A 144,179-nucleotide genomic window follows, 5' to 3' on the forward strand; every position below is an offset into this window, starting at 1 on the left:
AGCCCTGTTTGGATGGAGTTGCTTTGCCCACTGTGGGGGGGAATGGGCTCAGTGAAAACCGTTTTTTGGGGGACTTTTGTTCTCTGGTGGCTTTCCCTGGTGGCTTTCCATATCTCTTCCAAGAGTCAGAGCAGAAGTAACCATTTCCAAACTTCTGCCTCAGAACAGAGAGATCACAGTCTGTTCTTCAGTGAGCTCTCCAGGCCACACTGTCTCTGTTTCTGTCTGTGGTGCTAAAACCACAGTGTCCTGGGTTGTGCACCCCACAGCAGCACTTTCAGCCCTCGCTCCAGGTCCAGACACATTACTGCCCTTTGTGCTTCTAAAACCCCCAGCCACCCCCAGTTTGCACGTGTGCCCCCACAGCTCCAGGTTTCAGTCCAGGTTGCTCCCCTAAAGTCCTTTCCCCTCTGCTACCAATCTGCAAGTCTGTGCCCAGTCCCCAGCGTGGGAAGCTTTTACACTCCTGTGTTATTTCACCTTCCTGGCTCAAGCGCTTTTGGCACCTCCCTCCCCCTTCCCTTTATCTTCTGATATCTGCCCACAGAATCACGGCTCCTTGCTTCTTACCTCAAAATCAACTGCCAGCATTATTCTGTTTGTAGAGATCCAGATATATTTTCTTACATCTCAGGCTGATTTTGTGGGTGTTCAGAGTGGTCTGATAGATATCCAGCTCAATCAGGATACTGATTGAAATAGGGTCCGCTACTCTTCCACCATCTTTGTGCACTCCGCTCATCCTATATTTTTTTGCCTGGTATCTCACATTGCCAAGCACATAGAAGTCACTCAATAAATACTTTTATTTATTTTTTTAAAGATTTTATTTATTTAATTGACAGAGAGAGACACAGCAAGAGAGGGAACACAAGCAGGGGGAGTGGGAGAGGGAGAAGCAGGCTTCCCACGGATCAGGGAGCCTGATGCGGAGCTTGATCCCAGGACTCTGGGATCATGACCTGAGGCGAAGGCAGACGCTTAACAACTGAGCCACCCAGGCACCCCATTAAACACTTTTTTAAATTAATGAATTAAATATCAAAGATTAGGACTTCTGGTGCCAGTAAAGTTAGAGTAATTCAACTATAGCTTATCTTTTTCACTGACTACAACTAAAACTTATGTGCAAAATATAAAAATTAACTACCTGAAGGTAAATATAATAGCCTATCTTTTTCTCCTGTTAAATTATTTAAAATATTGAGGTAGGTAGAATGACCCCCAAAGATGCCTATACATTAATTCCCAGGACATGTGAATACACTATATTACATGGCAAAAGAGACAGTGCAGATGTAAGTAGGGTTATGGCTGGAGTTAGAGTCTGAGGAAAGAGAAGTCAGAGAGGTTTAAAATATGAGAGGGACGAATGTACCATTGTTGGAGGGAGGTACACAGAAAACAAAGAAGGAACACAGGCAGCTTCTTGATGAAAAGGCTGGCCACAACTGACAGCAAGAGAATGGGGATCTGAGTGAGCCAAATGCAATGCAATGTATTTGGCAAACACTTGAAAAGTTTTGAAGTAGATTATTTCCTAGATCCTTCAGTAAGGAATATAGTTCTACTGACACTTTGATTTAGACCTTGTGGGGCTTTGAACAGAGAACCCCACTGAGCTATATTGTGCCTGGGCTTCTGACCCACAGAACTGTGAGATAATAAATGAGTGTTGTTTTAAGATGTTAAATTTGTGGTAATTTGTTATAGCAGCAGTGGGAAAATAATGCATATTTTGGTACCAGAAGTGGGGTTGTTATATAACAAATACCAAAAAAATGTGCGAGTGGGTAGTAGGTGGTAGTTAGAAAATATTTAAGGAGCACAATACAAAAGGCCTATGTTGCCTTGAGTTTTTGTCTCTACACTGTCAGGAGAAACATGGATGCCATTTATGAAGTCCGGAAGGAAGAAAGAAGAATTTAAGAGAAATCCTAAATCACTTTTACTTTCTCAAGTTTTCATTTAAATTCCAGTTTGTTAACATACAGTGTAATATTAGTTTATGGTATAGATTTTAGTGATTCAACACTAACATACAACACCTGGTGCTCATCACAACAAGTACCCTCTTTTATCCCAATCACTTATTCAACACATCCCCCCCCACACCTCCATTCTGGTAACCATCAGTTTGTTCTTTATAGTTAAGAGTCTGTTTCTTGGTTTGCCTCTTTTTTTTCCCCTCCCCCTATATTCATTTGTTTTGTTTCTTAAATTCCATGTATGAGTGAAATCATATGGCATTTGAGGAAAATCATACAGTATTTGTTTTTCTCTGACTGACTTATTTCACTTAGCATGATATTTTCTAGTTCCATCCACCTTTTTGCAAATGCAAGATTTCATTTGTTTTTATGGCTGAGTAATATTTCATTGTGTGTGTGTGTGTGTGTGTGTGTGTGTGTGTGTGTGTATCTTCTTTATCCACTCATCAGTTGATGGACACGTGGGCTCTTTCTATAGTTCCACTGTTGATAATCCTGCTATAAACATCTAGGTGCATGTACCCCTTCAAATCTGTATTTTTGTATTCTTTGGGTAAATACTTAGTAGTTCAATTGCTGGATTGTAAGATAGTTCCGTTTTTAACTTTATGAGGAACATCCATACTGTTTTCCAGAGTGGCTGCACTAGCTTACATTCCCACCAACAGTATAAGAAGGTTCCCCTTTCCCTGCATCCTCACCAACATCTGTGGTTCACTGTGTTAATTTTAGCCACACTGGCAAGTGTGAGGTTGTATCTCATCATGGTTTTCATTTGTATTTCCCTGATGATGAGTGATGAGCATCTCTTCATGTGTCTGTTAGCCACATGGATGTATTCTTTGGAAAAGTGTCTATTCGTGTCTTCTCCCCATTTGTTAACTGGATTATTTGTTTTTGGGTGTTGAGTTTGGTAAATACTGTATAGGTTTTGGATACTAACCCTTTATCAGAATGTCATTTGTAAATATATTCTTCCATTCCATAGGCTGCCTTTTAGTTTCATTGATTGTTTCCTTCCCTGTGCAGACACTTCCAATCTTGATAAAGTCCCAATAGTTAATTTGTGCTTTTGTTTCCCTTGCCTCCGGAGATGTGTCTAGTAAGAAGTTGCTATGGCCAAGGTCAAAGAGGTTGCTGCTTATGTTTTCCTCTAGGATTTTGATGATTTCCTGTCTCACATTTAGGTCCTTCATCCATACTGAATTTATTTTTTGTATGGTGTAAGAAAGTAGTTCAGTTTCTTTTTTCTGCATGTTGCTGTCCAGTTTTAACAACATCAATTGTTGAAGAGACCGTCTTTTTTCCCATTGGATATTCTTTCCTACTTTGTTGAATATCAGTTGACCATATCATTGTGGGTCCATTTCTGGGTTTTCTATTCTGTTCCATTGATCTATTTGTTTTTGTGCCAGTGCTGTACTGCCTTGATGACTACAGTTTTGTAATATAGCTTGAAGTATGGAATCATGATGCCTCCACCTTTGCTTTTCTTTTTCAGGATTGCTTTGAATATTCGGGGTCTTTTGTGGTTCCACACATATTTTAGGATTGTTTGTTCTACCTCTGTAAAAAATGATGGTGGTACTTTAATAAGGATTGCTTTAAATGTGTAGATTGCTTTGGGTAGTATAGACATTTTAACAGTGTTTGTTCTTCCATTCCATGAGCATGGAATGTTTTCCCATTTCTTTGTGTCCTCTTTAGTTTCTTTATAAGTTTTCTGTAGTTTTCAGAGTACATATCTCTTATCTCTTTGTTGAGGTTTATTCCTAGGTATGTTTTGGGTTTTGGTGCATTTTTAAATGGAATCAATTCCTTGATTTCTTTTTCTGCTGCTTTGTTATTCATGTATAGAAATGCAAAGATTTCTGTGCATTGATTTTATATCCTGTGACTTTGATGAATTCATGTATTGACTCCAGGAATTTTTTGGTGGAGTCTCTCAATTTTTCTACATAGAGTGTCATGTCTTGCTGATTTGGATGCCTTTTCTTTCTTTTTATTTTCTGATTGCTGAGGCTAAGGCTTCCTGTACTATACTAAATAGTAACGGTGAGAGTGCATATCCTTGTCTTGTTCCTGACCTTAGAGGAAAACTCTTAGTTTTTCCCCATTGAGGATGATATTAGTTGTGGATCTTTCTTATATGACCTTTCTTTATTTTATAAATATGGTGTATCACATTGATTTATTTGTGAATATTGATCTAACCCTGCAGCCCAGGAATAAATCCCACTTGACTGTGGTGGATAATTTTTGTGTGTATTGTTGGGTTCGATTTGCCAGTATATTGTTGATAATTTTATATGCACATTCATCAGGGATATTGACCTTTAATTCTTCTTTTTAGTCAGGTCCTTGTCTGGTTTTGGAATCAACGTTATGTTGGTCTTGTAGAAGAAGTTTGGGAGTTTTTCTTCCATTTCTATTTTTTCTAACATTTTGAGAAGAAAAAGTATTAACTCTTCTTTAAATGTCTGGTAGATTTCCCCTGGGAAGCCATCTGTCCCTGGACTTTTGTTTGTTGGGAGATTTTGATTACTGTTTCAATTTCTTTGTTGGTTATGGCTCTGTTCAAATTTTCTATTTTTTCCTGTTTCAGTTTTGGTAGTTTGTAAGTTTCTAGGAATTTGTTTATTTCTTCCAGATTGCCCAGTTTGTTGGCATAAAATTTTCATAATATTCTCTTATAATTGTTTGTATTTCTGTGGTGTTGGTTGTGATCTCTCTTATTTCATACGTGATTTTATATATTTGGTTCCTTTCTCTATTCTTTTTGGTAAGTCTGCCTGGGGCTTTATCAATTTTATTAATTCTTTTGAGGAATCAGCTCTTAGTTTCCTTGATCTGTCCTACTGTTTTTTGTTTGTTTGTTTGTATATCATTTATCTTTGCTCTTATTTTTATTATTTCCCTTCTGCTGCTTTTAGGCTTTATTTGCTGTTCTTTTTCTAGCTTTTTTAGGTGTAAGATTAGGTTGTGTATTTGAAACTTGTCTTGCTTCTTGAAGTAGGACTGTATTGTAATATGGTTCCCTGTTAGGACTGCCTTTGCTGTATCTCAGAGGTTTGCACTGTCATGTTTTCATTTTCATTTCCTTCTAAACACTTTTTAATTTCTTCTTTAATTTTCCGGTTAACTCATTCATTCTTTAGTAGGATGTTCTTTAATCTCCATGTATTTGTGATTTTTACTTTTTTTTGTGGTTGACTTCAAGTTTCATAGTGTTGTGTTCTGAAAATATTCATGGTATGATCTCAGTCTTTTTGTACTTGTTGAGGCCTGATTTGTGACCCAGTGTGTCATCTATTCTGGGGAATGTTCCTTGTGTCCTTCAAAAGAATGTGTATTTTGCTGATGTAAGATGAAATGTTCTGAATATGCCTGTTAAGTCCATCTGGTCCAGTGTGTCATTGAAAGCCATGGTTTCCTTGTTGATGTTCTGCTTAGATGATCTGTTCATTGCTTTAAGTGAGGTGTTAAAGTCCCCTACTATTATTGTATTATTATCAATGAGGGTTTTTTGTTATTAATTGATTTATTATTTTATATTTGGTTGCTTCCAATTTGGGGGCATAAATATTTAAAATTGTTAGATATTCTTGATGAATAGACCCCTTAATTATGATATAGTGCCCTTCTTCATCTCTTGTTACAGTCTTTGGTTTAAAATCTAGTTTGATATAAGGATGGCTACTCTGGATTTCTTTTCATTTCCATTAGCATGATAGATGGTTCTCCATCCTCTCACTTTCAATCTGGAGGTGACTTTAAGTCTAAAATGAGTCTTTTGTAGACAGCATATTTATTGGTCTTATTTTTTTAAACCATTCTGATAAAAACGGATAAAATGTCATTTGATTAGAGCTTTTAGTTCATTTACATTCAGAGTGAATATTGATAGATATGAATTTAGTGCCATTGTATTTCCTGTAAAGTTGTTGTTTCTGGAGATTTTCTCTGTTCCTTTCTAGTTTTTGTTGTTTTGGTCTTTAGCACTCAAAGAGTCCCCTTTAATATTTCTTGCTGGGCTGTTTTAGTGGTCATGAACTCCTTTAGTTTTCATTTGTCTTGGAAACTCTATTTCTCCTTTTATTCTGAATGACAGTTTTGCTGGATAAAATATTCCTGGTTTTATATTTTTCCTATTCAAAATGTTGACTATTTCATGACACTCTCTTCTAGCTTGCTTTGTTTCTGTGGACAGATATGCTACAAACATGATCTGTCTTCCCTTGTAGGTTAAAGACTTTTTTCCCTTGCTGCTTTTCAGCCATCTTTCCTTGTCTGTGTGTTTTATGAATTTGACTGCAATATGTCTTGGTGTCAGCTGGCTTTTGTTGAAATTGATGGGAGCTCTCTGTGCCTCTTGGATTTGGATGTCTGTTTCCTTCCCCAGATTAAGGAAGTTTTCAGCTATGATTTACTCAAATAAACCTTTTGTGTGATGTTACCATGGTTTAAGGAGTTGCTGAGGTCCCTACATCTACATTCATCATCCAATACTTTTCTTTCCCTCTTTTTTTTTTTCAGCTTCACTATTTTCCATAATTTTATCTTCTACATCACTGATTCCTTCCTCTGCTTCATCCATCCTCATTGTAATTCCATCTAGTTGGTTTTGTGTTTCATTTATAGCATTTTTTAATTAGCAATAATCGCACCTTGGATAAACTTCATTGGCTACGATACTGCCAATTTCATCCTGACTAGGTTTTACTTCTCTTATCTCTGCAGTAAGAGATTCTCTAGTGTCTTCTATGCTTTCCTCAAGCCCACCTAGTATTCTTATGATCATTGTTTTGAATTCTGGTTCAGAAATTTTACTTATATCTGCTTTGATTAAATCCCTGGCCATTACTTCTTCCTGTTCTTTCCTTTGGGGTGAATTCCTCTGTCTTGTCATTTTATCTAGGTCACTGTTTTTGTTTGTTTGCTTGCTTGTTTTGTTTTGTGTGTGTGTGTGTGTGTTTGTGTGTGTGTGTGTGATTTTTTAGGAAAGCCTGGTGTATTCCTGCTTATGAAATTAATGGCTATATTAAGAAGAGGTCCTATACTCTCTTGTCCCTGGTGCTTCAGGAGGTGTTTCAGAGTGTGCACTCTGCTGTTGTATTTTGGCTGCTCTTTCCCTTGGGCTATTCCTCCACAGAGTTTCTCCTTGCCTGCAGTGGGGAGTGTTCAAATCCTGTCCATTTTTTTTTTAGATTTTATTTATTTAATTGACAGAGAGAGAGAGAGAGAGACAGTGAGAGAGGGAACACAAGCAGGGGGAGTGGGAGAGGGAGAAGCAGGCTTCCCGCCAAGCAGGAAACCCGATGCGGGGCTCTATCCCAGGACCCTGGGATCATGACCTGAGCTGAAGGCAGTCGCTTAACCAATTGAGCCACCCAGGTGCCCCACATCCTTTCCACTCTTAAGGCAAGTTTTAACTAGGTGTGTTCTGACCCTTTTGTTAAAAGAAGCTAGATCTTATTTCCCCTAGAACTGAAGCTTTGAATCACCCTGTGATCAGTAGACTTGGTGCATGCAAGGGGTTTGTGCTGGTCTTCTGGGGGAGGGGCCTGCTGTGCTGATTCTCAGGTGGACTCACCCTAGTGGAAATACATCTGAAGGGTGCATTGGGGTGGAACTTGGTGTAAGAAGCCCAAGCCTCCACTGTCTCCTCCCCGGAACAGGGAGTTTGCACCCACCATTCTTCAGGATGCCCTCACTGAAGAGCAAACAATTGCCCCTCTTGTGTCCCTAGCTTCTTTCAGCTCCCTGCCTTCACCCAGCTATCTGTTTGCCTGGTGGCACAGTACTCTGTTTTATCTCATGCATGTGGCTTGGTTTCAAAATTCCAAATTTAGAGATCAGGTGCAGCATGGAGTCGCACTGATTTTCTGGGGGAGGGTCTCACCATGCTATGTCCAATGCTGGTTTGTCCCAGAAAAGCAGTCACATGAGACTACACAGTGGTTCAGAGTGTATGGTAAAGTGCAGCAAAAAGCTGGTGGTAAGGTTTGCTGCCCTCGATAGGTGTCTCTGTTCCTATGCTTGTGAACAGGGCAGCTTGTTCATGCTCACCAGCTCTTTTGTCCCCAGAAAGTCCATGCCACCATTCCCAAATGCACTCTAAGAAGGGGAATTATTTCTCCCTGTGCAACCCAGGGGATCCTCAGAGCACATTGTCGGCTCCCATGCCTCCACCCTCCTTCCCCACAGGAGCACCACTAAGCCTGCCAGGCACAACCCCAGCAATGGCACAGGTTTCTGAAACTTCAGACTTTGAGCTCTTCTGCTTATGAAAACTTGTAGTAGTCAGCCCCTCTCTTTTTCTTAGTCAATGGTTTTGAGGAAGAGTTTTTCTTGTGAAATCCCCTGTGTCTTGCTTTCTCTCTTTCTCTCTTTCTCACTCTCTCTCTCTCTTGCTCCTCTCTCCATGATCAGGGCTCTCTCCTCTCTGCAACACCTGCAATTCTTTTCTCTCCCAAATCAACTCTCTGCAGCTTCTACCTTCCACAATGTGGCTGTTTTTCTACCTCTGGATATGCAGTTTGTCTTTTTAGTCCTCATAACGTGTTAGAACTGCAAATTTTGGGGGACAACTCCAGAATTATTCAATCAGAAACTCTTGGCATAGGACTCAGTAATGTGTGGTTTAATAAATCTTCCAGGTGATTCTGATTCACACTGATATTTGAGAACCACTGCACAAGAGGAAAGAGACCAAAGGCCTAAGGAAATGGGAATATTGGGATGGATTAATTATATGCAATCTTCTCAAATCCATAGAACTCTGTTAGTCAGAAATAACAATATGGGATGTTGTGGTGGATTTGGGTTCCCTGATAACAATCAGAATAATGAGATCCTGGTGTGGTAGAGGTCAAGCAGTAGTATTTAGCTATTAGAAACAAGGTGTGTGCAATTTCCCAATAGGCCAAGAAATGTAATGATAATCAGTAATTTGATATAAATCAAACTGTAGCAATGGCCAACTGATCACAGAGTCCATAGAAATTAAATATTACTACTAAGTTTCTAGTTGATAATAAAGGTGGAAAAAATCCAATTCAAGTATGAAGCCTAACTTGAGTCATGATAGTGGGGATCCATGGCCTCCTCTCTAAATCCTCAACTATATTTGGGTCAAAGCATTTCAACTGAGGGGCACACTGTGAACTTTTGAGGAGGAGGGACCCTGCAATGTAGCCACAGGCTTGCACCATGAACCCTCCCTCAATCCTTCTCCAATGAGTCCTGAAAGTAACTACACCAGGGGAAATAAAATACCCTGACCTTCTGGGGATTAATAGTTACTTACCTAGAATTTAGGCTGATAACTAGAGACAAAAATGCCTCTGTAATCCACTGGTCAAAGTGGGGCCTTAGTAAAATCAGGTGAGGGATGAAATCTTGGCCCACATCCATTTCACAATACATCCATTTGGAATGTAGACTTATTTGGTTATTTCCCTGGTTGCAGAGTATATAGTGGAAATAGATATATTAAGTAACTGGCAGATTTTCACAAATGGCTCCTTATCGCATGGAGTTAAGTTGAAATACTTTGTAGAACTGATCAAATTGTGAAGTGATGATATGTCAAAAAGGAGAGCTATTATGATCGAAAAAGTGAAGTAGGGCCTCTTCCAAGACTATAAACCAAAAGCCCTGTGAGAATTTTCAGAGATTAGTGCCACCCCCAAAAACTTCAGGGATGCAGGGAAATAGTTCCTATAACACTCCCATTTATCATGCTTGTTTGGCTGGTGCAAAAGCCAGATGAATCATGGAAAATGACAATAGATTATTGCAAATAATCAGGAGGTGATGCTAATTGCAGCTAAACTTTCAAATGTAGTATATTTACTGGAGCAAATCAACACAGCCCCTGGAATCTAGCATGCAGCTACTAACTTGTGAAATGCTTTCCTTTACCTTCTAATCAGTAAGGAATATCAAAAACAGTTTACATTTACATGGCATGGACAACAATGTATTATTTACTGTAATCCACCAGGACTGTGAACTTTCCTACTCTCAGTCATAATATAATTCAGAAGGACTTTGATCATCTTGACATCCTGCAGCATATCACTTTGGTCCAATAGATTGATGATATTATGCTAATTGGACCTACTGAATAGGAATTAGTAAACACCCTACATTAGTTCTTATCAAACATCACTGGTAAAGATCATTTTTTTAAATTTCCAATTTTTAAAAACTTTTAATTAATTTTTTTTCATTTAATCAAAGATTGATACTTTCATAAAGAATAGTAAAATAATTACTAGAAAAATATGTGATTGGATGTTTCAAGTATGTTAAATTTCTATATAATTTTTTTAAAAATATACTTTCTATATTTAATTATTTTTGCACCCTAATGACAGTAGGAACTGGCATGAGGACATGGACCATACTTTTAGTAGCACTGCCATAATGTCTTAGTAAGATATATGAATGTCAGAAAGTAGGAGATAAAATGCAAAAGTTTAGGATCTGCCACATCAGTGAAGCTTCTAGGAGTCCACTGGTCTTGGGTATATTGGGATATTTCCTTCCAAAACAAAAGACAAGTTGTTTTACCTTTTACCACTCACCACACACACACACAATAAGCATAGTGCTTGGTGGACCTTTTTGGTTTGGGAGGCAACATAAAACACATTTATGCTGCTCTGACAGATCCACTGGTAGTCTAAAGCTTCTGATTATAATTGGGTTCTAGAAAATAACGGGCTCTCCATACATTTCGGGCTGTAGTGCAGAATGTTGCACTACTAAGGCTTTATGTACCAGAGGTCCCAAAGTTATGGGAAGTTTCTGTGGCAGAAAGAGAGCCTCTTCTAAACCCCAATGGGAAGATAATAACACAGAACACTTTGGTTGAGGAGAAAGGTCTTACCCTACTCTATTCTCCATTTAAAAAGCAGCTCCTGATTTAAGAATGGGCCCTAGAAGAGATTGTATTGCTCATCATGAACTGGTGCTGATTCACATACCCAAAAATTTGGATGTGTGCAGCAGTATTTCACTATAAAATGGAAGTGGTATATACCTGGCCTAAACAGATCTGGAAGGAAATGTAAATATTAGGAGCAGATAATCCAGTAATCATTCTCCTTGGTATGTAGCCACATGAATTGAAAATTCGTCCATGCAAAAACTTGCACATGAATGTTTAAAGAAGCCTTATTCATAATTGTTAAAACTTGGAAGCAACCAAAATGCCCTTCAGTGGGGGATGGATAAATAAACTGTGGTACATCAAGATAAAGGAACATTATTTAGCACTAAAAATTAATTGTCAAGCCATAAAAAGACAGGGAGGAAACTTAATATGCATATTACTAAGTGAAAGAAGCCAATCTGAAAAGTCTATATACTGTATGATGCCAACTATATGGCATATAGGAAAGGAAAAACTATGGGGACAGTAAAAAGATCAGTGGTTGCCAGGGGTTAGGGGAAAGGGATGAATAAATAGGCAGAGCACAGAGTATTTCTAGGTAAAAGAAACAATTTTGTATAATATTATAATAGTGGATACATGTTATTATACATTTGTCCAAACCCACAGACTATACAATATCAAGTGTACTCTAATATAAACTATGGGTGATAATAATGTACCAATGTAGGTTTATCAGTTGTAACAAATTTACCACTCTGGTGCTGGATGTTGATAGTAGGGGAAGCTATGCTTGTGGGGGGAATGAGGGAAATATTGAAATTTTTTCTTTCTATTCAATTTTGCTATGAACCTAAAATTGCTCTATAAAGTCTATTAAAATTATGAGCAGATAGCTCAGATTGTCAAAGTACCCGATTATAGTGCTTTATCACTTCTCTCTCAAATACACCTATTAGCTTATGAGGAGTTCCTTATGAGTAGTTAATGAGGAGGAAAAAGCATGGGCCTGATATACAGATGCATTTCCATGGTATGAAAATACCACCTAGAAGAAATGGCTGTGGAAATCGCTGAAGTGGGGTGGAATATTTGGTAGTATATTGACTTTGCACAGCTGTGGGAAAAGAGATGGCCTGAAGCATCTATATCAACTTATGAGCAAAGGCTAATGGATTAGTTAGGGATTTGGAAAGATCAGAATTGGGAAATCAGTGACAAGAAAGTCGGTGGGGGGGTATTTGGATAGACCTCTTCAAATGAGCTAAGAGTATGAAGGCATTCATAGCTTATGCAAATACCAACCAGGGGGCATCCATGTCAGGGGAGAGTCTCAAGAATCAGATGGACAGGATGACCTGTTCTTTTGGTTAGTCAGCCTTTCTCCCCAGTCACACTGATGCTTACTGAATAAGCTCATGTTCAAAGTATATGTGGTGACAGGGATAGATTCAATGCAAGGGTTCAACAATATGGTCTTTCCATTGTCAGAATTGATTTGGCTACCACCAATTCTAAGTGCCCAACCTGCTTATGGCAGAGGCCAATGTTGACCTCCTAATATGCAATTGGGCCCCTCCTCTTATGGAGGAAGCAACACTTTGTCCTTGATGGTATAGACACATATTCTGGATATGGATTTCCTTTTTCTGCCTGGAAAGATTGTGCCAGGACCACTGTTCATGGACTTATAGTATGCCTTTATCAATTGCCATGGTATCCTACATGATATTATCTCTAATCAGGGAATACATTTTATAGCAGTGGGTTTATATCCACAGAATTCAATGGTTTTATTATGTGCCTAATGTGATCTGCTGAAGATTCATTTGTTATGACAAATAAGAGAAAACAATACGCAAGTTTAGGATGTTGTCCTACAGGGTGCAATGTATGCCTTAAATCAGTGGCCAGTAAATAGTGTAATTTCTCCCATAGCCAGGAACTAGGTTGTGGGTGGGAGTGGACCTTCCTGCTATTACAGCTCATAATATGCTTGCAGATCCAGTCCCATAATCTTAGGCATGGTAGGTTTGGAAATCCTAGTGTACAAGGGAGGGATACTCCCACTAGGAAATAAGGTCATGGGTATGATGGATGGGAAATAAACATTACCTGATGGCCTTTTTTGACCTCTTTATGCCACTAAACCAGTAGGCAAAGAAGGAAATCGCTGTATTGGACTAGGTAGTTGATTCTAATTTTAGGGGGGACTTGGGTTGTTGTTATAAAATGGGACTGGGAGGATTATGCTTAGAATCCAGGGGCTTCACAGTTTGGCAAGGGAGTAACAAGAGGCACTCTCTCTTATTACTCCCTTGCCTAACTGTCCTCATCAACTGAAAACTGCAAAAAACCAATAAATGAAGAACCACAGGGCTCAGATCCTTCAGGAGTAAAGGTTTGTTACACCGAACCAGATACAGAATCTCATCCATCTAGATGTTGGCAGAGGGTAAGGGCGGTACAGAATGAGAGAGAAAAGGCAGCCATAGTTAACAATTTTTTTAATGAATAGTTACACAGGAGAAAAATGTAACGCTATGCTTTTTATATTTCTTTTTTTCCCCTCCCCCCAAACTCCACCACTATTTTAACAAATAATGTTAATAGTGGCTAATATTTTAGGTGGAGTATAATCAAAATGACATCACCCTGCAAGGATGGAAACATGAAAGTTTCACTCAGAAGGACAAACATGGATGCTGAGGTGCAAAAGGCGTGGGCAGTAAGGTATCTTTTATTGGCCCCTGCAGCTCTACTCTCCACTCTTCTTCAACTGGTTCTGTGCTGCGGGAGGCTGACTTATATGGGCTATATTGATGAGATCCCATGGCTTCTGATTTCCAGTTGGGTTCAGCTAATGAGGAACCAGGATAGGAGATCAGAAGAAAGGAGGGAAGTAAGATCAGGGTATTTGTTCCCTGAAATGTCAACTCAGGCTGACTGTGACCATGTTCAGCTCAAGGTGGCTTTCTCTACACAACTCTCACACTCATAGTTCTAATCACTTCAGGCCTAGAAGTGGCTAATTGTTACTATCCCTGGTTTGTAAATAGACCCTTAAAATTATTTTCATTTGTGAGTAACATCTGTTAAACGAGTAGATCTCTGATAACATCTTCTAGGCAGTGTAGCCTATTATTTATGGCTGAGTAGGTATGTGCCAGTTATCTATAGGCAGGTTTCTAAGGTTGTCATGTGCATATATAGACATATATTGGGGGTAATCAAATTTGTTCTGTTAGTTGATTGCACTCATATTTAGAATTTGATTGTTAAAGATTTATGCAATATTACAAAGAACTATTGGGCTTATAGAAGCCATTCATATTGGATTCTTAGTTAAGTCTAGAAATTTTGGCCATCAGGCAATAGCAATGACTAATGGCCATAATATGTCTTTTTTTTAAAGATTTTATTTATTTATTTGACAGAGAGAGACACAGTGAGAGAGGGAACACAAGCAGGGGGAGTGGGCAAGGGAGAAGCAGACTTCCCATGGAGCAGGAGCCCGATGTGGGGCTTGACCCCAGGACCCTGGGATCATGACTTGAGCCGAAGGCAGCCGCTTAACGACTGAGCCACCCAGGCGCCCCTATAATATGTCTTTTTTAAAAGTTTCAAAATTTAGGTTGATATTTATTCTTCTATTTTTATCTTGGTTTTTTTTTTTTAAAGATTTTATTTATTTATTTGAGAGAGAGAGAATGAGAGAGAGCATGAGAGGGAAGAGGGTCAGAGGGAGAAGCAGACTCCCTGCTGAGCAGGGAGCCCGATGTGGGACTCGATCCCGGGACTCCAGGATCATGACCTGAGCCAAAGGCAGTCGCTTAACCAACTGAGCCACCCAGGCGCCCCTTATCTTGGTTTTGTGTACCGAAATATTGAGATTATTTTGAGTTATACTAGGTCATGAATTTTATTCCCTGGTTTCCCTCCTGTTAATTTGTGATAGATATAATGGGGTTTTAACTATGGTTCTTCACTTTCTACTAAGTTTGTTGTACTGGTAAAATATTTATCCTAGTGAAAAGGCTATAATAAAGGAAAACATGTTCTTGTGGATTATATCTGAAGATCTAGATAAATTAATCCTGTGAAATTTGAGATAAGGAGAAAATGGGATATATCTTAAAAATAGGTAAACTAATTGAATAGAGATTAAAATGTGGAGTAGATGGGTTGAAAGTGAGATGTAGGGGTGCCTGGGTGGCTCAGTCATTAAGAGTCTGCCTTCAGCTCAGGTCATGATGCTAGGGTCCTGGGATTGAGCACCGCATTGGGCTCCCTGCTCAGCGGGAAGCCTGCTTCTCCCTCTCCCACTCCTCCTGCTTGTGTTCCTTCTCTCTCTGTTGAATAAATAAATAAAATCTTAAAAAAAAAAGAAAATGAGATATATTGGTAACTAAATACTTAAGTTAGTGTCTATTTTTGTACCAGTACCATACTGTTTTGATCACTACAGCTTTGTAATATAACTTGAAATCTGGAATTGTGATGCCTCCAGCCTTGCTTTGCTTTTTCATGGTTGCTTTGGCTATTCAGGGTCTTTTGTAATTCCATACAAACTTTTGGATTGTTTGTTCAAGCTCTGTGAAAAATGTTATTGGTATTTTGACAGGGATTGCATTAGATGTGTAGATTGCTCTGGGTATTATAGATATTTTAACAATATTTGTTCTGATGCATTAGCATGGAATGTCTTTCCATTTCTTTGTGTCCTCTTCAATTTCTTTCATCTTTCATCAGTGTTTTACAGTATTCAGGGTACAGGTATTTTACTTATTTGGTTAGGTTTATTCCTAGGTATCTTATGGGTTTTGATGCAATAGTAAATGAGATTGATTCCTTAATTTCTCTTTCTGCTGTTTCATTACTGATGTGGAGAAAGGCAACAGGTTTCTGCACATTGATTTTGTGTCCTGCGACTTAACTGAATTCATATATCAGTTCTAGAAGTTTTTTGGTGGAGTCTTTCAGGTTTTCTATATATAGTATTAGGTCATCAGCAAACAGTGAAAGTTTTACTTCTTCCTCACCAATTTGGATGCCATTTTTTTAATTTTAGGTATCTGATTGTTGAGCATATGGCTTCCAGTACTATGTTACATAACAGTAGTGAGAGTGGACATCCCTGTCTTTTTCCTGACCTTGCAGGAAAAGCTTTCATTTTTTCCCCATTTAGGGTGATATTAGTTGTGGGTTTTTCCTATATGTCCTTTCTTATATTGAGGTATGCTCCCTCTTACTGTACTTTGTTGAGGGTTTTTCTCATGAATGGATGCTGTATTTTGTCAAATTCTTTTTCTGCACCTATTGAAAGGATCACATAGTTCTTATCCTTTATTAATGTAATGTATCACATTGTTTTGTGAATATTTAACCACACTTGCAACCCAGGAATAAATCCTACCTGATCATGATGAATGATGTTTTAAATGTATTGTTGGATTTGGTTTACTAGCATTTTATTGAGAATTTTTGAATCCATGTTCATCAGGGATATTGGCCTGTAGTTCTCTTTATTAGTGGAGTTTTTATCTGGTTTTGCTATCGGGGTAATGCTGTCCTTATAGAATGGATTTGGACGTTTTCCTTCCTTTACTAATTTTTTTTTAATAGTTTGAGAAGAATAAGTATTAACTCTTCTTTAAATGTTTGGTAGAATTTGCCTGTGCAGCCATCTGATCCTGGACTTTTGTTTGTTGGGAGATTTTTGATCACTGGTTCAATTTCTTTGCTGGTTATGGGTCTGTTCAGATTTTCTATTTCTTCCTGTTTCAGTGTTGGTCATTTATATATTTCTAGGAATTTATCACTTTCTTCTAGGTTGTCCAATTTGTTGGCACATAATTTTCATAATATTCTCTTACAATTGTTTGTATTTTTGTTTTCTTGATTGTTATTCCTCCTCTCTCATTTGTGATTTTATTTATTTGAGTCATTTTTTTTCTTGATAAGTCTGGCTAGAGGTTTATCATTTTTTTTTTTAAGAGCCAACTCCTAGTTTCATTGATATGTTCTTTTTTTTTCTTTTTGGTTTCTATATTATTTCCTTCCTTCTGTTCAAGTTTTGTTCCTTGTTATTTTTTAGCTCCTTTAGGTATATAATCTCTTCTGCATATAGCAGTCTATATTAAGTTGATGATCATTTATATCTCCTCCCCACATTTTAGGTATATGTTATTATATTTTATATCTTTTTTAGTGAGTTCCTTGATTGATTTTTTACAGAAATCTTCATCTTACTGCTTTTGTGTTTCCTACCATTATGCCATCATTTTTTGTCTCTCCTTCCCACTCAAAGTGTCCTATTTAATATTTCTTGCAGGGCTGATTTAGTGGCATGATCTCCTTTAGGTTTTGTGCTTGGGAAATTGTCTCTCCTGCTATTCTGAATGATAGCTTTGCTGGACAGAGTATTTTTGGCTGCAGATATTTTTCCATTTGGCACTTTGAGTATATCATGTCCTTGCCTTCTGGCTTGCAATGTTTCTGTTGAGAAATCTCCTGCTAGCCATATGGGCTTTCCTTTGTAACATACTGACTTCTTTTGTCTCATTGCTTTTAAGATTTTTTTTTCTGTATCACTGAATTTTGCAAATTTAATTGTAATATGTATTGTTGTTGGCCAGCTTTTGTTGATTTTGATAGTTCTCTGTGCCTACTGGATGTGTTTCATTCCCTATATTAGGTAAGTTTTCAGCTATTATTTCTTCAAATATTTATCTGTCCTCTTTTCCCTCTCTTCTTCTGGTACTCCTAATAATATGAATGTTATAACATTAGATGGAGTCACTAAGTTCCCTAAGTCTATTCTTGCTTTGCACAATTTTTTCTCTCTTGTTCAGATTCATAACTTTCCATTTCTTTGTCTTCTAGGTCATTAATTCATTCATCTGGTTCTTCCAATCTGCTGTTCATTGCATCAGTTGTGTTTCTAATCTCATTTATTGCACTCTTCAGCTCTGATTCTTTTTTAACTCTTTTAATCTCTGTGGTAAGGCTATCCCTGATGTCTTCCATTCTTTTCCAAAGTCCAGTGAATATCTTTATAATCATTGTTTTAATCCTCCATCAGTCACGTTACTTATATCTGTTGCCCTTAGATCTCTGGCTGGGGCCTTATCTTCTTCTTTCATTTGGGATAAATATCTCCATTGCAGCATTTTGTCTAAGTGTCTGCCTTCTTCTGTGTTAGAAAAGCCACCTATGTCTCCTGCTTCTGGAAGTAATGGCCTTATAAATAAGAGGTCATGTACTGCCCAGGGCTTCGTGCTTCAGGGAGTGTCTCTGGTGTGGACTGTGTGTGCCCTGCTGTTGTATTCTAGCTGCTTTATCCTGCAGGCCAGTGTCCTGTAGGAGCTCTTCTTGTCTGCTGTGGGCAGTGTTTGGTTCCCAGCCTGAATGTGGTGAGCTTTAACTAGGTGTGTTTTGATCTGCTTGTGAAATGAAACCCATCACCATCTCCACCTGAACTGAGGCCCTGCAAAATTCTCTGGTCAGGAGATGTGGTTTGGGCAGGGGTTTGTGCTAGTCTCCTGGGGGAGGAGCCTGCCACACTGGCACTGTGGCAAGCTTGACTGAGAAGGGCAGTTCTGCTAGAGCACAGGGTATGGAGATTAGTAATCAATTTAGGCAGCCAGTGTCCAAGATGCACAACTTTCTGTAGGTGACTGTGTTTATGCTGAGGGGTGGGGGAAAGAAATGGTGCTGGCCAGCTCCTTTGTTCCTGGAGAGGTGTCTCCATGAAAGCTGCTTCTCAATGATAGGCTCTGACAAGAGCAAATAATCTCCCCCACTGTGTGCCCCAGGCACTCTTCTGTTTGCTGTTTCCATGCTGTATGCCCCCATTTTTGTCTGCCTTCTCTCCAAGAACAGCACAGTGTCCGCTAGGCACTATCCCAGCCAAGCCCACTGATTTAAAACTCCAGGCTTTAAGCTCCAATGGTTGTAAGCACTCACGAAATTCATCCTCTCTTGTTTTTCTAGCCAATGTCTATGGAGAAATATTCTTCTTGTGTATTCCCCTGTGTGCTTCTCTTTCTCCCTCTCTTTTTCTTTCTCTCTCGCCCTTCTCTGTGACCATGGCTCCCTCCCCTGCACAGTAGCCAGGATCCCTTTATCCCTATATAAAGCATGTCTCTGCACTTCCTACCTTCTTCAATAATGTCTCTTCTCTCTCTTTGGTTGTGCAATATGTTCTGTAGTCTTCAGGTCAATTTCTGGGATATTTAGGATGATTTCATAGTTATCTAGTTGTATTTGTGGGACGAGGTAAGCCTAGGTTCCTCCTACTTCACTGCCATCTTCCTGTCCCTAAGCTTATTTTAAACATATGCAACAACAGCCCTGACATGAAGTTGGGGATGAGATCATACAAAGTTCCTTTTTTTCTGGTGTGAGACTTAATTGCCTATGGTAGTGCTTCAGATAATAAGTGGGGATGTTGGTCACATTATGTATTTAAATCCTCAAAGGAAAGGGTATGGCAACAGGTAGAAAACCTTTAATTTTTAATATAAACAAAACTGTTTTAGAGATATCATTTAGAGTTATTTCTGTGAAACAGGATTTTTGTAAAAGTACTACATACTCTGACTCCTTTAGTAAAAATAAATAGGTAAATAAAAGCTCTTTTGATTTGTCAGCATTATTGTTTCATGCTCTTGGATGCAATTCCACAAAAGTCTAAAACTATCAGGGGATAGTCTGAATGATGGGAACAGTAACCTCATAGTCTGTGGGCCTATCACTCAGCAGGATGTACAAACCAAATGCAGAGACTCAAACTATCCAGAATTTTCTCCTTGTGTGGGGAAAACCTGGCTTTTACAAAGTCATATTTTCATTAGCTATTCTTAGATAGTATTATTACTAAAATATCTGATCAAGATTTTTTGGAAAAATGAAGTCTGTAAATATTTGATGACTTACTATAACAATTTCAAGTGATACAAGTGGTTATTTTAATGCTTAATAAGTTGATTTCTATTTCTATTTTGTAAATAGACTACATAGAGTTACAGCATTCTGAATTCTCAGTAGGATAGGAGAGAGGGTGATCATTTTGCAGTGTTTAAGGTAATTTTATAAACTTCATTCCAGCTCATATGCAAGGAAAAATGAGATTCACTTTCTTCCCATGAGCAACAAGTTGCTAAAAATAACTAGCAAGAAAGACCGGGGGAGGCTGAGTGTGGCAGAGCTGCAAGGTATCTGAGCAGGGAGGCCAGCTGCAGAGACGGAGCCGAGGAGTGGGCTCTCAGCTCGGGGTTGCCCCAAACCGTGATCCACAGCACAGTCAGGCCACTGCTCTTTAGCAGGGACCTAACAAGCGGCAGATCTGGGGAGACTCCCCTTCCTCTCCCCGGGAGGAGTGGAGAGGGAGCGCACCACAGAAATCTTCTGGGTTTGGAGACTCCAAACAGGGATGTGTGCCAGAGATAGAAAGGCTTGGTCACTGGCCGGCTGAGCACGGAGTGTGGCCGGACACCAGGGAGACGGGAGTGACTGGCTGCTTCTTTCTTGGGGTGCACTGAGGATTGGGGCCCCAAGTTCTCGGCTCCTCCAGGGCGGAGATTGGGAGGCTGCCATTTTCACTCTTGTCCTCCAAAGCTGTACGGAAAACTTGCAGAGAACAAAAGCTCCCAAGAGCAAACCTGAGCAGATTACATAGCCTGGACCCCGGCAAGGGCGGGGCAATTCCGCCTCTGACAAAGATATTTGAGAACCACTGCAACAGGCCCCTCCCCCAGAAGATCAGCAAGAACAGCCAGCCAAGACCAAGTTTACTGATCAATGAGAATGGCTGAACGCCAGACTAGGGGAATACAGCACATAGAATTCATGGGTTTTTCCCCCATATTCTTTAGTCTTTCAAAGTTAATATTTTTTCTTTTTTTTTAATTTTTCTTTTTCCCTTTTTCAAACATCTTATCAATCCCTTTTTAAAAAAATCTTTTCTATTTTTCATTTATGTGTCTATTTCATTTTTAGAGTCATATTCTATCCCTTCATAGTAGTTACCCTTATTTTTGGTATATAGACATATAAGTTGTTCTCTCTTTAAAATTTTGGGATACAGTTTCTTCCAACAGACCAAAATATACCCTAAATCTCTAGTGTATGGCTTTGTTCTGGTCTCCTGCCTGATCACATTCTCTCCCTTTTTGTTTTTAATTCTCTTCTTTCTCTTTTCAACCAACTTCTTATGAATTCCTTTTATAAAGTCTTTAGTAATTTTCACCTGTACAGTCATATTCCATCCCTTCATCATATTTACCCTTATTTTTGTAGATATATAAGTTTTTCTTTCCTTAAAATTTTGGGAGGCACTTTCTTCTAACAGACCAAAATACACAAAAAAGCTAATGTGTGGTACTGATCTATGCACCAGCCTGATCATATTTGATCATATTCTGTTTTTTGTTTGTTTGTTTGTTTTTTAATCTTTTTCTTTTTTTCTTCCAGAGGGGAGGGCGGTGGGGGGATGGGTTAGCCTGGTGGTGGGTATTAAAGAGGGCATGTACTGAAAGGAGCACTGGGTGTTATACTCCAACAATGAATCATGGAACACTATATCAAAAACTAATGAAGTAATGTATGGTGATTAACATAACATAATAAAATTTAAAAAGCCATTAAAAATAAATAAATAAATAAATAAATAAATAAATAAATAAATAAATAAATAAATAAATAAATAAATAAAATAACTAGCAAATAGATAATTTATAATGGCAACATTACTACTAATGATAATCATTTAATTTTAGTGAATAGCTTCTGGGAAAAGACATCTGAAAAATACCATGTAGAATTCTTGACTATACCATCCAAAGTAGTAGCTTACTGGAGGGTATATTAACCATATCCAAGCTCTCCTTACAACAGTTCTGTTCTTGCCAAGTTTCTGAGCACAAAATCATACTTTGTATTGTATCATTTTTATCAGCCTCCATTACAAAAACTGATCCAGCTTCCTCTTACAAATCCTTATTTGAAAATTTTTACATCCAGCAAATATAATCCCTCAAATAGTCTGCTGTATATTCAGGATTTTTAAAGCAGTGCAAGTCATATTAATGATGCTGAGCATATCAATGTGGTGTTTCTCTGGTTCTAGCAGATACTTGGTAGGGTGTACTAGATTTTCTTTCATTTTATCTTGCTATAAATGTTCTTGATACATGCCACAAAATGGATGAACCTTGAAAATACTGTTACAACAATGAAACCAGTCACAAAAACCATATATTGTATACTTCCATTTGTATGATATTTCTAGAACAGGATAATCTATAGAGACAGAATGTATGTCAGTAGTTGCTTAGGGCAGGGTAGGATAAAGAGGTTGGTGGTAGTACAGAGGACAGGATATGGAATTTCTTTTTGAGGTAATTAAAATGTCTTAACATTTATTGTAGTTATGGTTACATATATCAGTGAGTATACTAAAAATATTGAGTTGTATACTTTAAGAAGTTGAATCATATGGCATGTGAATTTTATCTCAATAAAACTGATTAAAAAGTGAAACAGTTGACCCTTGCACAGCATGGGTTTGAACTGTGCAGGTCTGCTTACACAGACTTTGATAAATACAGTGCAGTACTGTATTTCCTCTTCCTTATGCTTTTCTTAGTAACATCTTATCTTACTTTATTGTAAGAATACAGTATAAAATACATATAAGGTGGGGCGCCTGGGTGGCTCAGTCATAATCGTCTGCCTTCAGCTTGGGTCATGATCCCAGGGTCCAGGGATTGAGCCCCCCATCGGGCTTTCTTCTCAGCGGGAAGCCTGCTTCTCCCTCTCCCGCTCCCCATGCTTGTGTTCCCTCTCTGGCTGTCTCTCTCTGTCAAGTAAATAAATACAATCTTAAAAAAAAATAAAATACATATAAGGTAAAAAATATATATATATATGTTAATCGACTATTCATGTTATCAGTAAGGCTTCTGGTCAACAGTAGGTTATTAGTAGTTAAGTTTTGGGGGAGTCAAAAGTCAAAAGTTATACACAAATTTTTGACTGCACAGTGGTTGGTGCCAACTCCTAGGTTGTTCAAGGTCAAGTGTACACAGTGTTGCATTGCATTCACTCACATTCTCCAATCTCCCAGGGCCTGACCAATTAACTCAATTCAATGAAAGTCATGAGGCATCTGTCATATGCAATACACTGCATACCATCATTGCAAGAGATAAACGATGAAACAATCTACCTTTAAGGAGATTACAGCACAGTAGGGGGTTGATGATATAGTAATAATAACTATAGTGATGATGGTGATGATGACGATGATGATGGCAGGAGGAGGAGGGAAAAGGAGAAATAATATTCACTAAGCATTTACCATATGCCAGGAATTGTGTTAAATGCTTTAAACGTTATGATGTCTTATTCTCATAACAATCCTAGAGATATACACTATTATTTTTCTGACTTTGTATCTAAGGAAATTGAGGCACAAACATGTGAACTATGGGTCATGTATCAAGAAATGGAAGAGTGAGAATCTCAATGTCGTGCTTAGCCAAAAGTGCTCTAAACTAGAGTCCATAAGTACATAAATTATATAATACAAGATAAATTAAGGTGTTATGAAAGAATCAAGTAAAAATGATTGAACCATTTGAAGAACACATCCTGTTTGCAGCTCGGGAGAGATTAGGAAAGTCAGTCAAGTTCTAAAATACATAGGTAATTTTGAATGTCAGACTACAATTTTCATGACTTATAAGGTAGCTACAAACCTATATCACATTTTTTTTGTAAAATAAATATGATCAAACAGAAAATGACTACAGAGTTACAATGTGCAACTTTCAAAGGTGCAACTTTCTCCTCAGATAGTTATAATAAGCAAAGGAAACTATTACAAGATACAAAACCAGATACCCACATTTTATTCATTCTTCTTAAGTCCAATCTGATCCCTTGTCTTCAGCCTGAGATCTTTAAAATTCTTCTTTTTGTGCTCGCGATTACATTACTAGATTGTATTGATTTTTCCCCTCTCCCATCTACTTTCTTGTTGATTTTCCCACTATTTCTCTTCCCATAGTCAAAGTTAGTTGAATATTATGGCTTAAGCTATTCCCTTTTTTAAAGTTTTTATTTTAAATCCAAATCCGGTTAGTTAACATAAAGTTTTTTATTAGTTTCAGGTATAAAATATAGTAATTTAAAACTTCCATACATCACCCTGGGCTCATCAAAAGTGTACTCCTTAATCCCCTTCACCTATTTAACCATCCCCCAACCCACCTCCCTTCTGGTAGCCATCAGTTTGTTCTCTGTAATTAAGAGGCTGCTTCTTGGTTTGCTTTTTTTCCCCTTTGCTCATTTGTTTTGTTTCTCAAATTCCACATATGAGTGAAGTCATATGGGTGTCTTTCTCTGACCGACTTATTTCACTTAGCATAGTACTCTCTAGCTCCATCCATGTCATTGCAAATGGAAAGATTTCATTCTTTTTTGTGGCTGAATAATGTTCCATTATATATATATATGTATATATGTATATATATATATGGAATAATTATATATAATATGTATACACACACACACACACACACACACACACACACACACACACACACACCCCACATCTTCTTTATCCATTCATCAATTGATGGACACTTGGGCTATTTCCATAATTTAGTTACTACAGATAATGCTGCTATAAACATTTGAGTGCATATGTTCCTCTGAATTAGTATTTTTGTATCCTTTGAGTAAATATGTAGTAGAGCCATTGCTGGATCATAGGGTAGTTCTATTTTAAACTTTTTTATGAATCATATAGGCAAGTCACTAATAACATCTTCAGTGCTTTTCACATAAGGGATAAATTATTTTGTTTTCAATCTGGAGGCTACATATTAAATGTTCACCTAAATCTATTTAATCTATTGTCCTCTACATATTTCCATATCACTTTACCATAGCATCTATATTTATATCTAAAAAAAAAAATCATTCCTCTTCCTTATCAAGTCCCCAAGAGTGCTTTTAAAAGTTCCTTCCTGAACCCTTTGCTGGAATATTATTTTGGCTATAATCAGAGAAATAATAAAATTGTTTTACTTTCCGGACAGCACTGCTGACAAGCATAAAATGTTATGCTAGACCATCCTCTTCCTCAGTCATTACATAAAAACCAATGCAAACAAAATAACATTTCCTTCTACTATGGCACAAATGATCACCTCTGAAATAATCTAAAGAAAGATGTGATAGAAGATACATGAATTATTTGATGTAAATAACAAAATAGACATTCTAGAATGCTATGGTATCAAATTAGGTTAGGTGATGCTGTGGCAATAAAAAAGACACAAAATCTCAGTGGCTTAACATATAACAGTTTATTTCTTACTCCCAAAAGTTTCCCTGCAAGTCCATCAGCTTTCCAGGGCTTCCTTATAAACAGTGACTTAGAGATACAGGCTGCCTCTATCTTGTAGGTACACCATTTGGAGTACATTGAGAGAGCTGGAAGGTCATGCAGGATATTTTGCTGCTCCAGTATTGAAATGACACCTCATTTCTGTTTACAATTTTTGCAATCCCTCTGCTAGAAGTAGTCAAATGGCATTGCCTATCTACAAGGGGCTAGGAAGTGAATGGGAGCACACAGACATTTGGTAAGCTGTTAATGTTTTTGCCATATTCTACAAATAATATAAGCTTTTCTTGTATTTTAATGAAAAACAATTTTGGAAAACTCTATGTGGTTATAAAATATCCCTTAAATATATACTTTATCAGCATATATAGTTTTTTGTTTTTGGGTTTTTTGTTTGTTTGTTTTTTAGCAAACAACTAAAGTTATGAAGCTTTAAGGTGATCTAACATGACATTACATTTATAATGTTCCAAGAGGCTTTCTGAGAGATTCTGGTATTTCAACTGCAAAAATTTGGGGAGTCAATATTTATTTGCTTGATGTTTTCTATCTTTATAATAACTTTACCTGTGATTCAAGGGAACTGATATGAAATCAGTTATTAAAAAATAGCTATTGTTTCTCTCATCATGCCAAAATACTTTGTAAATATGACATTAAAATTAGCACATCCTCTGTAACAGGTGATTCTTTTTGAGACATCAATTGATGATTTGTATTACTCTGATATATCAATATGTAAAATAAAAATAATTCCCAGCTCATTCCAGCATTAGTGGTAAACAAACACAAGTCACCAAATCTTAGTAAAATATGACACAGAAAGATCAATGATGTCATTATGTCCTAAACTGAATTCCTATTTTAATTCAATACTAATGCTTAACACACTGAACTTTTAAACAGCATACTTACTAAGATTTTGGCAGTAGTTTTATGTAACAAGACACATAGCGTACTAGAGGTCTGGCACTTAACTTGCTTAGAGTAAACAAGCTTCAATATGAAGGCATTAAATATTTTTTTAAAAACCTTCTTTTTACATGCTAAATATTTTGTCAAGTGTGCAATTAAACCTAGTAATGAAATATAGTAAGATTAAGAAATTACAAACTTGTATCCTAAGCATAAATCATATAAAAAGGATTACTGCTTATATAGAATATCCCTGGATAATCAAAAAATAATAGTATAAAACATGCAAAATATTTCAGAATCTTTATTAATCAAAAAATACCAGGGTTTATTTAAAATGATTCCCCTCCAAAGGGTATCAAAGTTAATTCAAATAATGTAACACTCTAATGCTAAATATTATTCAGTACTGCTAAAGTGGAGGTAAATTTCATAGAACTGGGGGCTTATACTTTCTGTCCTCTTATTCACTTGAAGCAGCATATAACATTCCAGAATTTCACTAAATAAGAAAAGAATGGCCACTGCACTGGCAAAAATAGGATGTGTAAAGATCAAAGGCACACTATTCAGCTAGCCAAAGTGATAGCAAACTCTTTTTTCCCCCACAAGCCCTTTCCCCATGTAAACTAAAGTTTATTAAGAAGTAAAATAAACTAATCTTCAAAAGTAAGGATTCTGAGATATCATTAAGTCCATGCTTCAAAAATGTCAACTATAGTTGTCTAGATATTTCTGATTATATTTTAAAGATATATCCAAATTAGATACATTTGGGGGGTGAAAATTATTATCTAAAACATTTTAATTCAAAATCCAAATGTTTTAACCACTAGTATGAGCAACAGGGTTTTAGATCTCAGAAGAATTAACCCTGGAAGGGAAAACACACAAACAAAATTATATATTTATGCTGCAGGCAATGATTATGGCCCTTTCTGGCACAGTGGCATATGACTGGCACTCAGTCCAGGAATATTCTACAAACACAAGGAAATTCATGCATTTTGGTAAATATGCCCTAACATTCACAGTTGAACTTTCCTTAAATCCTTGCTTTTTTAAATAGGAAAATCTTAATTTTTTTCTTGTTATCCTGACTTGTGACTCGAACCTGACTTCTTTTTCTTCTTCTTACTATGTTTCTTGTGCTGTTTCTTCTTCTTCTTCTTTGCTTTTTCTGTTGCTTTTTCTCGCTCTTCATGTCTTCTCTTCTTTTTTGCTTGCACTTCCTCTTCATATTCTGATTCTGATGAGTACTCTGATGATGAGGGTTTATCTTCAGGATAAGTCTTCTTTCTTTTTTTGCTGAGACTTCTAATATACTTTTCTTTCTCTGTTTCATCCGTTGACTTCTTTTTCTTTTTCACAGATTCCTTGCTCTCTGATTCAGATTCATATGTAGAGCTTTCTGATGATTTGTATGAATGGTTCTTCTTTTTCTTTCTCTTTTTTCCTTGTTTCTTTTCCTCATTCTCAGAATCTGAACTGCTTGAAGAATCAGAGCTTGATGAAGAAGAAGATGAAGACCGACAAGATTTCTTCTTTTTCTTTTTCTTTTTTTCTTTTTTTTTAGAAGAGTTCTCATTTCCACTCAATAATTTTTCTCTACTTTTTTCTAATTCTTTTTTCCAATTCTCATTCATTTTTTCTTCAAATTCAGCTAATGCCTTGGAGCCTTTCTTTTTATTTTCTAATTGTTTCTTCACTTCTTCCCAGGTGGGCCTTGGTCGATTCAGATAATCTTGTATTGTTGGGCCTGTAGATTGAGTTGAGCCCCTCCATCTGGCCATTGCTATAGGATTCATATAGGCCACTCGATTATCTCGCTTCCCCATGGTGCCTGATGGTTCCAAGAGCAGACTCTCAATGCTAAGAAGAATAAAGATAAACCCTCCTTTGGTTCTTCACCTGCTGGTATATCAAGCAGGCTCCATTCTGTTAGAGAAGCAAAAGGAATGGTTACAAAATGCCTTTAATATAAGACAAAATAAACACATGAGCTTAATTTTTCACTATCTATCATATAGTACTGTAGAAATTTTCAAAATCTTAGACCTTGGGAACAAAGAATATACACATTTAAGACTTTTGCATACTTAAGATATTGTGGTATGGATATAAAATAAAGTATTTTATACACCTCATGTACAATTCTGACTTACCTAATTTTTTAAATAAATATTTCCTTTTATATTACATGATACTGTTTTTCTTTCTTTCATTTGGCCTTATTTAGTATAAAAAGAGAAATTTCTATAGCTAAATTCTGTATGAGGCAGATCTCCTCCAACTTAAGAAAGTGCAGCACAATCCACTCCACTTGGAAAGAAACCTAGGAGTCATATCTGAAAAATCCTCTCCCTCAAGTCTCATATCTAATCCATTACTATATTCTGCTGTTTAAGCCTTGACAATAGGTCTCATATCCATTCACTTTTTCCAGATATGTCACTGATTTAGTACAGGCACTATCATCCCTCACTTGGACTATTAATCTCTAGTATCAATTAAGTGTTATCTGCCCGGACTGCTTAGTGTTTTGTAACAGATTATCTCATTCAATCTCTAGACTAATTATATGAGGATGATTCTATTATTATCCCTGTTTCACAGATGAAGAAACTGAGTCTTAGAGAATTTGAGTAACTTGCATAAAGTAACAACTAATAAATGTCCAAACTAGGATTTAAACCAAGGCAACTTGACTCCAAACCCTGAACACCTAACATAACACTATATTGCCTCTTTACATCAACCTCTTAATTGATACCCTTATTTCTACCCTTACTCTCTTCCATTCCAGCCCCACACTACAACCAGCAGGTCTCAAATACTACAGTGGCTTTATATTATAATGAGAATGAAATCCAGACTCCTATAAAGGTCCTATATGATCTGCCCTGCTTCTCTTACTTTTTTTTATTTTTTTAAGATTTTATTATTTATTTGACAGAGAGAGAACACAGGTAGGCAGAGCAGAAGCTAGAGCAGTAAGCAGAGGGAGAGGGAGAAGCAGACACCCCGCTGAGCAGAAAGCCTGATGGTGGGTCTTGATCCCAGGACCCTGGGATCATGACCTGAGCTGAAGGCAGACACTTAACTGACTGAGACACCCAGGCACCCCTCTCTTTCACTTTCATCACCCCTTTTCTCAATTCTATCTTTTCTTGTCTTCTCTTGGTTTCTGGAACATGATAAGCTCCAAGCTTAGCCATCATGGCCCATGCTACTACATTCTTCAGGTCTCAGCTTATTTATTTATTTGTACATATGTATGTATGTATTTTATTTTATTTATTTTTAGAGGGGGGGAGGGCCAGAGGGAGAGAGAGAATCTTTTTTTTTTTTAAAGATTTTATTTATTTATTTGACAGAGAGAGACACAGCGAGAGAGGGAACACAAGCAGGGGGAGTGGGAGAGGGAGAAGCAGGCTTCCCGCGAAGCAGGGAGCCCGATGTGGGGCTCGATCCCAGGACCCTGGGACCATGACCTGAGCCGAAGGCAGACGCCTAACGACTGAGCCACCCAGGCGCCCCAGAGAGAGAGAATCTTAAGCAGGCTCCATGCCCAGAGCAGATTCCAATGTGGGGCTTGATCTCATGACCCTGAGATCATGACTTGAGCTGAAATCAAGAGTCGGATGCTTTCCAGAGTGGCTGCACCAGACTGCATGACCCAACAATTGCACTACTGGGTATTTACCCCAAATATACAGATGTAGTGAAAAGAAGGGGCACATGCACCCCAATGTTCATAGCAGCAATGTCCACAATAGCCAAACTGTGGAAGGAGCCGAGATGTCCTTCAACAGATGAATGGATAAAGATGTGGTTCATATATACAATGGAATATTACTCAGCCATCAGAAAGGATGAATACCTACCATTTGCACTGACATGGATGTAACTGGATGGTATTATGCTAAGTGAAATAAGTCAAGCAGAGAAAGATAATTATCATATGGTTTCACTCATATGTGGAACATAAGGAATAGCGCAGAGGACCACAGTGGAAGTGAGGGAAAACTGAATGGGAAGAAATCAGAGAGGGAGAGAAACCATGAGAGATGCTGGACTCCAGGAAACAAACTGAAGGTTGTTAGAGGGGGAGCTGGTTGGGGGGATGGGGCAACTGGGTGATGTGCATTGAGGAGGGCACAGGATGTGACGAGTATTGGGTGGTATAGGCAACTGATGAATTGTTGAACACTACATCAAAAACTAATGATGTACTATATGTTGGCTAACTGAACATAATAAAAATAAATAAATAAATAGGGAGAATGCTTTAAAAAAAAAGTTGGACGCTTAACTGACTAAGCCACCAAGGTGCCCAGGGCTCAGTTTAAATGTCAATTCCTCTGTAGGGAAACTATTAGGTTGAACTACATAAAACTGCCAATTAGATAGATGGGACAGAAACAAATACCAGCAACTTCATATGCATCAACTTTATGTTAAAGCATGCTGCCTTTGCATCTACCCCTCATACAAATTATTTTGTATCACAGATCTTTGCATCTTTTATGCACAACATTTAGCAAACTGGTGATTATTTTATTTGTCTGGTTATTTGGATATGTGTGTGTGTGTGTGTGTGTGTGTGTGTGTGTGTGTGTGTGTGTGTGTGTGTGTGTGTGTGTATCCACCACTAAATATAAGGCCAAGAAGAGTGAAGGCTATGTTTAATCTTTCTTATTCACCATGGTGTTTCTAGTATCTAACATGCCATGTGGCTCACATTAAGTACTCAATAAATATTGGTTCAGTAATAAACAAACAAATGAATGGATAGATGGGTGTATGGCTCTGGGAGAAAGGGGCATTTAGAGAAGCTTCCTAGAATTGGTAATGTCTGTACAGGATTTTAAAGAATAAAAGTTTATCCTGCAAATTAAGACATGAAGGACATTCCAGGCAGAGAAAACAAAATGTGAAAAAAAAAAAACAAACAGGGATATGAAAGAGCACCATGTGTTTAGTGTTGATGCAGCCTAAATTTCAAGAAAGCAGTGGCTAGAAGTGAGGCTTCATGGACAGGAAATAGCCTGATCACAGAGCCCCTCTAAAATATATAGTTGTTAGTAAGCCAACAAAGTCCTTTAAAGAGAAGGAAAAGATAATCAGATATATCATAGATTTTCCTGTCAATCTCCATCCTGACTCTAACCCTTTAAATCAACCAAACATACCTAGTCATCATAAGCTCAATGTCACAGATGTTACAGTGACTCTTGGTGATAGTTTACTGCATTTGATTTGTTGTGTTCATGATATTCTCCTTCCCTTTCAGTTCTGTCCAGCTCCTCTTAGGTATTTCTGTGATTTTCATTCTGACTGATACTCTAAATATCTATCAGGTATTATTGTTCCCTGACCTTATCATCAAAAGCCCTTAAAAACTTCAGTTCATATTCAACTTGCTGGTTCTCTCTGCTACTGGACACTTAGAATAGCATAATCCATTCTAACTTCAGTTCCTTGAGACCTAGTCCTGATGTCATCTAGAAAGATAGGCAAAGATCAGTTCATAAAAACTTTGGATGTGATGCTAATGATGTTGGAATTCATTCTATGAGACTTAAAGTGAAGTTAACTGGGAGATAATGACTATTTTAAACAGGAGAATGATATGACCATGTTTGAGTGTTTACAAAACAATTTTTTATAGCATGGAAGTTGGATTGGATGCAAGTAAGAATGAAGGCAATGAGATCACTTAAGTATTCATTCAGACAAATGAAAGGGTCTAAAATAAAATCAGCAGTATTTTGAATAGAGAGGGGAAGATACATGAAAAATGTTGAAATAATTACACTAAAAATAATGACTAATTGAATACAAAGTGTGAGAGCGAGAAAGGACAAGATTCTGGCTTCTGAGACTAGATATAAGGCAATGCCAATGACTGGGTAATATAGGAAATGGCAGACTTTAAGGAAAGGTCTACAATCAGTACTGACAATCAGTATTGGATTCATAAAGTTTGAGGTGCCTATGAGACATCTGAATGAAGCTGCATGTAGAAAATCAGATGTATGGGTGTTGGCATGCTGAAATGTGACCTGAATTAGAGATGTAGGATTGGCAGTCATTGAGTGAAGGCTAAAGACATGAGAGAAAAATTAAATTACCTTGGGGAGATTTCAAATGAAAAAAGACTTGAGCATTGGATCCAATTTAACAAGATGCAAGAGGTTGCCAGAGAGAGTAAAGCCTATAAATAAGACTTCAGAAAATTAGCTAGAATGTTAAGAGCTAGACTGCTATCAGAAAAAAAAGTAAGAGTTACAGAAACATAGGGAAGGAGAATAAAGTTTCAAGGTGAGGACAACAACCCTCAAAGATGTGTGTTCATGAATTCAATTTGAGCAATTTTTAAATATCAAAAAAATTGGAAAAAAACTAAATGTCCATCAATAATAAACAGGTTTTGGGTTCCTGGGTGGTTCAGTCATTTAAGTGTCTGACTTGATTTTGGTTCAGGTCATGATCTCAGCGTCAAGGGATTGAGCCCCACATCAGGCTGTGCTAAGCGTGGAGTTTGCTTGAGATTCTCTCTCCCTCTTCCTCTGCCCCTGTCTCTGCTCACACACACTCTCTAAATAAATAAATAAATAAATAAATAAAATCACTAAAATTTAAAAAATATAAAACAGCTTAAGTGAATTATATTGTACATATACAATGGAATACAATATCCATAACATATTGTTGAGTGAATAGTTTGTCAAATGTAAACATCAGTTATCTCTGCATATTGGGGAGGCAGAATTTCCTTTTGTATGTTTTTCTATAATGTCTACATTTTCTACAATGAGCAGGTGTCATCTTTACCTTTAAAAATCCAGAAAAGAAAAGATATCATGGACAATATTAAATACAGCAGATGGATCAAGTAAGATAAAATCTGAAAATATTCATTAAATTTAGCTATGAAGAAATCATTAGTAACCTTTGCTAGTACAATTTCAATTAAATAGTGAGTGCAGAAGCCAGAAGACCACAGGTTAAAGACTTTAAAGACTAAATGGGAGGTGAGAAGGTAGAGATATAGGGTATAAAGATACATTTGAGAAGAAAAATAAAGAGATAAGATGGTAACTATCATGAAGGATGCAGAATTAAAGAAAATGATTTTTTTTTTGTATTTGTTTTTGTCACTGAAGAAACTTGAACAGATTCACAGGGTGACAAGACGAATGGAGTATAGGGGCACCTGGGTGGCTCAGGGTTCCGGGATCGAGCCCCTCATCCAGCTCCCTGCTCAGCGGTAAGCCTGCTTCTTCTCTCTCCCACTCCCCTTGCTTGTGTTCCCTCTCTTGCTGTGTCTCTCTCTGTCAAATAAATAAAATCTTAAAAAAATTCTCCCTCTCCCACTCCCTCTCCCACTCCCCCCGCTTGTGTTCCCTCTCTCGCTGTGTCTCTCTCTGTCAAATAAATAAATAAAATCTTTAAAAAAAAGAAGAATGGTGTATAATGAGAGAGTTTAAAGAAAATAAAAAAGAAGATAGAAAACAGAGGGAATAACTAATGTGGCAAAACTGTAGAGAAAGCAGAGAGGACTCAAAGTCACAGGTAGGAAATGCTTCTTCTAGCAAGAACAGAGGCAAAAAATAAAGAAATGGTATAGGTGCAGGTTTTTGTTTTGTTTTGTTTTGTTTTGTGGAGGGAGAAATGAAAGGGAAAATGATGAAGTATTTCTCACATAATGGCCTTCATTTTCACTCAGTGGTAGGTGCCAAGGTCAACTAAAATTAAGGCAGGTCAAGGTAAGTTTTGAGACCAATAACTAAAATTCCAGAGAGGGTGCTGACACCAGGAAAGTGTGGGAGGCCTTCAAAACTGCAGAATGTGTGTGGTCTTTTCTCAGAAGATTAAGCACACTGAGAAAAAAGAAAAAGTAACACCAACAAAGTTCTCTTGCTCAAATAATCTTTGCTTTAGAATTTAAAATTCTTTGTTTCTATTCCAGAAGAGAAACTTGATTCTCTATATCCCTATTTATTTGTATGAAGTATGCTAATTTTGTATAGAGATTAGATACAAATTTTGACAGTCCTGCTGATAATTTGAGTATTATCCCTTTTGATCTGGATAGGAGTTAAAATGGCAGAGTAGTAGGAGGACTTTATACTTGCCTCATCCCTGGAACACAGCTAGATAAATATCAAATCATTCTGAACAACCAGGGAATTGATCTGAGGTAAGAGAACAAAATGCACAACTAGAGGGAGGAAAAAGGCCACACTGTGGAAGGTAGGTGGTGTGGAGATGGGATTTGGGGGAAAAAAGAATTGCTGGTGCTTTAGAGGGGAGGGAGTCCTGATCAGGGAGAAAGGAGAGAGTGGGGGCGGTACAAGGCATTGCGCAAGAAAAACAGTTCCCCAAAACCACTGACTGGGAAAACAAGAGGGGCTGATAATCACAAGTTTTTACAAGCAGCAGAGCTCAAAGTGTGAAGTTTTAAAAGTCCATGCAATCGCCAGGGTGGAGCCTGGCAGATGTAAAGGTGCTCCAGTGGAGGAGGGCAGAGGCCTAGGAATGGAGAACATGGTCTGAGGATCCCCTGGGATGCACTGGGAGAGAGAGTTTCTCTTCCAGGAGGTGGCACTGCCTCTCTGGGGACAAGAGAGCTGATGGGCACCACTGAGCTGCCCCATTCATTAGCATAGGAGCAGAGGCAGCTGCTGAGGGGAGCTAATCTAGACACCAGCTCTTTCCTGCACTTTACCATAAACTCCAAGGCCCTATATGTCCATGCAGCTGCCCTTTTGGGACAAATCAACAACAGCCACAATGCAGCAAGACCCTTCCCCAGAGGATCAGCACTGGTCTGTGAGATGCCAGGTCCCTAAAGTTTAGAGTTTTGAAACTCAGCTAGCATGCATACCTCACATAAAATATAGGAGCACTGAGGTGCTCTGTGAGCAGATGGCTTGGACACAAATAAGGAGAAGACAGGGATCTGAGGGATGTTTGGGACCCATGAGGGGAGAACTTTTCACTCTTCTGCAAGGGCTTCCTGAACAGTGGCAGACATGAACTCCCCTGTCTGGGGATGAGAGACATGGCTGATACCATTTTTACCCCTGCCCATCAGCACGAAGGACTTCAGTGAGCAGCATAGTGCCCATAGTGGAGACTTGAGCTGCTTCCATCAATCTCCACCTCCCTGCATTCTGCAGGTGCTTTTTTACTAGGGCAAGTGTGTCTGAGAGTCAGAGTAGCAGCAGGCCCCTCCCCCAGAAGAACAGCACAAGACCCTGCACCCATCAAGACCACAGAGTGCTGCAAAACTTCAGCTTTAGGGGAAATATGATCTAGCCTCTTCCAACAAGCAGACCAAAACACACCTAGTTAAAACTTGCCACACAGTGGATAAGGTTCAAACACTCCCAACTGCAGGCAAGGACAAACTCTGCAGAGGACAGAATGAGGGAGACAGTGGCCAAAACATAAGAGCAGAGTGTACACCACATACGCCAGAAACACTTCCTGAAGCTTCAGGCCCTGGAGAGTATATGGTCCCTTCTTAATATAGCATTACTCTCAGGATCAGTACAAATATCAGCCTTTCCTAACACATGGAAGACAGACTTACACAAAATGCCAAGGTGGAGGAATTAATCCCAGAAGAAAAAACAAGAGGTTATGGCCAGGGACCTAATCAGAACAGATATAAATAATATGTCTGAACCAGAATTTAAAACAACAATCATGAGGATACTAGTTAAGCTTGAGAAAAGCATAAAAGACACCAGGGAGTCCATTACCACAGAGATAAAAGATGTAAAAATTAGTCAAGCTGAAATAAAAAAATACTATAACTGAGATGCGAAATAGACTGAACGTAATGACCACAAGGATAGAAGAAGCAAAGAAATGAATGAGATAGAAGATAAAATTATGGAAAAAATGAAGATGAAAAGAAGAAGGAAAGAAAAATATTAGATCATGAATATAGACTTAGGGGACTCAGCAACTACATGAAACATAATATTCGTATCATAGGAGCCCCAGAAAAAGAAGAAAGGGAAAAGGGGGCACAAGGCTTATTTGAGCAAATACAGCTGAAAATGTCCCTAATATGTGGAAGGAGGAGAACTGTCATCAAAATCAACAAAGGTAGGTCAACACCAAGACATATCATAATAAAATTTGTAAGATATAGAGTTCAGAAAAGAATCCCAAAAGCACAAGGGAAAAGAAATCCCTACTCTACAAGGCAAGAAAAATAAATTTAGCAGCAGATCTGTGTACAGAAACTATGTAGGCCAGAAGAGAGCGGCATGATATATTCAGTGTGTTGAATGAGAAAAATATACAGTCAAGAATATTTTCTCCTGCAAGACTGTGATTCAGAACAGAAAGAGAGAGAGTTTCCCAGACAAACAAAAACTAAAGGAGGTTGTGACATTAAACCAGCCCTGCAAGAAATATTTTTTTTAAAGATTTTATTTTATTTGACAGAGAGAGACACAGCGAGAGAGGGGACACAAGCAGGGGGAGTGGGGAGAGGGAGAAGCAGGCTTCCTGCTGAGCAGAGAGCCCGATGCGGGGCTCGATCCCAGGACCCTGGGATCATGACTTGAGCCAAAGGCAGACGCTTAACGACTGAGCCACTCAGGCGCCCCGGCCCTGCAAGAAATATTAAAGGGAACTCTGAGTGCAAAAGAAAGGCCAAAAGCAACAAAGACTTGAAAGGAAGAGAGAAAATCTCCAGAAACAATGACTTTACAGGTAATACAGCAGCACTAAATTCATATCTATCAGTAATCACTCTGAATGTAAATGGATTAAATGTTCCAAACAAATGACATAGGGCATTAGTATGGATAAAACAACAACAGCAACAAAACAAAAAAACAAAAACAAAAAACAAGACCCATCTATCTTCTACCTACAAGTGATTCAGTTCAGACCAACAGCCACCTGCAGATAGAAAGTGAGGGAATATCCATTCATCTGTTGAAGGGCATCTCAGCTCTTTCCAGAGTTTGGCTATTGCAGACATTGGTGCTATGAACATTGGGGTGCATATGGACCTTCTTTTCACTACATCTGTGTCTTTGGGGTAAATACCCAGGAGTGCAATTGCTGGGTCATAGGGTAGCTCTATTTTTAAATTTTTGAGGAACCTCCACACTGTTTTCCAAAGTGGCTGTACCAACTTGCATTCCCACCAACAGTGTAAGAGGGTTCCCCTTTCTCCACAACCTCTCCAATATTTGTTGTTTCTTGCCTTGTCAATTTTTGCCATTCTAACTGGTATAAGGTGGTATTTCAATGTGGTTTTAATTTGAATTTCCCTGATGTGGTCCATATATACAATGGAATATTACTCAGCCATCAGAAAGGATGAATACCCAACTTTTACATCAACATGGTTGGGACTGGAGGAGATTATGCTAAGTGAAATAAGTCAAGCAGAGAAAGTCAATTAGCATATGGTTTCACTTATTTGTGTAACATAAGGAATAGCATAGAGAACATTAAGAGAAAGAAGGGAAAAATGAAGGGAGGGAAATTGGAGGGGGAGATGAACCATGAGAGACTACGGAATCTGAGAAACAAACAGGGTTTTAGAGGGGAGGTGGGAGGGGGGATTGGTTAGCCTGGTGATGGGTATTAAGGAGGGCACGTACTGCATGGAGCACTGGGTGTTATACGAAAACAATGGATCGTGGATCACCACGTCAAAACTACTGATGTATTGTATGGTGACTAACATAACATAATAAAATTTAAAAAAAAAGAAAGTGAGGGAATAGAGAACAATTTATCATGCTAATGGAGATCAACAGAAAGCTGAAGTAGCCATCTTTATATCAGACAAAGTTGATTTTAAAACAAAGACTGTAATAAGACATGGTGAGGGGCACTTTATCAAAATAAAGGTGTCTATTTGACAAGAAGATCTAATAATTGTAAATATTTAGGCCCACAACTTGGGAGCACCTAAATATATAAATCATTAACTGACAAACATGAAGAAACTAACCAATAATGATACAAAAATAGTAGGGGACTTTAATACCCCACTTATATAAATGGACAGATCATCTAAGCAGAAAATTAACAAAGAAACAATGGTTTTGAATAACAAACAAACAAGACCAGAGGGACTTAATGGACATATTCAGAATATCTTATCCTAAAGAAGCAGAATATACATTCTTTTGGACTGAACATCACATGGAACATTCTACAGAATAGATCACATGCTGGGTCACAAATCAGGCCTAAACAAGTACAAAAAGATTGAGATCATACCATGCATATTTTCAGACCACAACACTATGAAACTTAAATTCAACAACAAGAAAAAATTTGGAAAGACCACAAATACATGGAGGTTACAGAACATCCTACTAAAGAATGAATGGGTTAACCAGGAAATTAAAGAATAAATAAAAAAAACACAGGGAAGCAAACAAAAATGAAAATACAGCAGTCCAAAACCTTTGGGATGCAGCAACAGTGGTCCTCAGAGGTAAATATATTGCAATACAGGCCTACCTCAAGTATCTAGAAAAGTCTCAAATGTACAACTTAATCTTATACATCTAAAGGACCCAGAAAAGGAAGAACAAATTAAACCTAAAGCAAGCAGAATAAGGGAAATAATAAAGATTAGAGTAGAAATAAATAATATAGAAACAGAACAACCCTGGTAGAACAGATCAATGAAACTAGAGTTGGTTCTTTGAAAGAATTAACAAAATTGATAAATCACTAGCCAGATTTATCAAAAAGAAAAGAGAAAGGACACAAATAAATAAAATCATGAATGAAAGAGGAGAGATCACAACCAAAACCACAGAAAAAGGAACAGTTGTAAGATAATATTATAAAAACTTATATGTCAACAAATTGGGCAATGTGGAAGAAATGGATAAATTCTTAGAAACATATAAACTACCAAAACTGAAAGATGAAGAAATACAAAATTTTAAAAGAACCATAACCAACAAAAATAAATGAATCAGTAATCAAAAATCTCTCAATAAATAAAATTCCAGGGCCAAATGGCTTTCCAGGGGAATTCTACCAAACATTTAAAGAAGAATTAACACCTATTCTTCTGAAACTGTTCCAAAAAATAGAAATGGAAGGAAAACTTCCAAACTCATTCTATGAGGCCAGCATTACCTTGATCCCCAAACCAGACAAAGACCCCACTAAAAAGGAGAATTACAGGCCAATATCCCTGATGAACATGGGTGCAAAAAGCTTCAACGAGATACTAGCAAATCGAATTCAACAGTACATTAAAAATATTATTCACCACGATCAAGTGGGATTTACTCCTGGGCTTCAGGGTTGGTTCAGTATTCACAAATCAATCAACATAATACACCACATTAATATAAGAAAGGATAAGAACCATGTGATACTCTCAATAGTTGCAGAGAAAACATCTGACAAAACAGAGCATCCATTTTGATAAAAGCCTTCAACAAAATAGGGACAGAGGGAACATACCTCAACATCATAAAGACCATAAAAAAAGACCTGCAACAAATATAATCCTCAATGAGGTAAAACTGAGAGCTTTTCCTTTATGGCCAGGAACAATACAGGGATGTCCATTCTCACCATTGTTATTTAACACATTACTGGAAGTCATAGTCTCAGCAATCAGACAACAAAAAGAAATAAAATTCATCCAAATCAGTAAGGGAGAAGTCGAACATTTACCATTTACAGATGATATGTTACTCTATGTAGAAAACCCGAAAGATTCCTCCAGAAAATTGCTAGAACTCATACACCAATCAGCAATGTCACAGGATACAAAAATCAATGTACAGAAATCTGTTGCATTTCTATACACCAATAATGAAGCAGCAGAAATAAAAGTCAAGAAATAGATCCAATTTCCAATTGCACCAAAAACCATAAGATCACTAAGAATAAACCTAACCAAGGAGGTAAAAGATCTGTACTCTGAAAACTATAGAACACTTATGAAAGAAATTGAAAAGGACACAAAGAAATGGAAAAATATTCCATGCTCATAGATTAGAAGAACAAACATTATTAAAATGACTATACTACCCAAAGCAATCTACACATTTAAGGCAATCCCTATCAAAATACCACCAGCATTTTTCATAGAGCTAAAATAAACAATCCTAAAAATTTGTATGGAACCACAACATGCTCCAAATAGCCAAATCAATTTTAAAAAAGAAGAGCAAAGCTGGAGGCATCATGAATCTGGGTTTCAAGGTATATTACAAAGCTGCAGTCTTCATGACAGTATGGTACTGGCATAAAAACAGACACATAGATCAATGGAACAGAATAGATAACCCAGAAATGGATCCACAACTATATGGTAAACTAATCTTCAACAAAGCAGGAAAGAATATCCAATAGGAAAAAGTCTCTTCAACAAATGGTGTTGGGAAAACTAGACAGCAACATGAAAAAGAATGAAACTGAGCCACTTTCTTACACCATACACAAAAAATAAATTCAAAATGGAATTAAGACCTAAATATGAGAAAGGAAATCATCAAAATCCTAGAGGAGATCGCAGGCAGCAACATTTTTGACATTGGCCATAGCAACTTCTTACTAGTTACATCTCCAGAGACAAGGGAAACAAAAGCAAAAATGAACTACTTAAACTTCATCAAGATAAAAAGCTTCTACACAGCAAAGGTAACAAACAACAAAACTAGAAGGCAACCTTCAGAATACGAGAAGAGATTTGCAAATTACATAACTGATAAAGGGCTAGTATCCAAAATCTATAAAGAACTTATCAAACTCAATACCCAAAAAACTAATAATCCAGTTAGGAAATGGGCAGAAGACACGAGTAGACATATTTCCAAAGAAGACATCCAGATGGCTAACAGACACATGAAAAGATGCTCAACATCACTGATGATCAGGGAAGTACAAATCAAAGCTACAATGAGTTATCACCTCACACCTACCAGGATGGCTAAAATTAACAACTCAGGAAACCACAGATGTTGGCAAGGATGCAGAGAAAAGGGAATCCTCCTACCTGTTGGTGGGAATATAAACTAGTGCTGCCATTCTGGAAAACAGTATGAAGGTTCCTCAAAAAGTTAAAAATAGAACTACCCTACAATCCAGCAATTGCACTACTATGTATTTACCCAAAGGATACAAACATGCTGATTAGAAGGAGAACATGAGTCTGGATGTTTATAGCAGCCATTATCAACAATAGCCAAATTATGGAAAGAGCCCAAATGTCCATCAACAGGAATGGATAAAGGAGTTGTGGTGTGTGTGTGTGTGTGTGTGTGTGTGTGTGTGTGTGTGTGTACACACATACAATGGGATATTACTTAGCCACCAAAAATGAAATTTTGCCATTTGCATGACATAGATGGGGCTACAGAGTATTATGCTAAGTGAAATAGGTCAGTCAGATAAAGGAAATACCATATGATTTCACTCATAGGTGGAATTTATGAAACAAACAGATAAACATAGGGAAGGGAAAAAAAGAGGGAAGCAAACCATAAGAGACTCAACTATACAGAACAAACTGAGGGTTGGTGGAGGAAGGTGGGTGGGGGATAGGTTAAATGGGTGATGGGTATTAAGGGGCACTTGTGATGAAAGGTGGATGTTAAATGTAAGGGATGAATCACTAAATTCTACACCTGAATCCAATTTCACTATATATGTTAACTATCTAGAATTTAAATAAAAACTTGAAATAAAAAAATAAATAATAAAAATAATGAAATAAAAAATAACCATCAAGAAACTATTTTGCTAGAGGGGAGGGGGTAGGGGGATGGGTTAGCCTGGTGATGGGTTTTGAGGAGGGCACGTTCTGCATGGAGCACTGGGTGTTATGAACAAACAATGAATCATGGAACACTGCACCAAAAACTAATGATGTAATATATGGTGATTAACATAACAATAAAAAATTTAAAAAAAGAAACTATTTTGCAACATAAACAAAAAATTCCCTTTTGAACTTCTATTATGTACCACACACTATGTTATATGCCTTGGAGACTATGGTCTAGTAAAGTAGTAGCCATTATACAAATATTAACAAAATGAATATGTAATTATAACCATGATTAGAATGATGAAGGAAAAGTACAGGATGCTAGTGAAAGCTATAATGAAGGACCTAATTCAGAATGGAAGGTCAATTCTCAGACCCTAACATATAATCTGAGACCTGATGGGTAAATCAGCTAGCCAGATGAAGGAGTTGAACAGGATGCAAGTAATAAAAAAGCCAAAGTTGACTGAATGTTCCAAGCAGAAGGAATAACAGATGTTAAGGTCTTGATGTGAAAAGAAAAAGCCAAATACAATGCAAAATATTGACCTTATTACACTCTTGAAAATCAGTCATCATATAATTTTCTCCTTCTTGAAACTGATTGTATCTGTACTATTTTTCAGTGAACATGTTCCAGTAAAAGTCTATGAATTTTAGTTAATTAAAGGCATATTTTAATGTTTCACAATGAAATTTATACTGTAAATATCGCCAAAGCTAGTTGCTTTAGAGACTTACTCCATTTTAAAAATAATTTCATTGAATTTTCAGTGATATGTCTAACTGAAGACAAATTCTCACAGACACATGCACTTTAGTTGAAAAACCCTTTCAAATTAGTTGGTAATCACTCTGAGACTTCATCTGAAGCACCCAACTCTTCTGCAAAGGTCTGGAAGTTTGGATGAGGTTCCTATAAAAATAAGCTTACTGTGGGGCACCTGGGTGGCTCAGTCGGTTAAACATCTGCCTTCAGTTCAGGTCATGATCCTGGGGTCCTAGGATCGAGTCCCGCATCAGGCTCCTTGCTCTGCAAGGAGCCCGCTTCTCCCTCTCCTCCCCACTTGTACTCTCTCACTGTCCCTCCTCTCTCTCTCAAATAAATAAATAAATTTTTTTAAAAAAAAAACAAGCTTACTCTTCTTTGTTCACACTAAACTAAATCGAAATAACATGCTACTGAGATAAATGCCTCTTATAAAATTACTGAAAGGATTTAAGATAGTAATGAATTTACTAAATTATAAAATAATAGCCTACACATATATGCTAACAATACCTTAAATTATCACAGTATGTTTTGCCATTCCACACTGAATGATATAGAGAAGAGCCACAGAACAATCTAATTCATAGGCCAAATAGGAGACAGAGAGGGTTAATGAAATTTAATGTTGCTTCACAATTTCTTGAAAAAATCTAACTCTAGCAAGTGTATTAACATGATATCCTTTCTTCTCAATAAAACTCAAGCATGAGTGCATTCTATTTTAATTGTTAACATGACTACTTTGAGAGAGGAATTACTGCCCTTATTTTAACTGCAAACAACCTGATAGAAAACTATATACTGTGTTGAAACCATTCTCCTCGTGTGAATTCCCTCTAGCATAATCATGTCATGGAACAGTTGTTATTCTAAAGAAAAGGTGCAGAATTTGAAATGCTTCCTCTTTCTTTCCTTTATAGAACTGCCAAATAATAAAAGATCAGTCTCTACCATGTTAAGGATGATACCAAAAAGCTTACATCAGCAACAAAATATTGCAGATGCAAGAGATAAAATAGAAAGGAATGTTTTTGAGAGGGTAGAATTTCTTTTTTTTTTAATTTTTTAATTAACATATAATGTATTATTTGTTTCAGGGGAACAGGTCTGTGATTCATCAGTCTTACACAATTCACAGTGCTCACCATAGTACATACCCTCCCCAATGTCCATCACCTAGCCACCCCATCCCTCCCATTCCCCTCCACTCTAGCAACTCTCATTTTGTTTCCTGAGATTAAAAGTCTCTTATGGTTTGTCTCCCTCTCTGGTTTCATCTTGTTTCATTTTTCCCTCCCTTCCCCTATGATCATCTGTCTTGCTTCTCAAATTCCTCATATCAGTGAGATAATACTTGTCTTTCTCTGATTAACTTATTTCGCTTAGCATAATACCCTCTAGTTCCTTCCATGTTGTTGCAAATGGCAAGATTTCATTTTTTGATGGCTGCATAATATTCCATTGTATATATGCCACATCTTCTTTATCTGTTCATCTGTTGAGGGATATCTAGGCTCATTCCATAGTTTGGCTGTTGTGGACATTGCTGCTATAAACATTGGGGTGCATGTGCTCCTTTGGATCACTACATTTGTATCTTTGGGGTAAATATCCAGTAGTGCAATTGCTGGGTCGTAGGGTAACTCTATTTTCAACTTTTCTGAGGAACCTCCATACTGTTTTCCAGAGTGGCTGCACCAGCTTGCATTCCTACCAACAGTGTAGGAGGGTTCCCCCTTCTCCACAACCTCACCAACAGAATTTCTAAGTATAAATTTTACCTGTTTAAAGAAACGAGTATTTCACCCTCTTATTTATTGTAATATAGTAACATTTTGTATTTTGTATTCAGAAAAACAAATCATCATTATTGTTTAGCTTTTATTCTAATGAAGTAATAAGATGCTTTTTACTATTTTTATTAAAAAATTTCAATGTAATTTAACATACCATAATGTAATTATATATATTATGAATTCTGGATAGGAATTTTTTATTGAAGTGTAATTGACATACAATGTTATATTAGTTTCAGGTGCATAACATAGTGATTTGACAATTCTATACATTATACAGTGCTCACCACAATAAGTGTAGATACTATTTGTCATTATACAAATTTATTACAATATTATTGACTATTTCCCTATGCTGTACTTTTCATATCCATGACTTATTTATTTTACAGTTGGAAGTTTGTACCTCTTAATCTCCCTTTTGTCCATCCCCCTACACTCTCTCTTCTGGCAACCATCAGTTTGTTCTCTGTATTTATGAGTCTGTTTTTTTTTTTGCTCATTTGATTTGTTTTTTAGATTCCACATGTAAGTGAAATCATACGGTATTTGTCTTTCTCTGTCTGACTTATTTCACTTAACATAATAGCCTCTAAGTCCATCTATGTTGTCACAAATGACAAGATTTCATTCTTTTTTATGGCTAATATTTCATTATACATACACACACACACACAGCTTTTTTATCCATTAATCTATCAGTGGACACTTACGTTGCTTACATATGTTGGCTTTTGTAAATAATGCTACAATAAAGAGGGGTGCATATATCTTTTCAAATTAGTGTTTTTGTTTTCTTCTCTGGATGAAATACCCAACAGTGGAATTACAAGATCGCATGGCTTTTTTATTTTTAATATTTTGTGGAACCTCCATACTGTTTTCCATAGTGGCTGCAATAATTTACATTCTCACCAAGAATGCACAGTGCACAAGGGTTCCTTTTTCTCCACATCCTTGCCAACACTTGCTATTTATTATTTTTTTTAATAGTAGCCATTCTGACTGGTAGGAAGTGATATCTTATTGTGGCTTTGATTTGCATTTCCCTGATGATTAGTGATGCTGTGCATCTTTTCATGTGTCATTTGGCCATCTGTATGTCTTCTTTGGAAAAAATGTCTATTCAGGTCCTCTGCCCATCTTTAAATCAGATTATTTGTTTTTGTTTTTGTGTGTGTGAGTTGAGTTATATAAAGTCTTTAGATATTTTGCAGATAAACCCCTTATTGGATATATCACTTGCAAATATATCCTCCCATTTTTTAGGTTGACTTTTCATTTTGTTGATGGTTTTCTTCACTTTGAAAAATACTTTTTACTTTGATATAGTCCCAATAGTTTATTTTTGCTTTTGTTTCCCTTGCCTGAAGAGACATTCAGAGAAATATTGCTAAGGCCAATGTCCAAGAGATTACTGCTTATGTTTTCCTTTAGGAGTTTTATATTTTCAGGTCTTACATTTAGGTCTTTAATCCATTTTGAGTGAAATGCTTTAAGAAAACATTTTTTTTTTATTTTAGAATATTTTTAGATTTACAGAAAAGTTGAAATTCTTGTATCCTCTGTACCCAGTTTCTGTTATTTAATATGGAACACTTGCTACAACTGATGAGCCAATACTGACATATCCATATCAACTAAAGTCCATTATTTATTCTAATTCCCTTAGTTTTTAGCAAATGCCATTTTCCTATCCCAGGAATCCATCCAGGGTACCACATTACATTTAGTCACCAGGTCTCCCAGGCTCCTCATGATTATGGAAGTTTCTCAGAATTTCCTTGGTTTTGATGACCTTGACTGTTTTGAGGAATACTGATCAGACATTTATTAGAATCCTCTTCAATTTGGGTTTCTCTGATGTTTTTCTCATGGTTGGAATTAGGTTTAAATTCTTGGAAGAAAGAACACAGGTAAGGAACCATTCTTATCACATCCTATCAAGGATAGATACATTGATCACCTGAGGCAGTGTTTGTCTTACTTCTCCACTGTAAGATTACCCTCCTTTTCCATACTGTACTACTTGGTTTTTCTCTCACATTTTTAGCTTCTCCTTTCCAGTTTCCTTTTCAGGTTCTTTCACATTAACCAAAAATAAATACAAAATAATATTTGTTAAAGTTTTTGCACTAAACTGGTGGTAAGGTTTAGGTTACCTAACTAAAACTTAAAGTAACAAAAAAAATGTAATAAAAAGGTATGCTGACCAAAACAAAAGGTTCTTTTATTCAGGCAAAGTAATAATCCTCCTTAAAAGGTTATGATTAGGACTTCTCACCATTATAATTATTTAATCAATTGTAAATAACTACTATAGGTAACTACAAATTGATCCCTGTTATCACACTTTTCCTACCTATAATTGGTCATCTAATGTATTCTTCCCCATTGCTGAAATTCCTCTACCCTCAGTGGAATCATTGTTCTGAAACCCAATTTCCTGAAACAAATTCTGTTCCAACATCTGGACTCCTAATTTTATATTTCTATAGTACTGTCAAATTTACAGAGTAAATTAATAAAAGAAATATTAGAGTAAATTTTATGAAATAATTTAATAATCTAAAACAATCTATGGAATAAATTAATTTTTTACCTTCCTTGATATCTCTAAATATTTATGACAAAAATGAACTGACTAATATAAACCTTTCTGATAGCAACAAATAGATATGACTCTAAGACAATAACTCAAAATGGGATACCAGGACCCATGGGGTTCTCTCAGGGGGTCTGCAAGGTTCTCATTTTTCCAACTATGTTATTTATATGAGGCCTTATTTTCTTCATATACTTCAACCAAAACATCATATCACAACAGTTAAATATATAAATATATATGAGAATTATTAAGTCAGCATTAAAGAGATTTAAAACTGTAAAATAATACATCCTGTTCACTAAATACTTTTAATTTGGAAGATATAATTACTTTTCATAAAATGTTATCCAGTTAAAATGCAATGGCCTTATTAACTGGTATTTTCAAACAAGTTAATAAACATTTTAAACATTTCTCAGTTTTCAATTTTAATACCTTAAGGATCAATAGCTATTATTTATCAGATACTATTTACCACATAAACAAATGCTCTTTGGGGTCCTCAGTAATTTGTAATGAAGTAAAGCAATCCTGAAACAAAAACTACAAGAACCACTGCTGTGACAAAATGTTTCTCAGAGTATGTGCACTGATTATTTGTATCATAGCCACCTAGGATACTTGTTAGAAATATAGATTTCTGGACTTCAGAAATCCAGGGGTCATGAACTTACATTTTTAACATAGCCATCAGGTGATTATAATGCATACTAATACTAGAAAATTCTAATAAAGATGTATATTGACTTTGGAGTCTGATGTGTTCAAACCCTAGTTGTGCTGATTCCTTGTTATAATCCTAGCGTATATTACTCTTCACTGATTATCTAAACTTACTTTCCCCTCCCTCCATCTCCTGAATCCTCTTCCCACTGCACATCCTCAATTAAATAGTTCTTCATTTCCAGAGAAAGCTCGAAAATTTCTATGTAACAGGAGTTTAGAAACAGGAATCAACTGGATCTTAGAGAAAGATAGGGACTTAAAGTTGCACTTCCACAGGAAGCACATTGCTTTTGCACAGGTTGTTTTATTTGAGGTGACTAAGGGAGAGATCTGGTAGAGGGAAAATATCCCCTAGGCTACTCATTAGCAAAACCACTTACTTATTTGCATCTGCTCCTGAACAGGAAAGGCCTCCCCAAAGGATTTTATTTTCTGTTCTTCACCTTGGAGCATATGGCACAGTGAAGTGGGCGGATGCTTTGTCTCCCTTAGCCCCACCCCAAATCAGTTAACTTAGCACCACCCCAAATCAGTTATCCTCATAAAGCTGCCATCTCCTACTACCTCAGTGTTTGCTGTAATTTGCATACACAGTTCTGACCAATCAGAGGACTGGAAATGTTATGATGTTAGTGATTTAACCAATTAATAGAAACTTAACAAAAATCAATTAAATTGTGTCCAGCAGTGAACAATGCTTTAAGTACCACAGGGTTATTTAAAGATAGCAAATATAGGAGGCCAGGGAAAAACAACTCAGAATCCATGAAAATAGAATCAGAGAACTAAGTGACACCATGAAACATTCCAATGTCAGAATTATTGGAATCCAAGAGAGGGTGGAGAGAGAGAGGACTAGAAGATATATTTGAGCAAATCATAGCTGAGAAGTTCCCTAATCTGGGGAATGAAACAAACGTTCGTGTCCTAGAGGCAGAGGGGACCCCTCCCAAGATCAAGGAAAACAGGCCAACACCCCAGCATAAAATAGTAAAACTTGCAAATCTTAGAACCAAGGAAACCACCTTAAGGGCAGCTAGGGGGAAGAGATACCTTACATACAGAGGGAGTAACATCAGAATTAACATCAGACCTATTCACAGAGACCTGGCAAGCCAGAAAGGGCTGGCAAGACATATTCAGTGTAATAAATGAAAAGAACATGCAGTCAAGAATACTTTATTGGCAAGACTGTCATTTAGAATGGATGGAGAAATGCAGAGCTTCCAAGACCGGCAGAAACTGAAAGAATATGTGACCACAAAGCTGGCCCTGCAAGAAATATTAAGAGGAGTTCCATGAAAGGAGAAAGACCCCAAGAGTGACATACAACAGAAATTTACAAGGACAAACTATAAAAACAAGGTCTTCACAGGCAACATGATGACAATAAGTTCGTATCTTTCAATAATCACACTCAATGTAAACAGCATAAATGCTCCCATAATATGGCACGGGGTTGCGGATTGGATAAAAAGACAGGACCCATCCATATGCTGTCTACGAGAGACTCATTTTGAACCTAAAGATACATACAGACTGAAAGTGAAGGGATGGAGATCCATCTTCCATGCCAGTGGACCTCAAAAGAATGCTGGCGTAGCAATTCTTATATCAGACAAATTAGATTTTAAATTAAGACTGTAGTTAGAGACACAGAAGGACACTAAATCATTCTTAAAGGGTCTATCCAACAAGAAGATCTTACAATTGTAAACATCTATGCCCCCAACATGGGAGTAGCCATCTACATAAGACAACTGTTAACCAAAATAAAGAGTCATATTGATAACAAGAGGTAAATTGTAGGAGGCCTCAATGGTCCACTCTTATCAAAAGACAGATCATCTAAGCAGAAAATCAACAAAGAAACAAGAGCTTTGAAAGACACACTGGACCAGATGGATCTCGTAGATATATACAGAATATTCGACCCTAAAACAACAGAATACTCATTCTTCTCGAGCGCACATGGAACTTTCTCCAGAATAGACCACATACTAGGTCACAAATCAGGTCTCAACCGATAACAAAAGATTGAGATTATTCCCTGCATATTCTCAGACCACAATGCTTTTTAAAACTGGAACTCAATCACAAGAAAAAATATGGCAGAAATTCAAAAACTTGGAAGCTAAAGACCACTCTGCTCAAGAATGTTTGTGTCAACCAGAAAATCAAAGAAGAATTTTTTTCTTTTTTTAAAATTTTTTATTGTTATGTTAATCACCATATATTACATCATTTGTTTCTGATGTAGTGTTCAATGATTCATTGTTTGTTCATAACACCCAGTGCTCCATGCAGAATGTGCCCTCTTTAATACCCATCATCAGGCTAAGCCATCCCCCTACACTCCTCCCCTCTAGAACCGTCAGTTTGTTTTTCAGAGTCCATCATCTCTCATGGTTCGTCTCCCCCTCTGACTTACTCCCCTTCATTCTTCCTCTCCTGCTATTTACTTCTTTTTCTTTTTTCTTAAAATATGTTGCATTATTTGTTTCAGAAGTACAGATCTGTGATTCAACAGTCTTGCAAAATTCACAGCGCTCACCGTAGCACATACCCTACCCAATGTCTATCACCCAGCCACCCCATCCCTCCCACCCCCAAACACTCCAGTAACACTCAGTTTGTTCCTGAGATTAAGAATTCCTCATATCAGTGAGGTAATATGATACATGTCTTTCTCTGATTGACTTATTTCACTAAGCATAACACCCTCCAGTTCCATCCACGTCATTGCAAATGGCAAGATCTCATTCCTTTTGATGGCTGCATAATATTCCATTGTGTATATATATCACATCTTCTTTATCCATTCATTGGTCGATGGACATCTTGGCTCTTTCCACAGTTTGGCTATTGTGGACATTGCTGCTATAAACATTGGGGTGCACGTACCCCTTCGGGTCCCTACATTTGTATCTTTGGGGTAAATACCCAGTAGCGCAATTGCTGGATCGAATGGTAGCTCTAATTTCAACTGTTTGAGGAACCTCCATACTGTTTTACAGAGTGGTTGCACCAGCTTGCATTCCCACCAACAGTGTAGGAGGGTTCCCCTTTCTCCACATCCCCGCCAACATCTGTCGTTCCCTGACTTGTTAATTTTAGCCATTCTGACGGGTGTGAGGTGGTATCACATTGAGGTTTTGATTTGGATTTCCCTGATGCCGAGCGATGTTGAGCACATTTTCATGTGTCTGTTGGCCATTTGGATGTCTTCTTTGGGAAAATGTCTGTTCATCTCTTCTGCCCATTTCTTGATTGGATCATTTGCTCTTTGGGTGTTGAGTTTGATAAGTTCTTTATAGATTTTGGATACTAGCCCTTTATCTGATATGTCATTTGCAAATATTTTCTCCCATTCTGTCGGTTGTCTTTTGGTTTTGTGGACTTTTTCTTTTGCTGTGCAAAAGCTTTTTATCTTGATGAAATCCCAATAGTTCATTTTTGCCCTGGCTTCCCGTGCCTTTGGCGATGTTTCTAGGAAGAAGTTGCTGCGGCTGAGGTCGAAGAGGTTGCTACCTGTGTTCTCCTTTAGGATTTTGATGGACTCCTGTCTCACGTTTAGGTCTTTCAACCATTTGGAGTCTATTTTTGTGTGTGGTGTAAGGAAATGGTCCAGTTTCATTCTTCTGCATGTGGCTGTCCAATTTTCCCAACACCATTTGTTGAAGAGACTGTCTTTTTTCCATTGGACATTCTTTCCTGCTTTGTCAAAGATAAGTTGACCATAGAGTTAAGGGTCCATTTCTGGGCTCTCTATTCTGTTCCATTGATCTATGTGTCTGTTTTTGTGCCAGTACCATACTGTCTTGATGACAGCTTTGTAATAGAGCTGTAAGTCCGGAATTGTGATGTCGCCAGCTTTGCTTTTCTTTTTCAATATTCCTCTGGCTATTCGGGGTCTCTTCTGGTTCCATACAAATTTTAGGATTATTTGTTCCATTTCTTTGAAAAAAGTGGATGGTATTTTGATGGGGATTGCATTGAATGTGTAGATTGCTCTAGGTAGCATTGACATATTCACAATGTTGGTTCTCCCAATCCATGAGCATGGAATGTTTTTCCATTTCTTTGTGTCTTCTTCAATTTCTTTCCTGAGTATTTTATAGTTTTCTGAGTACAGATCCTTTGCCTCTTTGGTTAAATTTATTCCTAGGTATCTTATGGTTTTGGGTGCAATTGTGAATGGGATCGACTCATTGATTTGTCTCTCTTCTGTCTTGTTGTTGGTGTATAGGAATGCCACTGATTTCTGTGCATTGATTTTATAGCCTGCTACTTTACTGAATGCCTGTATGAGTTCTAGCAGTTTTGGGGTGCAGTCTTTTGGGATTTCCACATACAGTATCATATCATCTGCAGAGTGAGAATTTGACTTCCTCTTTGCTGATTCGGATGCCTTTGATTTCTTTTTGTTGTCTGATTGCTGTGGCTAGGACTTCCAATACTATGTTGAAGAGCAGTGGTGAGAGTGGACATCCCTGCCGTGTTCCTGACCTTAGGGGAAAAGCTCTCAGCTTTTCCCCATTGAGAATGATATTCGCTGTAGGTTTTTCGTAGATGGCTTTTATGATATTGAGGTATGTACCCTCTATCCCTATACTCTGAAGAGTTTTGATCAAGAAAGGATGCTGTACTTTGTCAAATGCTTTTTCTGCATCTATGGAGAGGATCATATGATTCTTGTTCTTTCTTTTGTTAATGTATTGTAACACGTTGATTGATTTGCGGATGTTGAACCAGCCTTGCAGCCCAGGGATAAATCCCACTTGGTCGTGGTGAATAATCCTTTTAATGTACTGTTGGATCCTATTGGCTAGTATTTTGGTGAGAATTTTTGCATCCATGTTCATCAAGGATATTGGTCTGTAATTCTCCTTTTTGATGGGGTCTTTGTCTGGTTTTGGGATCAAGGTAATGGTGGCCTCATAAAATGAATTTGGAAGTTTTCCTTCCATTTCTATTTTTTGGAACAGTTTCAGGAGAATAGGTATTAATTCTTCTTGAAATGTCTGATAGAATTCCCCTGGGAAGCCATCTGGCCCTGGGCTTTTGTTTCTTGGGAGATTTTTGATGACTGCTTCAATTTCCTTAGTGGTTATAGGTCTGTTCAGGTTTTCTATTTCTTCCTGGTTCAATTTTGGTAGTTGATACATCTCTAGGAATGCACCCATTTCTTCCAGGTTATCTAATTTGCTGGCATAGAGTTGCTCATAATATGTTCTTAAAACTGTTTGTATTTCTTTGGTGTTGGTTGTGATCTCTCCTCTTTCATTCATGATTTTGTTGATTTGGGTCATTTCTCTTTTCTTTTTGATCAGTCTGGCCAGGGGTTTATCAATCTTGTTAATTCTTTCAAAGAACCAGCTCCTAGTTTCGTTGATCTGTTCTACTGTTCTTTTGGTTTCTAGTTCATTGATTTCTGCTCTGATCTTTATCATTTCTCTTCTCCTGCTGGGTTTAGGCTTTATTTGCTGTTCTTTCTCCAGCTCCTTTAGGTGTAGGGTTAGGTTGTGTATTTGAGACTTTCCTTGTTTCTTGAGAAAGGCTTCTATTGCTATATACTTTCCTCTCAGGACTGCCTTTGCTGCACCCCAAAGATTTTGGACAGTTGTGTTTTTATTTTCATTGGTTTCCATGAATTTTTTTAATTCTTCTTTAATTTCCTAGTTGACCCATTCATTCTTTAGTAGGGTGCTCTTTAGCCTCCATGTATTTGAGTTCTTTCCGATTTTCCTCTTGTGATTGAGTTCTAGTTTCAAAGCATTGTGGTCTGAAAATATGCAGGGAATGATCCCAATCTTTTGGTACCGGTTGAGACCTGATTTGTGACCTACGATATGATCAATTCTGGAGAATGTTCCATGGGCACTAGAGAAGAATGTGTATTCCGTTGCTTTGGGAATGGAATGGTCTGAATATATCTGTGAAGTCCTTTTGGTTCAGTGTGTCATTTAAGGTCTTTATTTCCTTGTTGATCTTTTGCTTAGATGATCTGTCCATTTCAGTCAGGGGGTTGTTAAAGTCCCCCACTATTATTGTATTGTTGTCAATGTGTTTCTTTGCTTTTGTTATTAATTGCCTTATATAATTGGCTGCTCCCATGTTCGGGGCATAGATATTTACAATTGTTAGATCTTCTTGTTGGATAGACCCTTTAAGTAGGATATAGTGTTCTTCCTCATCTCTTATTACAGTCTTTCTTTTAAAATCTAGTTTGTCTGATATAAGGACTGCCACCCCAGCTTTCTTTTGGTGTCCATTAGCATGGTAGATGGTTTTCCACCCCCCACTTTCAATCTGGGGGTGTCTTTGGGTCTAAAATGAGTCTCTTGCAGACAGCATATTGATGGGTCTTGTTTTTTAATCCAATCTGTTAGCCTGTGTCTTTTGATTGGGGCATTTAGCCCATTTACATTCAGGGTAACTATGGAAAGGTATGAATTTAGTGCCATTGTATTGCCTGTAAGGTGACTGTTACTCTATGTTGTCTGTGTTCCTTTCTGATCTTTGCTGCTTTTAGGCTCTCTCTTTGCTTAGAGGACCCCTTTCAATATTTCTTGGAGGGCTGGTTTCGTGTTTGCAAATTCCTTTAGTTTTTGTTTGTTCTGGAAGTTTTTATCTCTCCTATTTTCAATGACAGCCTAGCTGGATATACTATTCTTGGCTGCATATTTTTCTCATTTAGTGCTCTGAAGATATCTTGCCAGTCCTTTCTGGCCTGCCAGGTCTCTGTGGATAGGTCTGTTGCCAATCTAATATTTTTACCATGGTAGGTTACATATCTCTTCTCCCAAGCTGCTTTCAGGATTTTGTCTTTGTCTCTGAGACTCGTAAGTTTTATATTAGATGTTGGGGTGTTGACCTATTATTATTGATTTTGAGAGGGGTTCTCTGTGCCTCCTGGATTTTGATGCCTGTTTCCTTCCTCACATTAGGGAAGTTCTCTGCTATTATTTGCTCCAATATACCTTCTGCCCCTCTCTCTCTTTCTTCTTCTTCTGGGATCCCAATTATTCTAATGTTGTTTTGTCTTACTGTATCGCTTATCTCTCAAATTCTGCCCTCGTGATCCTGTAGTTGTTTCTCTCTCTTTTGCTCAGCCTCTTTATTTTCCATCATTTTGTCTTCTATATCACTGATTCTCTCCTCTGCCTCATTTATCCTAGCAGTTAGTGCCCCCATTTTTGATTGCACTTCATCAATAACCTTTTTGATTTCGACTTGGTTAGATTTTAGTTCTTTTATTTCTCCAGAAAGAGTTTCTCTAATAACTTCCACGCTTTTTTCAAGCCCAGCTAGTATTTTTAAAGTCATGATTCTGAACTCTAGGTCCGACATCGTACTAATGTCCGTATTGAGTAGGTCCCTGGCTGACGGTACTACCTCTTGTTCTTTTTGCTGAGGTGATTTTTTTCGTCTTGTCATTTTGTCCAGAGGAGAATAGATGAATGAGAGAACAAAATGCTCACAGGTTTACAACGTCCCCAGCAAATATACTGTATACAAATCAGAAAAGACCTGAAACCAGGGGAAAAGAAAGGGAAAGAAAGAAAAAAGAAAGAGAAAAAAAAGATAAAAACAAAAACAGAATACAAAAAAAGCAGAATATGATCAAATATGATCAGGCTAGTGCATAGATCAGTGCCACACACTAGATTTTGGGCGTATTTTGGTCTGTTAGAAAAAAGTGCCTCCTAAAATTTTAAAGGAAGAAAGACATATATGTACAAAATAAGGGTTGATACAATGAAGGGATGGAAGATGATTGTAAAGATGAAAATTATAAAAGATTTTATAAAAGGACCTGATAAGAAGTTGTTTGAAAAAAGAAAGAAGAAGATTTAAGAAAGAAAAAAAGAAAAAAGGGAGAGAATGTGATCAGGCAGGAGACTAGAACAGAGCCATACACTAGTGATTTAGGGTATATTTTGATCTGTTAGAAGAAACTGTATCTCAAAATTTTAAAGAGAGAACAACTTATATATATATGCCAAAAATAAGGGTAACTACTATGAAGGGATAAAATATGACTCTAAAAATGAAAAATAAAAAATGTTTTTTTTTTAAAGAGATTGATAAGATGTTGGTTGAAAAAGGGAAAAGGAAAAATAAAAAAAAAACAGTTAACAAAAATTAACTTTGATGAACTAATGAATCATGGTAAAAAAAAGCCATGAATTCTATGTGCAGTATTCCCCTAGCGCTGGAGTTCTCCCGTTCTCCTTGATTGGTAAACTTGGTCTTGGCTTGCTGGCTGTTCGTGCTGATCTTCTGGGGGAGAGGCCTGTTGCCGTGGTTTCCAAATGTCTTTGCCGGAGGCTTAATTGCCCCACCCTTGTCGGTCTGGGCTAAGCAAGCTGCTCGGGTTTGATCTCAGGAGCTTTTGTTCCCTGCAAGCTCTCAGTACAGCCTTGGACGACCAGGGCAAAAATGGTGGCCTCCCAATCTCCACCCGGAGGAGCTGAGAACTCGGGGCACTGCTCCTCAGTGCGCCCCCAGAGAAAAGCAGTCACTCCTGTGTCCCTGGTCTCTGGCCGCACTCCGTGCTCACCCGGCCTGTGACCGAGCGTTGCTATATCTGGCACCCGACCCCGTGTGGAGTCTCCAAACCCAGCAGATCCCTGCGGTGCGTTCCCACGCCACTCCTCCCCGGGAAGGAAGGGGAGTCTCCCCGGCTCTCCGCTTGTTGGGTCCCTGCTGGAGGAGCAGTTGTCCGACTGGGCCGCGGATCACAGTTTATGGCAACCCCGAGCTGAGAGCCCGCACCTCCGCTCCGTCTTTGCAGCCGGCTTCCCTGCTCCAATACCTAGGAGTTCTGGCGCACTCAGGCACCCCCGGTCTTTCTTTGACCCCAAGGGTCCTGAGACCACACTGTCCCGGGAGGATTCCACCCCCCGCTTAGCCACTGCAGCGACGTCCCTCAGAGGAGCCGACTTCTAACAGTTCCGATTTTGTGCTCCGCGGCTCTAGCACTTGCCAGAAGCGGCCCGCAGAGGCCCCTCTCCCGCCATCTATCCTCCCGAATATCGCCTCGGATTCACTTCTCCGCACGTCCTACCTTCCAGTAAGTGGTCGCTTCTCTGTTCAGAGAGTTGTTGCTACTCTCCTCTTCGATCTCCTGTTGAGTTCGTAGGTGTTCAGAATCTCAAAGAAGAATTTAAACAATTTATGGAAACCAATGAGAACGAAAACACATCGGTCCAAAACCTATGAGATACTGCAAAGGCGGTCCTAAGGGGGAAATACATAGCCATCCAAGCCTCACTCAAAAAAACAAAAAAATCCCGAATTCACCAACTAACTCTACACTTTAAAGAACTAGAGAAAAAGCAACAAAAGATGCCTCAGCCACATATTAGAAGAGAAATAATTAAGATTAGAACAGAGATCAATGAATTAGAAACCAGAAACACAATAGATCAGATCAATGAAACTAGGAGCTGGTTCTCTGAAAGAATTAATAAGATCAATAAACCACCCCCCCAGACTTATCCGGAAGAAAAGAGAAAGGACGCAAATTAATAAAATTATGAAAGAAAGGGGAGAGATCATGACTAACACCAAGAAAATAGAAACAATTAGAAATTATTATCAACAACTATATGCCAATAAACTGAGCAATCTGGATGAAAAGGATGTCTTCCTGGAAAACTATAAACTCCCAAGACTGAAACAGGAAGAAATTAACAACCTGAATAGGCCAATAACCAGTAACGAGATTGAAGCAATGATCAAAAACCTGCCAAGAAACAACAGTCCAGGGCCTGATGGATTCCCTGGGGAATTCTACCAAACATTCACAGAAGAAATAATACCTATTATCCTGAAGCTGATTAAAAATATAGAAATAGAAAGAAAGCTTCCAGACTCATTCTATGAGGCCAGCATTACCTTAATCCCCAAACCAGGCAAAGACCCCATCAAAAAGGAGAAATTCAGACTGATATCCCTGATGAATATGGATTCCAAAATCCTCAACAAAATCCCAGCTAACAGGACCCAACAATACATTAAAAGGACCATCCTCCACGACATAGTGGGATTTATCTCCGGGATGCAAGGGTGGTTCAACATTCGCAAATCAATCAGTGTGATAGAACACATCAATAAGAGGAGAGAGAAGAATGATATGGTCCTCTCAATTGATGCAGAAAAAAAACATTTGACAAAGTACAACATCCTTTCCTGATTAAAACTCTTCAGAGCACAGGGATAGAGGGAACATTCCACAAGTTCATAAAATCCATGTATGAAAAACCCACAGCAAATATCATCCTCAATGGGGGAAAAGCTGAGAGCTTTTCCCTTAAGATCAGGAACATCTCACGGATGCCCACTCTCGCCACTATTGTTCAACATAGTACTAGAAGTCCTAGCAACAGCAATCAGACAACAAAAAGAAATAAAACGTATTCAAATTGGCAAAGAAGAAATCAAACTCTCTCTTTTTGCAGATGACATTATACTTTATGTGGAAAACCCAAAAGACTCCCCCCCCAAATTACTAGAACTCATACAGCAGTTCATTAATGTGGCAGGATACAAAATCAATGCACAAAAATCAGTTACTTTCTTATACACTAACAATGCAACTGTAGAAAGAGAAATTAAAGAAACAACTCCATTTACAATAGCACCAAAAACCATAAGATACCTCGGAATAAACCCAACCAAAGAGGTAAAGGATCTATACTCTAGGAAGTACAGAACACTCATGAAAGAAATTGAAGAAGACACGAAAAGATGGAAAAACATTCCATGCTCATGGATCAGAAGAATAAGCATTGTAAAATTGTCTATTCTACCCAGAGCAATCTATACCTTCAATGCCAACCCGATCAAAATTCCAATGACATTTTTCAAACTGCTGGAACGAACAATCCTAAAATTTGTATGGAATCAAGAAAGACCCTGAATTGCCAAAGAAATGTTGAAAAGGAAAAACAAAGCTGGGGGCATCACATTGCCCGATTTCAAGCTATATTAGAAAGTAGTGATCACCAAGACAGCATGGTACTGGCACAAAAACAGACATAGACCAATTGAACAGAATAGAGAGCCCAGATATGGACCCTCAACTCTAGGCTCAAATAATCTTCGACAAAGCAGGAAAAAATATGCAATGGAGAAAAGACAGTCTCTTCAATAAATGGTGCTGGGAAAATTGGACAGCCACATGCAGAAGAATGAAAGTTGACCATTCTCTATCACCATTCACAAAGATAAACTCAAAATGGATGAAAGACCTCAATGGGAGACAGGAATCCATCAAAATCCTGGAGGAGAACATAGGCATTAACCTCTTTGACATCGGCCACAGCAACTTCTTTTAAGATACTTCTCCAAAAGCTAGTGAAACAAAAGCAAAAATGAACTTTTGCGACTTTATCAAGATAAAAAATTTCTGCACGGCAATGGAAACAGTCAACAAAACAAAGAGGCAACCCACAGAATGGGAGAAGATATTTCCAAATGACACTACAGATATAGGGCTGGTATCCAAGATCTATAAAGAACTTCTCAAACTCAACACACAAAAAACAAATAATCAAGTCAAAAAATGGGCAGAAGACATGAACAGAGACTTCTCCAAAGAAGGCATATGAATGGCTAACAGACACATGAATAAATGTTCATCATCATTAGCTATCAGGGAAATTCAAGTCAAAACCACAATGAGATACCACCTTACACCAGTTAGAATGGCAAAAATGGACAAGGCAAGAAATAACAGATGTTGGAGAGGTTGTGGAGAAAGGGGAACCCTCTTACACTGTTGGTGGGAATGCAAGTTGGTACAGCCACTTTGGAAAACAGTGTGGAGGTGCCTCGAAAAATTAAATATAGAGTTACCCTATGGCCCAGCAATTGCAATCCTGAATATCTACCCCAAAGACACAGATGTAGTGAAAAGTAGGTCCATATGCATCCCAATGTTCATAGCAGCAATGTCCGCAATAGCCAAACTGTGGGAAGAGCCGAGATAATCTTCAACAGTTGAATGGATAAAGAAGATGTGGTCTATATATACAATGGAATATTACTCAGCCATCAGAAAGGATGAATACCCAACTTTTACATCAACATGGATGGGACTGGAGGAGATTATGCTAAGTGAAATAAGTAAAGCAGAGAAAGTCAATTATCATATGGTTTCACTTATTTGTGGAACATAAGGTATAGCATGGAGGACATTAGGAGAAAGAAGGGAAAAATGAAGGGGGGAAATCGGAGGGAGAGATGAACCATGAGAGACTATGGACTCTGAGAAACAAACTGAAGGTTTTAGAGGGGAGGTGGGTGGGGGAATGTGTTAGTCCAGTGATGAGTATTAAGGAGGGCACATTCTGCATGGAGCACTGGGTGTTATACAAAAACAATGAATCATGGATCACCACATCAAAAACTAATGATGTATTGTATGGTGACTAACATAACATACTATAATAATTTAAAATTTTAAAAAATACTCAGTATAATTATAAAGGAAAAAAATAGCAAAATTATCTGTGTAACAGTGCTGCCCAGTGTATAGTCTACTAACCTTCAACATCAGAATCATATATGATTTTTTAAATGGAGATTCCTGGTCTCCATCCCAGATTAACGTGTACCAAAATCTCTGGCAGTGAGTGAAATTTAAGAAAATCTAATTTTAATAATTTCCTTAGGCTATTATGATATAAGTTAAAGTCTGATAACCATTGCCATAAAGGAGATTTCAACAAGAAACAGCAAAAGGGGGGAAAATAGGCATATTCTGTATCACTACCTAGTTGTTTTATTGGTTGCAAATGGATGTCACCCATGTGCCCTTCCATATAATATTTGCTTCCTTCTATGTAGATACTATTTACTCTTCAATCAGTGTTCTAGTAGTACCAGGATTATGGAGATTAATTCAAACTAACTACAGTTACAAGATAGCAACATATAAATAGAATGTCCATCCATCAGTTTATAATGGGAAATACTGTAAACACAGGGATATTCAGTTTGATAACCAGCATATTCTTTATCAGATAATACACATAAAAAATTATAAGAAATTACCATGGTGAGCCAGGAATCATTAGAAAAGTAGTCATTATTCTTAATGACTACTGCTTCAAGATTTAATTTGATCTGCCTATCCATTTCCATCATTGGGTTGTGGACTAGAGAATTCCAATCTGATAATTAGGACATTTCATTTCCTAGACATTGCAGGAAACTCACAGCTAGCTCTCCAATTTTTCCTAATATAGTAATTTTCTTTCTGGTAATTTAGTTTCCTTGTAAATGATTAGATTTTACCTTTCCAATTTATCATCAAATTCTATTCATGCCTCCCTGAAACTCAACCAAAACTTTTTGTGTTTCCAAATCAAATTATCTATTCACAAGCAGTCCCTTTGGTTAATTTTGCAAGTGGCTTATCTTACTGTGGCTTTTCATTTTTCTTAATTTCACCTCGAAATTCTAACACCACTCTATTGATTTTATAAGAGACTTGGAATTTTGAAAATATAAACAATAAATTTGTAAAGAGCTCTTAAGAATATTCAGTATGCTATCTATACTATATTCTAATGATAAAAGTGTCAGGGCAGAAGTTTTACATTATAACTCTTGTATCATGGTAACTGGAGAATATTTTTGAAACTTTCTCCTGTGTTAAAAGGCACTATAAAAAGAAGGCAAATAAGCTTATGAAAAGATGTTCAACAGCATTCGCCATCAGAGAAATGTAAATTAAAACATCAATGAGATATCACTACATACCTATGAGAATGCCCCAAATCTAGAACACTGACAACACCAAACATTGGCAAGGATGTGGATCAACAAGAACTCACATACGTTGCTGGTGAAAATGCAAAATGGTAAGCCACTTGAAAAGATAGTTTGGCAATTTCTTACAAAACTGAATATACTCTGGGGAGGAGCAAAATGGTGGAGGAGTAGGAGACCTAAATTTTATCTGGTCCCAGGAATTCAGCTAGATAGGGATCAAACCATTCTGAAAACCTACAAACTCAACAGGAGATCGAAGAAAAGAATAGCAGCAACTCTCTGAACAGAAAAGCGACCTCTTTCTGGAAGATAGGACGTGAGGAGAAGTGAATCTGAGGCAATATTTGGGAAGATAGACGGTGGGGGAGAGGCCTCCGTCAGCTGCTACTGGCAAGTGATTGAGAGCGGAGCACAAAATTGGAACTTTTAGAAGTCGGCTCTGCTGAGGGACATCACTCCAGTGGCTAAGTGGGGGGTGGAACCTTCGCCAGAACAGTGTGGTCTCAGGACCCTCGGGTTCATAGAAAGACTGGGGGTTCCTGAATGTGACAAAGCTCCCAGGAATCAGAGCGGGGAAGCCGGCTGCAGAGACGGAGCCAAGGAGTGGGCTCTCAGCTGGGGGTTGCCATAAACCATGATCTGTGGTACAGTCAGGCCACTGTTCTTCCAGCAGGCACCCAACAAGCATCAGATTGGGGGAGACTCCCCTTCCTCCCCCAGGAGGAGTGGTGTGGAAGCCCACCACAAGGATCTGCAGGGTTTGGAGTCTCCAAACAGTGTCGGGTGCCAGAGACAGAAACACTCGGTAATGGGCCAGGTGAGCACGGAGTGCGACCGGAGACCGGGGAGATGGGAGTGATTGACTGCTTTTCTCTGGAGGCTCACTGAGGAGTGGGGACCTGAGTACTCAGCTCCTCTGGGTGGAGACTGGGAGGCTGCCATTTTCACTCTCCTCCTCCAAAGCTGTATGGAAAGCTTGCAGGGAACAAAAGCTCTGGAGAGCAAACCTGAGCAGATTACTTAGCCCAGAACCCCGCAAGGGTGGGGCAATTCCACTTCCGGCAAAAACATTTGAGAACCATGGCAACAGGCCCCTCCCCCAGAAGATCAGCAAGAACAGCCAGCCAAGAACAAGTTAACCGATCAATGAGAAAGGCAGAACTCCAGCACCAGGGGAATACAGCACACAGAATTGATGGTTTTTTTTCCCCCTGATTCTTTAGTCTTTCAAAGTTAATTTTTTTTATTTTTTTCTTTTTTTTTAAAGATTTTATTTATTTATTTGACAGAGAGAGACACAGCAAGAGAGGGAACACAAGCAGGGGGAGTGGGAGAGGGAGAAGCAGGCTTCCTGCTCAGCGGGGAGCCCAACGTGGGACTCGATCCCAGGACCCTGGGATCATGACCTGAGCTGAAGGCAGACGCTTAACGACTGAGCCACCCAGGAGCCCTTTTTTTTTTTTTCTTGAATTTTTCTTTTTCCCTTTTTCAACCAACATTTTTTCAATCCCTTTTTTAAAAAAATCTTTTTTATTTTTCATTTTTAGAGTCATATTCTATCCTTCATAGTAGTAAAACTTATTTTATATATATATATATATATATATATATATATGTATATATATAGTTCTCTCTTTACAATGTTGGGATACAGTTTCTTCTAACAAAACAAAATATACCCTAAATCTCTAGTGTATGGCTTTGTTCTAGTCTCCTGCCTGATCACATTCTCTCCCTTTTTATTATTTTAATTCATCTTCTTTCTTTTTTCAACCAAATTCTTATCAATTCCTTTTATAAAATCTTTTATAATTTTCATCTTTACAGTCATATTCCATCCCTTCATTTTATAGACCCTTATTTTTGTACATATATAAGTTTTTCTTTTGTTAAAAATCTGGGGGCACTTTCTTCTAACAGGCCAAAATCTAGTGTGTGGCATTGATCTATGCACCAGCCTGACCATATTTGATCATATTCTTTTTTTTTAAATCTTTTTCTTTTTCTTTCTTTTTTCATTCTTTCACTTTCTTTTCCCTTAGGTTCAGGACCTCTTCTGATTTCTTTAGTGTATATATTTCTGGGGTCGTTGTTACCCTGTTAGCATTCTGTTCTCAGATTCATCTATTGCTCTCTGGACAAAATGATAAGACGTAAAAATCACCTCAAAAAAAAGAACAAGAGGCAGTACCGACTGCCAGGGACCTAATCAATACCGACATTAGTAAGATGTCAGAACTAGAGTGCAGAATGAGGATTATAAAGATACTAGCTGGGCTTGAAAAAAGCATGGAAGTTATTAGAGAAACCCTTTCCAGAGAAATAAAAGAACTAAAATCTAACCAAGTTGAAATCAAAAAGGCTATTAATGAGGTGCAATCAAAAGTGGAGGCTCTAACTGCTAGGATAAATGAGGCAGAAGAGAGAATTAGTGATATAGGAGACCAAATGATGGAAAATAAAGAAGCTGAGAAAAAGAGAGATAAACAACTACTGGTTCAGGAGGGCAGAATTTGAGAGATAAGTGATACCATAAGACGAAACAATATTAGAATAATTGGGAAGCCAGAAGAAGAAGAAACAGAGAGAGAGGCAGAAGGTATATTGGAGCAAATTATAGCAGAGAACTTCCCTAATTTGGGGAAGGAAACAGGCATCAAAACCCAGGAGGCACAGAGAAACCCCCTTAAAATCAATAAAAATAGGTCAACACCCCGACATCTATTAAAACTTATGAGTCTCAGAGACAAAGAGAAAATCCTGAAAGCAGCTCAGGAGAAGAGATCTGTAACCTACAATGGTAGAAACTTTAGATTGGCAAGAGACCTATCCAAAGAGACCTGGCAGGCCAGAAAGGACTGGCATGATATCTTCAGAGCACTAAACGAGAAAAATATGCAGCCAAGAATACTATATCCAGCTAGGCTGTCATTGAAAATAGAAGGAGAGATAAAAAGGTTCCAGGACAAACAAAAACTAAAAGAATTTGCAAACACAAAACCAGCCCAACAAGAAATACTGAAAGAGGTCCTCTAAGCAAAGAGAGAGCCTAAAAGTAACATAGACCAGAAAGGAACACGGACAATATACAGTAACAGTCACCTTACAGGCAATACAATGGCACTAAATTCATATCTTTCCATAGTTACCCTGAATGTAAATGGGCTAAATGCCCCAAACAAAAGACACAGGCTAACAGATTGGATTAAAAAACAAGACCCATCAATATGCTGTCTGCAAGAGACTCATTTTAGACCCAAAGACACCCCCAGATTGAAAGAGAGAGGGTGGAAAACAATTTACCATGCTAATGGACACCAAAATAAAGCTGGGGTGGCAATCCTTATATCAGACAAATCAGACTTTAAACCAAAGACTATAATAAGAAATGAGGAAGGACACTATATTCTACTTAAAGGGTCTATAGAACAAGATCTAACAATTATAAATATCTATGCCCCTAACATGGGAGCAGCCAATTATATAAGGCAATTAATAACAAAAGCAAAGAAACACATCAACAACAATACAATAATAGTAGGGGACTTTCACACCCCCTCCCTCGCTGAAATGGACAGATCATCTAAGCAAAAGATCAACAAGGAAATAAAGAACTCAAATACTTGGAGGCTAAAGAGCATCCTACCAAAGAATGAATGGGTCAACTAGGAAATTAAAGAAGAATTAAAAAAAAATTCATGGAAACAAATGAAAATGAAAACACAACTGTTCAAAATCTTTGGGATGGAGGAAAGGCAGTCCTAAGAGGAAAATACATAGCAATACAAGCCATTTTCAAGTAACAAGAAAGGTCTCAAATACACAACCTAACCCTACACCTAAAGGATCTTGAGAAAGAACAGCAAATAAAGTCTAAACCCAGCAAGAGAAGAGAAATAATAAAGATCAGAGCAGAAATCAATGAAATAGAACCAAAATAAGAGTAGAACAGATCAACGGGACTAGAAGCTGGTTCCTTGAAAGAATTAATAAGATTGATAAACCCCTGGCCAGACTTATCAAAAAGAAAAGAGAAATGACCCAAATAAATAAAACCATGAATGAAAGAGGAGAGATCACAACCAACACCAAGGAAATACAAACAATTATAACAATATATTATGAGGAACTATATGTCAGCAAATTAGATAATCTGGAAGAAATGGATGCATTCCTAGAGATGTATCAACTACCAAAACTGAACCAGGAAGAAATAGAAAACCTGAACAAAACTATAACCACTAAGGAAACTGAAACAGTAATCAAAAATCTCCCAACAAACCAAAGCCCAGGGCCAGATGGCTTCCCAGGGGAATTCTATCAGCCATTTAAAGAAGAATTAATACCTATTCTTCTGAAACTGTTCCAATAAATAGAAATGGAAGGAAAACTTCAAAACTCGTTTTATGAGGCCACCATTACCTTGATCCCAAAACCAGACAAAGACCCCGTCAAAAAGGAGAATTACAGACCAATATCCTTGATGAACATGGATGCAAAAATTCTCACCAGAATACTAGCCAATACATCCAACAGTACATTAAAAGGATTATTCACCATGACTAAGTGGGATTTATCCCTGGGCTGCAAGGTTGGTTCAACATCTGCAAATCAATCACTGTGATACAATACATTAATAAAAGAAAGAACAAGAACCATATGATCCTCTCAATAGATGCAGAAAAAGCATTTGACAAAGTACAGCATCCTTTCTTGATCAAAACTCTTCAGAGTATAGGGATAGAGGGTACATACCTCAATATCATAAAAGCCATCTGTGAAAAAAAACCACAGTGAATATCATTCTCAACGGGGAAAAACTGAGAGCTTTTCACCTACGGTCAGGAACACGGCAGGGATGTCCACTATCACCACTGCTATTCAACATAGTATTAGAAGTCCTAGCCCCAGCAATCAGACAACAACGAAAAAAAGGCATCTGAATCATCAAAGAAGTCAAACTCTCACTCGTTCCACATGATATGATCCTTTATGTGGAAAACCCAAAAGACTCCACCCCAAAACTGCTAGAACTCATACAGGAATTCAGTAAAGTGGCAGGATATAAAATCAATGCACAGAAATCAGTGGCATGCCTATACAGCAACAACAAGACAGAAGAAAGAGAAATTAAGGAGTCGATCCCATTTACAACTGCACCCAAAACCATAAGATACCTAGGAATAAATCTAACCAAAGAGGCAAAGAATCTGTACTCAGAAAACTATAAAATACTCATGAAAGTAATTGAGGAAGACACAAAGAAATGGAAAACGTTCCATGCTCATGGATTGGAAGAACAAATATTGTAACGATGTCAATGATACCTAGAGCAATCTACACATTTAATGCAATCCCTATCAGAATACCATCCACTCTTTTCAAAGAAATGGAAGAAATAATCCTAAAATTTGTATGGAATCAGAAAAGACCTCAAATAGCCAGAAGAATGTTGAAAAAGAAAAGCAAAGCTGGCAGCACCACAATTCCAGACTTCCAGCTCTATTACAAAGCTGTCATCATCAAGACAGTATGGTACTGGCACAAAAACAGACACATAGATCAATGGAACAGAATAGAGAGCCCAGAAATGGACCCTCACCTCTATGGTCAACTCATCTTCGACAAAGCAGGAAAGAATGTCCAATGGAAAAAAGACAGTCTCTTCAACAAATGGTGTTGGGGAAATTGGACAGCTACATGCAGAAGAATGAAACTAGACCATTTCCTTACACCACACACAAAAATAGACTCAAAATGGTTGAAAGACCTAAATGTGAGACAGGAGTCCATCAAAATCCTAAAGGAGAACACAGGCAGCAACCTCTTTGACCTCAGCCGCAGCAACTTCTTCCTAGAAACATCGCCAAAGGCAAGGGAAGCAAGGGCAAAAATGAACTATTGGGACTTCATCAAGATAAAAATCTTTTGCACAGCAAAAGAAACAGTCAACAAAACCGCAAGACAACCGAAAGAATGGGAGAAGATATTTGCAAACGACATATCAGAAAAAGGGCTAGTATCCAAAATCTATAAAGAACTTATCAAACTCAACACCCAAAGAGCAAATGATCCAATCAAGAAATGGGCAGAAGAGATGAACAGACATTTTCCCAAAGAAGATATCCAAATGGCCAACAGACACATGAAAAAGTGCTCAACATCACTCAGCATCAGGGAAATCCAAATCAAAACCTCAATGAGATACCACCTCACACCAGTCAGAATGGCTAAAATTAACAAGTCAGGGAATGACAGATGTCGGCAGGGATGCGGAGAAAGGGGAACACTCCTACACTGTCGGTCGGAATGCAAGCTGGTGTAGCCACTCTGGAAAACAGTATGGAGGTTCCTCAAAAAGTTGAAAATAGAGCTGCCCTATGACCCAGCAATTGCACTACTGGGTATTTACCCCAAAGATTCAAATGTAGTGATCCGAAGGGTATGTGCACCCTGATGTTTATAGCGGCAATGTCCACAATAGCCAAGCAATAGAAAGAGCCAAGACGTCCATCGACAGATAATTGGAGAAAGAGGAAGTGGTATATTATGCAGCCATCAAAAGGAATGAAATTGTGCCATTTGCAACGATGTGGATGGAACTGGACGGTATTATGCTGAGTGAAATTAGTCAATCACAGAAAGGCATGTATCATATGATCTCAGTGATGGAGGAATTCTTAATCTCAGGAAACAAACTGAGGGTTGCTGGAGTGGTGGGGGGTGGGAGGAATGGGGTGGCTGGGTGATAGACACTGGGGAGGGTATGTGCTATGGTGAGCGTTGTGAATTAAGACTGTTGAATCACAGATCTGTATCTCTGAAATAAATAATACATTATATGTTAAAAAAAAAAGAAGATAGTAGGAAGGGAGAAATGAAGTGGGGGAAATCAGAGGGAGAGACGAACCATGAGAGCCTATGGACTCTGGGAAACAAACTCAGGGTTCTAGAGGGGAGGGGGGTGAGGGGATGGGTTAACCTGGTGATGGGTATTAAAGAGGGTACATACTGAATGAAGCATTGTGTGTCATACACAAACAATGAATCATGGAACACTACATAAAAAACTAATGATGTAATGTATGATGATTAACATTACATAATAAAAAAAATACACTCTTACCACATGATTTAGCAACTGTGCTCCTTGGTATACATCTTGAAAAAGTTGATAATTTATGTCTGCAGAGATACCTGCACATAGACATTTATAGCAGCTTTATTTATAACTGGAAAAACTTGGAAGCAACAAAGATATTCTTCAGTATGTGAATGGGTAAATAAAGTGTGGTACATCCAGATATTGGACTACTCAGCACTAAAAAGAAATAAGCTATCAAGGGATGAAAAGACATGAAGGAAATGTGAATTCATAGTACTAAGGGAAATAAGCCAATCTGAAAAATCTATATGCTGTATAATCCTAACTATATGGCATTCTGAGAAAGGAAAAACTATGGAGATAGTAAAAATATTAGTGGTTTCCAGTGGTGGGGAGATGAAAAGGCAGAGCAGAAAGGATTTTTTGGGCAGTGAAAATACAGTGGCAGTGGATACATGTCATTATACATTTGTTCAAACCCATAAACATTAAGAGAAAACCCTAAGGTAAACTATAGACTTTGTATAATTATGATGTGTCAGTATAGGTTCATCCTTGGTTAAAAAAAAGAAAAATCTGGTGAGTGATGTAGATAATGGGGGAGGCTGTGCAGGTATGGAGGGTAGAGGGTATATGTGAAATCTCTGTACCTCCCTTGCAATTTTGTTGTAAGGCTAAAATTGCTCTAAAAAATTAGTCTTAAAAAGACATTCCAAACAAAATTACTATAAATCATAAACATGCTATATCATCTTTCTCAAAAGATGTTCAACCATATTGGCATTTCCATCTTTTGGCATATCTACTCCTGTTTCTTTCCATCCTTTCTTCACCTTCTAAAGATAATGAGATAATCCCTGTTCTGCCAACCCAATGCAATTATTTTACATGGACACTCATTCTTTCCCCTCAAAATAACCCCTATATTTTTTAAAAGGTCTAAAATATAGTGTTATTTTTAATAAATAACCAACATGGAATTTAAATGAAGATTAAATTTATAATCCATTTATCTAATTATTTGTTCTGTCTTTGTTCAGGCCTTATAAATTGTTGTTACTTCAAAGTTATAAGAACTTGTTATGAAACCTTTATAAAAAGCATTAGTTATAAAAAGGAATGACAGTAAAATCGGTGCTACAATTCATGGATATGTGCTGAATTGAGAAGAGCCTTGGACTTAGAAAAAAGTTCTAATGCTCCATCTCACATATATTAATTATATGAACAGAATGGTCTTTTAGCCTCTGTGAGTCCAGCTTTCACTTCAATAAAATGAGAAAAGCTGTCTCTATTTTATGAGTTTTGGTGAAAATCAAATAAGGTACTATATGTGAACATACTTCAAAAAGATAAATGTGTCAGGCTGATGTAATTTCATATTGTTAGAACTGTTAGTATTAAGAATTATCATGATATCATGAGGGCATAGTGGGAGGACCTATATCCATATTTAACAAAAATTTCAAAGAAAATTTTGAAATTAAATAATATATATCTGAGTGACATTACACACACACAATCACAAGCTTTTAGGAGGGTCCTATAAATAACACAGTTTGCTTTGCAAATGCTGTGCACCAAGTATGCCCTACTTGCATACATATTACTCTTTACTATTTTCTCTGTTCAGTCTATCTTCCACACTACCAATTCTAGTTACCTTCCTTAAAAAAAAAAAAATCTAATTCAGTCACTCCCTAATATTTATTTAATTACATTTGAATTCCCTAGTTTGGCAAAAAGATCCCGGCCTTCATCTACTTCTCTAACCTCATCTTCCCTCAACCCCCTTCCTCTTATTCTCTCTCTTCCTCCATATATCACTGAGATCCTTATGCTTTAGTCACAAAAGGTAGCTTACTATTCTTCAAATATTCCAAGAACTTTCCTAACTCTTTGACTTTAAACAAATATGTTTCCTTTGCCTAGGGTAATTTTCCTTTAATTCCTGACTTTCCAGATCCTTTAGAAAGAAATAATTTCTTTGTCTCTTATATTCTTATTGCATGTTCATTCATTCATTCATATTATATTTATTGAGTGCTAACTATGTGCCCAGCACCATGCTAGGAAGTGCTGGTGACATTGTAATACAATTATGGTCTCTAAACTCATAGATTTTAGAAATGCTCATAGTAAATAAATAATCCACAAATAACTACATAACTAAAACTGTAATAGTTCTACAAAGAAAATGTATAGTGTTTGAGGCACATAATTAATACTTAGTCTACAGGATCAGGGAAGATCTCTCTTTGAAAGTAGGATTTAAAAGAAGACCTGAGGGGCACCTGGGTGGCTCAGTCGTTAAGCGTCTGCCTTCAGCTCAGGTCATGAGCCCAGGGTCCTGAGATCAAGCCCTGCACTGGGCTCCCTGCTCCGCAGGAAGCCTGCTTCTCCCTCTCCCACTCCCCCTGCTTGTGTTCCCTCTCTCGCTCTCTCGCTGGGTCTCTGTCAAATAAATAAATAAAATCTGTAAAACAAACAAACAAATAAATAAATAAAAATAAAATAAGACCTGAAAGATGAATAGTCTTTAGTCAGGTAGAGTGGATAGGGTTCTGTTCAAGGCAGAAAGAAAAACATATATGAAGGTACTGAAATAGGAATTAGCTTGGCTCCTTCAAGAAACATTAGGACAATATGACAGGAAGGTAATGATCAATGATTATGGTGGCATGGGATGATGCTGGAGAAATGGGCAGGAACAAAATCATAAAGGACCTTGTGGGCAATATTAAAGATTGAACTTTTTCTAAAAGACCATGGGAAGAGTTTAGAATAAAAGAGAAAGAGAGACATATTCAAATTTGTATTTTAGAAAAATCATTCTAACATATGAATAATAGATAGGAGGTAAGTAAGATTGGATGCAAAAGAAGTGTTAATCTAGGTAAGAAATATGATGTTTACTTGGGCTAGGTTGGGGCTAGGATGCCGTGGCTCTTAATTACACCCTTAATTGAGCATATTGTATGCCAAGTGGGGAGCTATTGAAAATTTTCCTTTTTTCTTTTAGATTTTATTTATTTATTTGTCAGAGAGAGAGAGAGAGAGAGAGAGAGAGAGAGCAAGTGCACAAGCAGAGGGAGCATCAGGCAGAGGAAGAAGGAGGCTCCCTGATGAGCAAGGAGCCCCATGTGGCTCTTGATCCCAGGACTCTGGGATCACGACCTGAGCCAAAGGCAGACGCTTAACCACTGAGCCACCCAGGCATCCTGCCACTGAAAATTCTAAATTGGAAAGTGATGTGATTATACTTTCATCTTTAAAAGATCATTTTGCCCGTTGTGTAAAGAAATAATATTAGTGGGCTAAGAAGAAATGCAGGGTGATGAGTTAGGCAGTAGTCCAGGTATGATAGTTTAGAATGCAGTAGTGGTAGTAGATGATGATGGTCTGGACTAGGATGTTGGAACTAGAGTAGGAGACAAATGGGAAGTTAAGAGATACTATTTTGGAGGTAGAACTAAGAGGACTCGGGGACTGATTAGATATGAGGTAAGGGAGAAAAAGGAATCAAAGATGACTACCAAATATCTAGAACTTGGTAGAGAGAGGTACCATTTATTGAGATGGGGCTCACTAAAGAAAATAAGTGGCAAACGGTGGGTGAGCAAATTCATTTTTGCACATGTTAATTTTGAGATGTCTGCTAGATATTCAAGTAGAGATTTTGAATAAACAGTTGATTATATGCACCCAGGGTTCAAAAAAGATGCACATTTGGCTGTCTACTTTATACTTCAATTAGTTTAGACTCTGATACTCATGGAGAATTTCAGTAGGGTAGCAATAATTATTTATTCATCTATTATTTCCTGTGGGATTAAACATATACAAAAGAGCTAATTAAGATGGCAGCAATAGTAGGAGGATCCTAGGCTGATCTGGTACCTCAAACACAACTAGATAACTATCAAATCATCTGAATACCTAAGAAATCAACCTGAGACTGACAGAACAAACTCCACAACTAGAGGGAGCGAAGAGGCTGCATCAAGGAAGGTAGGAAGTGGAGTGACATGGTTTGGAGGAGAACCGGGATTGCAGGTGTTGTGGAGGGGAGGGAGCCCTGGTTGCAGAGAAAGGCAAGAGAGAGAGGAGTGCACAGGGAAATACACAAGGAGAACGCTTCACTAAAGCTACTGGTTGGGAAAATGAGAGGGTCTGACTTTTGTGAGGTTTTGCAACCAGCGGGGCTCAAAGACTGGAGTTTTAAAGGTCTGTGGACTTGGCTGGGATAGAGAACTGAAGAGAAGGCAGGCAAACAACCCGTGGCATACAGCGAGATAGGAGGATCGTATGGTGCACTGGGGAGAGACTGTTCCCTCTTCTTGGAGCACTTCTGTGAAAGGTGGTATTCACAGAGATGCTTCTCCAGGGACAAAAGAGCCAGGGGGAGCCATTTTGCTCCCCTGCCACTCAACTTAAGCAACAGAGACACCTGCTGAGGGCTTCTCACACTGATACTGGCTGTTTAGCCCGCTTGCCTCAAATCCCACACCCCTGCATTCTGGCACAACTGCCTATCTCTGTCAAACCTGCATCCATCCCAGTGCAGCAAGACCCTCCCCTAGAAGACCAGTGCAGGCCTCTGCCACAGGATGTCCCTAAGGTTTGGAGTTTTAAAAGGCAGCAGGCTTGGCTGGGATAGAGGCCAAAGTGCACCTCACTGCTCTAGGCAGGCAAGCAACCTGGAGACAGACAGCTTAAAAACAGAGATCTGAAAAATGCTTGAGTCATATAACGGGAGATTATCTTCTCCTCTGGGAGTGCTTACCTGAGAGCATTAGCCACAGGGACCACTCTCTGGGGACAAAGGAGCTGGCTGGCACCATTTCCACCCCCCACCCCTCAGCATAAACCAGGTTCAGTAAGTGGCACAGAACTTAACACTGGCTGCCTAACCTGCTTACCCCCTGCTGGTATTGCTTTTTTCTGGCAAGTGTGCCTAAGTCCCAGTGAGCCCCTTCACCGGAAGAACAGCAGAAACCATAGGATGTGCCATGTCTCCCAGACAGAGAGCTCTGCAGGACATCAGTTCTAGTGGAAGTAGCATCAGGTCTCACTTAACAAACAGATCAGAATACACCTGGTTAAAACTGGCCATACTCTGGCCAAGGTCCAAACACTGCACACTGCATGCAAGGAGAAATGCTGCAGACAAATGACCTGAAGAAACAGAGAAGCCAATACACAGCAGCAGAGTGACCACAAGGACGGGAGGAACAGAGGAACAAATTAGCGATACAGAAGCTAGAATAATGGAAAATATTGATGCTGAACAAAAGAGAGAAAGAAGAATTAGGCAACATGAGAATAGATGTAGGGAATTCAGTGACTCCATCAAACAATATTTCTATCATAGGAGTCCTAGAAGAAGAGAGAGAAAAGGGGGCAGAAGGTTTATTTGAGGATATAATAGCTAAAAACTTCCCTAATCTGGGGAAGGAAACAGATATCCAAATCCAGGAGGCACAGAGAACTCCGATCAAAATCAACAAAAAGAGGCCAATGCCAGGACATATTTTAGTTAAACTGGCAAAATACAATGATAAAGAAAAAATCCTAAAAGCAGCAGGACAAAAGAGTTGTAAGATATAAAATCAATTTACAGAAATCTATTACATTTATATACACCAATAGTGAAGCAGCAGAAAGAAAAATCAAGGAATCAATCAGATTTATAATTGCACTGAAAACCATAAGATACCTAAGCATAAACCTAACCAAAGAGGTAAAAGATCTGTACTCTGAAAACTGCAGAACATTCATGAAAGAAATTGAGGAATCAAAGAAATGGAAAAATGTTCTATGCTAATTGGATTGGAAGAACAAATACTGTTAAAATGTCTATATTGTCCAAGGCAATATACACATTCAAAGCAATCCCTATCAAATTAAAGAAGTAACAACTGACATCAAAAAAGTACAAAGGATTATAAGAGAATACTAGTATGCCAACAAATTGGACAACCTGGAAGAAATGGATAAATTCCTTGTAACATATAAATTACTAAAACTGAAACAGGAATAGAAAACTTGAACAGACTGATAACCAGCAAATAAATTGAATCAGTAATCAAAAATCTCCCAACAATCAAAAGTCCAGGGCCAGATGGCTTCACAGGGGAATTCTACCAAACATTCAAAGAAGAGTTAATACCTATCCTCCTTAAACTATTCCAAAAAATGGAAGAGAAAGGAAAGCTTCCAAATACATTCTATGAGGCCAGCATTACCTTGATACCAAAACCAGGCATATACCACAAAAAAGAAAATTAAGGCCAATATGCCTGATAAACATACATGCCAAAATCCTCAAAAAAATGTTGGCAAATCAAATCCAACAATACATTAAAAGGATTATTCACCATGATCAAGGGAGATTTATTCTGGGTATGCAAGGATGGTTCAATATTCACAAATCAATCACAAACAGCAACAAAACAAAGGATAAAATCATATGCTCAGCTAAGTAGATGCAGAAAAAGCATTGGACAAAATACCGCACCCATTCATGATAAAAACTCTTATCAAAGTGTGTTCAGAGGGAACATACTTCAACATAATAAAGCTGTATATAAAAAACTCACCACTAATATCACTGGTGAAACTGAGAGCTTTTCCTTTAATTTCAGGAACTAAACAAGGATGCCCACTATTGCCACTTTATTCACCCTAGTATCAGAAATCTTAGTCACAGCAATCATACAAGAAAAAGAAATTAGAGGCATTCATATCAGGGAAAAAAGAAGATAAAATGTCTATTTGTGCATGACATGATACTATACATAGAACATCCTACAGAGTCATCAAAAAACTACTTAAAGTGATAAATGAATTCAGTAAAGTTGTAGGATACAAAGTTAATACCCAGAAATCAGTAGGTTTTTATACACTAATAATGAAGTAGCAGAAAGAGAAATTAAGGAAACAACTCCATTTTCAATTGCATCAAAAACAAAATCCCTAGGAATAAAGGAGATCAAAGACCTGTACTCTGAAAAATATAAAGCACCAATGAAAGAAATTAAGGACAATAAAAACAAGTGGAAAGATATTCCATGCTCATGGTTTGGAAGCATTAATATTGTTAAAATGTCCCTACTACCAAAAGAAACCTATAGTCTCAATGCAATCCCTATCGAAATACCAACAGCATCTTTCACAAAACAATAATATTAAATTTGTATAAAACTACAAAGGACCCTAAACTGCCAAAGCAATCTTGAGAAAGAAAAACAATCTGAAACACAATTTCAGATTTCAAGTTAAACTTCAAAGCTGTAATAATCAAAACAATATGGCATCAGTACAAAACTAGACACATAGATCAATGGAACAGGATAGAGAGCCCAGAAATAAACCCACACTTATAAGGCCAATTAATGTATGACAAAAGAGGCAAGAATATACAATGAAGAAAAGACAGTCTCTTCAATAAATTGTGTTGGGAAAACTGGACAGTTACATGCAAAAGAATAAAACTGGATCACTTTCTTACACCATACACAAAAATAAACTCAAAAGGGATTAAAGACCTAAATGTGAGACCTGAAACCATAAAACTCTGAAGAGAAAATATTGACAGTAATCTCTTGGATGTCAGCCTTAGCAACATATTTATGGATATGTTTCCCCAGGCAAGGGAAACAAAAGCAAAAGTAAATGCTTTTGCACAGGGGTGCCTGGGTGGCTTAGTCAGTTAAACATCTGCCTTTGGCTTAGGTCATGATCTTGGGATCCTGGAATTGAGCCCCATGTTGGGCTCTCTGCTCAGTGGGGAGTCTGCTTCTCCCTCTCCCTCTGCCCCTCCCATGGCTCATGTTCTCTCTCTCTCACACACACACTTTCTCTCTCAAATAAATAAAATAAAATAATAAAAAAATTTTTTAAAATGCTTTTGCACAGCAAAGGAAAACATCAACAAAACAAAAAGTAATCTACTGAATGGGAGAACATATTTTCAAATAATATAGCTGATATCCAAAATATATAAAGAACTTATACAACTCAAAACCAAAAATATTGAACAATTCCATTAAAACAATGGGCCAAAAACCTGAATAGACATTTTTTCCAAAGAAGACATACAGATGGCCAACAGACACATGAAAAGATGCTCAACATAACCTGATAACTAATCATCAGGGAAATGAAAATCAAAGCCAAAATGAGAGATCACCTCACACCTGTCAGAATGGCTAAAATAAGAAAGACAAGAAATAACAAGTGTTGACGAGGCTGTGGAGCAAAAGGAATCCATATACACTGTTGGCAGGAATGAAAATTAGTACAGTCATTGTAGAAAACAGTATGGAGGTTTCTCAAAAAACTAAAAAGAGAAATACTATACGATCCAGTAATTCCACTACTGGGTATTTACCCAAAGGAAACAAAAACACTAAATTGAAAAGATATATGCACACCTATGTTTATTGCAGCATTATTTATAATAGCCAAGACATAGAAGCAACCTATATGTCCAGCAATAGACACATGGATAAGGAAGGTGTTATATGTATATACACATACACAATGGAATATCACACAGTCATAAAAGTACAAAATCCTGCCATCTGTGACAACATGGACAGACCTAGAGGGTAGTATACTAAATAAAATTTGTCAGACTGAGAAAGACAAATAGCATATGATTTACTCATTTGTGAAATCTAAAGAAACAAAGGAATAAAAAAATGCAGAATCAGAGAACTGATGTTTGCCAGAATAGAGGGGTGTGGGAGCATGGGCAGAATGGATGAAAGGAAGTGGGAGATACACACATACTTCTAGTTATGTAATGAAGTAGTCATGGCAATAAAAAGCATATCGTAAGGAATATAGTCAATGATATTGTAATAGCATTTTATGGTGACTAATGGTAGCTATACTTGTGGTGAGCATAAAATATACAAACTTGCTGAATCACTGTTACACACCTAAAACTAATGTAATACTGTGTGTCAACTATACTCAAATAAAAATAAAATAAAATAAAATATTTAGATTGTGAGCATAATGGAGAGGAGGGCAATGCTGCCTGATATCGTTATAGCTGTCCTAACAAAATAACATGTTTGGGAAGAAAAACAATTATGTCTAAGGGTTCAAATGCCAATCAGAATGAAGCATGAACTAGCTGAAAAATAGTGCATTTTGTAAGGCACCCATTTATGATGATACCTCAGATTAGGCTGTACAAGTGCAAGTGCTGCTCAAGCAAGAGATAGTTCCTACTTTGCAAAAGTGGTTATAAAGACAGTACTCTAGCTCTCTACATAAACCTCACTTGAGTAAATAACAACCCAAATTTTGTTCAAAATATGTTAAGCCTTGGGGTGCCTGGGTGGCTGAGTCAGTTACGTGTCTGACTCTTGATTTCAGCTCAAGTCATGACTTCTGGATCATGAGATCGAGCCCCAGATTGGGCTCTGTGCTCAGCAGGGAGTCTGCTTGAAGTTCTCTCTCCCTCTCCCTCTGTCCTTCCACTCCTCTAAAATAAATAAATAATTTTTTAAAAAATATGTTAAGCCTTGTTGCTTTAAATTTTTCCATTTTTAGTTACAAAAATAATATATTCTCATTGTTTAAAAATTCAAAAAGTGCTTAAGAATAGAAAATAAAAAGTTAAAAGTTTCCCTTCCACCTAATTGTATTAATTTATTGCACATATTTTCACACATCTTTCTATGAACATGAAATCATAATATGCACACCCCATATATACATCTTTTATACATACTTTTTTAAAATATTTATTTATTTATTTTGAGAAAGTGAGAATGAGAGAGAGAGAGAGAGCACATGAGAGTGGGGAGGGCCAGAGGGAGAAGCAGTTTCCTCGCTGAGCAGGGAGCCTGATGTGGGACTCGATCCTGGGACTCCAGGATCATGACCTGAGCCGAAGGCAGTCGCCCAACCAGCTGAGCCACCCAGGCGCCCTACATACTTTTTTATATAGATGAGATCATAATGAAGATATTGTTTTGCAGTATGCCTTTTTTATTTCTCACTCTACGGTGGACATCTTTTGTACATACTGAGAACCACCTCTTTTGGCAGATGTGTTCTCAAACTCTGGTTTCTGGCATTTTCCCAACCACTTAAATGCCTCAATAACTGCTTTTAAAACAAGCAAACAAAAAACAAAACAAAAAGAAACCCAAAATAAACAAAATAAACACAAAACTGTACTTCCCAAGGAAAAGTATCTTTCAAATAATAAATAAATTAAGGAATTTGTTTTTTTTAATATACTACAAGAAAGAGAAATTCAATGTGACATGTAGATGATGCTCAATTCAGATAACAAGGCTCTGATAACAAAACAAAAATTAATCTGGTTCTCTCAGTAGCCTTTTTATTTTATTTTTTATTTAAATTCAATTAGCCAACATATAGTACATCATTAGTTTCAGATGTATTGTTCAATAATTCATCAGTTGCCTATAACACCCTATTGTACTGTGGTAAAAATTCAACATGAGACCTAGCCTCTTAAATTTTAAGTGTACAATACATTATTGTTGACTATAGGTACAATGTACAATGGATCCTTAGAGCTTATTCATCTTACTTAACTGAAATTTCTGAGTAGTCATTTTTATGATATTCACTATACAATTTATTGAAAGGCAATGCCCTGATACTTTGATATATATTTACCTTCAAATGCCTATTATTTGTAAAGCAATTTTCAGATAATTATTTTCTAGAAATCTTGTCTTATGAAATAAAATGCTAATTAAAGAAGGGGTTAAATAAACACTAATTTAATATTAAATATAGATCTTCATTAGCTTCTAGAATTTTTCTTCTGAAGATTCTACATGGTCTCCTAGCTATTAATAAAGTGTGACGTACTCCTATTTAGAAGTTGATTGCAAAAACACTAATTCTTTAAATCCTGAAAATTTAGTCAAACTAATCTAATTTGCTACATGGCAGTTGTATCAGTATATTAGACACATTTAGGGGACAATTGTTATATAAAAGTAGAATGTAATTAAAGGTTAAAAATTATTTCTACTTCAGTAGCAAGTGGGAACAGTTCTACTATCAAGAAGCCAGTTCATTAGTTCAAAAAACATACAAAATGTAAGGTAGGCTGAGTAGCCCTAAAGGAAATGAAGAGTTAAAGAACTATATTCCATTGTGTAAGTATTCCTGGAGAAGGTAAGTTTAGTAAGAAAGTTAGAATTTGCTGAGACTCACCATGGTCTAAGCTGTATTATGTTATTTAAACCTCACCATGGCTCTAGGAGGTAGGTATTATTATCTTTATTTTACAGATGAGGAACCTCAGGCAAAGGGAGTTGAGAAATTTGTCCAAGGTCACCAGAAGGTAAAAGATACAGCTTATAATTATATACACAGGTCTGATTCCAAATACTGGAGTATTACTAAAATTTGGATTATAGAAGGGATATGATAAGTGTTTTCAGGAAGATTTTTCAAAGAACTATGTATAGCCTATATTAGAAGCTGGGAACAGCTTGGAGGTTGCTGTAAGTAGACTGAGCATGTAGTCTAATAATTTATATAATTCTGTCTTTATGTCATTTCTAACCATTCTTCCAGAGAAGGGTAGACAAATTTTAATGATGTCTGATAAGGAAATTGTGTTAATTAGAACATTTGGCTACCTCTAAACAGAGAATGCTTAGTTTTTTAGATAGATAAACACTGGTTATAAAAGAAGACAAACCTGCTCAATATTATGATTTTGAATTATTGGTTGCATCTGGTTTAAAAGAGCCACTAAAACAAAGTAATGAATCTGGAGAATTTATGGCTCCATTTCTTGCTCCTTTCTCTGTATTAAGCAGATTTTTTGAGGATAACTAAAAGCAACAATGATTTAATTAGATACCCTGTTTATTCCTTTGTAGTTAGTCAAAAATGCAATTTTCTTGCTTCTCTTTCATTGCTGAGTTAAAGAACAGTGAAGTGTTAGTTATCATTGCCTTGAAAGTGAAACATTAGGCTTTACTACATGCTCATCATAGAATTTAATTGAAAACTCTGCCACAATGGAAAATAACTAAGGCAAGGATATTAGTTCTCACCTTGACAATAAAATGTAACTTTGGGTCACAAGGCAAATTCAACTTATTTTCTAAGTTGAAGGGAATGGTGTACATATAAAACACAGCAATTTAAGCTGATTAAATTCATTAGTCTTGCCTGTGGATCATACTTATTTAACTGGGATAGAAATCCCTACATGGCTCTGTGAATTGGATAATAATAATAGATAAAACTTACTGAGCCTTTATGCATCTGCTAAACAATTTATATAGATAATCCCCTTAATTATTATATAACAACCAATGGGGCAGTTCCTAACATTATCCTTTTTTTTTATAGATAAAGAAACTGAGAATTAGAAATGTGTGACTTGTCCAGAGTCATACAGTCAGTAAGTGAAAGAATTTAAACCCAGAGAGTCAGGCCCCAGAGCCTGTGGTGTTGCCTGAAACTCACAGGAAAGTGGATTGGATCATCATAACACATCTTCCTGGGTATCAATTTTACTCAAGGACAGGAAATCTTGTCTTACATAAAAACTAACGTCAATAATTTATAGAGTACACATCAAATATTGAAAATAAATTTGTAGTTAAAATGTATAGATTTCAAGAGAGTTTCCTGCTTTCAAAGGGTAGCTTGAGGTCATACCTTCAGGCTCCTCAAAGTACAGGTTCCTCTGCCATAAGGAATACTTAAACGGAAAAATTCCTAGGGTGTTTTTCATTTAATTAGGGATTGGATACACTGGCATTTATTTTAAGCTCTGACTTCCCAGTGTTTGGTTGTTAACCAAATAAAGCTGTTAGGCATGTTAGAATTACTGAAAACCATCTTGTTTGTTAAATTAGCTTTTTCTAGTATACTTTGTCAGTTAAAGCCAACACTCATGCATAAATCAGAGGAACTTGAGGACTAGTGCTCCCAAAGGTACTCACATCATAAAAACATAACTACAACCAGAGGAATGGAAGAGTGGCCATAGCTGTCACTTAAATAAACCCAGATCGAGCACCTCAGTTCAAGAGTTCATTCATTTTTGTTCACTAAAGATGGTAGAGTAAGAATTTAACACCTGGAATCAAACCATCTGGTTTTACATCTGGGCTCTTCTGATTGTAAACTATGTGACCCTGGGCAAGTTATTCACTTAAAATCTTAGTGTTCTCATTGAGGACACTAAGGATGATATGAAGATAATAATTATATGAGGATAGTATGAAGATGATAATGAACCCCTCAATGGGCTCATTAAAATGAAATAGTAAAGGTATAGTACTTGGTTCATTGTCTGATACATTGAAAATGATAAAGTTAGATATTATTCAGTGACAACTATAAGTACTTACTACTTAATGCTTAGGATAATTATCCATTATTAGAGGACCTTTCTTTACTCCTTAATCTGCCCCTAAACCAAAATCATTAACATTGGTGAAAATGACTTTTTGAATACATAATAATGTTTGTAGAAGTGTTGCTTGTAGAGACAAATACTTGAAAACACACAGAATGCCCATCGAATAGAGAAGGCCTCAGTTTCCAAGTCTGTATAAGGATATTGGACTAAAGGATCTCTAAAATCCCTTCCACCTCCAACAAAGACAATACTTTCACACAGCTATTAGGTAGGCTTGAGAACACTACTCTAAGCAAAAGGGAAAAAAAGGAAAATCTAAGGCATTTGGTGGGTATTTAAAATTAAGTTACAATGCACGTTACTCTAAATTTAACCAACACATTAAAAGTAAAAAAAAAAAAGTTATTAATATCAAGAACAGAAGTCACTATTTAACACATTGGGAATTATTTTATTATATTTTTAGATATATGTAGTTAATATATGCGAATTTTATACTCTTAACCTTTATAATAGAATAAAAAGTAAATGGCATCAAAAATAAACACGAGATATAAATTTGAGGTTGAGATAAAGAAGATTATATAATTTAGGACTGTCAGGAAGTTTAAAAGCTCTCAAGAAAGAAAGGAGGCTGTGTGTGGTGTAAAAATTAAAACAATACTTGGTTTGGAATTTTATTTGTGTTGTGCTGATTTTTTTTTCCTTTGAAATAACAGGAGACATTCTGTAGGCAGATAATGGCAATCAGGATAAGTGGCTATTTCACCTTAGAACTATCAAGATCTAGTACTATTAGTAATATGAAAAGTAGCAAACAATATTGAATTTTAGTTCTATGTGCCATTCTTAGCCCCATTTTAGAGAGGGAGAACAGAAGTAAGAAAAGTGAGGCAGCTTGCCCAATATCTAATGCAACTAGCAAGAGGAAAAAAAAAAAAAAACAGGATTCAAGCCCAGCAATTCTGACTCTAGAACCTATACTAAAAATCAGGTCATAATGTCTCAGTAAGGAAATCAAATGCTAAGACTTGATAATTATTGGGATTCTCCTCTTTTATACTCTAAGAAAGGGTTTTGTGAATTGCATGTATGTTGTTTGATATAAAAATGGCCATCACCTCTGAAGAGCTGTGGAACATGCATTTGTTCCCACCAGGAAGAATATTTGTAGTACCATAAGATTCGTTTTCCCCCAGAGGATGCACTAAATCAAATTAATTAAATATATATTGGTATTCTGGATAAAATTTGGCAGAGAATGTCCATTTGGGCTTTTTCTACATTGTCCAAATGTAATGCAAAATTTAGAAATAGTTATTGTAGTCATATACACATGCATGGACACTGATAACCATTTAAGTCCTTCACAATTTTGCTCCCTTTTTAGAAGAGTTAAATAAAATGCTTCCACACTTGCAATAAAAAATGTTTACTTTATTTGAGTTTTAATGTAAGAATTCTTCAAATGAGTACCATGGGCAAAATATTTTTGAATGCCCTCGTAAAAGTGTTCCTCTGCAATGTGGATTTATATTTTTGAACATGTATGCTATTTTTAAGTTGAAAACTAGCATTAGAACAAATATCCAAATTAGTAACTGATTTTCCTTCTCTGCCATTGCATTAATTATAACTGCCCTTTTAAATACCATGAAGTAAAGGTTATAATGCCATAAATGTAAATCACAAATATTTCCTTTAAAAATCAAATGTTATAGCTACATGCCACATTCTATTCATTTGTGTGTACCCTTATTTTAGGAATGAGTATGGAATGAGATAATGTTGCTTTGAAACCCATAGTATGAAATAACAACCAATTATTTATAACAATTCTGTCTTTTAATCATAGTTTATTAACAACTTGAAAATACTTTCTATTTACATTTTAGCGAACTGGTCTCTCTTATCAAAGGTGAGAAAAACAGGCGTTATTTGTGCTCCTGAATAAAGCTAGCTACCATTCCTGTGGCTAGGCTATAGACAACCATACACTGGCAACTCCACAAAAATAGAAAAGCATTTGTGTTTCTTATTTTGATTTGTTTTCTAGGTTACCAGTGCTGTTATTTTCCTTTTCTCTCAGATATTTGAGAGCAGAAATGAAAGGCCAAGGATGAAGATCCAGCTACTGTAACTGTCTCCACTATAATTATAAATTCTGTTATCCCACAATTTGTTTCTCATTCCCTCCCAAAAATACCTAAGAAATGTTTACAAATTAGGCAAGTAAAATAAGTACACAATGGAACAGAATAGAGAGGCCAACACATATATGGATAACTAATTTTTGATAAAAGTACAAAGGTAATTCAGTAGAGAAAGGAAAATTTTTCAACAAATGATGCTGGGACAATTAGATACCTAATTTCAATCTATATTTTGTACCACATACAAAAATAGGTCAGATCTAAATGTGAAATCTCAGAGTATAAAACTTCTAAAAAAGCATAGAAGATCTTGGGCTAGGCAAAGATTTCTTAGAGATGACACCAAAAACATGGTTCATAAAAGAAACAAAGATGATAAATTGGACTGAATCAAAATTACAAACTTCTGTTCTCTGAAATACTATGAAAGGCACTGTTAAGAGGATAAAAAGAAAATCCATGGATTGGGAGAAAATACTTGCAGAACTTATATCTGCTAAGGACTTGTATCCACAGTATATAACAAATTCTCAAAACTCAATAGTAAGACCAGAACCCAATAGGAAAATGGGCAAAATATGAATAGACAGTTCACCAAAGAAGATATGTGGATGGTAAATCACTACAAAAAAAGATGTTTAACATCCTTAGTCATTAGGGAAATGCAAAGTAAAACCAAATGAGATACTACTGCATACCTATCAAAATGGCTAAATTTAAAAAGAATGACCATACCAAGTGTTGGTGCTCCTAGTAGGAATGCAAAATTGTACAACCACTTTGGAAAACAGTTAATTCTTAAAAAGTTAAGCATACACATAGCATGTGACTCATCAGTTTATTTATATAATATTCCAGAAAACGCAAACAAGTCTATAGAAACAGAGAGCAGATCAGTAGTTGCCTAGGCAGGTACAAGGAGAGGCATAATGAAACTTTTGAGGATGATAAAAAACTTTCATTATCTTGACTGTGGGTGATTACTTCACAGGTATAAAGATTTATTAAAACACACAGTGTGTACTTTATGTACAGCTGTATTATTGTACTTTAATAAAATTGTTTTTAAAAAGAATTAACTTGTGTATTCAGTTAAAACCTGTCTAAATGAATAACAACAAAAAAAGAAAAACATAAGTCCACAAATAAATGAAATTGCAATGCTTGGCTTCTTAAATATCTACAACAAAGATAATGCTATAGCACTTACTGCATATTACGTATATGTGTTTGTGTAAAAGGGGTGGTAGTCAGGATTGTGTATATGTTCATAACAGAGAAGGTATAAACGGATGTCAAAGAGCCATGTTCAGCCTAAATATAACAATAGATTCTGTGTTAAGCATCATCTCATGTAGAAGTATGAACATTTGACCCCAAAAAAGAATATCATAAAATAATGAAACAGAGAACATATCACTATCCAAGTAATATAAAGATGGCCTTATGAAGAAAAATAAGCATATCATATGCTAGAACTAATACTTACAAAAATATTCACAGTAGAAAATATATGATATAATGCATAAATTAAATGCATTATATAAAGAAAATACTTATTTTCTTTTAGGAAACTGCAATAATAAAATTAAGTTAACTAATAGACCAAGAAAAGCCTCAAAAATGAAAATACGTTACCAGATACCTAAGGTAGTATATATGCATCAAAATTAGAGCACTGTAGTTAGAAGTCACCTATATAGTTTTTGGCTTGGGAAAAAGAAAGAACAAAAAAATCAAAATAGTTCATTAATAGCTCTGTATGAGTTTTTTTTTTTTTTACAAGTTTTTCTCTTTTTATTCTCCTTGTTTCATTCCAATTTTTTTGTTTCAGTGTGATTAAGTACTAATCCTTGAAAAGCATTGTTTAGATGACAATTAAACTGAAATTAGGTAATTTAAAATGAAAGCTGTAGTTGGGGCGCCTGGGTGGCTCAGTTGGTTAAGCGACTGCCTTCGGCTCAGGTCATGATCCTGGAGTCCCAGGATCGAGTCCCACATCGGGCTCCCTGCTCAGCGGGGAGTCTGCTTCTCCCTCTGACCCTCTTCCCTCTCGTGCTCTCTATCTCTTATTCTCTCTCTCTCAAATAAAAAAAAATCTTTAAAATGAAAGCTGTAGTTAAGATGCATTTGTCCAATGTTATAAGTCAGAACAGGTGTATTTTCTAAAGGAGTCACAGTTGTCTTAAATCAAGGCCAAAATTATTTTACCTGTAGGATTTCACCACCAATTAATTTCTTTCTTAATGCAGTGGAAAAGAAGCAAAGGGTATAAATAGGCAATGCTCAAATGGACAATAAAAATATGAAAAGACATTCAATCTCACTGCTAACCTAAGAAATACAAATACATAATGATAAGAAATTAATTTGGGGATGTTCATTAAAGATGTGGATAGTGATTACCTTTCAGTTTGTTTGTAGTTACTTTTCTTGTTTGGATTTCAATATATTATCTAACCTTTGTTCAATGCATATCATTTTCACAAAATACAATGTTATTAAAAAACAGCCATTACCTCATTAGTTGTTTGCAGAAAAATTAAGGCCAACGGATCAGAAATCAGAATTCAGAAACAGAACCAAGCAATTTAGTTAATATGGTAAATGTCATATTTCAAATAAGTGTGAGACAGAGAGATTATCAAATAAACAGTACAAAAATATTTGCTAGCTAATAAAAATATATTTTAAAAAATATCTGACTCCCTAACTCATTGCTTACTCCAAAATACTAATTCCTGATAGTACAAAATTTAACATGTAAATGAAACCACTATAGTACTATCAAAATATAAGAGCATTTATTTCAAAAAGGATATCTATTATTTTAAATGAAAATAATAAGTTACAGAACAATATTTATGGCATAACCCCACTGATTTAAATCATTTTTTCCATAGTATACATTTTGATTAAAATTATGAAATGAAAGAATATACACTCAGTTAAGTTTTATTCATCATTATATTACCATCCTTTACCACATGTGCCTGGCACATGGCAGGCACAAAAACATATTAGTTGAATGATTAAATAAATGAACTCATGCATTATTGGTGGAACTGTAAATTGTGATAACTTTTCTGGGGAGAAGTTTGGCAATATGTGTCAAAGAATAAAATGAACACACAATTTTTTCCAGCACTCCCATTTCTAGGAATTCATCTTATGACTAATTTTCACAAATCCATATAGTAGGTATCCAGGGCTAATTTTTTCTTTTATAACAGGAAAAAAAGTGTATGCTCATGGAGAGATGGTGTGGAAAGGAGCTGCTCTACAACAGGAATTTGGTTAAATAAGTTAAGTCAAATATTTCCATGGAATATGCATCTATTTTAAATGAAGATGTTGATCATTTACCATGCAAATGTAGCCACAACTGATAAGTTAAATGAGCAGATTACAAAATATAATGTTTTACATCGAGAACAGTTTATATAAAAATGCAGGTGTGTAGATGTACAAAGAAATTTCTGGAAGGAAATGCATCAAAATGCTAACAGTGGTTATCATTTGGTTGTTAAGATTATGTATTTTTACCATCATTGGAATTTTCTATATTTTTTCCTTAAAATGCTTATATACCTTGAAAATCAGAAATAAACAATAAAAGTAAATTTATTTACAAAATAGAAAAATGTTCCCTAACTTTTTAAAAAATATGACTAAATGACAAAGCATACAATCTATAATAAAAAGGTAACAGAGATTAATCTAATATTTCTCCTCATTTGAAGTGATAATTCATCATGTTTTATATTTTAATTTACTACTTGTATTCTATGAGCAGGTTTAGACACTGAATGTGATTAGTTAGGTTATTTTCTACATTAGTATATCAAATCACCTCTTTGGGTTTTTTTGCTTCTGCAGAAATATCAAGGTATCTTCCAACTAAGTCTTTAAAAGACTGTAATATATATCCTGTGAATTTTTATACAAATACAGATAGGTAATTCTTGTCATTCATAAAAATGGGCTAAATATGTTCCTTACCTTTAATGAAAAGTAAACACTGGTCTTTTGGGTTGTACCAAGGGAGGTGTTCTGTAGCAGAAATGAATCCTGTAAATAAAAATAACAGATACCTGTTTTTAAACTTCATTTTACAAAAGTTTATTCACGTATTACTGGATTTGTAAATCATACTTCAATGTGGCTGGAATATTAGAAGGAAATTGGTGGCAAATGACATTGTAAAGTATACCCTGACAGAGGGTGCACTTTTCATCAGCACAAATTCCCCCTCCCATTCTGCTGTTCATGGAATTGAAAACTGCTGCACAAAAGTATGGAGCAAACCGTTTGCTTTTAAATAATACTACCTAACGTTTGAATTCCCTTGTATTTCATCTACAAGGTTGTTGCAAGCATTGAGAACAGCTAGTGGCAAGGCAGCAGCAAGGTCGGGGTATATTATATGCCAGTTTAAAAAGAGAAATATAGTAAAAATGGTGTAACTGACTCACGGCAACATGGGTTCACAACCCTTGTAGATGGATATAAACCAGGCTTGCCAAACACCACAGATAGTACTTATTAAAACTGATACGTGGACGCATTATGCCTGCTTTCTAGCCCCTTCCCCCTTTGCCAATAAACGACTCCCCTTTTTCCTCCAGTGTAAAAATACACGCCCAAGAATATCTAGATAAAGGGATTTTTAAAAAAATCATCCATAATCACACTACCCAATGATGCCATTTGGAGCATTTTCATCCAATTTTTTAAAAAACAGGTTTTTGTCAAGAGGCTCCTGACAAACCAAACGGGAATTCAGGATGAGATGATGGGAGAAAGATACCCCTCTTCCCTTGTTAGGAACCATGGCTAGTATTTTTACCTCATATCTAAGCTTGTTTTTGAGTTATATAACTATAAAGATAGAATTCTGAGGGGAAATAAACGTCTTCCAAGGGTGTGTGCCTCAGCTACCAAGGAGCATCTGGGAAGGTGGGCGGAGCCTGGAGGGCGGCGGGTGCGTTTGTTATTTCATTAGGCTTAGAGCTTGTCAATCAAGCTTGCCCAGCAAATGAGGCGCGAGCTAAGGGCACACTGGGAACTAAATTAACGGCCGTTCTGACTGCAAGGGGTGGGGGCTTGCGATCTAAACCCTGAAGAGATCTTGGGGTCTTAGACTGCGCCATTAGGGCTGCGACACGCCTCGGTCTGCCGCGGCTACGGTGAGAGGCTCTGCCACCGCCACTCTCGCCCAGGCCTCTATTGCGGCTTCCACCTCTGCGCGGTCACGGCAGCCCAGCCCAGCCCAGCCCAGCCCAGCCCAGCCCAGCCCCGCCCCGCCCTACGCTACTGCTACCTTCGCCGCTGCTGCAACCTCCTCAGCCCGGGCCTCCGCCGCTACCCAAGCATCCGTGAGTCATTTTCTGCCCATCTCCGAGCGCGCGGTCTCACTGGTAGTCACCACATTAAGAGGTTTGCAGGGTTGCAAAATGGCAGAAGCGGATCTTAACATGGTCTCGGAACCTGCCGCCCAAGGGGTTGCTGAAGAGAAGATGGCTAGCTCGTCTAGTGATTCTGGGGAAGAATCTGACAGCAGTAGCTCTAGCAGCAGCACTAGTTGCAGCAGCAGCAGCAGTAGCCGCAGCCGCTTATATAGAAAGAAGAGGGTATCTGGGCCTTCGCGAAGAGCACGGCGGGCTCCGTTGGGTAAAAGTTTCGTGGATCGGCTGCCTCAAGCAGTTAGAAATCGTGTGCAGGCGCTTAGAAATATTCAAGATGAATGTGACAAGGTAGACATCCTATTTTTAAAGGCAATTCACGATCTCGAAAGAAAATATGCCGAACTCAATAAGCCTCTGTACGATCGGCGATTTCAAATAATCAATGCAGAATATGAACCTGCAGAAGAAGAATATGAATGGAATTCAGAGGATGAGGTGTTCAGCAGTGATGAGGAGGTGCAGGAAGACAGTCCTAATGAAATGCCTGCCTTAGAGGGTGAGGGAGAAGACGATGACCTTAAAGAAAAACCTGAAGTAAAGGCTGAAGAAAACGAGGTTCGAAAAGAAATTCCTGGGGCAAAGGCTGAGGAAAACGCAGAGTCTAAAGATTTTCTCGGGGTAAAGCCTGAAATCAAAGAAGAGCCTAAAGTAGTCCCCCAGGCAAAGGCAGAAGATAAAGAACAGCCTAAAGCAGCAGAGGCTAAGGCAAAGGCTGCTGTAATAGAAGCTCCTAAAAGAATTCCTGAGGTCAGGCCTAAAGAAAGAGCGAATCTTAAAAGAGCTCGGAAGGGAAAGCCTAAAAAAGAAGATCCTAAAGGCATTCCTGACTACTGGCTGACTGTTTTAAAGAATGTTGACAAGCTCGGGCCCATGATTCAGAAGTATGATGCCCCCATTTTGAAGTTCTTGTCAGATATTAGCCTAAAGTTCTCAAAACCTGGTCAGCCTATAAGCTACACGTTTGAATTTTATTTTCTACCCAATCCATACTTCAGAAATGAGATGCTGACCAAGACATATATAATAAAGTCAAAACCAGATCACAATGATCCCTTCTTCTCTTGGGGATGGGAAATCCAAGATTGCAAAGGCTGTAAGATAGATTGGAGAAGAGGAAAGGATGTTACTCTGACAACCACCCAGAGTCGCACAACTGCTACTGGAGAAGTTGAAATTCAGCCAAGAGTGGTTCCTAATGCATCATTCTTCAATTTCTTTAGCCCTCCTGAGATTCCCAAGATTGGAAAGCTGGAACCACGAGAAGATGCTATCCTGGATGAGGACTTTGAAATTGGTCAAATTTTACATGATAATGTCATCCTGAAATCAATCTATTACTATACAGGAGAAGTCAAAGGTACCTATGATGATGGTAAAGATTATGGAAACAGGAAATATTGAAAATAAAAAAGAGGCTGCCTGAAGGAATTTTCAAGCATCTCAAAACTCCAGGAGTGAAGCAGGTTTATAGAGCCTCAGACGAGATGGGGGGGGGGGGCTGCTCTATAACCTCAACACTAGCATTCCTTAGTCTTGTGTTTTCATATTTTCTTGGTAGTCTAAAAAATTGTCTTACAGTGTCTAAGTAGCCTGTTGTAGTGTAATATTCTTCAAAATATGTAAATGCTGTCTGTTATCTAAAGCATGCTCATTTGGTGCTATAGAGTTTTGAGTTTTGTGAAGTCCTTTGTCATGTCCCTATTAGAATGTAGCTGTGAAAACTGTCATAATTGTCAATTGAGACAAATGTTTGCTTGAAAAAAAGTTCCTGAAATACCAACACAAGTGGTTTTTCTCTTCCAGCCCAGAAAACTAAACGTTTAAATCTGCTTGCACTAACTGTGCCTTCATTACTTTGCTATAGAAATACAGTACTTACATTAACTAGAACAGCTATACAGTGAAATTTGATTGCTTGAAAAAAGATCAGCATAAATTTAAGAATGTCCATCAAGACCATATACGATATGACTGAGCTTATTTATGTGACATAGTGGTCTATAAATTAAGAATAATGCAGTTATCATTTACCACTGAAGTGTTACTATGACAGTATTTTTTAAAAGTTTCCTCATCTTATACTGTGTAATTGTAAACTAACCACATTTTCTTTGTAATATGTTCTATTTTGTCTTTCACTGAGATGATCACTTTATATCACTTGATATTCTTTTCATGTTGTTCTATTGCATCCTAAAATAAATGTCAAATAAAGTGTATCATGCTATAAAAATCTAACATTTTTCCTAATTATAAAAAATGTGGGTCTTCTAGAAAAAAGTAGAAAACACTGAGGAAAAGAGAAATTTAAAAAAAAGAATACATAACTATTATTAACATTCTGATATGTTTCCCAGATCTTAGCTCTTTGGAGGATACACATTCAAGTGATTGGAGAGAAATGGAACAGGGGAGCAAGGCTAAGGGAGAGGAGAAGGGGAGTAGAGAGAGGGAGGGAAAAGGAGAAGGAATAGGGAAAGGAGGAGGGTGAGAAGGAGAGTGGGTGGGAGGGAGCGGGGAAGGGAAAGGAGAATAGGGAAGGAAGGGAAAGGGCAGGAGGGGAAAGGAAGAAGGGTGGGGAGTGGAAGGGATGGGAGGGAGTGGGGATGGGGCAGAAGGGGGAAGAGGGAAGGAGTGCCTCACCCAGAAAGGACATCTATATAAACTGTTGCTTTCACTTCCAAGAGTAGGATGGGTAAATGACCTAGGAAGAGTAAGTGACCCAGGCCCACCCTCCACCTGATTTGGGAGGAGATCAAACCCCCAGATGTGGCATTTTTTTTTAATAGGTGGCAACTACTTTCACTTCTTCAGCACCATGCAGCTGGTTACAGGGTAATGAGATCCTGAGATTTTTGGGTTGAAATTGGTGTGAAGAGGAGGAGGCCCCTTAAAACTCAATTTACCAGAGAGTTTTGCACAGGGCACAAAGGCACAAGCACAACAAATAATAAAGTAGTATTTTATTTCACATTTGCTGTTTCCCCATCCACATATATTTTCCTTTAAAACCTGAAGGAAAGAGCTTTGGCAGGAGGATTTGGGGATTTCTGGGTCTCTAGACATAAAATTACCTAATAATCTTTCCAAATCCCATCATATAGTTTAATATCTTGCTTTTATCCCTGTTTAACAATAGCCCAGCCCCATATCTATAAATGTAAAAATATTACAATCCATGACACTATATTTAACCAATCATGTATGTTTAGATATTTAAGTTGTTAGGATTTATACAAAATATGGAAGCAAATTATTGCTTTTAGCAACACCACTGCAATTTTTAGAGTGCCTTTGTTTTATTTCTGAGATATTTGCATCCATCAAGAAAGGGTATGGGAGCAAATTTACTTATATACCAGGGCCAAAGTGAAGACTATAATAAATATGGTGTACCTGGATCACTGCTGCAGAAGTTCCCAAATTGGACATATACTGTGCTTGCCAGACAACACAGCAGAGCCCTTAAAACTTCTACCTGGAATGCAAAACGCTTATCGCATCTTAGAACACTTACTGAAGTATTCAGCCCCTTCCCACTCTGTATTTTCCAATATTAAAGGAATGCATCTCAGAATATTTGCAAAACAGAAGCAGAAACGCAGAATATAAAAATCATTCAGAAGCACGCTACAGGAAGATAACCTGTTGGTAGATTGGTGTATTTTCTCCCAGTCTGTCTCTTGATTAGATTTTATCACAACTTCTTGGCTCAAATCTAAAGGTTAATTCAAGCTGGGTGGGTGTAAAGGGAAGTGGAAAAGCAGCTTATTGGTATTTTTACCTTTTTTGTTTAGGGCACTTGTGGGAGGGTAGGGGAAAGGGAAGGTAGGGTAGGTGCCAAAGATTTTTCCATCAGTAAGGCTAGAATTCCAGAAATGCAAGCTGTCTGTGGTGCGTGATTCTACCACACAGAAAGTGGCTAGTGAAAGTGGCTAGAGCTGAGAAACCTTTGAGCTTGCACCTTCGCTGGCCTGCAGGTTTGTCTATCATACTTACCCAGCCAATGACTAATGCCAGAAGGAGGAGCTGACTGGGCTTGAAACTCATGAGCAGGGGACAGAGGTTGGAGAAGAGCTTTTATTCAGTCTTCCCCGACTTCTTTCTGGTGCGCTGTTTTCCTTTTGCTGGGTTTCAAGGCTGAGGCAAGCTACCTCCTTTTCTGCTCCCAACTGGACCAAGGAGGACTCCTCCTCCTCCTCCCCCCTCCCTCCTCCCCTCCTTCTCTTCCTGACTAAACTGCTGTAGGGACTGCCGAAGAGGTAATGGAAGAAACTCTCTATCCAAGTGGACAAAGTGAAAGTACAGATAGTCAAATGATGCAAATTACCCATTATGTCTGAGTCTAGCAAAACTGGTGCTCCTGCCCTCAAAAAACTTCAAGGACCATGTGATAAGATAGAAGCCAAATTTAAAAAGGAATTGCAGGCCCTTGAATAAAAAGTATAAACTCACTTGATGAGGTAGGTAGGTAGGTGTTTGTGCCCACTAGCACATGTATTAATTAGGACAACGGGCAGTGTAATAATTTCAACACACTTATGGATTACTTCAAATGTTGTTTTGTGGTTTTCACAGAGTATATTTTTAAATTAAAATGAAATATTTAAGTATTTAAATGCATGGCATTTAGAAGTATACTTTTCTTCAAAATATGCAGAACATAACAAATTCTCTAGAGCATCTCTGCTTACTGCTATGTAGTTTAGTCCTTATGATTTTTATTTTGTGGTATAGCTTTTAGAGAGTGGGAAAATTATTAGAACTCTTTGCTGAAGCTAATATTTACTTGGAGGGAAAAAAAAAAGCACACTTAGAGAGAGCCAATCCAAGTGTGTGTTTGCCTCCAGCTCAGAAGTAGAAGAGTTTAAGTCAACTTGCGCCAGGTGTGCCTTCATTATTGTGCTGTAAAAATGTGATTTGTTGTGATATGGTATCTTACAAAATTTTATCACTTGAATAAAGTAGCATAGAGTTAAGAATTTTCAAGAACACATTAATATCAAGTCTCCTAGATTACCTTTTTAAAAAATTTTTGTATCACACATAGATTTATAAAGAAAAAAATAAACATAATGAAGTTGTTTTTCTGTTGTAGTGCTGATAAAAGTTAGTGTTTTCAAGTGTTTTATTCACCTGTATCATGAGTTATGTAAGCTAAAGTGGTGGAGTATATTTTCCTTCTATGCTTCACTGAAAGTTGTCACTTTATCACTGTTTTATTACATCCTCTGATTATGAAAAATGTTCATTATAGAAATTTTGGAAAATATACTGAAAAGCATAAAAATTATTTTAAACAATTATGCCTTCAATATAACCACACTTTTTTTAAAAGATTTTATTTATTTATTTGACAGAGAGAGAGACAGCAAGAGAGGGAACACAAGCAGGGGGAGTGGGAGAGGGAGATTCAGGCTTCCGGCTGAGCGGAGAGCCCGATGTGGGGCTAGATCCCAGGACTCTGGGCTCATGACCTGAGCCAAAGGCAGATGCTTAAGGACTGAGCCACCCAGGCACCCCAAAGATTACCACACTTTACATGAAAATGTCTATAGCTTTATTAATATAAGTACTATCATGATCACTTTTCATTTAATATATTTTGTTTTAACATATATGAAATGAATATGCCATAATTTATTGCATCAGCTTCTTATCAAGGGCATTTAGGTTAGGAGCATCTTTTTCTAATTGATTAGTAATTGTAAACACTGTCTTTGAATTAAGGAAAAATGTTGCATATGTTGAAACATTTTCTCTTGTGATTTTGTTCATTTTTTTCCCTGCAGAAGAGTTTTAATGTTAATACAGTCACATTTATCCTTTCCCCCCCCATTATAGATTTTGGGTATTTGGCTTAGAAAGACCTTTCCACATCAAGATCATTTTTTTAATTGCTCATGTTTTCTTACAGTACTCTTATAATTTCAATTAATGCTCTAATCCTTCTGGAATAATTTTAATGTAAAGATTAAGATAGCTGTACCACTTTTTTTTCTCTCAACACAATTCACCAGTTGTTTCAGTACCATTTATTGAATATTAAATATCCAATGTAATGAATTGCCACCTTTATTATATAATCCATTACCTCATGTGTTTGGGCATACTACTGCTCTGTTCTGTTCAAAATAGTTATTCTTGTGCCAGTATAAATCTTTTCAAACAAATCTCTATATACACTTTATTATCTGGTAAGAAAAGTTCCTTAAAAAACTTGTTTTTAAGATTTTTTTGGATATTTTCACCTATTAATTTTTCCAGATGAGCTGCAGTGTTGCTTTTTTTTTCAGGTTCCCTCCCCAAAGCCTATGGATATTTTGATTGGAGTTTGTTTGAATTTATAGATAAATTTACAGAGAATCAAGAATTGCATATTATTCAGTCTTTTTATCCAATGACAAGGTAAGTCTTTCCATTTAATCAAGTCTTTCTTATATCCTTCAGTAGAATTTTAAAGTTTACCTGTTAAAATAGGCTTTTCAAAAATATTCAGAACCTGTTCTTTAGTTTCTTCTTCCTTAGTCTGCCTTTTGCTGATGCTGTTTTGCTTCTTATTTTTAAATCATCTATGCTTTGGTATTGTCCATTTCTTTCAGCTTTGAATGGGGGCAAATGTTTCCTGAAGTGTGATGTGTGAAGAGGTAGGAAGAAATGAGCTTGAGCATCTCAGTAGCTTCAATTCAGGTTTGTCTCATATCATTCTCTCTCTAAATTGCTATATATTCTGCCTGGGGCCTTTTCTCTCAATTTATGTTGTTCTCTCCATTAACAGCTTTGGGATGAACAGTAGGTCAGCATGACTCAGTGAAATGTCTTGAGTTAAAGGTGTTCTGTTGTGATGTAGTAATTTCTGCTCAACTGACTGGCCAGCATCTGTAGTTACTTGTTGCTTTTCTTTCTTATATTGAAGCAATCTCCAGAAAATAAAGATGATACTCTGGTATACTTTTCTTCTTTACTTCAGTTCCCCTTTTATTCTGTGTTATGGAGCTGTTTCCAAAAAGGGTCATTTTTTGCTGCTTTCACTATCTGCCACAGGCCTAAATTCAGGGCTTGAACACTTAAGGGAATCTGCACATTGTCGGAGACCTGTGAAAGCAAGGCTCATAGTCCTGAATTTTTTTTTTTTTTTGGTTAAAATTTCACTGAACCTGAAAGATAGTCTTTCCAATGTGTGTCACTTGTGATTGTGGCTTATTTTTTATTTGAAAATTATTTCTGCCTTTATTTTTTATTCAGATGATTCTGTTGCACATGCAGGATTGAGACCCACAGAACAATGTAGAGAAGAATCTCCAAGAGGAGCGTTATATAATGTTCTCTAAATGTATTGACCTCAGAAAACCTTTTCTACAGCAAAGCTGTTAACTCTCCTAATTGAATAGTGTTCCTGAAATACCAGTTTGGTGAATTTGGCTTTGGCTAAATATGCAAATTAGCCCCTCTTCATTTATTGGTAAAAACATCCCTTGACATTCAAAAAAAAATATTCTGTTAAAAAAAACTCTTTTGACCCAAAGAACTCATAGAAAGATGCAAATATAGTACAGAAAGGTCCTGAGCACCCTATACCCAGCTGTCCCAAATGGTAACACCTTACATGACTATCTGTAGTACCATACCCAAACTAGCAAATTAACACGTACGATCTACAGACCTCATTCAGATTTTGTCACATTTTACATGCATTCCTGTATGTGTGTGCATGGATGTGTGTGTGTGTGCATGCACGTGTGCGTGTGTGTGTGTGTGTGTGTGCGTGTGTAGTTCTGTGTAGTTTTACCACATATACAGATTCATGGAACTACCACTGCAATCAAGATTCAGAACTGTTTCATTATCACAAATTAACTCCCTCATACTAATGTCTTCCCTCTTGTCCCTAATGTCTGGCAACCAATAATTTGTTTTCAGTATTGAAATGAAAAAGTTATACAGATGGTTATGTAAATGGAATTATACAGTATGTAACTTTTTGAGACTGACCTGTTTTCACTAAGCAAAATAACTTTAACATCCATCCAAGTTGTACCTTTATCAATAGGTTGTTCTTTTTATTGCTGAATAGTATTCCAGTGTGTTAACAACTGATCTGTGACTATGCTATAGGAGAATAAAACAAGGTGAAAAGCAGACAGGACTGCCAGTGCCCAGAACCTCCCATAGGGATAAAAGAAGGAATTACAAGGTCTTTCTTTATAAAATTTGAAAGTTTAATAGTATCAATAGAAAATGCTTATGTGATGCTTACTATGCACCAGGAATATATAAATTATTATTTATGTAATTCTTGCTATAGTCTTAAATAAGTATAATTATTATCTCTATTTAACAAATGGAGAAACTAAGGTACAGAGAGGTTAAGTAACTTGTCCAAGCTCACACAAATGATAAGTGACAAAGCCAGGCTTTCAACTTGGCTGTCAGGCTTGAATCCATGTTCTTAACTGCTCTACTATACCACTCTCTACCATTCTATACCACCTAGAAATGCACCTTCCTCGTCCATTCTCAGGACTAGACAAGGGTTCAAGGGAGGCAGCAGAGAAAAAAATAAGTACAACCTGGAGGCAAAGGTGTTGTCCATCTATAGAGGAAAACTAATAATTTTGTCTTATCTAACAGTAGTGCCCCTGAATCCACTTACAGCTCATGTCTTAGTAACTTTGTCAAGGTTTATAGCTTAATTAGACCACTGGGTGGGGTTTAGGCCCTGGGTAGTATCCATCATATTCAGGGGTATGATAAGAACTGGCTTAGTAAATTTATATTTTAATAAATGCAGGATGATTTATTACTATTAAAGATTTCTTTCACCTTTCCAACTTCTTATATACTTATTCCCTGTCTGTTTTCCTGTAGTCAGCAGCAATAAAGAGCCTTTTAAGTCAGTAGATGTAAGAAGCAAAAGAAGCTGAAAAGTAATTTACTCCTCAGCATCCTTGAGCAGAACCTAAAGGGACATTTATAGGATTTGGGCACTGTAGAAGATGAAAGCAGGGATTTGAAGTCAGTAAATAGGCCTGGTTTTGACTCCCACTTTTGTCACTTATTGGTTCTGTGACCTTATGTGAGTTGCTTAACCCGTCTACTCTTTGTTTTTCATATCTATAAAATGGGACTCTTATCTTCCTACTTCATAGAACTATTGTAAGGCTTACATGAGATATTCTTTATCAAATACTTAGCATACTGATTGGCATGCAGTAACCATTCAAATGATAATTATTATTGTTATTGCTGTAATTAGGATAAGTGAGTTTTAGTTGGAATTCCAGGTAAAATATCATGATATTAAATATTTTACAATCAGGGATGCCTGGGTGGCTCAGTCAGTTGAGTGTCTATCTGCCTTCAGCTCAGGTCATGGTCCCCGGGTCCTGGGATTGAGTCCTGCAATCAGACTCTCTGCTCAGCTGGGAGCCTGCTTCTCCCTCTGCCCCTCCCTCTGTTCCTGCTCTCTCTCTCTCTCTCTCAGGTAAATATATATATATATATATATATATTTTACATATATATATATTTTACATATATATATTTTACATATATATGTATATATATATACTATATATATATATATATATATTTTACAATCAGTATTCACTCATCCAGGTGTGTCCATCTTCAAGGAAAAAAATCATCTTTCATGGATTTCATGTAACTGTTCCTGTTCTTTCTTGGATTTTTCCTCCCTAAATCAGTTCCTGGTAAACATGTACCTGCCTGCATCATTACTGTATCTTCAGTCTTTGAAGATCATTTTGAATTTTTTTATTTATTTATTTGAGAAAGAGAGAGAATGAGAGATAGAGAGCACGAGACGGAAGAGGGTCAGAGGGAGAAGCCGACCCCCCGCCGAGCAGGGAGCCCGATGCGGGACTCGATCCTGGGACTCCAGGATCATGACCTGAGCCGAAGGCAGTCGCTTAACCAACTGAGCCACCCAGGCGCCCGATCATTTTGAATTTTTATCCATTTCTTTAAAGCCACTACTCTACCCAATGTGTTTCCTTAGCAGTCTATGACATAAACTCTTTCTTTAGTAATGTTGAATACAACTGGATCATTTCCAGATCCCAGTTGCCCATTTCTATGTAAAATAGGGATTTATAAACTATTTCCAGGTGGAATCCTTTCTATACAACCTCTTCCAGTTTTGCCTTGGTCTCTAAAAATGTTCCTTTGGTCAGGAAGTTTATTTTTAAGAATTGCTTGCAAAAAGAGAATACAAGAGGTGAGAAGTGAAAGGCAATGAACAGCATGTTGGATGGCATCTACTTAAGAAATTTGCACCACACCCCATAAAAATGAAATTTGAGGAAAGTAAAAATATTTCATGTAATACTTTCCTTTAATTATAACCACTAATTACAAATTCAGGTAAAATATCATGATGTTAGATCTGCTGAAATTGATATTAACTCATACCAGCCTGTCTTGCTTTAAGGAAAAAAGTCTCTTTAAATCCCCATAAAAAAGGATTATGGGTATAAGATGCATTACTTACAATTATTTAAGTAGAATTAAAGTTTTAATAGAGTTCTTCAGTTTTTCGATTGAAAAACAAAACAAGGAAAAGCACCAGGACAAATGAGTCACTTAAAATTTTTTTTTGTTGTTATTTTTGGCTGGGTTCAGGGTGCAAGGAAAACAGTTCAACAAATGTAATATACTTTTAAATATTGGAAGAATTGGATTTTCACAGCCTATTTACCATGTCAGAAGGTTGCCAATTTGTTGTTTGAAATTCTTTTATGCCAAGCCTGCATCTGTATTTAATTAGGCTGATGGGTTAGACAAAGAACCTAGCTATTTTTAAAAATCTGTATAGATGATGAGGCTTTAGGAAAATGAATCCTGGCTTTTTGCAATTGAATCTATACTAAAACAAGAATTCCTAAGTGACAAAATCCATGGTTGATTTTCTAGACAACGGTTTTAGAAATAAGTTAGGTCTTCTCAAATGTATTTAGGTTTGTTTAGCTTGTGTTATTAAATATTCTCACAAGTATAATAGTGAAAAAAAACTTTACAAGACCCAACAAAGCAAATGCTATGTCTTAAACTACATGTTCGAAGAAGTATTATCTCAGTAGTTTGATTTTCATTTTAAGATATTTTCATGAGGAAGCAAGAGATCACAAATGGTAATATTTATATGTGAAAAGAGAATATTTAGTTGTTTTATTTTATGCAGAAACTTTTTTGATATAAAATATGGCTTAAACCTCTATATTTTCTTAATATTTTTAGTAAATAAAAAATGTTTGTGTAAAGTGCAGTTGAGTCAAAGTTTTGTTAGGGTAGATTAACAAATCTCCTTCCACCAAAAATGTATTATGTGATATTTAAAAAAAATACCAGAGTTTGTTGATGTTTAAGATCCTTTAGTTGGCCTGTCTTCTCTATCCAGCAACCTGCTTTGTTTGTGTCTAAGGAAAGGTAGAAGAGAAAATACTGGGTGACATTCCTCATCTAATTTTAGGATCTGTCTTGATATTCTCAATTTAAAACCATACTAACACCACTTATAAAACAATATATATAAGATAAATGAACAGACTGAGGAAAAAACAACTTGTAAAAGAGATAAATGGGGGGGGCGCCTGGGTGGCTCAGTCGTTAAGCGTCTGCCTTTGGCTCAGGTCATGATCCCAGGACCCTGGGATCTAGCCCCACATCGGGCTCCCTGCTCAGCAGAAAGCCTGCTTCTCCCTCTCCCACTCCCCCTGCTTGTTGTTCCCTCTCTCCCTCTCTGTCAAATAAATAAATAAAATCTTTAAAAACAAAAAGGATAAATAGGCAATTCAGAAAATATTTTATATGTATATCAGCCTTTTGGCTAATGAATATGAAAAATCTCACGTGCACTACTAATAGAAAAGATGACAATTAAAATAACAAGGAGATACTGCTGTTTACCTGTTTTGTTGATAAAATTTAAATTTAAAACTTCCCACCATTGTTCCATAACGTGAGGAAAATTCCCATGTCACATGTGCAAGCAAAAAGTTAGTACAAATTTTCTGGAATATTATTTGGCAGTACTTAATAAAAACCTGAAAAATGTGCCTACTCCTTGACCCAGCAAATCTTCAAGGAATTTATCTTAATTTGAAAATAATCGCAAAACCAAGTATAAGAATGTTCATTTCAGTGTTACTTATAATACTGAAATGTCAGAAACAAGTTAAATATCCAAAAAGAGGGCATTCAATTTATAAGTTATTGTTTATTCCTATAGTTGAATAATATAAAGGTATTTAAGGTAATAATGTAGATCTATACTGATCTTGAAAGATAGCTAAGATAAATTGCTTAATGAAAATTGTCTCAAAAATATGGAAAGGTATGCATATATATGTAAATTATATATAGTACACAAAAATGTTGATACTAGTTATCTTTTTTTTTTAATGATTTTATTTATTTATTTGAGAGAGAGAGAATGAGAGGTAGAAAGCACGAGAGGGAAGAGGGTCAGAGGGAGAAGCAGACTCCCTGCCGAGCAGGGAGCCCGATGCGGGACTCGATCCCGGGACTCCAGGATCATGACCTGAGCCGAAGGCAGTCGCTTAACCAACTGAGCCACCCAGGCGCCCGATACTAGTTATCTTTATGTAATAAGATTTTAGGTAATTTATAGTCATGATTTTTGGGATTCTAAATTTTATATAATGACCAGAACTTAACTGTTGTGATCAGAAAAAGTGGGAGAAACAGGAATATGTTAGAATTATAGGCAATTATGTGGAACTGTAGAGTCAGGAAATGTAAAGAGTTATGAAGGTGCTATATAGGCACATATTTGAGCTACACAGTATTGGAGACTAATTTTTAAAATAATGTATTAAAATCATTCACACAGTGTATGACCCTTCACAGTGGTCTCCTTAAGACCAAACACGAAATCCAATAATGTTGACACCAGCAGAATGTTAAAGATTATCTACTTTCTCATTTCTTAGATAAGAAATCTTGGGCTCATTGTATCTAATTACTATCCAAGGTCACACAGCAGGTAGTAATGGAAAGTTCACAAAACCATGATGCTTTCCCTTTCAATTTTTTGGATAATTAACAATTACTATAAAACCGAGGTTTTTCTAACCTCTTTGACCTTCAATGTTTACTTTTCCCTTTAATACCCAAATAACCTAACCTCAGCCTTCATTCCCTCAAGTAATTTCAGTAGACTCTGCCTAGTTTCCTTTTCCAAGTATTTCTGAGAAAACTAAAGAATGCTTGGTTATATGTTCCAAAAGTGTGTCTGCTTGTCACTTATTAGTGCTTTCTTAGGGCATTGCTTCAGACTTTTCCACTGGTCATACTGTGCTGTCTCACAACCACTTCTCTATGTTGCTGCTACTTACCCAAATACACATTACACTAAAAATTAACACATCACACCAAAAAGTAAACCCCTAAAACACAGCTAATATCTGACTCATGCTTAACAAAATTTTACTGATGACTTGGGAATAGGAGAAGGAAATTATCAGATAGAAAAAGGAAATTTTAAAAACTAGCTATCAGAGATCCATCATCTATGCCCCTGCACAGGGATCCCTTAATTTCAGTCCTTCCTGATGCCATATATGTTGTGTTAACTTATTTCCCACTTGGAGAGTCCCCTTGACACCTTTCTTTACAGGTGACTAGAGTTCCCATTGTTGGGGGGGTATTAAAAAAAAAGGAGTATCTACCTCTCTTCTTGTCAAAGGCTTATTATTTTCCCAATGAGAAAGTTGAAAAACTCAGTTCCTTCAAGAGATATTCCACAGTTGCCACAACTGGTCTAGTCACTGTGTTCTGGATAAAACAATTATAATTGCACATTTCTCAGTCTGGATTATTCATATATGTGTGGAATATGTGGGTTTCCTTCTGTGAACCAACAAAATAATTTTTAACTGCAGGTCCTGAACCATCTTTTCAACTGCCTGTCCTTCTCTCTTTCTCTTTGCTTCAGCTTGTCTTTCACTTTTTTCTGGTGTTCTACTTTCTCTCTAGCTTTGTCTACTTTGACTCCCCCTTCTCTTTTCACATATTTGCTTGCTTTTGACTTCCTGGACAGATGATTAAGTCAGTTTTGGCTTTGCTACTTCTTTTCTATTACTTTTTGTTGTTGTTGTTGCATAGTTAAGTGTACTGTAATCTGTAAAGATGAATTGGAAGTCTCAGGAGGATTATTTTTAATTTTAAATTGGGTAAGATAAATTTGCCAATTAACCTAGTTCTAAAAATCCCAGCTGAGAAAATGATATCCAACAGAGATTACTATTTTCATAGAGATAAAAAATACATTGACAGCAGCACCCTTGGGATGCCTGGGTGGCTCAGTCGTTGAGCGTCTGCCTTCAGTTCAAGTCATGATCCCGGGGTCCTGGGATGGAGCCCCGCATTGGGCTCCCTGCTCCGCGGGAAGCCTGCTTCTCCCTCTCCCATTCCCCTTGCTTGTGCTCCCTCTCTTGCTGTCTCTCTGTCAAATAAATAAATAAAATCTTTTAAAAAAAATAGCAGCACCCACGGTGAAAGACAATGTGTGAAAAATTTCAAACATCCCCAGTATAGACATCAAAATAGAGTAAATTTTAATGTTGAATATTATTTATACCTTTTTAACATTCTTCACTTTAAGATTTCAAGTTCTCTTGTTAGTAATCGACAAGATATGTTTTCTGTTGTTGCTAAATCCTTCAAATGAGTCTATAACATTCTATTTTAAATAATAGTGAAGTAAAAGGAACCCAGCATTTCTCCTGTCTACTGTCCCTCATTCCTCTCCACAAGATCACAGAGAAAAACATCAAGAACATTTCTCATTTCTCCCTTCTCCAACCCTCAAAATAAATTATCTGCTTTTCTATTGTTTTGAAAATAGCAGGTTTATTGAAATACAATTCACAAACATTATAATTTACTTTTAGGGTATACAATTCAATGGGTTTTGGTATATTTAGAGTTGTACAACTACCATTACAATCAACATTTTCATCACCATATAAAGAAATTCTATACCCATTAGCAATCACTCCTTATTTCCCACAGCTCCTCCTTCCTCCAGTCCTAGGCAACCACTAATCTACTACTATCCGTCTCTATAGATTTGCCTATTCTATAAGTTTTATATAAATGGCATCATATAAAATGTGGCCTTTTATGATTGACTCATTTTACTTAGCATAATATTTCCAGTGTTCATCCATATTGTAGTATGTATCAATACTTCACTCCTTTACATGGTCAAATAATATTTCATTCATTGTATGGATATACCATTTTGTTTATGTATTTGCCCACTGATGATATTTAGGTTGTTTCCACTTTTTGGCTATTATGAATAATGCTACTATGAACATTCATGTGGATGTGTTTTCATTTCTTTGGGGCAAATACCCAGGAGTAGAATTGCAGGGTCATGTGATAACTGGGTTTAACTTTTTGTTTTCCAAAGTGGCTGAAAATTTTATATTCCCACCAGCAAAATAAGAGGGGCTCCATTTCTCTATATATTTCCCAGTACTTATTATCTCTCTTCCTGATTCTAGCCATTCTAGAGTGTGTGAAATGATATCTCAGTATGGTTTTGATTTGAATTTCCTTGATTTTGATTTTTAATGATATTGTGCCAGTTCAAAAGAAGACATAGGATTATTGATTATTGATTAGCTTTTCAGGGTAAAGAAAAGGAAAGGCGAGAAATATCTTCTTAAAATTACAAAGCCAAATATAAATGGTTTGAATACCCTCCCTGCCTTTTAAAAATACTGCCTCACTGAGGCGCCTGGGTGGCTCAGTCATTAAGCGTCTGCCTTCAGCTCAGGTCATGATCCCAAGGTCCTGGGATCAAGCCCTGCTTCGGGGTCCCTGCTCCACAGGAAGCCTGCTTCTCTCTCCCCCACTCCCCCTGCTTGTGTTCCCTCTCTCGCTGTGTCTCTCTCTGTCAAATAAATAAATAAATAAAAATACTGCCTCACTACTGTTTACATGGCTAATTAAAAGTTGGGCATAACTGAGAGTCTGCACTCAGGACAAGTCAAATTACATTTATTTTCTTTGCCTCAGCACCATTTGCATTTTTTCCTTAAGTTGAAGGATTTGCTGCCTGGAAATCTCTTTAGACAGAAGGGAGCTGAGTAACATGTCCCTCATCTTTCTTCCTCTACTTTCTACACATCACTGGTGTGCATTGATTTTTTTCTTGCTGCTGTAACAAATCACTACACGTTTAGCAGCTTAAAATAACACAAATTTATTGGGGTGCCTGGGTGGCTCAGTTGGTTAAGCGGCTGCCTTCGGGTCAGGTCATGATTCCAGGGTCCTGGGATCGAGCCCCACATCAGACTCCCTGCTCAGTGGGGAGCCTGCTTCTCCCTCTTCTCCCCGCTCAGTGTTCTCACTCACTATCTCTGTCTCTCACCCTCAAATAAATAAATAAAATCTTAAAAAAATAAATAAGTAAAATAAAATAACACAAATTTATTATCTTACATTTCTGTAGGTCAGAAGTCCAGTATGGGTCTTGTTTGGTTAAAATCAAGGTGTTAGCAGATCTGGGTTCCCTTCTGGAAGTGCTATGAGAACATTGTTTCCTTGCCCACTTAAGTTGTTGACAGAATGCAGTTACTCATGTTTGTAGGATGATGTCTCCATTTCCTTGGCTGGCTGGCTGTCAGCTTGCCCCAGCTTCTAGAGCTACTCACATGTCTTGTTTCATGAACCCCTTCCTTCTTCAAAGCCAGCAATTCCTCTGCCTTCCTTTTCTACTTTTAATTCTTTTTTAAGCTTTATTGAAGTATAATTGACAAAATTTTAAAATGTTTGTAGTGTACATCATGGCAATTTGATATATGTATATATTGTGAAATGATTTAGAGTTGTCCCACTTTCTAGTAATTAATATATATGTTTACCTAACATAGTTATTTGCTTATTGTTTGGTGAAAACATTTAGGTTCTCTACCCTCTTAGCAAATTTCAATTCTATAGTACAGTGTAATCAACACTTTTTATTTTTCCTGAAATTGTTTTTTTCTCTTTTTGTATAGGTCCCCTATTTAAATCTATCTTTTGTTTATCTACCTTCTAGTATTCCATAGGCTTTGTTTATTTTATGTATTGTGTAAAGATCTGTATTTCTCCCTTAAAAAGTTATTTATTGCATGCTTACTTCCTCTTGGAGAGTGGTAGAGAGGAGAATGGGCTAAACACTTGCACTGTTGTTAGTGATAATTCTTTGAATGAAGAGTTCCCATTTCCATATAGGCCTTTAATTAGATCCATCACAGAAATTCCTGACTTCCATGCTACTTTAGGTGATTTTCCACCTGTCAGTCGCTTAAGTAGTTCTGGGCTATAGGAGAGGGAGGTCAGAGATCTACTATTTTGTTGGTTAGTATCTTTCTAATATACAGTGTGAGGGCAAGACTCATTCTTAGAAGCAATATTGAAGGAGTATTTACCCATAAAACTCTACTGGGTCTACTGCTCAGTTGGTTACTATAAGGAGCTCTGCTTCAGCAATTCTTTATGGGGAAATATTCAGTGTCAGAGCTTTAATGGCCTTGTAGCCATGAGCCCATTATATTACTGTTCTATCAATTAGCTGTTGCAATTTTTCCATTATAACCATTTCCTGCCTGCCCTAGGAGTATTGTGTGAGGAGGATTGGTTGTAGCAACTACCACTCTAATGACTTATAACCAGTGTGATGGTTAATTTTATGTGTCAATTTTACTTGGTTATGAGGTGCCCGGATAGTTGGTCAAACATTATTCTGGGTGTGCCAGTGAGGGTGTTTTGGGATGAGGTTCACTTTTGAATTGGTAGACCGAGCAAAGTAGATTGCCCTCTCTAATGTGGGTGGGCCTCACCCAAAAAGTTAAAGGATGAGAATAGAACAAAAAGGCCAACTGTCTCACAAGAGGGAACTCCTTCTGTCTCATTGCCTTGAAGCTAGGAAATTGTTTTTCTTTTGCCTTTAGACTTCAACCCAAAATATCAGCTCTACCTGGGTCTTAAGCTTGCTGGCCTTTGGACTGGAATTATACCATCAGTTCTCCCAGTTCTCAGTCCTTTGGACTTGGACTGAAACAATGTCATTGGCTCTTCTGGATCTTCATCCTGATGACTGCAGACCTTGGGACTTGTCAGCCTCTAAATTGTATAAGACAATTCCTTATAATAAATGTCTTTATATATATATATGTATATAATACATACACACACATATACATACATACACAAATATAAAATCTATTCGTTCTATTTCTCTGGAGAACCCTGACTACTACAGCCAGTATATTCATTTTTATACTCATTTTTCTCTACAGTAACTCCTCTCCCCACCTCCACCTTGGGAAAACTTTCTTTTTCCTCTCATAACTCTTATGCAACCTGTAACCACCCTTCTGATAGAGGCTAATTTCAGTGAGTTGTGGAGGTCTAATATCCCCCATCCTTCTAAGGAAGGTTTTACTTTATATATATTTTAAGTTCCAGTCTCTCTACCACTCCATAAGTTGTAGCCCTCCACTCACAAATTATTTTGTATTTTCCAGGCAATTCCAATTGTTAAAGCAATAATTGGCCCTCTTTTATATTTCCTGGCATCATAACTGGAAGTTGACTCTGATTTAGTTGGCAATTTTTCTCACTGAAAAAGGATACACAAACCACAATTTTCATCATTGCCATGTTTCTTCTCTGGCAGTGCCTCTGCTACACATATATGTGAGAAAACTGGTTTTGGAGTTCAACAGAACTAAATTTAAGACCAAGATATGTGAAGCCATTTAATTTCTTCAAAGTCAGTTTATTCATCAGTAAATGGGGATAATAATAGCATCTACCTCATAAATTTTTACTGAATAAATAAGATATTGTGTATAACTCTTAGCACAGGGTCTCTGCCACATGGTAAATAATAAGTAAATTCTAACTATAATCAGTACTAATAGTATTATTATTCAATAGACTAAGGAGATCAATGAAATTCTATCCCTATTCTTTCTAGCTTGTTTCTTTATCTCTAAGATATATATTTTTAGTCCTATATGTGAGATGATTCTCTGGAAAATCTAGCTCATTTTTCCTGCTCTACAGAGAATACATACACCGATTGACAAGATTTGGAGTAGGTTTTCAGTAAACGAAGTTAATCTCTTGGAACTTGTGATGAATCTCATTAAAAAACAGGAAGAGTTATTTACGGTGCTAGAAGAAGCAGTATTTGAAGTGCATGCCTAAGATTTTCTACACGAAAATTTGGATAAAATATGAGGAAATTGCAAATGAATTTTTCCAAAATTGACAACTGTATTATTACCTATCATAAAACAACCCCTATCCTTGAAGATTTCTAAAGAAAAGAGAAAGTTATTAATAATGTTACATTCCAGTTGTTCAAGTAGATCATTGCTTGCATTTTGACAAAAAAAAAAAAACACACTTGTGCATGGATAAGTTTTACATTTTTTTCTATACTTACATACATATGTTCATAATATTGAATGGAAATCAAAATAGAACAAATTTTGATGTTGGTCATAGTTCAGATTTTATTAATTTTTATTTATTTATTTGAGAGAGAGAGAGTGAGAGCATGAGTGGGGTGAAACGGTAGAGGGAGAGGGAGAAGCAGGCTTCCTGCTGAGCAGGGAGCCAGATGTGGTGCGGGCCTAGATCCCAGGAAGCTGGGATCATGACCTGAGCTGAAGGTAGATGCTTAATGACTGAGCCACCCACGTGCCCCTGTTGATCATAGTTCATACCTTTTTTACATTCTTCACTCTAAAGTGACCCAGAACTGAAGAAGTATTCAAATACTGCTTCTCCAGTTATCAGTTATGTCATCTTGAGCAAGGGAATCACTTTTTTAAAAGGAGGGTATATATAGAGTTATGGATCACGTCTGTGTGTCCATATTCTTTATATTATTTATTCATGTTTGCAGTTAAATTGTGCATATATACACAGAGTAAAAGAAGGCATATCTTTAAACTGAGTCTACTATGGGCCACTTGTTAGAGGGCAGGGAATTTGCACTTTAGCAAAAAGACCAGACAATTAGGAATTAGCAGCTCACCTATCTCTAGACTTTTGGGTTCAAACATGTTTCCAATTGTTTTTTGGGGAAAAAAAAATCAGTTTGACTGTAACAGCCCCAAACCATGATTTTGTCCACTTATGTGAAAATACAGAAATGTTGTGATAAGAGATCTTCCTCAGGCAAGTAACATACCTGTTGAACAAAACACTTTCATGAATATTTCACAAGAGATATGTTCTCCAAAAAGTGTTCTCCACTTTTTAAATGGTATTTTTAATATATGCATACATTAACATTTACTCTTTGTATTGCAAATTTCTATGGATTTTGACAAATGCCTAGTGTTATGTATCTACCACTACAATATCATACAAAATAGTTTCGTTCTTTGGTTTCTGATTTTAAATAAGTTATAAGCTAATGTCGTTATTTTTTTTAGGGTTTTAATAAAATTTTATTGAATTTAAACAATCTATTTTAAAAGTATCACACAAAGCTGCTTTCCTTCTTACCTCTTTATTATTATTATTATTTCTTAAAATATTGAGGAGCATTATGGAATCTAATACCTAGTGTCTCAAGTGTTTTTTGTGGGATGCTCTTATATAACTAATAATAATATGACATTTATATTTTACAGTTTCAAAACATCCTTCATACATAGTCTCAAATAAGTCTTTAAAGAATTCTAGGAATAAGATAGGGCAAGTATTAATTTCCCCATTTCACAAAAGAGAAAACAGGCTTTGAAAGTTTCAAGAAAGTTGGGACACCTGGGTGGCTTTGTTGGTTAAGTGTCTGCCTTTGGCTCAGGTCATGATCCCAGGGTCCTAGGATGGAGTCTCTCATCGGGCTCCTTGATCAGCAGGGAGCCTGCTTCTCCCTCTGCCTGACTATGCTCTCTCTCTCTGACAGATAAATAAATAAAATCTTTAGAAAGAAAGAAAGTTTGTGGAAAGAGCTTAGATGCCCTTCAACAGATGAATGGATAAAGAAGATGTGGTCCATATATACAATGGAATATTACTCAGCCATCAGAAAGGATGAATGCTCAACTTTTACATCAACATGGATGGGACTGGAGGAGATTATGCTAAGTGAAACAAGTCAAGCAGAGAAAGTCAATTATCATATGGTTTCACTTATTTGTGGAACATAAGGAACAGCATGGAGGACATCAGGAGAAGGAAGGGAAAAATGAAGGGGGTGAAATGGGAGGGAGCGATGAACCATGAGAGACTATGGACTCTGAGAAACAAACTGAGGGTTTTAGAGGGGAGGGGGTGGGGGGATGGGTTAGCCTGGTGATGGGTATTAAGGAAGGCACATACTTCATGGAGCACTGGGTATTATACGAAAACAATGAATCGTGGATCACCACATCAAAAACTACTGATGTATGGTATTACTATAACATAATAAAATTAAATTTAAAAAATAAAACAAAAAAAGAAAGAAAGTTTGAAGAAGTTTCAGAATCATACAGCTGATAATCAGAGGTGCTGAGACTAAAATCAGATCTTCTAGATCTAACAATAGGGCTCTTCCCACTGTGTCACACCACGTATTGCTTTATCATATTTGTAAAATTACTTTTAAGAAGTGTTTTCCCTCGGAGGCACCTGGGTGGCTCAGTCGTTAAATGTCTGCCTTTGGCTCAGGTCATGATCCCGGGGTCCTGGGATAGAGCCCCACATCAGGCTCTCTGCTCAGCAGGAAGCCTGCTTCTCCCTCTCCCACTCCCCCTGCTTGTGTTCCCTCTCTCGCTGTCTCTCTCTGTCAAATAAATAAATAAAATCTTTAAAAAAATAAGTATTTTCCCTCTCCTTTCTCCATTATTAGATATGATACTACTAGTTCAAGGAAGATGTAGAAATTGTGCTCTTTGGGATTTGCTTTCTATGATCTTATCTACTAATCTTTATTTACCCAGCTTAACAGTTTTATATACAAAGCCTATATAACATCAGACTCTAACACAGCTTTATGAAAATCAGCCCCCAAACAATTAATTTAGAACAATTAAAATGAGTGTCTGATGAAAAGGGGTCTAGCTTAACTACTTGTTAGAGCAGTGTCAAATTATAATATTAGTGTTTTGCCCTTGCTTTGTGACACTCCCACTACAACATTTTTGCACCATTTAGCTACAGCTGAAAATTCTAGCAATATTAGTGGCCAAAAAATTGACATAAACTGGAATAGAAAGAGTGAGGCTTTTCAAAAAGATAATGATGAAAATTAGAGAATATTAAAACATTACTTTATAGTGCTATAGTAAAAATAGGGCTTTTATACTAAACTTATAGTGTCCCATGGTTAATTTTTGGTCTACAGATTCTCTTATGACTTTTAAGCATATGTCTTCTAGTGATACAAAAGATGACTTTCTTAATTAAAGAAAGTGTAGCAGAAATTAGTGCTGCTTCTGGCTCTTTTCTCACAGGCAGTAGTAAGATTGCCTTTTCTTGGCTCCTTCATAATTGGGTGTAACCTGAAGACTAGCTTTGCCAATGGATTGTGAGTAAATGTAACCAGACTCCCTTCTGATCCCAACATTTAACTTCTGTGTAAGATCCTTTAAATGTTTCTTTTCCTTTTGGCCTGGTGACTAGCAAAATTCAAGACAGTGGATGCCTGTAAACTCTGATTATGATGAAATGATCCTCTCTGTGGATCCATGATAGATCATGTAGTGTATGATATAAATAAACCTTTGTTGTTTTATACTTACGTTCCTAAAACATAACCCAGTTGATTCTGACTGAAAACCATTGCAAACATCCAAGCAACATGCTGTTGAATTACAGGACATGCTAATTTATTTATTGATGCAATTATTTATTTATTCAATATACTACTTATGTATCAACAGATTCTATGATGGGCTTTAATTTGCAAAGCTCAAAAAGACATTGTTGCTATTCTCAAGCAGCTCATAGTTTGGTGGGGGAGACATATGAGTAGACAAGTCCTTAAATCTAACATGAAATAAAAACCTGTGTATGCAAAGTGCTATGGAAGCACAGATTAAGGAACAATTAACTGCCTGAGAGGGATAAAAGAAGTCTTTCCAGAGAATGTGACATTGTGAATGTAAATTTTGTCTTGAAAGATGAGTAGAATTTTTCCCAGTGAACATAAACGGAAAAAAAAAGTATTCTAGACAAAGAGAATATTCTATGTGAAAGATACGAAAGATGATGTAATTAAAAGAAAGTTTCTTTTCCCTTCCAATCTTGTGAACAGTATTATAATGCAAAGCTAGAGTTTATATTGATACCTTGACTGACTTGCAAGGTAAAACACTTGGGGGCATACATTTTATATGCATATTATATATATCTCTCTATGTACAAACTTACACACATGTACATAAAAGTGGGCTGTTTAATTTTTTGTGGCACTCAAATGATGTGGAGTTGTGTGATACACTCATGTCTCTCTCCCTGCTATTACAGTTACCTCTATAATATCAGGGAAGAGTGTCCATTTTGTTCAACCGTATATGAATTGCTATTGTTTTGCAGAGTATTAGCCCATATTAAACACACAATAACTATCAAATGTATAAGCATTCCTGATCATCTGATGTTACTACTAGTTTATGGGATCTTTGAAAGCCTTTGAGCATTTTAATTTTAAAAAATATTTATTTGAGAGAGAGAGAGAGAGAGCATGAGTGGGGGGAGGGGCAAAGGAGGACAGAGAGGGTCAAGCAGACTCTGGGGGGAGCATGAAGCCCCATGTGGGGCTCCATCTCAGGACCCTGAGATCACGACCTGAGCCAAAACCGAGTCCAATGCTTAACTGACTGAGCCACCCAGGTGCCCCAAGCCTTTTACTTTTTTTTATAAGATTTTATTTATTTATTTGAGAGAGAGAGACAGCAGCAAGAGAGGGAACACAAGCAGAAGGAGTGGGAGAGGGAGAAGCAGGCTTCCTGCAGAGCAGGGAGCCCAATGCAGGGCTTGATCCCAGGACCCCGGGATCATGACCTGAGCCAAAGGCAGATGCTTAACCGACTGAGCCACCCAGGCGCCCCCCAAGCCTTTTAATTTTGATTGAATTTTTGAAATATCTACTTTGAATACTTTTAATAATTTCTACTCTTTTAATTTATTTACCTAACCTACTGAAATATCTTCTTTTCAAAATAGTTCCTCAATGAACCCTTCCAATGCTCTTATCTCATTTAATATATCAGGGGATGAAGCTAAAAGTGTTAATTCTGATAGTAAACATAGGGTACTTTTTCTTTTTTTAAGATTTTATTTATTTGAGAGAGTGTGCACAAGAGAGAGCATAAGCAGTGGGTGGGTGGGGGGGTCAGGGCAGAGGGAAAGGGAGAAGCAGTCTCCCTGCTGAGCAGGGAGCCCAATGTAGGACTCAATCCCAGGATCCCAGCAGATGCTTAACCAACTTAGCCACCCAGGCACCACAACATGGGCTATTTTCAAGTACTTACTCGGTTTGTGTTGGATCTGACAAATACGTACAGGAAACTAAAGTTTGAAAGAAAACAAATGACTAAGTGCTCACAATTGTGCATTTCTTATCCTCCAATTTATCTTGACTAAATTTTAATCAGGCTTCTTTCCTCTCAATGGACTCCTAGACTGTGGCTTCCCCCAGGTCTGAATAAGCACTAAAATATAAAACATACCCCCTTTTAAAACATGTGATGCATAAATCTATGTATCAACTTGGCTGGGCAGTGATACCCAGATAATTGGTTAAACATTATTCTGGGTATTTCTGTGAAAGTGTTTTTTTGGATGAGAGTAACATTTAAATTGGTAGACTGAATAAAGCAGATATCCTTCATAATGTGAGTGGGCCTCATCCAATCAGCTGAAGCCATAACAGAACAGACTGACCTCCCCAAGGCAAGAAGGAATTTTGCCAGAAAACTGCCTTTGGACTTGAACTGCAACTCATCCCTGGGTCTCCATCCTGCTGGGCTCACCTTAAAGATTTTAGACTTACCAAACCTCTACAATCATGTGAGGCAATTCCATAAAATAAATGTCTCTCCCTATACACGTGCCCTTTTGGTTTTGTTTCTCTGGAGAGCCATGACTAATGCACAGCACATCCATAGAATTGAAATGGGCTAACTACAGTGAGAAACATTTTCTGTCAGACTCCCCTGAACTTGCCATCTGTTATCTTACTCCTTTGACTAATTTCCCCTCAAAATGTCCCATTAACCTTATTACACCTTCTTATTAAAAATAAAGCTTTCTTCTTTTTGATTTTGAGACACTTATGGATCTTGAGGTTGAGGTGTTCTCCCTTTTGCAGTAGTCTTTTTGAAAAAAGAAAAATTCTTACCTGAGTCTGGATTTGTTTTTATTTGACACAAGAAATTATTCAAAAAGAATGGGAAGATTAGATTATAAAAATATAAACGTATTTAGGAGAAATTAGGAATAAATGCAATTGAACAATACCAACAACAAAAGGTCAGAAAAAATAATTGAAAATGTGAATACAAATGGATTTAGTATATACCCAAGAAGAAGAGAATAGATACAAAGCTGAAAACCACTAAGATAAAGAAATTAAAATACTTGTTTCTTGGTTGCTAAGGTGTGCTTTTTTTGTCCCTTAAATAAGCATGATATATGTCCAGTGAGGACTGGCCCAAAGGGAATACGTGTTTAGATTACACTTAGGTAATTTGTTTTTAAGAGTATTAACTGAATGTATTCATAACTCTCTTTATAATAGAAACATATCATAATGGGATTGTTAACCTTTTGGTGGGTACCTTAATTTTAGTATCTTCATTGGAATTAAAGTGTAATTCTTTTAATAATCATGACAGAAATAAAATTTTTTTCTATTTTATGTTTATAATAGAAAAAAAACTCGAGAAAATTCTTTTACTCTTCTGCTTCATTCAGAAAAAAAATATCTTGAGTTTCTTTAGACAAAATTTTTTTCAACAAACCCACATTTTTGTATAATATGTCCATTTTGCTACCTTATAGCTTGTAAGTGGAATGGAGGAAAAGGTGACACTAATGCAGAAGATAGAAAGACTTTTCTATAGTATATAGACAGAATTACTTTCTTAGGCTGTAACTATCCTATTATACATGTGTCCCCACCCCTCAATTGGTATTACTCAGGTGGGAATGGATGTCTCCAAGATAGGAATTCCATGCTGAAACCTGCCTTCAAGAGAATGTTTGATTTGGACTTGCTGACAGTCTTTGCTAAGTCCATTTCAAGAAATTAGTAAAATAAAATTGCAGCATTAAATTTATTAATTAATTATATTTCAGTTTAGGCAAGATGTCAGACATGCATAGTAATTAGAAGAGAGTTTTAATTTTTTGTGAACTCTAATTAATGTTGACTCTTAATGTTTCATTAACATTACTTAGGCTAAGAATTTATCAAAAGTACAGAAAGGATAATCAGTGTACACTAGATCATGCATTCTGGGTGTGGAAGAGAAGATGGTACTTTGAAATACATGACTCTAGTGAAGTTCAATCACCTCAGCCACAGGAAAATTGTAAGGGTCAGGAAAAAACTTGAGAAGCAATTGTCTTATGGTCTTAATGTTGGGGAGTCATCTCTATCACTTTATTTATTAACTACTTAATGCCCTGTACTTATTGAAGAATCCACCATTCTTTATCTTGAAAGCAACAGTTGCAGGACATTATAGTTGCTTAATGGAAATCTCTGTGGTATGGTCATGTCCTTTTCATCAAGTATGAATAAATGTTCCTAGTGTATTTCCCTCAACATAGAAGGCAAAGCTGATCCTTCATTCTCCTTTGGTTGCTACTGCATTCACATGGGACTGCATGGCTCATGGGAAGGTTAAAGGACAGAAGCCCCAGGGGATGGAAAGATCCACAATGTAGGGAGAAAAAGAACCTCTTTTGAATGAGTTAATATTAGCTAAAATTTAATGAGCTCTTACAAAACGCCAGGCACTGTGTTCTATGTTTTACATGAATATTTCATTTAATTGCAACACCCAATCCAGTGATGTAGGTGCTACTGTTAAACTCAATTTACAGATGGTGAATCAACAGATAGTTTTAAGTAACTGAACCAAAGGTTACAAAGGTTTTGATTGTGAGAATCAAGATTCAAATCCTGATGGTTGAGCTCCAAAGCTCATCTTCATAGCCACTATATTATTTAATAAATGTAAAATCTGGGTGAATGCTTGGGTTTAGGGTAGTGCTGGCAGAATGGAATGATCTATTTTAACAAAATCTTTTTGGAGATTTGGAGGTTTCTTTAAGATACAGCATGGAGGGGGATAAAAGGATGTGGTTTGCTGGGCCAGGGAAGGAGGGATTTTCCATTCATGTGAAAATATTTGTCAAAATCAGTAAAAGAGAAGCAAAAGTGTTAAATACAAGAGACAGTAAGAAGGCTTTTTGGACCTGTGTAAAGCACACCTTTATAATGAAAATAGAACTAGTTACTTTGCTAAAATGCATTGTTTCCTAATACAGGAAAGGCAGTGGCTAAAAACATTCATTTTTGAAATCAGTTAGCTTGGGATTTATTCTATATTTCATAACTTATTAGATGTGTGAATTTAGGAAATGAAGTGAATTATACCTCCTCAGTAAAATGATGATAATAATAGTACCTATAATGGGAAGTTGTAGAATAAGGTCATATGTTTTTATAGATCAAGCAAGCAGTTCATAAATGGCAGTTATTGTGAATACAGATAAAGAAGAGGAAGAAGTGAAAGATGAAGAGGAGGAGGACTTCCACTATTAAAACTATCTTAATCTAGGTCATGGAGTGACATGGCTAAAGATAATTAACTCTTCCTAAAAAAATGCTTTAAGAATTTTAAAGGCTATACTTTCCAGTGGATATACATATACTCTTTGTAATATAAGATAACTTCCAAATATTTTTCATTTTCAGTCAATTATATAAGTTGAAATACATTTCCTTCAGTTGAAGTTGCATCCCATTTAATTTTGTACCATCTATAAAACATTATCATCTTTGTAACCATGCAGGTTCTTTTTTTAATTGAAGCATAATTAACATAAAATGTCTTATTAGTTTCAGGTGTACAGCATATTGATTCAACAATTCTATACATTATTCAGTGCTCACCACGATAAGTGTAGGCACCCTCTGTCACCAATGTTATTACAATATTATTGACTGTATTCCCTATGCTGTATTCCTCATCTCGGTGACCTATTATTTTATAACTAGAAGATTGTACCTCTTAATTTCACCCATCCCTCCACCTACCTCCCTTCTGGCAACCACCGGTTTGTTCTGTATTTAAAAGTCTGTTTTTTCGTTTGTTTCTTACTCAGCCATAAAAAAAATGAGATCTTGCCATGCAGTTTTTCTTTTCTCTAAAAATTAGCATGACACTTAATATTTATACTATGCTTTATTGTGATAACAGACAATCCAATTAAATATGGTGAATAATAAGAGATTTTTTTAAAAAATTAAGCTCAGTTTTCATTTATTTAAAGATTAAGTGACCAACAAAAGTGAGAAGTAAAGTTTAAGATGTTTCCACTTTTATTCTTTTCTTTTTCACAGCTTTGAGATGTATTTAACATACCATAAAATTCGCCCTTCTACAGTGAGTATTTCAGTGGCTTTTAGTATATTCACAGAACTGCAACCATCACCACAATTTAATCTTAGAACATTTTCATACTCCTTAACCATCACCTACCAACCCCCATCCTCTGTGAATTTACCTACTCTGCACATTTTATATAAATGTTGTCATATGCCATCCTTTGTCACTGGCTTCTTTCATTTAGCATCTTTTCAAAGTTAATCCATGCTGTAGCATGTATCAGTACTTCATTTCTTCTTACTGATGAATAATAGTCCTTTGTATGGATATACCACTTTTTATTCATTCATCAGTTGATGGTCATTTGTATTATTTCCACATTTTGGCCATTATTAATGCTATGAACATTTTTGTACAAGTTTTTGAGTTTATATATGTTTTCACTTCTCTTGCGTATATACCTAGGAGACAGATTGCTGAGTCATATGGTAAGCTATGTTATTTTGAGGAAGTACCAAACATTTTTCCAAAATGAGTGTACTGTTTTACATTCCCATCAGCAATATATTAAGGATCCATTTCTTCATATCTTTGCCAATAGTTGTTATTTTTCTGTCTTCTTGATTTCAGCCATTCTAGAGGGTATGAAGTGGTGTCTCAATATGGTTTTGATTTGAAATTTCCTGATGACTAATGATGTTGAGCATCTTTTCACATACTTATTGGCCATTTTTATGTCTTTTTGTAGACATGCCTATTCAGATATCTTGATCATTTTTACTTGGGTTATTTGTCTTTTAATTGTTGAGTAGTAAGATTCTCTATATATTCTGAATAAAGTCCCTTGTTAGAAATATGATTTGCAAATTCTATCTCCCATTTTGTTGGTTGTCTTTTCATATTCTTGATGATGTCTTTTGAAGCACAAAAGGTTTTAGTTTTGGTGAAGCCCAATTTATCTAATTTTTCTATTTTTAAAGGTTTTTTTTAAGATTTTATTTATTTATTAGACAGAGAGAAAGAGTACAAGCAGGGGGAGCTCCAGGGAGAGGGAGAAACAGGCTCCCACTGAGCAGAGAGCCTGATGTGGGACTCTATCCTAGGACTCTAAGCTCATGACCTGAGCTGAAGTCAGACGCTTAACCTACTGAGCCACCCAGGTGCCCCTCTAATTTCTCTTTTGTCACTTAAACTTTGTGGTGTTCTATACCAAAACCATTACATAACCCAAGTTCATGAAGATTTACTCTTTTGTTTTCTTTTAGGAATTTTATAGTTTTACCCCATACATGTAGATTTATGGTCCATTTTGAGTTAATTTTTGTGTATGGTATGAGATAGGGGTCTAAAGTCATTCTTTTGCATGAGGTATTCAGTTGTCCAAGAACCATTTGTGAAAAAGACTATTCTTTCCTACTTTGAATTGTCTTGGCATTGAAAATCAATTGATCATAGACGTATAGGTTTATTTCTAGACTCAATTCTATTTCATTGGTCTATATATCTGTGCTATGCTAGTGCCACAATGTCTTGGTTACTCTAGCTTTGTAGTAGGTTTTGGAATTGTGAAGTATGAGTCCTCTAGTTTGTTCTTTTTCAAGATTGTTTCAGCTATATGTACATTTACTTTTAAACTGAAAACAAACACTAAGCATAAGAGACCTATATATTTGTAAATAAATACAAAGATACTATAGGTATTGTGTGCTGTTTCTGGTTTTCCAGCCTTGTGTGTGTGTGTGTGTGTGTGTGTGTGTGTGTGTGTGTGTGTGTGTGTGAAGAACAACATAATAAGTTGTCAGTTTTTTCAGTTCTATTGAGAAATAGTTGACATATTCTATAAGTTTAAAGTGTCCAGCATGATGGTTTCATAACATATACTATGAAATTATTACCACAATAGTTTCAAATAACATCATCTTCTCATATGGAGACAATAAAATAAAAAAAAGAAAAAATTCCTTGTGATAAGAACTTGTAAGATTTATATTCTTTGTAACTTTCCTGTATATCATACAGCAGTGTTAGCTATAGTCATCATATTGTACATTACATCCTTCATACTTATTTATCTTATAACTGGAAGTTGTATCTTTTAACCTTTCCAGGTTTTTTAGTGAACACCATTGGTTAATAAAATAGTTTTCTATTGGACTAAACTCCTGTGGTAGAGAATGTCTGAATGAATACATTCTAATGGAATACAATTGTCTTAGGTTGGCCTGCTATAACAAAATACCACACACTGGGTGGCTTAAACAACAGATATTTATTTCATATAATTCAGAGGCTGAGAAGTCTGAGATCAGGGATCTTGTCAGTGCTCTCTTCCTAGCTTTTAGACATCAGGCAGTCTTCTTGCTGCCTCCTTCACATGGCAAGGTGGGAGGTGTAGTTGAGGGTTTGGGGAGAATGTTGGGGGGAGCTTGGGAGAATCTAAGATGTTTCTCCTGGCTGAAGTTTGCTTGAAATTTGTTTGCTATTGCTAAATGTTCTGTTAGGTTGACTCTGCTTTCTTTCCTCCTATAGGATGAGAGTAAATCACAGTAGAATTCATGAACTCTGAAATCAGAGAATACTGGGTGGAGCACAGGATCTGCCTCATTCCCCTGTGAGATTGGGTAAATCCATTATCTTTCTGACACCACACATCCTCATTTCTATTTTTTGTAAGATTTTATTTATTTGTCAGAGAGAGAGAGAGCACAAGCAGGGGGAGTGGCAGGTAGAGGGAGAAGCAGACTCCCCACTAAGCAAGGAGCCCCATGTGGGACTCGATCCCATGACCCTGGGATCATGACCTGAGCCGAAGGCAGACACTTAACCGACTGAGCCACCCAGGCGTCCCATGCACACATCCCCATTTCTAAAGTGTGGGGAGGGTGTGCGCTATGGTGAGCGCTGTGAATTGTGTGAAACTGTTGAATCACAGACGTGTAACTCTGAAACAAATAATACATTATATGTTAAAAAAAAGAAGAAGATAGTAGGAAGGGAAAAATGAAGGGAGGGAATCGGAGGGGGAGACGAACCATGAGAGACTATGGACTCAGAAAAAAACTGAGGGTTCTAGAGGGGAGGGGGTTGGGAGGATGGGTTAGCCTGGTGATGGATATGAAAGAGGGTACTTACTGAATGGAGCACTGGGTGTTATATGCAAACAATGAATCATGGAACACTACATCAAAAACTAATGATGTAATGTATGGTGATTAACATAACATAATAAAAAAAGTGTGATTAACTAGTGTCTTCCTCAGAAGATTGTTGTGACAATTACATTGCTAAGTCATGTAAAACCTGTAGTTTAGGGCCTGGCCTATATTAAATGATCAATAAATCCTAGCTATTTTAATTTATTATAATTAGGGCCAACTACTCATTTAGATACGCCAAAAGGTAACAGCCCAGATTCCAATTTTGAAATTTGTTTTTGTGAAGGATAAACTAAATAAGAAGTTTGTAATATATGCACACAGAAAATTTTATTCAAAATACTCAAAGATGTGGGAAGCAAAGGCAAAAGAAAAAAATAAATTCCCTTACTACTTACAGCCCACTGACAAGTCCTTGAAATAGGCAAAGTGCCTTCTGGGAGCTCAGCTGCCTCCATGTTGACACTTTGCTAAGGACAAAAGACAATCTTAGCCCAACCTCCAGGATCCTGTGAATCTACTTTAACATATAAAAATTCCTTTGGAAACTTCCTTTATCTCTACTCTCCAAGTTATATGTTAGCAATCATTCTCCAAGCATATGGCCCACTGACATACATCTGAAGGTGATTTAGGAAAGACGTTATTAGGGTTTGGAAGACAACAGCCAAGAAAGAATTCTTGAGACATATTTGGTGCAAAAAGGTGATTTTATTAAAGCACAGGGACAGGACCCAGGGGCAGAAAGAGCTGCACTGGGGTCATGAGGAGTGGCCCATCATATACTTTCAAGTTGGGAGGGGGTTGGGGATAGTATAAGTCTCTAAGGAATTTTGGAAGCAAGGTTTTCAGGACCTTGAGGGGGCTAGCTATTTTTGGGAAAAGTCATTTATTACCATCTGATAAAACCTTAGTCATGAGACCATTCAGATATATATGGGTGGGCCATATGCTTGGGGGATGATTACCAACACTATCTTGGGGGGGTTTAGAGATAAAGGAAGTTTCCAAAGGAATTTTTATACCTTAAAGTAGAATTACAGGATCCTGGGGTTGGGTGGTCAGGCTGGGATTGCCTTTTGCCTTTAGCAAGTATTAACATTGAGGAAGTTGAGTCCCTAGAGGAATGTCACTCTGCCTGTTTCAAGGACTTGTCAATGGGCTGTAGGTAGTAAGGAAACTTAATAATTTTTCTTCTGTCTTTGTTTCCCACATCAAAGGGTCTAAAGACTGAGTTTACTAAACAGTAATAAATGATCTTTTCCTAAAAATAGCTAGCCCCTTCAAGTCCTGGAAAGCTTGCTTCCAAAATTCCTTGGAGACTTACGCTATCCTTAACCTCTTCCCAACTGGAAAATATATAATCAGTCACCAGTCACAACCCCAGAGAAGCTCTTTCTGCCCACAGGTCCTGTCCCTGTGCTTTAATAAAACCACCTTTTTGCACTGAAGATGTCTCAAGAATTCTTTCTTGGCCATTGGCTCTGAACACTAACATTTCTTACATCACTCAGTGATGCTTATAAAAGACACATACAGATGTTTTTGCTTTTCCTGTTCTCCTCTTTTGACAGATTTTTCTCTGAAGGTAGCTGACCATGGAAACCAATTAATCTCTCTCCTGAGGCAAAGCAATTATTTGCAAAAGAATGCACTAAAGTGCTAGCCCCAATTGCTCCAGAACAGCAAGAAGGGAGAAGAGTGTTTTTCCTTTGATTTTCATGGCAGATGAAAGAAGTTATTTAGGAAGTAGGAGTGTGATGGAAGGGGACATAATTCAGTCATTCCTACACACCTCCCTGAAGCTTTCAAGAAAGATGTTATGTGCATCACATGTGGTATGAAAACTTGTCTAGACACACACATTTACTTGCCATACATTTTGTGTCTTCCTCCATAACCATGGACTTTTTTTCCTCTAGGCTTTCCCAGTACCTAGCGTAGTATATAGCACATAAGAAGCAGAAAACATGAATTACTTCCCAGAAACAGTTTGCAGTCTAACGTAGTTCAGAACATGGATTTTGGAATCAGATAGGAACTGAATCCGAACCCCACTATACTAGCTCTGTGATCTTGGGTAAATTATTTTACTTCTCAGAGTCCTAGTTGCTTTACTTACAAAATTTAATTAATAACAGAAATCATAAGTTGCTTTGAAACTTAAATGAGGCAATGTGGATAAAGTATATAGATAAGTTTGTGGCATGTAATAAGCATGCAGTGAATGATACCTATAAGAGCCAAGGAAATTTTCGTCAATTAAATGAATACATAGTCATTTACTAATTATTTATCTTAGGATTTATTTATTCAGTATACATTTTAAAACATCTACTATGTGCTAATGTGCAAGACATCAAGAATACAGAGATAAGACACAGTCTCAGTCCTCAAAGGATGTCTAGTAGAGTGTAGAATATAACAAGGCAAAACAACAAAAAGTTATAACATTTAAGAAGTACTGTGGCAGAAGTCTACGTAAGGCACAATGGAGGCCCATAGGAAGAGCTTCACATACAGTAGAACTTGACTGAAATGACAGTATTTTTTCCAACATTTTGTTAAGGAAATTTTTAAACATACAGAAATAACCTTAAATAATTGTACAAAAGCATCTATATACTGGGGATTATATATAATCCCCAATTAATATATTGCTATATTTGCCTTATCACATATCTAAACCTCTATCAATCCTTCTGTCCATCTATCAATCTATCTTATTTTTAATGCATTTCAAAGTTGCAGATAGTGCACTTTACCTCACAGAGTACATATCGTTAACTGAAGTTCAATATTTGTTTATGTTCTATTTTAAGAGGTTTAATTTGCATATTGAAATGCATGGTTTCTAATTTTTTTCACAATAAATTAGTTTAACCTCTTTTAGAACTTCATATAAGTGGAAGTACTATTTATTCTTTTATGTAGGAAAAGAATGGCTTCCATTTAGAGTAACATTTTTGGGATCATGTTTTTTGAGATTTATCTGAGTTGCTGTATGTGAATTCATTTTTTTAAAATTGTGGTTAAAAAACACATACCAGAAATTACTATCTTAATAATTTTTAAATTTATACATCAGTAGTGTTAAGTATATTCAAATTATGCAATAGATCTCCCATTTTATCTTGCAAAATTAAAACTCTATACCCATTAAACAACTCCCTATTTCCCCCTTCCTCCAGCCCCTGGCAACCACCATTCTACTTTCTGTTTTTATGAATTTGCCTACTTTAGACCCCTCATATGAATGTGATCATACAGTATTTCTCTTTTATGACTGATTTATTTCACTTAGTATGTCCTCAAGTCACATTCATGTTGTAGCATTGACAGGTTTTCCTTCCTTTTTTAAGGAAATATTCCATTGTATGTGTATACCACATTTTATTTTTCAATACAAATATCCATGGATACTTACTTGGGTTGCTTCTACCTCTTTACTGTTGTAAATATTGCTGATATGAATATGGTATGCCAATATCTTTTTAAAATCTCAGTTTTAATTCTTTTGGGTATATACACAGCAGTGGAATTCCTGGGTCATATGGTAATTCTATGTTTTTAATTTCTGAGAAACTGTCATATTGTCTTCCACAGTGACTACACAATTTTATATTGTCACCAGCAGTGCATAGTGTTCTAATTTCTTTACATTTTTGCCAATACTTATTTTCCTTTTTTTTTTTTGATGGTAGCCATCCTGATGGGTGTGATGTGATCTCTCAATATGGTTTTGATTTGCATTTCCTTAATGACTAGTGTGATGTTGAGCACCTTTTAATATGTTTACTGACCATTTGTATGTAATTTTTGGAGAAATATCTGTTCAAGTCCTTACTGAATTCTTAATTGAGTTATTTGATTTGATTTTGTGTGTGTGGGGGGAGTTGTAGGACTTTTTTATATATTAGGGATATAAACCCCTAATTAGATAGGTGGTTTGCAAATATTTTCTCCCATTCTATAACTTGCCTTTTCACTCTTTTGATTACATCCTCTGATGCACAAAAGTTTTAAGTTTGATAGAGTTTCATTTATCTATTTTTGGTTTTGTTTCCTTTGCTTTTGGTGACATATTCAAGAAATCATTGCCAAATCCAATGTCATAAAGCTTCTCCCCTATGTTTTCTTCTAGGTGTTTTACAGTTTTAGGTCTTATGTGTAGCTCTTTAATCAATTTTGAGTTATTTTTTGTATATGGTGTAAGATAAGGGTACAACTTTATTCTTTTGCATGTGGATATCCAGTTGTCCCAACACCAATTATTTAAAAGACTGTCCTTTCCCCATTAATGGTCACCATATATGCCAGGGTTTATTTCTAGGATGTCTATTCTATTCCATGGTAAATTTGCCCATCTTTAAACCAATATCATACTTTTTTGATTAATGTAGCTTTGTAATAAGCTTTAAAATCAAGAAATGTGAGACCTCCAATGTTGTTCTTTTTCAAGATAATTTTGGCTCTTTGGGATTCCATGAGTTTATGTATGAGTTTTAGAATGGATTTTTCTATTTCTGCAAAAAAATGCCATTGGGATTTTGAAAAAGATTGCATTGAATTTGTAGATTGCTTTAGGAAGTATTGACATTTTAACAATATTAAGTCTTTCAATCCATGAACATGGGATGTCTTTCCATTTGTTTGTGTTTTCTTTCATTTATTTCAGGGGTTTTGTATTTTTTAACGTATAAGTCTCTTACTTCCTCGGTTAAGTTTATTCCTAAGTAGTTTATTGATGCTGTTATAAATGGAATTGTTTTCTTAATTTTCTTTATGTGTTGTTCATTGTTAGTGTATAGAGACACAACTAATATTTGCGTATTGATTTTCATCCTGCAACCTTGCTGAGTTCTATTAGTTCTAACAGATTTTTTTGGTGGAATCTTTAGGATTTTGTCCATATAAGATCATGTCACCTGTAAACAGATATAATTTTACTTCTTACTTTCCAATTTGGATTCATTTTCTTTCTTTTTCTTGCCTATTTGCTTTGATGAAGTCTTCCAGGACTATGTTGAATAGAAGTGGTGAAAACAGATGTCCTTTTGTTATTCCTGATCTTAAAAGAAAGGCTTTCAAATCTTTTACCATTGAGTATGATAACTGCCATTTTTTCATTTTTGACCTTTATTTTGTTGAGGTGGTTTCCTTATATTTCTAATTTGTTGAGTGTTTTTACCATAAGCGTTTTTAATTTTGTCAAATACTACTTTTGCATAAATGATCTGTTCATTTTTATTACTAGTAGTATTCCATTGTATACATACACCATAATTTATTTTACCATTCTTTGATAAAATTATTTGGCTATCATGAATAAGTGACCATGTTTTAAAACAGACAAATTTAAAACAACTAGGCCCATCTGCTCTATATTTCTGGTGCATTCCATGATTGTATTTGTTGGGTTTCTTACCTGCTTATACATGGTATTTGGCTATCATTTGACTATGTTCCCTCTAACTAGCATTTAAAATTTTTAAAAAATACAAACCCACATAGCTTTATGTTTTACTCCTCCACAGTAACAACATTCTGCCTCCTTGCAATCCTCTAAATAAGGTTAACCCATTCCCTACCTCCATCCATGTTTTCATTTGTAATAATAATACATAATAAGAATAATAACAATAACATTTGCTTTCCTTTTGTCTTTTTAAAAATCCATTCCTCCTGGTGAACTCATTGAAAATGTGTGTATGCCTCCCATTTGTCTAAAGGATTATCTTATTCATAAGTCAGTAGAAATTAACCTGGAGCTCCTATAGACCCTTTTTGGGCAGAACATGTGCTGTTCATCTATTCTCTTTACTCATTTAACCTACCCCATTAAGTACTTACTATGTGTATATATATATACACATATATACATATATATATAATTAAAACTGAGCTAACAACAAGGAAAATTACATGGCGTTATTAAGATATATCCCAAAGAATATGAACATAGATTTCCCACCCCCCCAAAAAAACCTGACATTTCAGAAGAAATTTGAATGTTGAGTAGAAATTAAGAAGGTAAAACAGAGGAAGGGTGCAGAAGTGTAATCTGGGCAGAAGAACAGCATGGGCAAAAGCCCTAAGACATGAAGGAGCCAGGTACATTTTGCTAGCTCCCCTAAAGTACAAGAGGCTGATTTAGGGAACCCTTAGAATGCCTCACTAATGAAAGGCATCTTACAACCATGCACTATTTCACTAAAAGACCTGCTTCCCTAAGCATATAACTTGCTAACTGGGAGGTTATAGAACGCAGAATAGCTCATAGATGAAAAGCTGTTATTGAGAGAGAATTCCAATGTACAAGTAATGGTCCCTTCCTCAGTGGACTGTTTTCCTAATAAATCCCAAGCAGGAAATATTTCCATCACCTTGAACAACTATAAGGAAAATTTGTTTGAAAATTATAAGTTTGGGCTTGATTGGTGTTTGTCTAAACTCACTGTACCTTCTCCTTTCTGACCCTCCTTTCTGTATAAGAAAGAGTCACATTAAAAAAAGTCACCAGGGGCGGAGCAAGATGGCGGAGGAGTAGGAGACCTAGATTTCGTCTGCTCTCAGGAATTCAACTGAATAGGGATCAAACCATTCTGAACACCTACGAACTCAACAGGAGATCAAAGAGGAGAGTAGCAACAACTATCTGAACAGAGAAGCGACCACTTACTGGAAGGCAGGACGTGTGGAGAAGTAAATCCGAGGCGATATTCGGGAGGATAGACAACGGGGGCGGGGCCTCCGTCGGCCGCTTCTGGCAAGTGATAGAGTCGCGGAGCACAAAATCGGAACTGTTAGAAGTCGGCTCCGCTGAGGGACGTCGCTGCAGTGGCTAAGCGGGGGGTGGAACCCTCGCGGGACAGTGTGGTCTCAGGACCCTTGGGGTCACAGAAAGACCGGGGGAGCCTGAGTGCGCCAGAGCTCCCAGGTATCAGAGCGGGGAAGCCGGCTGCAGAGACGGAGCTGAGGCGCGGGCTCTCAGCTTGGGGTTGCCATAAACTGTGATCCGCAGCCCAGTCGGGCCACTACTCCTCCAGCAGGGACCCAACAGGCGGCAGATCCGGGGAGACTCCCCTTCCTTCCCGGGGAGGAGCGGCGCTGGGAACGCACCGCAGGGATCTGCTGGGTTTGGAGACTCCACACGGGGTTGGGTGCCAGAGATAGAAAAGCTCAGTCACAGGCTGGGTGAGCATGGAGAGCGGCCGGAGACCGGGGACACGGGAGTGACTGCTTTTCTCTGTGGGCGCACTGAGGAGCGGGGCCCCAAGTTCTCAGCTCCTCCGGGTGGAGATTGGGAGGCCACCATTTTTGCCCTGGTCCTCCAAGGCTGTACGGAGAGCTTGCAGGGAACAAAAGCTCCTGAGATCAAACCCGAGCAGCTTGCATAGCCCAGACCGACAAGGGTGGGGCAATTCAGCCTCCGGCAAAGACATTTGGAAACCACAGCAACAGGACCCTCCCCCAGAAGATCAGCCCGAACAGCCAGCAAGCCAAGACCAAGTTTACCGATCAAGGAGAACGGGAGAACTCCAGCACTAGGGGACTACTGCCCATAGAATTCATGGCTTTTTTCTTACCATGATTCATTAGTTCATCAAAGTTAATTTTTGTTAACTGTTTTTTTTTTTCTTTTTCCCTTTTTCAACCAACATCTTATCAATCTCTTTAAAAAAAAAAAACATTTTTTATTTTTCATTTTTAGAGTCATATTTTATCCCTTCATAGTAGTTACGCTTATTTTTGGCATATATATATAATTTGTTCCCTCTTTAAAATTTTGAGATACAGTTTCTTCTAACAGATCAAAATATACCCTAAATCACTAGTGTATGGCTCTGTTCTAGTCTCCTGCCTGATCACATTCTCTCCCTTTTTTTTTTTTTAAATCTTCTTTCTTTTTTCAAACAACTTCTTATCTTATCAAGTCCTTTTATAAAATCTTTTATAATTTTCATCTTTACAGTCATCTTCTATCCCTTCATTGTATCAACCCTTATTTTCTACATATATGTCTTTCTTCCTTTAAAATTTTAGGAGACACTTTTTTCTAACAGACCAAAATACGCCCAAAATCTAGTGTGTGGCATTGATCTATGCACTAGCCTGATCATATTTGATCACATTCTGCTTTTTGTGTATTGTTCTCTTTTTGTTTTTATCTTTTTTTTTTCCTCTTTCTTTTTTCTTTCTTTACCTTTCTTTTCCCCTGGTTTCAGGTCTTTTCTGATTTGTATAGAGTATATTTGCTGGGGACGTTGTAAACCTGTTAGCATTTTGTTCTCTCATTCATCTATTCTCCTCTGGACAAAATGACAAGACGAAAAAAATCACCTCGGCCAAAAGAACAAGAGGTAGTACCGTCAGCCAGGGACCTACTCAGTACGGACATTAGTACGATGTCGGACCTAGAGTTCAGAATCATGACTTTAAAGATACTAGCTGGGCTTGAAAAAAGCGTGGAAGTTATTGGAGAAACCCTTTCTGGAGAAATAAAAGAACTAAAATCTAACCAAGTCGAAATCAAAAAGGCTATTGATGAGGTGCAATCAAAAATGGGGGCACTAACTGCTAGGATAAATGAGTTAGAAGAGAGAATCAGTGATATAGAAGACCAAACGATGGAAAATAAAGAGGCTGAGAAAAAGAGAGAGAAACAACTACAGGATCACGAGGGGAGAATTTGAGAGATAAGTGGTACAATAAGACGAAACAACATTAGAATAATTGGGATCCCAGAAGAAGAAGAAAGAGAGAGAGGGGCAGAAGGTATATTGGAGCAAATAATAGCAGAGAACTTCCCTAATGTGAGGAAGGAAACAGGCATCAAAATCCAGGAGGCACAGAGAACCCCTCTCAAAATCAATAATAATAGGTCAACACCCCAACATCTAATATAAAACTTACGAGTCTCAGAGACAAAGACAAAATCCTGAAAGCAGCTTGGGAGAAGAGATATGTAACCTACCATGGTAAAAATATTAGATTGGCAACAGACCTATCCACAGAGACCTGGCAGGCCAGAAAGGACTGGCAAGATATCTTCAGAGCACTAAATGAGAAAAATATGCAGCCAAGAATAGTATATCCAGCTAGACTGTCATTGAAAATAGAAGGAGAGATAAAAACTTCCAGAACAAACAAAAACTAAAGGAATTTGCAAACACGAAACCAGCCCTCCAAGAAATATTGAAAGGGGTCCTCTAAGCAAAGAGAGAGCCTAAAAGCAGCAAAGATCAGAAAGGAACACAGACAACATACAGTAACAGTCACCTTACAGGCAATACAATGGCACTAAATTCATACCTTTCCATAGTTACCCTGAATGTAAATGGGCTAAATGCCCCAATCAAAAGACACAGGCTATCAGATTGGATTAAAAAACAAGACCCATCAATATGCTGTCTGCAAGAGACTCATTTTAGACCCAAAGACACCCCCAGATTGAAAGTGAGGGGGTGGAAAACCATTTACCATGCTAATGGACACCAAAAGAAAGCTGGGGTGGCAATCCTTATATCAGAGAAACTAGATTTTAAAACAAAGACTCTAATAAGAGATGAGGAAGGACACTATATCCTACTTAAAGGGTCCATCCAACAAGAAGATCTAACAATTGTAAATATCTATGCCCCGAACATGGGAGCAGCCAATTATATAAGGCAATTAATAACAAAAGCAAAGAAACACATTGACAACAATACAATAATAGTGGGGGACTTTAACAACCCCCTGACTGAAATGGACAGATCATCTAAGCAAAAGATCAGCAAGGAAATAAAGACTTTAAATGACACACTGGACCAAATGGACTTCAGAGACATATTCAGAACATTCCATCCCAAAGCAACGGAATACACATTCTTCTCTAGTGCCCATGGAACATTCTCCAGAATTGATCACATCCTAGGTCACAAATCAGGTCTCAACCGGTACCAAAAGATTGGGATCATTCCCTGCATATTTTCAGACCACAATGCTTTGAAACTAGAACTCAATCACAAGAGGAAAGTTGGAAAGAACTCAAATACATGGAGGCTAAAGAGCATCCTACTAAAGAATGAATGGGTCAACCAGGAAATTAAAGATGAATTTAAAAAATTCATGGAAACCAATGAAAATGAAAACACAACTGTCCAAAATCTTTGGGATACAGCAAAGGCAGTCCTGAGAGGAAAGTATATCGCAATACAAGCCTTTCTCAATAAACAAGAAAGGTCTCAAATACACAACCTAACACTACACCTAAAGGAGCTGGAGAAAAAACAGCAAATAAAGCCTAAACCCAGCAGGAGAAGAGAAATAATAAAGATCAGAGCAGAAATCAATGAAATAGTAACCAAAAGAACAGTAGAAGAGATCAACGATACTAGGAGCTGGTTCTTTGAAAGAATTAACAAGATTGATAAACCCCTGGCCAGACTGATCAAAAAGAAAAGAGAAATGACCCAAATCAACAAAATCATGAATGAAAGAGGAGAGATCGCAACCAACACCAAAGAAATACAAACAGTTTTAAGAACATATTATGAGCAACTCTATGCCAGCAAATTAGATAACCTGGAAGAAATGGGTGCATTCCTAGAGATGTATCAACTACCAAAATTGAACCAGGAAGAAATAGAAAACCTGAACAGACCTATAACCACTAAGGAAATTGAAGCAGTCATCAAAAATCTCCCAAGAAACAAAAGCCCAGGGCCAGATGGCTTCCCAGGGGAATTCTATCAGACATTTAAAGAAGAATTAATACCTATTCTCCTGAAACTGTTCCAAAAAATAGAAATGGAAGGAAAACTTCCAAATTCATTTTATGAGGCCACCATTACCTTGATCCCAAAACCAGACAAAGACCCCATCAAAAAGGAGAATTACAGACCAATATCCTTGATGAACATGGATGCAAAAATTCTCACCAAAATACTAGCCAGTAGGATCCAACAGTACATTAAAAGGATTATTCACCACGACCAAGTGGGATTTATCCCTGGGCTGCAAGGCTGGTTCAACATCCGCAAATCAATCAACGTGTTACAATACATTAACAAAAGAAAGAACAAGAATCATATGATCCTCTCCATAGATGCAGAAAAAGCATTTGACAAAGTACAGCATCCTTTCTTGATCAAAACTCTTCAGAGTATAGGGATAGAGGGTACATACCTCAATATCATAAAAGCCATCTACGAAAAACCTACAGCGAATATCATTCTCAATGGGGAAAAGCTGAGAGCTTTTCCCCTAAGGTCAGGAACACGGCAGGGATGTCCACTCTCACCACTGCTCTTCAACATAGTATTGGAAGTCCTAGCCACAGCAATCAGACAACAAAAAGAAATCAAAGGCATCCGAATTGGCAAAGAGGAAGTAAAACTCTCACTCTTTGCAGATGATATGATACTTTATGTGGAAAACCCAAAAGACTCCACCCCAAAACTCCTACAACTCATACAGGAATTCAGTCAAGTAGCAGGCTATAAAATCAATGCACAGAAATCAGTGGCATTCTTATACACCAACAACAAGACAGAAGAGAGACAAATCAAGGAGTCAATCCCATTCACAATTGCACCCAAAACCATAAGATACCTAGGAATTAATTTAACCAAAGAGGCAAAGGATCTGTACTCAGAAAACTATAAAATACTCAGGAAAGAAATTGAAGAAGACACAAAGAATTGGAAAAACGTTCCATGCTCATGGATTGGGAGAACCAACACTGTGAAAATGTCAATGCTACCTAGAGCAATCTACACATTCAATGCAGTCCCCATCAAAATACCATCCACTTTTTTCAAAGAAATGGAACAAATAATCCTAAAATTTGTATGGAACCAGAAGAGAGCCAAAATAGCCAGAGGAATATTGAAAAAGAAAAGCAAAGCTGGCGGCATCACAATTCCAGACTTCCAGCTCTATTACAAAGCTGTCATCATCAAGACAGTATGGTAGTGGCACAAAAACAGACACATAGATCAATGGAACAGAATCGAGAGCCCAGAAATGGACCCTCAACTCTATGGTCAACTTATCTTTGACAAAGCAGGAAAGAATGTCCAATGGAAAAAAGACAGTCTCTTCAACAAATGGTGTTGGGAAAATTGGACAGCCACATGCAGAAGAATGAAACTGGACCATTTTCTTACACCACACACAAAAATAGACTCCAAATGGTTGAAAGACCTAAACGTGAGACAGGAGTCTATCAAAATCCTAAAGGAGAACACAGGTAGCAACCTCTTCGACCTCAGCCGCAGCAACTTCTTCCTAGAAACATCACCAAAGGCACGGGGAGCCAGGGCAAAAAAGAACTATTGGGATTTCATCAAGATAAAAAGCTTTTGCACAGCAAAAGAAACAGTCCACAAAACCAAAAGACAACCGACAGAATGGGAGAAAATATTTGCAAATGACATATCAGATAAAGGGCTAATATCCAAAATCTATAAAGAACCTATCAAACTCAACACCTAAAGAACAAATAATCCAATCAAGAAATGGGCAGACGACATGAACAGACATTTTTCCAAAGAAGACATCCAAATGGCCAACAGGCACATGAAAAAGTGCTCAACATCGCTCGGCATCAGGGAAATCCAAATCAAAACCTCAATGAGATACCACCTCACACCCGTCAGAATAGCTAAAATTAACAAGTCAGGGAACGACAGATGTTGGCGGGGATGTGGAGAAAGGGGAACCCTCCTACACTGTTGGTGGGAATGCAAGCTGGTGCAACCACTCTGGAAAACAGTATGGAGGTTCCTCAAACAGTTGAAATTAGAGCTACCATTCGATCCAGCAATTGCACTCCTGGGTATTTACCCCAAAGATACAAATGTAGGGACCCGAAGGGGTACGTGCACCCCAATGTTTATAGCAGCAATGTCCACAATAGCCAAACTGTGGAATGAGCCAAGATGTCCATCGACAGATGAATGGATAAAGAAGAAGTGGTATATATACACAATGGAATATTATGCAGCCATCAAAAGGAATGAGATCTTGCCATTTGCAACGACGTGGATAGACCTGGAGGGTATTATGCTGAGTGAAATAAGTCAATCAGAGAAAGACATGTATCATATGACCTCACTGATATGAGGAATTCTTAATCTCAGGAACAAATGAAATGCACTCATTTTAATATAGAATTTCTATTGCACAGTGAGATTATTGCCTTCAGCTTGCATCATGTAAGCATAGGTTTATTTCTGGACTCTCCATTCTGTTCATTGATCTATGTGTTTATTTTTGTGCCAGTTACCATACTGTTTTGAAGACTACACCTTTGTAACATATCTTGAAATCTGGGATTGTGATACGTCCAGTTTTGTTCTTTCCTTTCAAGATTGTTTTGACTATTTGGGCTATTTGTGGTTCCATACAAATTTTAGAATTGTTTTAGCTCTGTGAAAAATGCTGTTGGTATTTTAATAGGGATTGCAGTTAATATGTAGATTGCTTTGGGTAGTACGGACATTTTAACAATACTTGTTCTTCCAATCCATGAGCATGGAATATCTTCCTTTTGTTTGCATCTTCTTCAATTTCTTTCATCAGTGTTTAATAGTTTTCAGAATACAAGTCTTTCACCACCTTGGTTAAGTTTATTCCTAGTATCTTATGGGTTTTGGTGCATTGTAAATGGTATTGTTTTCTTAATCTTAATTGCTCCTTCTGCTACTTCATTATTAGTGTATAGACATACAACAGATTTCTGTATATTAATTTTGTCCCCTGTGACTTTACTGAGTTCATTTATCAATCTAGTGGTATTTTGGGTGAGTCTTTAGGTTTTTTTTTTTTTTTTTATAAAAAGTACTATATCATTTCCAAGTAGTGAAAGTATTACTTCTTTCTTACTAATCTGGATACCTTTTATTCCTTTTCCTTTTCTGATTGCTGTAGTAAGATCTTCCAGTACTATGTTGAAAAAAAGTGGTGACAGAAAACATCCTTGTCTTGTTCCTCATCTTAAAGAAAAAATTCAGTTTTTCCATTGTGTATGATGTTAGCTATGGGCTTCTCATATATGACCTTTACTATGTTGAGGTATATTTCCTCTAAACCTACTTTCTTGAGAGTTTTTATCATGCATGGATATCATAATTTGTCAGATGCCTTTTCTGCATCTAGTGAAATGATCATATGTTTTTATCTTTTTTTCTTGTTAATGTGACATATCACATTGATTGATTTCTGAATATTGACCCCCTAGTAACCCAGGAATAAATGCCACTTGATTGCGGTGAATAATTTTCTTAATGTATTGCTGGATTCAGTTTGCTAGTATTTTGTTGAGGATTTTTGCATCTATGTTCATCAGAGATATTAGCCTGTATTTCTCTTCTTTTTGTAGTGTTATTGTCTGGATTGGGTATCAGGGTAATGCTGGCCTTATAGAAAAAAATTGGAAGTTTTCCTTCCTCTTACTTTTTGGAAAAGTTTGAGAAGAATAGGTATCAACTCTTATTTAATGTTTGGTAAAATTCACCTATGCAGCCATCTGGTCCTGGACTTTTGTTTGTTGGGAACTTTTTGATTGCTTATTCAATTTCATCACCAATAATCGGTTTGTTCAAATTTTCTGTTTTTTCCAGGTTCAGTTTTGGAAAGTTATATTTTTCTAATTAAATATCCATTTCTTCTAGATTGTCCAATTTAATGGCATATATTTTTTCATAATATTCTCTTATTAGTCTTTGTACATCTGTGGTGTTCTCTGCTATTTCTCCTACTTCATTTCTGATTTTGAGTCCTCTCCTTTCCTCCTTCTCTCTGTGTCTTTTTTTGATGTGTCTTGTTAAACGTTTATGCATTTCATTGATCTTCTGAAAGAACCAGCTCCTGGTTTCATTGATCTGTTCCATTGTTTTATTTAGTTTTTATATTATTTATTTCTGTTCTAATCTTTATTATTACTGTCCTTCTAGTGGCTTTGGGCATTTTTCTTTTTTTCCTAACTCCTTTAGGTATAAAGTTAGATTGTTTATTTGAAAATTTTCTTGTTTCTTGAGTAGGTCTGTATTGTTATGCATTTCCCCTTATAATAGCTTTTGCAGCATCTCAAAGATTTTTTTTTTAAGATTCTGTTTATTTATTTGACAGAGAGAGAGAACACAAGCAGGAGGAGTGGGAGAGGGAGAAGCAGGCTCCCCACGGAGCCCAGAGCCCAATGTGGGGCTTGATCCCAGGACCCTGGGATCATGACCTGAGCCAAAGGCAGATGCTTAACTACTGAGCCACCCAGGTGCCACCAGAATCTCAAAGATTTTGGACAATTATGTTTTCATTTTCATTTGTCTCTATTTTTTTTTAATTTTCTCTTTGTTTTATTTTTTTGGTTGACCCACTCATTGTTAGTAGCATGTTATTTATTTAGCCCCAATACATTTGTGTTTTTCCAGATTTTTTTATGTGTGTGGTTGATTTCTAGTTTCATACCATTGTGGTTTGAAAAGATGCATAATATGATATCAGTCTTCTTTTTAAATTTCTTGAGATTTGTTTTGTGGCCTAATGTGATCTATTCTGGATAATGTTCCATGTATACTTGAAAAGAATGTGTATTTTGCTGTTTGTGGATGGAATGTTTCAGTATATCTGTTAGATCCATCTGGCCCAATGTGTCATTCAAAGGCACTGTTTCCTTGTTGATTTTCTGCCTGGATCATCCCACATCCATTGATGTAAGTAGGGTGTTAAAGCTCCCCCCTATTATTGTATTATTATCAGTTTCTTATTTTATGTCTGTTAATAGTTGCTTCATGTATTTAGGTTCTCCCATTTTATGTGCATAAATGTTTACAATTGTTATATCCTCTTGCTGGGTTTTTCCCCTTATCATTATGTAGTGTCCTTCTTTGTCTCTTGTTATAGTCTTTTAAAAGTTTATTTTGTCTGATATGTGTTGCTACCCCAGCTTTCTTTTTTATTTCATTTGCATGTTGTTTTTCCATCCATTCATTTTCTTAAAAAAAAAAAAAGATTTTATTTATTTATTTTTCAGAGAGAGAGAGAGAAAGAAAGAACAACAGCGCACAAGTGGGGGGAGTGTCAAGCAGAGGGAGAAGCAGGCTCCCTGATGAGCAAGGAGCCCAATGCGATGTGGGACTCAATCCCAGGACCCCGGGATCATGACCCCAAGCTGAAGGCAGATGAGTAACCGACGGAAACACCCAGGAGTCCCTATCCCTTCATTGTCAATTCCCATGTGTTTTTAGTTCTCAAGTGAATCTTGAGAACAGCATATAGATGGGTCTTTTTTTTTTTTTTTAATTCTTTCAGTCACTCCGCGTCTTTTGATTGGGGCATTTAGTTCATTTACACTAAAAGCTATTATCAATAGGTATGTACTTATTGCCACTTGTTAATTGTTTTAAAGTTGTTTTTGTAGTTCTTCTCTTTCACTTTCTTCTCTTCCTCTCATGTGATTTTGTGGGGGTTTTTTGGTGATATGCTTGGATTCTTTCTCTATTTTTTGTGTATCTCTTACAATTTTTTTGATTTGTAGTTACCATTAGGCTCATAAATAACATCTTATGCATATAACTGTATTACATGGTCATTTAAATTTGAACACATTCTAAAAGTACTAAATATTTACTTTCTCCACCCTCATTTATGTATATGATGTCATACTTTACATCCATTTCTTTTCTGAATCCCTTGACTGATTTTTATAGGAAAAACATGATTGATTTTACTGCTTTTGTACTTTAACGTCCATACTGGTTTTATAAGTGATTAACCCACTTTTATTATATTTGTATTTACCTGTGAATTTTTTTCCTTCCATAATTTTCTTACTCCTGGTTATTGCTTTTTCTTTTCATTCAAATAATTTTTTTTAATGTTTCTTGTAAGTCTGCTATAGTGGTGATGAACTCCTTTAACTTGTTTGTTTGGGAAACTATCTCTCCTATTTTGAATGATATTCTTGCTAGGTAGAGTAGTTTTGGTTGCAGGTTTTCCCCTTTTAGCACTTTGAATATATCATGCCATTCTCTTCTGGCCTGCAATGTTTCTGCTAAAAAATTAGTGATAGCTTTATGAGATCCTATTGTATGTAGCTGTTTTTTTTCTCTCTTGCTGCTTTTAAAATTCTCATTATTACTACTTTTTACCATTTTCATTATGTGTCTTGGTGTGGACCCCCTTGGGTTGATATTGGGGGCTCTCTATGACTCCTGGATCTTGATGTCTGTTTCCTTACCTAGATTAGGGAAGTTTTTAGCTAATATTTCTTCAAATAAATTTTTGTCCCCATTTCTCTCTTCTCCTTCCGGGACCCCTATAATGCAAGTGTTATTATGCTTGATGATGTTGCTGAGTTCTCTTAATCTATTCTCATTTTTTGCTATTTGTTTTCTTTTTGCTGTTCATCTTGGTTGCTTTCCATTTGTTCTGTCTTCCAGCTTCCTGATCTGTTCTGCCTCTTTTAATCTGCTTTTGCTTCCATCTAGTATATTTTTAATTTCAGTTCTTGAGTTCTTCATCCCTGATTTGTTTTTCTTTTTATATTTTCTCTTTATTCAAGTTCTGACTGAGATCCTCCACTATTTTCTCAAGTCCAGTGAGTATCTTTATAACCATTACTTTGAATTCTTTATCAGACATATTGTTTATCTCCAATTAGCTCTTTTGTTGTGGTTTTGTCCTGTTCTTTCATTTGGAATATATTCTTCTGTATCCTCATTTTGTCTATCTCTCTGTGTTTTTTCTATGTATTAAGAAAGTTAGTTATGTCTCTTCACTTTGAATAATAGTAATTTTATGATAAGAGGTCCTGTGGTGCCCTATAACACAATGTCTCCTGTTCATCAGCACCACGTGCTTCAGCAGTGTCTCCTGTGTGTGTTGAGTGCACCCTTCTGTTATGGCTGAACCTCATTTGCTTTCAGTCCAGTTGGCTGCAATGGTCCACTTTGCCTCTTTTGGGCTGACTTTGTTCCCTGTGCTGTTAAAGGGCCAGTTTGGGGCCATTGTGATCTTGTAGTTGGGCAGTGTCAGCAGTCAGACCAGATGCCTGCCCTCAGCCTATTTGCCAGGGTTGTGAACACACCAAACTGCCAGGCACTCTTTGTGTTTTCCCCTGAGTGACTTTATTTAGTGGGTGCAATCTGCAGACAAACCACATCTGTGCCTCCTGTCTGTTTGCTGAGCTGCAGACACACTGGCAGACCATTCTCTACACTGCAAGTTATAAGGTTTGGTTGCTTGGACTCAAGTGTACTGCTGTGTATGTGGTTATCTTCTTCTCTGCCCAGGGCAGGAGTTACTTTGGAGTGGCACTGGTTCATGCCAAGACTGCTTGCAAGATGAAGGGGGCAGGAACCACTTTGGAGGGAGTCCTGATGAATGGGGCAGGTTGAATTAGGTGGATCCACATGAGAATGTGGGGACAGGTCACATGGTGTTAGCAAAGTAAGTGGAGAATGTTCATGCTGGTTCCCTCACGTGTCAGGCTATCTAGGTTGGGGAGGTGGGAGGCAGAGAAAAGATAATTTTCAACTTTTTTTTTCTTGGAGAAGTCTCCTAAAGATCGTTGCCCTTCCAACACATGTTCTGGGAGTAAATATATTTCCTTCAGGTATACCTCAGGCATCTTTCAAACTGCTGCTTCTGTGCTGTATCTGGCAGGGGTTGTTTGTTATGCTCTCTCTTTGAGGATATGAACTCCATTTCTTATCACCCTCCAGCTCCCCCAGAGCTGAGCCTACTGATTTTTAAAGTTTCTAGAGTTAAGTCCCACTGGTTGTAAGAACTCGCAAAGTTAAGCCCCATTGGTTTTCAAAACCAAATGTTATAAGGACTCATCTTCCAAGTGCAGGTCCCCTGTGTTTGGAGTACCTGGTGTGCAATCTTCTCTTCTACTTTCTTTGTGCTTGTGTTGTCCCTCCAGTTTGTAGTTAGTCTCTCTGGGTGTTTGGCTCCCCACCACTTCTCCATCCTTCCTATCCTTTTTGATGTGGCCTCCTTGTTATGCTTAATCACGGAAAATGTGTTCTGCCAGTCTTCAGGTTGTTTTTCTGTGTTGGCTGAACTAATGTGATGATTATCTAGGTGTGTCTGTGGGATGAGTGACAACTTTTTAGAGACATTTACAAAAGCATCATGGCACATATTCTGCTAAAGACCACACTCTCCAAGTATGTGTTTCATAATTTTTGAAACCAGAGTGAAATAAAAGTATGTGACTCAAATTAACTAAAGGTATAATTTCAGATCATACTATTTTAAAAATCAGGAGGTGGAAATTCATGTATTTTAGAGGTTAAATGAACTCTAGAAGTCCTCTACTATGCTTGTCTCTCCTATTTTATAGATAAAAAATTGGAAACTAAAGGGAAGGAAATGGCTTTCACCAAGTCACATAGTCCTGGTCCCACACAGGCAGCCACATGATAAACTTTTCTTTCTTGAAACACATAGATCTTTGCTTTCTTTATGTATTTACTGTATTTATATGTATTTGCTTTCTATATGTATTCATTTATCATTCTTCTAGCCTTCTATTAATGGTGAGGTATAAAACATGAGGTCAGTATTACTGAATACATTCTGTGTTAAAATGTATATTTGGTTTAAAATATCAGTACATTTCTGAAGTATTAAAATTAAAAATTTTAAAGGTTTATTTCTAGAGAGAAGAGCAAGTTGTGGGATGCTTTAACATCTGTTCTATAATCTCTAGAGGTGTTTTAACATAAAGAACAGTAGCCAGTTCTCATATTTAATTGGGGAATTAAGTGTTTTCAAGGAAAGTAACTTCATCAGTATGGAAAATTAAGAAATGAAAGATTTCCTGATAGCTATTAAATATTAGAATAGTTAATAAAAGAAGATATGTAATTTGAAGGAGATATCAAATTCAAGAAAATTTTTTATCTGCGATAAATTGTCTACATATTTCACTGAAATACTATTTTTTCATATATCAACATAAAGTAAAGAAAACAATGGCTCAATAATAGTTTGGACTAAACATTTGGCAAATAAATAAAATTTCTTTAATATTTTTATGAAATAAAATATTATTCTATGACTTTGGGGGTCGTTAAAAGAGAGAGGGTTAGGGGAGACAGCATAACATAGCCAAGCAAATAAAAGCTTTCAAGGAGTCAGCCCTGTGTTTGATATCTGGCTTGGATAAATAATAGCTCTAGAATCAGGGGAAAATCATTTAGCCACTACTAAATGTAGTGTGTTATCTGTAAAATGGAGGTAATAATACCCAAAATGCATTGTTGTATTCAAGATTAACACTAATGCATATAAAGTACTTGGTACATAGTAAGTGATCAATAAATGATAAATTTTATTATTTGAGATGTAATGGGAGCTATGGTCAAAAGCAAGTTGATCATAAAACTCTATGAAGGCTAGTGTTTCTAAGCAAATATAACATCAGGAGATTCTGTAGTCAGAAAATAGATGGAAGTTAAGACTGTAACAAAGAAGAGAAGCCACTAGTTAAACTAAATAGCTACTGAACAATTCATATACTCAACAAATATTTATTGAGTTCCAGCTCAAACACTGATATACACTATTCTAAGTTCTAGTGATTCAGTAGTGAGCAAGACAAAAAATGGTCAAATGAGGAGACCTCCAAAGCATTTTTCTTCATTTTAAAAGTTTCATCATTGGTAAATTATACAATCAATATTTAGTTCATTTCATTAAGAGATATAATTAGATGAAAACATTTTTTAAATAGGAACCCATATTTTTGTGTGTGAAAGTTAGGTATATCTGAAATGACCAAATTCTTTTGGTTATTATTTCATAAAATGTTACCTACATCATCTTATGGCAAGTCCTGAATTTTACGTACAAAATTCATGTAGATGATAATAAGATGGTAACTAAAGTGGGTCATTTATAGATTAATATATTCAAAAATTATTTTAAGCAACTTCTATAGTCCACAGTCTAGATTTATAGTAATAAACAAAAAGAAATAATTGGCATTTTACAGTGCAATGTGTTAAATAGACATTAACACATTAATTCATACATTTAAAGGTAAGTGAAAATTTTATGAAATTATTTAAAGGAAAAAAATCAAAGTTTGTGGGAAAATAATAAATGGGAGCTGATTTATAGTGCAGTGGTGAGGAAAGTTCTTTCTGATGAAGTGATATTTAAATTGAAAATTGAGGGGTAGTAGCTAAGATGGTGGCATAGTAGGTGAACCCTAGCCTTGCCTGGTCCCTTGAACTCAATAGATAAATATAAAATCATTCTGAACACCCAAGAAATTGATCTGAGGACTGACAGAACAAACTGTACAACTAGAGGGAGAAAAGAGACCACATCATGGAAGGTAGGAGGTGCAGAGATGTGATTTGGGGGAGAAGCAAAACTCAGGTGCTGCAGAGGGGAGGGAGCCCTGGTCATGGAGAGAGGTGAGAGAGAGAGGATCACACAAAGAAAATACTTTCCCAAAGTCACTGACTGGGAAAACAAGAAGAACTGATGTTCATGAGTTTTTACAACCATGGGATTCAAAGACTGGAGTTTTAGAGATTGTGGCAGGTGTAGAGCCTTGCAGATGTTGCAGTGCTCCTATTGAGAAGGAAGGCAGATTAGTCCCAGGGGCAGACAGCATGATCTGAGGATCCCCTGGCACACACTAGGAGAGATTATTTCCCTTTCTGGGAGGACATCTGAGACAGGTGGCATTACCTCTCTGGGGACAAAGGAGCCAGCAGGCACCATTGCTGTCCCCCACAACTAAGTATAAACTAACTGCAGTAAGCAACACAACACTAACAGTGGTGGAGTAAGCCACTTACACCAAGACACCATGCCCTTATATTCTGCAGGTGCTGCTTTTCTCAGGCAAGTGTGCCTGAGAAACAGTGCAGCAGGCCCCTTCACCAGAAGAACAGCACAACCCACACCTCCATGCATGCACCACATCTACTGACCAGAGTTCTGCAAAGCTTCAGCTCTAGAGGAAATAGCTCCAGGACTCTTTAAACAAGCAGACCAGAGCACACCCAGTTAAAACTTGCCATACTCTGGCCAAGGTCCAAACACTCCCCACTGCAGGCAAGGAGAAGCTCTGCAGAGGACTAACCCGAGGGAAAGAGCAGCCAAAACACAGAATAAGGTGCACATGTAATGCACCAGAGACACTTCCTGAAGCACCAGGCTTGAGACGCTAAATGACCTCTTCTTTATAAAGCCATTACTCTCAGGACCAGAAAACATAATAGGCTTTCCTAACACAGAGAAAACAGAGACCTAGACAAAATGCCAAGACAGAGGAATTTATCCCTAAAGAAAGAACAAGAAAAGGTCATGGCCATGAATCTACTAAAACCAGATATAAGTAATATGCTTGATACAGAATTTAAAACAACAATCATAAGGATACTAGCTGGGCTTGAGAAAAGCATAGAAGAAACCAGAGAGTCTCTTACTGCAGAGATAAAAGACCAAAAACCCAGTCAGGCCAAAATAAAAATGCTATAACTGAGATGCAAAACTGACAGGATGAAATGACCACAAGGTTGGA

The 144,179-nt window shown here is 37.0% G+C and overlaps 2 protein-coding genes across 4 annotated transcripts; one reads left to right on the forward strand and one right to left on the reverse strand.

Annotated features, from left to right (window-relative positions):
• Window positions 1–26,531: 26,531 nt before the first annotated feature.
• On the reverse strand, window positions 26,532–89,846 carry FAM133A (family with sequence similarity 133 member A). Of its 3 annotated transcripts, none has more exons than XM_027607266.1 (3): window positions 89,718–89,846; window positions 88,397–88,465; window positions 26,532–28,171 (listed from the first exon to the last, which is right to left on the reverse strand). In XM_027607266.1, exon 3 carries the CDS (start codon window positions 28,069–28,071, stop codon window positions 27,325–27,327), a length of 747 nt encoding a protein of 248 aa, XP_027463067.1. In that variant the 5' UTR covers window positions 28,072–28,171; window positions 88,397–88,465; window positions 89,718–89,846; the 3' UTR covers window positions 26,532–27,324. The 3 variants fall into 3 exon arrangements, with proteins under 3 accessions (XP_027463067.1, XP_027463066.1, XP_027463068.1); XM_027607265.1 differs by lacking the exon at window positions 89,718–89,846 and adding an exon at window positions 89,244–89,329; XM_027607267.1 differs by lacking the exon at window positions 89,718–89,846 and adding an exon at window positions 89,092–89,110.
• Window positions 89,490–92,082, forward strand: NAP1L3 (nucleosome assembly protein 1 like 3). The gene has a single exon (XM_027607264.1). It carries the CDS (start codon window positions 89,851–89,853, stop codon window positions 91,261–91,263), a length of 1,413 nt encoding a protein of 470 aa, XP_027463065.1. The 5' UTR covers window positions 89,490–89,850; the 3' UTR covers window positions 91,264–92,082.
• Window positions 92,083–144,179: the final 52,097 nt, after the last annotated feature.

Source organism: Zalophus californianus, chromosome X (assembly GCF_009762305.2).
Source record: "Zalophus californianus isolate mZalCal1 chromosome X, mZalCal1.pri.v2, whole genome shotgun sequence".
NCBI classification, from domain to species: domain Eukaryota; kingdom Metazoa; phylum Chordata; class Mammalia; order Carnivora; family Otariidae; genus Zalophus; species Zalophus californianus.

Coding starts and splice junctions, on each gene's coding strand:
- FAM133A (XM_027607266.1), bottom strand. CDS start 28,071: ATGGGGAAGCGAGATAATCGAGTGGCCTATATGAATCCTATAGCAATG.
- NAP1L3 (XM_027607264.1), top strand. CDS start 89,851: ATGGCAGAAGCGGATCTTAACATGGTCTCGGAACCTGCCGCCCAAGGG.